This window comes from Vulpes vulpes, chromosome 9 (assembly GCF_048418805.1).
Source record: "Vulpes vulpes isolate BD-2025 chromosome 9, VulVul3, whole genome shotgun sequence".
NCBI classification, from domain to species: Eukaryota; Metazoa; Chordata; class Mammalia; order Carnivora; family Canidae; genus Vulpes; species Vulpes vulpes.
The window spans coordinates 108,990,123-109,094,021 of NC_132788.1; the positions used below are offsets into that span (position 1 = coordinate 108,990,123).

The window sequence follows — 103,899 nt, forward strand, 5'->3', positions numbered from 1 at the left end:
TGAGGCAGGGAGGGCTTGGTCATTCCAGAGCAGGTCTGCGTGACCCAAGGCCAGGGGTAGGGCCAGGGGCTCAGGGCCTGTGGGGTGAGGGCAAGGGCCTGACCCCTGCTGCCTGGAGCTCACGTGGCAAACGTGGGCAGCAACACGGTACCGGGGCGAGCGGGGCAGCCCCGCGGTGTAGACTACCCCAGGCTGTGCCCGGCCCCAAGCTCGGGGTGGGTGCGGTGCCCGTGGCGGCTCAGTCCCAGGCCAACCTCATCCCGAGGGAGGACGGCGACCGTGACGAGGGCCCAGAAGGCGGACCCAGTGCACTCAGTACAGCGAAGGGGGACCCAGGACATGCTGGTCTGACGGCGGGGGCCCCAGATGTGCCCTGAGTGACCGGGCCGCCTGTGCCTCAGCTTCCCCCGTGGGCCGCGGCTCTACCATTGGGGGCCCAGGTGGCTCATGGTGGCAGCGGAGGCAGGAGGAGGGTGGCAGGCTTGGGGTTTCCGTTGGGGTGGACCCAAGACGAGGCTCTGGGAGGCCAAGTAGTGCCTGAGGAGGTGCCCGGTGCCGACCCGGGGGGCCCATCCCCGAGGTCCCTGCCCCCCTCCCCAGCCGCCCTCCCTAGGCAGCCGCAGGGAGCTGTGACCCAGCGATGCAGGCAGGTCACCCTACTACTCTCACCCGTGTGGCTCCCCAGTGCCCTGCACATAAACCTCAAGACCCCCCATGGCCTCCAGAGGGCTAGCCCCGCCTCTCCCACCCCGACACCCCGGAACCCTGTGCGACACCCCCAGCTCCCTGGGGAAGCTCTGTGCAGCATGCTCACCCCCACCCCACGCTCTTCATAGTTATTTTATTTTATTTTATTTTATTTTATTTTATTTTATTTATTTATTCATGAGACCATGAGACCCAGGGACTCAGGCAGGTGCCCCACTGCTCGTACTTTCAGTCGCAGCGGGAGCATCACCTCCTCGGGGAAGCCCACTAACCCAGCGGTGGCCGCCACCCTGCCCACGGGGAAGGGGGGGCGTCCCGAGGACCCCGGGAGTCCCGACCACGCAGCGACAGCAGGTGCGCGGTCGGCCGGGCGGAGGCGACTCGTGGGGGGACAGGGCCCGGCCGAGGGTCCCCGTGAAGGACGCCGCCCGCCCCGCTGTCGTGGGCGCCCCTCGCCCGCTGCGCCACCGCCCACTCCCGCGTCCCGCTCCAGACCCGCCACCTGCGCCCGGTGTCCTCCGGCCTCCTCGCTCCACCTAGTGGCGGCCGGAGCCGGAGCCACCGGGGCCCAGAGGCGACGCCCAGGGCACCGCAGGGGAAAGGCTGCCCAAGGCGGCGGGGACGGGGCCTGAGCAGGGGGGGTCTCATCCCCGCTCCCACTCGCCCTAGAGCCAGGAGCCGCCCACAGTGTCGCCTTACAAGGCGGGGAAACTGAGGCACGGAAGGGGCGGGCGACCCCAGTGACACCGCAGGAACCCAGACCCCGTCATGCCCCTCCTCCCCACCCCGGAAATGAAGACAGGCCTGGAGACAGGTCGTGAGGTTGGGGGAGGACAGGGGTGCGCCGGGTGTTGGCTGAGGGGTCTGCGGCAGAGGGGGGGCGAGTCCACACCCCGGCCTGCCCCGACTCCGGGGGATCCGAGCTGGGGCCCAGCCCCGTAACCCTGGCCGCTACGTCCTCTCTGCGGCGCCTGTTTCTTCACAGGTAAATGTGACGTCGCAGGGAGCCCGGGCAGGTAAAGGCGTCGGTCACCATTGGGTATGTAGTGGGTGCTCCCTAAATGTTGGCCGCTGGGATCCCCGGGTGCCTCGGCGCTTTAGCACCACCTTCGGCCCAGGGCGTGATCCTGGGGTCCCGGGATCGAGTCCCACGTCGGGCTCCCTGCAGGGAGCCTGCTTCTCGCTCTGCCTGTGCCTCTGCCTCTCTCTCTGTCTCTGTGTCTCATGAATAAATAAATAAGATCTTTAAAAAATAAATAAATGTTGGCTGTTGATTGTCGTTGAGTAATATTGTCACCAGGCCCCGGGTCCTCTCTGCTTGCCGCTTCCACGGGGCCTCCTCAACTTCCTCTCGGGCCCCATGCTCCTGGCGGCCTCAGGGCCTTTGCATGTGCGATTCCCGATTCCCCCGCCAGGAAAGCCCTGCGCGGCCGGTGACCCCCATGAGCTCGTTTTCCCACCCCGCTTCCCGCCGTGTGGTTGGCACTCCACAGGGGATGGGGGACACCGGAAATGCAGGAGGTGGGGTGAAAACCTCTCGCCTCCCCCACCCCCCGCTCCTCCATGTTGGGGAAACTGAGGCCCGGGAAGGCTCAGCCACGGCAGAGCCCTGTCATGTGGGAAGTGGGTGGGCTGAGGGAAGCAGCGCGCCCCCCCCAGCCCCTGCCCCCGGGGAGGGTCGAGGCCGAGGCAGCGCCCAGGCCAAACTGAAGTCGATTGTGGGGAACAGCTGGCAGGGTGGAACAGACACGTGGCCGCCGGGGAGCGCGGGCGCCCGAGCGCAGAGAATGGTTTCGTGTTGGGTGGAAGCTTCTGGCGGCCTCCAGGGGGCTGGAGCTGAGGGCTGAGGCGGGAGGGGAGCAGCCGGGAGCCCCCACCCTCCACCCCGGGTCCCCAGCCACAGCCCTGGGGTCGAGGTGCACTGCGGTCCGGCCAGCGCCCCCCACAGGTGCACACCCAGGGCTGGGCTGGGCCCGGTCACCGTGGCTCCTGCACCCCAAGCCGGCAGCGCTCCGGGGGCCTGGGCTGTGCACCCCGCGGCCATCCCACCCCCTGAAGGTTCCACTGAGGCACAGACACTGGTAGGAGCCCGGGTGCTACGGGCCTGCTCCCCACCATCTCCCGCGCTGGGCAGCCGCTGGGCCTTGCCCCGGCCCAAGGGGGTGCGACCCGATTCCCAGGGCGGGGTGGGGGCCTCCGCGGGGTGCTGCCCGGACACGTGGCCAACGGGGCGGCCGCGTTCCCCGGAAGCCTCCGCGGCCCCAACCCGGAAGCCCCCATTGGCGACGGGGGCGGGGGTCACAGCCTGAGCCTGCTCTTGGGCCCCCCCACGCGGGCCTCGGCGCAGGATTAGGGGGCCAGGGTCAGGGGTCAACAGTATTTGCCGCGGTCCTTTCAGGCGCCGAGCGGATCCGTTCTCCCTGCCACCTCGAATTTCTCGCACAAAGGCTGGGTCCAGCGCCTGGCGGCCGGCGGCCGAGCACCCCTGGGAACGTCCTGCCAGGGCCTCTGCCCGCACAGCACCCCCCGTCCTCCGTGGGTGCCCCCGTGCTACAGATGGGGACACTGAGGCCGGGACGGGGACGCAGCAGGGCCCGACAGGCCAGGAACCCGGGCACTCGGGGTCTGCGGGGCTTAGGGCCGGGCAGTGGGGGAGCTGGAGTGGCCTCAGCCCCGATCCAGCACGGAGGCGGTGTCCCCGTGGCGGGGGGGGGGGGGACAAGACAAAGGTGGGGGCTGGGCCAGCGGGGGCGCGTTCTGCTCGTCAGCGTCGGTTCCACTTGAGTCCACCCTGGACAGGCTGGATAATCCCTCCCCGACCGCTGCTGGGCCGTGACGACTTGAAGGGGCCCAGCAGGCCTGACTGACGGCCGGGCGGGGCGGGGGGAGCCCCAACATCCTCCCCCAGCGCTGGGAACAGCTCAGGCCATCCCACGGCGACGATGGGGAAACTGAGTCATGGGGGGCACGCACCCACTCACATGGCGGCGAGGCCCAGAGCCTGGGTGGGCCTTCCCGGGACCCTGCCCCGGCCACTCGGCCTCACGGGCCCAGAGGGAATCGCTCAGCTCCTGCTCACTGCCCAGCACCTGGGCGGCAGGTCCACGCGGGCTCCAGAGCCAAGCCCCAGGGAATGCCTCCGCCAGGCTGCCCACCGGCCTGAGCTGCGCTGGAGGGGGCCCCGCGGGTGCCTGTGTCCCCGCTGCCCACGCCTGGGTCCCGGGAAGGTCTCCGCGGTGCAGGCGGCCTCCCAGGGCGGTCAGCGGTCGGGTGGATGGGCGGGTGGCAGCGGACTGGGGGAGCCCGAGGGAAGTGGGGTCTGTGTTCCCAGCACAGATTGTGGGAGGCGGCCAGGGCCCCCGGGCTAAGCCTGGGCTCCCGGCGGCCTCAGGGCAGACAACCCCGTGCTGCCCCCCACCCCGCACCGCAGCCGCGGCCTCGCATCTCCACGGTCCCTCCAGCCACGAAGCTGGGCCTCTGCCCCGAGCTCCGGATCCCTGCGCCCAGGTGCGGGCACGTCCTCGGTGCCCTTGGCCGGTCCGGGGACCGTGAGATCACAGCCCCGGGGTCCTAGGGCTCCCCGAGGGCTCCTCGCTGGCCAGGCTGGGTGCTCATCAGCTCTTTTGTCCGCTCCCCCGTCCCCGTCCATGGTCCCCGAGGTTTCACACCATCGAGGCCCAGACCACTCGGGACAGGAGTCCACGCTGCAGCGCCCCGAGTGCACACCTGAGCAGGTGTGCTGGAAGGGGCCCCTCCACTCCAGGTCTGGGCCTACCGGGGCCTCAGTTTCCCCAGCTATAAAATGGGCACTGGCTCCTGCGGAGGACGACCTCTCTCCCTCTGCCTCAACTCCCAGGGACCGCTCCCCACAACCCTCAAGAGACCCCGCTCCGTTCCTTAATCCACCAGCCGGCCCTCGCCTCGGTTTCCCCTCCTGGTGGCCTAATCCCTGGATTGTCAGAGGCTGGTTTTACATACATTTAGAGGCTTTTCATAATAGATTTACTGGGCCCCAGAACAGGCCTTGCCGCCTGGCGATTAGCGGCTCCGTAATTGAAAACTCCCTGCCCACCCCTCTGCCCCTGTGGGCCCGGCTCAGGAGGAGGGAGGGGCTGGGGACGACCCCGCAGCCGCGTGGGCCTCGGGGGGCCCTCCCCACGAGCCTCAGTGGGGTCCCCCTGGCGTCCGACGTGGCGGGGGATGCCGGGACCTCACGGGGACGATCTGCCGCTGACCCCGGCCCAGGAGGGCCCCAGGTCAGGACTCAGCCTGGTGTGTGCCATGCCCGCACCCAGCGGGCGCACGGCGTCCCCGGTTGGGATGGCGCCATGTGACTCCCGCGGGGGCCCCCAGCTGATGAGCTGGCCTCGCTCCGACCCGGGACTGGGGGATGCCTGGGCTCCTGCTCCGGGCTCAGGAATGTGGGTGCTGGACCCCCCATCCCACTTCCGGATGCTCTGAGCGCCTCCCCAGGTGCCCGGCGGTGCAGGGGTGTAGGAATGTCCACCAGCAGGATGGGGACGAGTCAGAGAATGGAAACACAGGGGCAGTGACGTGTCCCCGCCCCCGCCCCCCAGCTATCGCTGCCAGGTCCCCAACCGGGCGATTTAATTCCGCTTGTCACCAGGATGTGGGCCGGGTTATTTATCTGGTGTATATATGTATTTTAATTTAAAGATCTGCCAGCCAGCGCAGCGGCTCCCGCGGTGCTCCTGCTGCCCCCTCATCCGAGAGAGGCCGTTCCCCACCAACCCCTCCGCGTCCCAGGCCCCCTCAGGAGTGAACAATGGAGAAGGAGGCCAGCGCCCGCAGCCTCGCCCGGGGGGTGAGAAGGAGCACTTGGTTTGGAGTCCAGGCGCAAAACACACTCAACAAACACCCAGCAAGGGGCCCTGACTGCGTGCCAGAGCGGGCCGTGCGGGGGGCGAACCGCGGCCCTGATCCTGTGGGGACAGGTCTTCGGCTCACCCAGAATCGCAGGCTCTGAGCCCCCCGTGCGCCACCATAGCCCCGGCTTCCGCATGAGCAAACCCGGGCTCGTCCACGGCAGGCGGCAGGGCTGCGCCAGAGCCTGGTGTGTCTGCTCTCGGTAGCTGTGCCCTCAGCCAGGGGCGGCCGCTAAGCTCTCTGTGCCTCAGTCTCCCCTCCTGGCCACAGCGCCATCTGGAACTGCGGCCTGGGGGTGGCCGTGCGGGGTGATGCTAATCCTGCCGCCCGGTGCACTCAGGCCCAGGAGGGGCGCAGGAGTGTGCAGACCCCCGACGGCGGCAGGGGATGGCCAGGCAAAAGCACAGGAGGGGCCTGAAGGGTCCCCTGCCAGGGGCCAGTGGGCGTTCCCAAGCAGGTCCCCCCAGAGCCCTTTGGGGGTGTGCCCTTGGCAGGAAAGTAACAGGCTCTAATTTTGGCTGCTTGGGGAGGCGGGGCCAGGATGGTCCCCCCGGGTCACCCGCCCCGTCCCCCACCAGGCCTGCCCGCCCCTCAGAGCCCACACCCAGTCCACCTTGCAGACAGAAGTCTTCCACCTGCAGGTGCTGCTGACCCGGGGCTGCTGGGCTGGAGGCCCGGCCTCCCCCCGCCCCCGGCTGCAGTGTGGCAGTCGGGCCCTCCCCGGCCGGCCCCATCCGTGCTAAGGGGGGCAGCTCCGCACCGACTGCGGGGTAGGGGTGGGGGGGCCTGGGCTGGGTGCGACCCTCCTCTGGCCTCGATCTTCCCGTCTGTAAAATGGGTCTCCGATGGGTTTTGCCTGCTTGGCACAAAGGCTGAGTTGGGGCTGGGACCCAGACCTTGCCGCACACCCCACAAATGGGGAAACCGAGTCCTCCGGCAGAGTGTGGCTCACACAGAACTGGCCAACATGTGCCGAAGAAGGAAAGCAGGGCTCCCCTCCCTTCCCCTCACCTCCTCAGGGACCAGATCTCACGCCCTCAGTTTGTAAATGGGGAAACTGAGGCCCTGAGCGAAGAGGTGAGACCTGAAAAAGGAGACGATGCTGTTTGACGAGGGAGAGAGCGCAGGGAGCAGAGGGGCCGGTGAGGGACCCACGGGACCCACGGGCCAAGGGCTCCGAGGGGGGAGGGCAGGCCTGCAGGGAGGGGGAGGGGAGGCACGGGGCAGGGGTGGGGAGGGCCTGGTCCAGGGCTGGGGGGGGCCTGGAGGACGGAGGGTGCTGGGGGGGGGGCTCCAGCCCAGGAGGGGGTGGGGCACCGGCCTTCCCTGACTCCTCGGCTGTCCCGCTGTAGGTCTGTAGGTCCAGGGCTGTTTGTGGAGGCGCCCCCCACCCCGCCCGCCCCGCACCCCTACTCCCAGAGGCCACAATAGGCTTTTAAGCACTTAGAGCCCGCAGGCTGGGGCCGGAACCGCCAATCTCGCCTCCCCTTCCTCCTCAGGGACCCCTCTGCCGGCTGGGGCGATGTGCCCGACCCGTGCCTCGGTTTCCCGCTCGTCTGATGGGGCAGCCCCTCGGGGGTGTCAGTACTCCGTCATTCCTAAGGCCCGGAGCCCCGGGGAGGAGTGTTGGAGGGGGCGGGGGCTGGGGCGGCGCCGCCGGTGACCCTGACCCCCTGCGCTCCATCAGTGAGCCCCTCGGGAGCTGGAGCTGGAGAGGGCCGGGCCGAGGGTCCTGGGAAATGACTCGCGGGTCTCTCCTGGAAGCTGCTCCCCCCAGCCCCGGGGACGTAGGCCAGCGCCCGGGGGGGGGGCTGTGGCCTTGAACCCACAGCAGAGGCCGGTCCAGCAGCGCTTCTCGGAGAGGGCAGCCCCAAGGGGCCCCAGCCCTGCCCAGCGGGGCTGAACTTACCGTTCTGGGGCTGCTGGGGGGGACCTGGTCTCATCCCCTGGGCTACCCTAGGCCCTTCAGATGCAAGTCCTGGGGCTCGCCCACCGAAACATGAGGCTCACCTTGGACTCAGTCCCAGGACCAGGGGGCTGGTGGGGCCTCTGCCCCCGTCTGCACAGGAGAGGAGTCTCCCTCCACTCCCCTCCTGACCCCACAGACTGCAGTGTCCATGAGGGCCCCTGCCTCCATCGCCTCTGGGCCTCTTGGCCTCTGTGTCTGGACCGGTGTGGGTCCGGGGGCCACCAGGTGAGCAGCGCCTGCCCCCAGAGAGTCCCTCCGAATCTGGGGGCTCACTCCCAAACATCCCTATCTGCACCCCTGAGCAGGCAACCCCGAGGTTCTGGTGATGGGGGGAGGGTCCTCGGGTGCCACTGGTAGGGCTGGTGCTCCGCCAGGTGACTGCGGGGAGGGGAGGGCATCAAGGTGTTCAGCAGCCCTCTGGGGGGCTCCCTGGAGGCCGTGCAGACCCTAGGGCTCGGCAGCACCCCTGAGCACCCCTGCACTCCCCCCGCCGTGCCACCTGCCCCCACACCCTCCTGTCCCCCCAGCGGTCTGCACCCCTGGCGCCCCCCCCTGCCCCAGCCCAGCCATCCTGCCAGGGTTCTGATAATGACGACTGCCCGCCCTGCCCGGTGGCTGGGACAGAGACCAGGAGGGGACAGAAGCCCTTCCAGTTTGCCCCGCGGGCCACACCAGCCAGGCTGCATCCACTAAATTACCGGCTTGGGTGTCATCTTGATGCAATTTATGGTTCCTCGGGGGCTTCTGGGCTGTGAACTTGCTCTTTATTTGTCCATCAGTGGCCTCCCTGCCACCTGGATCGGGGCCCCAACAGTGTAGCCTCCTCCCATGGCCCCTAAGTCCCCCGAATATCGGGCCCGGAGGCTGGGAGGCCACGCAGGCCGGGGAAGGGCCCAGCGCTGAGCAGGGCGGGGGCGCGGGAGACGCTTGCTGGGCGCCCCTGCGTGGGGAGCAGCCGCCGGTCCTGCTTGCTCAGGACGCAGCTGCACGTTCGGTCGGTCATTCCATCGGTGAGAGTTCCCTGAGCACCCGCTGTGTCCCCAGCATGTTCCGGGCTCTGAGAACGTAGCAGTGACCAGCAGAGACTAGAATCCCGGCCCTCAGGGAGCTGACAGCCTGGCGGAGGGGACGGGCAAGACCTGGGAGGCCCTGGGGTAGGGGTTGAAGACATGTGGGGAAGGGGAGAGCACCGGGAAGGGGACCAGGGAGGGGACCGGGCAGGGGACACAAGCAAAGGGCCAGAGGTGGAGGTGGGTGCACCCGGTGAGGCAGAGGGTGCCTGAGGTCAGGTGCAGGGGAGAGGACCCCGCAGAAGGCACTGAGCGGTACTTGGACTGGAATGCAGGAGCCATGGGGGCTTCCAGCTGTGTGGCCGTGAGGAAGGGACTCCACGGGACCCCTGAAGTCTGGGTGGTCCCCATTAGTCCTGATGGGAGGAGTGCTGGGGTCTTGGGGCTTTTCCTCCAGTGCAGATGGAAAGGGGACGCCGGGGCCCCATCCTGTGACTGAGGCCTGACTCCCCCCCAAACCAGGGCAGCCACGGATCTGATGGGGGCCCATGGTGGGGAGGCCGCTCTCCATCCTGCAGGGCTGGCGGGGTTGGGGGAACTTCGGGGACATCCCTGGGGCGGGACACCGAGGCCGCAGTAAGCAAATCACTCCCCTCTGCTCAGGACCCGCAGACGGACGGCTGGCCAGGGGGCCTGCAGCGTGGTGTCCATCTTCCGGCTGAGGCTGGGGGCGCCCAGGGTGTCTGCGGGGCCCGGTGCAGCCCCAGGAGTGAGTGGCCACTGCGCATGGGGACAGCAGTCCCTGAGGCGGTGACCAGTGGCTGGCGGTGGGCAGGGACGGTTCCCGAGAGACCCGGGCCCTAAGTGCAAGCGTCGGGCAATGCAGGGGTGTGCGTGCCTGCGGCTCCTCCGCACATGCGGGCGGGTGACCGTGCCTGCGGCCGATGACGGTCCAGGGGGGCCTCCCAACCTGCACCCGGAGCCGAGCACCCGGGACTGGCCCTGCCCACTGGGACCTCCCAGCCTGCGGGGAGAGCAGGTGAGAATCAGCTTCCCCTCCAGGGGCCTGGGGGCGAGGCCCCTCCACCAGGGGGGCTGAGACGGGACATGTGACGACACGTGTGACGGAATCCGAGGGGTCCGAGGGGCAGAGCCAACGGGCGCCCTGCGGGAAGCATGCACCAGCCGCGGGAACAGCGTGTGCAGGGCCCCGGACGCGGGAACAAAGCTATTTTTGTACTTACTCACCTGAGCTCACCTTTTGTGTTAAAACTTTGTCTTAAAAAGAAACCCTCAGGGCGCCTGGGGGGCTCGGTGGGCGAGGCATCTGCCTTGGGCTCAGGTCCTGATCCCAGCGTCCTGGGATCGAGTCCCGCGTCGGGCTCCCTGCTCAGCAGGAATCTGCCGTCCCTCTCCCTCTGCCCCCGCCCCCGGCTCGCTCTCGCTGTCCCTCTATCTCTCGGTCTCTCCTCGATGAACAGATAAAAATCTTTTTAAAAAAATCCTTACAATAGCTGGCTGGAAAGACCGAAAATGTCCATAAATAGGTGAAAGGATAAGCAGCGAGATCTATCCACACGCAGGCATGTGCCCTGGGCCGTGGGCAGGAGCGAGGCCCCCACGCCTGGACCAGGTAGCGCAGCAGGTCACTAAGCGTCTAGAAGGACGGACGCTGTGGGACGTGGACTCCCAGTGACTCCTACGTAACAAGACAATTAAAGTCAGCCGCTGGGATCCGCCCCCCACCGCGTGTAGGCCCCCCTCCCTCCGTCCGCGGCCCCCCAAGGCCAGGGGTCTGGGGAGCGCCCCCCAGGGAGGCCCGGTGCCTGCCTGAGCTCCGGGGTCCTGGGCGGGGAAGGCGGGTCGGGCCGGGTCCCTCGTCCACCCCTACGCGGGCGGCGCACACAGGGCCCTTTGTGCAGCTCGCTGGCCTCATTAAGAGGCAGGCCCTGTCTCGGGCCCAGCTCGGCCGAATTCATTAGCTGCGGGCCTCCCCGCCCCGCGGATTGTGCCCGAGAGGCTGTGGGCCTGGCGGCGGCACCGAGGCAACAGGCGGCTAAGGGGTCCCCAGTCCCCAGGCCTGCTGGGCGGCCCCCAGCCTCTCTCTGGGCCCCCATCTGGGGCTAGGCCGGCGTGAAGGCCCCTCGGCGCCCACAGTCCCTGACGCGTCCCTTCTGCAAACCCAGAGAGGGATTCAGAGGCAACCCACGGACCCCTGACGCGGGGCTGGGCAGGTAGGGAAACTGAGTCACAGCCGCAGAGCTTGGCGACAGAGGCCATATAATTTGGTTGGATCCTAAAAGACCCGTCTTGGAACCTGAAGATCCTCTCTCCCCTCCCCGGTGCCCCCAGATACGGCCGAGGGAGCGGGGCACCCGGAGCAGGCCTGGGGGCTCGCAATCTGGGTGCCTCTGTCGCGTTCCCGGTGTCTTCCCTGCTTCCTCCGGCCGCCCCCGGGCTGGGGGGCCTTGTTCCCACCTGTCGGGGACGTGGGGGGCCGCTGAGGCCCATGGAGGGCCACGAAGGACAGCGCCCCACAAAGCGCTCATCTCGGGGCCTGGCCCCCCAACCACCCGAGACTCCGTCACGGTGGAGCCCCGATCTCCCTCCCTCCCCGGCGGGCGGACTCAGGACGCAGCTCCAAACTGTAAGTTCCGAGTGTCCCCCCCGCCCCCCGCAGCTGGCAGAGGGCCCCCCCCCACACGCACACGCTGGAGGTTTACACTCGTTTTATTATAAAAAAATACAGAATTCAAAGTTGATTGTAACGGAGGGGGAGTCCGCGCCGCCAGCTCCAGGCGTGGCCACGCCGCCCGCCCGCTGCCCCTACAAAAGCCCCACCTGGCAGCCCCGCACCATATATACTTATATAGAATATATAGAAAACACAGATCAGGAAAGGCGGGTAGAAATATGAAATCTGTATAAATGCTGTTTGCTTCTTTAAAGGGTCGGGGGGTGTCTTTTTCTGGGGGTGGGCTCCCCCCGGCGTTTTGCTTCGTCCTGTTTTCTCTTACAAACATGGTTAGTTCCGGGAGCAAGGGGAGGGGGCTCCGACAGACAACTGAGCTTATTGCGAAGTGTGGCTTCTACTCTAAAGAGTCCCCCCACCCCCACCCCGCCAAAAAAAGTGCCCCCCCTCCCGGGAAGGGGAAAAAAAAAAGAGAGAGAGACTTTCCAGGCCGTCCTTAGGAACACAGTAAAAATAAATCACAGTATATATACTTGCTGGCTCTATTTACAGAAACGTCATGTCTTCTGGGCCTCGGCGGCCGGCAGGTGAGGCTGGGCGGGGGGGGGGGGGGGGGGGGGCCCAAGGGGTTCTAGACTCGGGGGCCTGGGACTCGGAGGGGGCCGTGGCCCCCGGTGAAACATCCTGGATTTCCAGGTGAGGCAGGGGCAGGGGCTGGGGTGGGCTCAGATTCCGGGGGGCCTGGGGCCACTGCTCACTCCCCCCTTCCCCCCGGGCCCGTGGGAGGTGCAGGGCGGCGCCAGCCAGGACCCCGCAAGACAAACGGAGTGAGCTGACCAGGGGTCTCCTGAGGCCCGTGCTCCCGGGACCAGGAGCCCCCACCCGCCCATCCCTTCTGTTTCCTTCCCAAAGTCACCAGCAACAGCAAGGAATAAATTAAATTAGAAACTCAAGTCTTTCTGAGTCCGCCATAAAACAAAACCACGGCCAAGAGGTTCTCAGGTTCTCCGGCACTCCGGAAGGGCTGGCCTGGCCCCTCGGGCCTCAGGACCCTTAGCCACACAGCCCCCCAGGGCGGGTCCCGGGGCGCTGGACGCCCCCCACCCGGCAGGGGCAGCACCTGTCATGGGAGAAATGGAGTGTCTGTGTGGGCTTCAGGCGAGGCCGTCCGGGCGAGGCCGTCCAGGGGGACAGTCCAGGCGACGCCGTCCAGGGGGACCGTCCAGCAGGTGGGCCGTCCAGGAGGACTGTCCAGGCGATGCCGTCCAGAGGGACCGTCCAGGAGGACCGTCCAGGCAGGCCGTCCAGGGGGACCATCCAGGTGGGCCAGGACTAGGAGCCCAGGAGTGTCCAGAGCACAGGGACAGTGCTGAGGACGAGCTGGCAGCTGCCCAGGCCACTGCACGAGTTATTGCTGGTGAAGATGGGCTCAGGGGCCTCGTACAGGGTCTCGTCTGGGGAGACACAGACACAGGATGGTCACCAGGCGGCCTCAGCCCCCATGGCCCCCTCCCTCGCTGGCTGCGCCCCACACCCTGACTCTGCTCCCTGGAGCTCATGAGGCTCAGCCGCACCCCCTGGCCGAGCGGGGCTGCGCCCTCAGTGCGAGCGCGGCCAACAGCAGGGCACACGCGCGACCTGGCGCCCGGGTGAGGTCACGTGGCTGCGGGGACCCCCGTTCTCTGGTGCGGCTGTGACGTTGGGGCCCTGGCCCTCGGGTCTACCCCGGGAGCTTCCCTGATGCTGACACTTGGGTGCAGGGCGCGGCCGCAGCGCAGGCCAGGCAGGGCCTCCACCCTCACTCCCGAAGGTCTGCGGTGCTGTCCTCACTCAGGTGGGGAAACGAGGCTCCGGGGCAGCGGCCGCTGCTGGGGTCATGGGACTCCCAGGGCTGTGCTCCGGCCGCCCCCGCTCCGCGCACCGCAGTGGGCTCTGCGGGCTCAGGACACAAGGCTGAGGGCCCTGAGCACTTACTGGTCGGCCGGACATAGACCTTCAGCCTCAGGCAGGGCCGGTCCACAGCATTGGGCGGCGTGGCAGCTGGAAGACACGGGCAGGGGTCGGTGGAGCGGGAGCTCTCAGCGCCCAGACCTCCTGGGCTCCATCCCCTTCCCCACACTGGTGGCACAACCTCCCCAAGGCCCGGGGCGGGGCCACCCTCAACACTCCTACTCACACATCAAAGCCCCAGACACAACGCACTCTCTTTCCCAGAAGCCTCCTGCACACCCTCCCTGCCCTTCCCTTTGCTGCTGCATGACCCCAGCGACCGGGGGTGTCTGTGTCTGGCTCCATCTCACCCCAAGGCAGCACAGGGCAAGGTTCAAAGGTGATGGCTAAAAACCTGTTTTTCTTGAACCAATCAGCAAAAAATCAGTGTAACCAAATGATTGATCTGGGATCAATCCTGCTCTCTGCTGCCCGCGGGTAAGTCACCCCTACATGGGCCGCACCTGCCCTGCAGCAAGTGCTTGGGAAACGACCACCTCCATCCATTTAGGGGCCAGCAAAGCCAGTGGCCCCCGGGACAGAGGCTGCACCCCCACCTCACCCGGGGGGCCCACAGCATTCAGGGCTCAGGGACAGGGAAGCGGGGGGGAGGCTCGAGCCCAGGGGGCCCGTGGGGCTCGCACACGTGAGCCGCCCCGTGTGCACGTCCACGCTGGCGGATGTACGCAGGCCGGTACCGCCCGTCCTCTGGGGGCGGCCACCCCCGTCCGCCCCAGAAGCCCCTCACGCTGGGAGATGAAGATTAAAAAGTGCGTAATAAAAATAACATTTGTCACGGAGATAGGACGAATAATTACAATAATTATCTTTATGAAACTCCCGTCCTGGAAAGAAAAATGTAATTTTTCTTATATTACGAGGACTTAATTTCAACACCTTCTTCCCCCTTCCTCCACCCGCTTCGTCCGTGAATTAAAAGGAAAAATTCCAAATAGAGCAGAAAAGAAGAATGGGGCCTGTGGGGTTTAGCGGGACACAGCAGGGAGGACGGCGGGAGGGGCGCCTCCACATGGCCCCCGACGGAGCCCCCCCACCGCACCCGCAAGGCGCAGACCACTCACGCTCCAGGGCCCCTGGAGGGGTGTTGCCCCAGGCCCCACGCTGCGGGGGCAGCGCCCAGACCCCGTGCTCCTGGCCAAGGTCCACGGGGAGCAAAGGGCTGCCAGGCCACAGCGACCTGGACGGGGACCCCCTGAGGAGAGAAGGGGCAGAGCAGGGGCCACCCACCCTGAGGCTGTGTGTGCCTCAGTGTCCCCACATCTTGGAAAGCAGCTTCCACGGTCCTTGAGGAATCCTGGGGGGTGGGGGGATGCTGGAGAGGGCCTGGGGGACGGCTGCCAAGCCAAGGGGGTGACCTGCAGGTGCCAGGCTCCGCCCTCACTCCCCCACCCCCACCCCGCTCCTGCACCAGATTCCCTAGGCATGTCCCCTCCTCCCTGCGATGGAAGGTGAGCACCCCGGTCTCAGGGGACAAGATGATGGGGGGCCGTCCGCTCCCCCAGCCCAGAGGCCCAGGGTCTGCTCCGGACACTGAGGTCAGGGGAGGGCGCCTGTGGGTTTACAGGCTCAACGCTGCTCTGGGCCCCATCTGCACAATGGGGACTCTGGACAGTGAGGCCTCCGGGCCGGCTGGGAGGATGAAACCACCCGGGGCTTGACCCCAGGGACACCAAGGCCAGGGCGGGAGGAGGAGTGGCCCCCGAGGACAATCCAGCCAGACCCACCTCCCCACAGCCCGCCTCCCCCTCCCCTCCTGTCAGAGATGCAGTGGTGCTCGCGCCCACCCCCACGTGTACCCCGTGTCCTCTCCCCCTATACCCCCATCCCCCGTGTCCCCCCGTGTACCCCGTGTCCCCTCCCCCCATACACCCATCCCCCGTGTCCCCCCACGTGTACCCCGTGTCCCCTCCCCCTATACCCCCATCCCCCGTGTCCCCCCGTGTACCCCGTGTCCCCTCCCCCCATACACCCATCCCCCGTGTCCCCCCACGTGTACCCCGTGTCCCCTCCCCCATATACCCCCATCCCCCATGTCCCCCCCACGTGTACCCCGTGTCCCCTCCCCCTATACCCCATCCCCCCGTGTCCCCCCCACGTGTACCCCGTGTCCCCTCCCCCTATACCCCCATTCCCCCGTGTCCCCCCACGCGTACCCCGTGTCCCCTCCCCCCTATACCCCATCCCCCCCGTGTCCCCCCCACGTGTACCCCGTGTCCCCTCCCCCCGTGTCCCCCCACGTGTACCCCGTGTCCCCTCCCCCATATACCCCATTCCCCCGTGTCCCCCCACGTGTACCCCGTGTCCCCTCCCCCCTATACCCCCATCCCCCCCGTGTCCCCCTCCACGTGTACCCCGTGTCCCCTCCCCCTATACCCCATCCCCCGTGCCCCCCCACGTGTACCCCGTGTCCCCTCCCCCCGTGTCCCCCCACGTGTACCCCGTGTCCCCTCCCCCATATACCCCATTCCCCCGTGTCCCCCCACGTGTACCCCGTGTCCCCTCCCCCCATACCCCCATCCCCCCCGTGTCCCCCTCCACGTGTACCCCGTGTCCCCTCCCCCTATACCCCATCCCCCGTGCCCCCCCACGTGTACCCCGTGTCCCCTCCCCCCGTGTCCCCCCACGTGTACCCCGTGTCCCCTCCCCCATATACCCCATTCCCCCGTGTCCCCCCACGTGTACCCCGTGTCCCCTCCCCCCGTGCCCCCCCACGTGTACCCCGTGTCCCCTCCCCCATATACCCCCATCCCCCATGTCCCCCCCACGTGTACCCCGTGTCCCCTCCCCCTATACCCCATCCCCCCGTGTCCCCCCCACGTGTACCCCGTGTCCCCTCCCCCTATACCCCCATTCCCCCGTGTCCCCCCACGCGTACCCCGTGTCCCCTCCCCCCTATACCCCATCCCCCCCGTGTCCCCCCCACGTGTACCCCGTGTCCCCTCCCCCCGTGTCCCCCCACGTGTACCCCGTGTCCCCTCCCCCATATACCCCATTCCCCCGTGTCCCCCCACGTGTACCCCGTGTCCCCTCCCCCCTATACCCCCATCCCCCCCGTGTCCCCCTCCACGTGTACCCCGTGTCCCCTCCCCCTATACCCCATCCCCCGTGCCCCCCCACGTGTACCCCGTGTCCCCTCCCCCCGTGTCCCCCCACGTGTACCCCGTGTCCCCTCCCCCATATACCCCATTCCCCCGTGTCCCCCCACGTGTACCCCGTGTCCCCTCCCCCCTATACCCCCATCCCCCCCGTGTCCCCCTCCACGTGTACCCCGTGTCCCCTCCCCCTATACCCCATCCCCCGTGCCCCCCCACGTGTACCCCGTGTCCCCTCCCCCCGTGTCCCCCCACGTGTACCCCGTGTCCCCTCCCCCATATACCCCATTCCCCCGTGTCCCCCCACGTGTACCCCGTGTCCCCTCCCCCCGTGCCCCCCCACGTGTACCCCGTGTCCCCTCCCCCTATACCCCATCCCCCGTGCCCCCCTACGTGTACCCCGTGTCCCCTCCCCCGTGTCCCTCCCCGTCCCCCCACTCACAGATGTAGTAGTACTCGTGGCCGGGCCGGAACTCGAAGCCGAGGGAGAAGGGCGTGAAGAGCTGGAACTTCTCGGAGAACTTGAGCGGCCCCCCGGGCGCCGCGGGCCGGTTGCACTCCCAGCGCTTGAAGCCGCGCTGCCGGTGGTCGCAGGAGGCGTGGCCCTCGCCGTTGACCATGTACAGCACGTAGTGCTCCATGCGCTCGGCCGGCGGCAGCGGCGCCCCGTAGTGCGGGCAGTAGATGTCCAGGTAGTCGTTGATGCTCACCTCCACGGTGTAGCCCCCGCCGTCGTCCGCCGCGCCCGCGTGGAACCTGGGGGCGGAGCCAGGGGCGGGGCGGGGTCAGCGCAGGGCTGGGGCGGGGCCAGCGGGGCGGGGCGGGGCCAGCGCAGGGCTGGGGCGGGGCCAGCGGGGCGGGGCGGGGTCAGCGCAGGGCTGGGGCGGGGCCAGCGCAGGGCCGGGGCGGGGCCAGCGGGGCCAGCGCAGGGCTGGGGTGGGGCCAGCGGGGTCAGCGCAGGGCTGGGGCGGGGCCAGCGGGGTCAGCGCGGGGCTGGGGGCGGGGTCAACGCGGTCTAGGGCGGGGCCAGGGTCGGTGCAGGGCTGGGGGCGGGATCAGCCCAAGGCTGGGGGCGGGATCAGGGGCGGGGGCGGAGTCAGCCCAAGGCTGGGGGCGGAGTCAGCGCGTGGCGGGGCGGGGCCATCTGGGCCGGGGGCGGGGTCAGCGCAGCCGGGGGCGGGGTCAGAGGGGCCGGGGACTGGGGGCCAAGGGACCCAGAGGGACACTTTCCAGGGTTCCAGGGACACGGTCCAGGGAGCAATTCCGAGGCCCCCCTCGGCGCCCTCTGCCCCCCCGCCCCTCCTCCCCCGAGCCCCCCGCCCCCTCCTGCCCCGAGCCCCCCGTCGGCGCCCTCCGGCCCCCCCTCCCCCACCCCTGCCCCCGTGCACCGCCCTATGCCTCCTGCCCACCAGCAGGATGCCCGGGCCGCCAGGCATTCTGGGTATCCCGAGGGAACGGAGCAGGTGTGGGTGCGACCGAGACCCCCCTTCCGGGTGCCGGACATCTGGGCTCTTCCGGGACTGGCACAAGCTGTTGCCCGGTCGTGAATCCGTCTCCAAAAGCACAATACCGCTCGACTAAGCGCCCCCTCCCCCGGGCAGCCCCCCACGCGGCCCCCCAGAGCTTCCATTCTGCAGCTGCGCCTGCCAAGAAGCAGGGGGGCTGTGGGGACACAGGCTGGGCTCTGGGCCCCTGGGCGCTGGTTCTGACGCCTGCTCTTGCCTCAGTGTCCCCGCAGGGGTGGGGCCTGGCGAGGGCGCCCCAGGGCAGCTCAGTGGCGCTGGGGGCTGCAACCCAGCCTCAACCCCTTCCTCCACTGTGACCCCCCCAAGTCCAGCGGTCTCCCTCCGGAGCCTCTAGAATTTGACAACTGCCCCCCAACCTCTTGGTCACCCCACCAGGCCACCAGGCTCCCAGCCCTGACACCTCTGTCCTTCAGCCCTGCTTCCCAGCCTCCCCCTGGGCAGTCCCACCTGTCATGCAGCCTGCACCCCGTCCTTGGGGAGCCCCCCAACCCCAATCCAGCCTCATCTGGCGAGGCTGGAGGTCAGCGGAGAGCGGGACCGGCAGCTCCCCCGCCACCACTGCCTCAGGCTACAGCGCCAGGATCCCTTAGATCTGCCTGGCGGCGGGGTCCCCTGGGTTCGGGTCACCAAAAGGCAGCCTGGCCCAAGGTGGGACGGGGGGGGGGGGGGGGGGGGGGGGGGCCTCCAGGTGGGACAGCGGCCTCTGCCAGGAGCTTGTTTGCACATGAAAGGCCCAAACGGGGGAGGGGGGGAGGGACCCGGCTCCCCAGGCTGCCCCTCTTCCTCATGGTCCAGGCCTGGGCACTGAGCCCCAGGGCGGGGAGGGGGACTGGGACCCCGCGCCCCCGTGCCACACCTCTGTGCCCACCGTGCCGGCCACCCGGTCCAGGGAGCCATGCTGAGCCCCCCATGTGGGTGCACTCACTGGCACAGTGCACCGAGCGGTGCTGGATCATCAGATGGCATCGGCCGGCCCCCCACTGGCCCCTGCCACTGGACACTCGGCACCAGGTGGGGGGAAGGCTTCTGGGGCTCCAGGGGTGGGAGTGAGGCAAGCAGGAGACCTGCTCATTTGTGCCTCAGTTTCCCACTCTGACACCGGAGATCTTACGGAGACCTCAAGCCTGTGGCTAAGATGGAGACTCCGAGTCTCGGGTCGGCTCTTGGGCTCCTCCGGGAAGGGGGGTGCCGGTGGTGGGATGGCGTCTGCGGAGTCAGGGCGTGTAGCAAGGAGACTGGGGAAGCGGGGTCCCGTGGGGGCTGCAGAGAGTTCTGGGTTCAGGCACCAGTTTGCACCCCGCTGGGTCTCATGGTTCATCCTCCAAGTGTCAGTTTACACTGTGCACAGTGGGGACGGTCCTTGAGGCTAAAGGGGGACCCCAGACACACACGACACAGTAGGCCCTGCACAGAGGCAGGGCAGCCCTGGGGCAGGGGCCAGGGACGTGCTGACGCAGGGCCAGGCTGGCACGGGGTCAGGCAGTGACCCGCCTGTCCCTTGGGCTGCCCCGCGGCTGGCCAACCTCGGGTGCCCCGCGGACTGGCGGTGCTCTCCAGCCCCTTGGGAGAGATCGATGCAGACGCCACTCCAGGCTTTTTCAGAAGTCGTTTCTGCTCCTTCCCAGCCCATTGAAAGCCCCATTGATCAGCCAATCGATGGCAGCCGGGGCCTGGGTGGTCCAGGCCAGGCCGCAGGGGAGGTGGAGATAGGGAACCGCCCACCGGCGGGGCTGGGGGGGTAGGGCTGAGCTGCAGGTGCTGGCAACCGGGCCTCACCCTCCGGGGCTCAGTTTCCCCCGCCCTCCCTGGCATGGTGCAGGGGATACACAGCCCCAAAGAAAGGGCTTCCGCTCAATGGAGCCTGGAGGGTGGAGGTGGGGCTGCCGCAGCACCCCCCACCCCCCATCCCCCTGGTCCCTGCCCTCCCTCCCCGGACGCCTTCCTCCCCTGCGCCAGACCAGTATCCTCCCCCTTCCCGTATCATCTAAAAAAGCATCTAAAACTGAGGCTGCCTTGCCGATTCCGGGGCTGGATACGTGGGCCCCACGGGGCGGGGCCTCCCAAAATCCAGGGCTCGGCTTTTCTGAATGTAAATCAGACCCTGGGATCCCCTGGCTCAAAGCTCCCGTCAGTCAGAATAAAACCCACAGTCCTCCCAGGTCATGAGGCCCGAAGGCCCTGCCGCCCTGCCGCCCTACGCCAGGTCGCGGGGTGATTGCCCACCCCCCTCACTCCCTTCTGGCCACACTAGCTGTCTGGCTGCTCCTGTCCCCACCCCAGGGCCTTTGCACATGCTGTTCCCTCCGCCTGGACTGCTCTGACCTGCCTGCTTCCTCTCCATCACTTTTCTCATTCCACCAGCCTCAAAACTTTACCTCTACGCGGTCCGCCGTCTGCCCTCCTGGACCCTGGGGTCAGCCTCCTCCTCCGCGGCCCCTTCCCTCATTGCCAGCCCAGGCCCTCAACACATGTTTGTGGATCAAACAAGGCGGAAAAAGACACAAGTGTCTGAGGCCCCAGAGTCGCAGGGACCACACGGTGGCCCACCATGGGGCGAGGACCCCAGGCAGGCGGGTCCCAGAAGCCCCCGACCCCCCCCAAGCTCTGGCTGTCGAAGTGGACCATTCCCCCCCCCCAGCTCTAAAATAGCGATGGCCTTGCTGCGTTGACATTCCCGGTTCCAACTTGGCGGGCAAACCCGGGCGGGCGCCTGGGCCCTGCTCAGGGTGGCGCCTGCGCGGGGGAGGGGCCCAACCCCAAAACCGAGCCGGTGCGAGCAAGACAAAGCTTTCATTTTCTCCATTAGCGCGGAAGCGTGATGTGCAAATGCTCCGTGGGAGCAGCAGATAGAGAGCAATTCTCACTAAGGGGTTAATGACTGACTTGGGATGGGCTCCCAGACGGAGGGCTCCTGAGGCTTTCGGGGGCTACGCCCATCCCCCTCCCGCCACACCTCCGCCCCCACCCCTGCGCCTGGCCGGCGTGCACTCCTCCAGGCAGCCCTCCCAGCCCCTGGTGGACCGGGCCCTGCCCGCCACCCCCCACCCTGCCAACCGCAGGGCCTGCAGCTAATTAGTTTCAATCGGGCCATTGTCAAGTCATTAGACGCTAATAGCAAAGCAACTAATTAGGAGTCTCACCCAAAACGGGGCCGGGGGCGGGGAGGGCTGTGCCGCCGCCCCAGACCAGAAACCTGGCAGGGGCGAGGCGGGCAGCACACCAAGGCCCCGCGTGCCCCCGCAGGCCTCGGGACCATCTCCCTCGTCTGAGCCCGACCCCGGCTCCCAGGGAGGGGCCAACAGGTGCCCTTGGGGACCCCGGCCAACAGCCGAGGCCTCAGCGCCCAGGCCTAGCTCTCGGGGGTCAGGGTGACATCTCCCATCCGACAGCCACCTGCCTCCCACAGCGGGGCGGAGGCGGGTCCGCCGTGTGGGTGATCAGGGCCGCAGGCGTGGGGGGGCCTGAAGCAGTGCGGGCGGGGGCACAGGGGCAGCCCCACCGCCGGGCCCGGGTCTCCCGCAGGCCGAGGGCCGACACCCGCTCGCTCGGGCCTGACTTCCCTGTGGCCCCGGGTGACTCACTCCCTGGTGTGGCGAAACGGGTCCCACAGGGCGCAAGGCCACGGCAGTGAGCCACGGCCCGGCTCACGTAGGGGATGGAGCCCCCGAAGCCACGGCCCCAGGCCCAACAGGGAGACCGAGGCGGGGCAAGAGAGCAGGCGTGGGGGAGACCCGGCCGGCAGCCAGAGCCACGGTCAGGCCAAGACCGGCCGCGCGGGCGCACCTGGCCTTCAGGTGTGAGGAGGCCCAGCCGCGCTCAGCTCGTCCCTGGCACGGTGGGCGGTGCGGGGCACACAGCTGAGCCCCCCCAGGGCCACACCCGGGGCGAGGCTGGCTGGGGGCCCCTCCCTGAGGAGGGAGAAGGGGCGTGGGGGTGTCACGGCCGACGGGGCGCAGGGCAGGGCCTCGGGAACGCCGCACCCCATTAGTGCACCTGCTGTCCCAGGAGAAACCTGCACCCGGGACCCTGAGGAACCCACGGACCCCACAGAGGTGTGTCCTGGGGGCCCAGGGGTCTGGGAGTGGGCACCCCCAGGCCACCGGAGGCCAGGAGCCGCTGCTCGTACAGCGCGCCCCGGCATCGGCCCCCGAGCCCCCGACCTGCGTCCACATGGGGACAGTGCGCAGGGCGTCCACCGCGGGGGGGGGCAGGGAAGGACCCCCGCCCGTCAGACCCGGGGGGAAGTGCCGGGCCACTCCACCCCGCACCGCCGCTCCTCACCCCGCTCTTCGGGTGCACAGTCGCCGTCAGCACGACCTTGGGGCCTGGCCGCAGGGCCCCCCGCGCTCCCCGCAGGAGCTGCCCGGCTGTCCCTCGGCGCCCCGGGGTCTTGCCCGCGGCCTGGCGCACCTGCTGCCCGCTTCCCGAAGGCAACGCCGAGGCTCCGAGCAGCCCACCGCCGCCTGAGGTCGCGCCCGGACATCCCTGGCTCCCCACGGCTCCCTGGCCTGTCCCCAGGCACACGGGGCCTCGCTGTCCGAGCCCTGAAAGCCGCCACACCAACCCCCTCGGACGAAACAAAAAACCCTCGTACGACAAAATCTGGCATCACACAGTCACGGCCGTTTGTCCCTAGAGGCCCAGGCGAGGCCACAGGGCCACGGGGCCCAGGGATGCCCGACGTCTCCGCCACGGGGAGGGTGCGTGTCGAGTCACCATGTTCCCAGCGCACCCCCAGAAGCACACGGAGCCCCATTCCGATGCCACCCCGCCTGGCATCAGGGCAGCCGCCGAAGCCCCCTGCCCGGCAGAGCCCCAGCCCACACCTCTGCGGCCCCGGCTGCGGGTCTCCTCCTGGGTGGGGGGCTCCGAGGTGGCCGTGGGCGCCCTACGTGGTGCCAGCTCGGGACCTGCACGCCCCTCTGCACCGTGGGCAGCACGGGGCCCCCGGGACCCACACACGTTATCCCCCGGGACCGGTGCACACCCCCACCCAGCTCCGGGGGGCCAGAGGAGGAGCCGCCGGACACGCGGGGACAGCAAGCCGCGCCGCCATCCGCGAGGCCTGGCTGCGCCCTGAGCGGAGGCTCCGCGCCGACCACAGCCTGGCCGCACGCGCACACACACACACACACGCATGTGCGCTCCACTCCCAGATGCGCCGAAGACACATGTGTGCGCCCCCCCACAGCCCCGTTGTGCCTGTGCACAGATCGGCACACGCAGATCTGCACGTGTGCCCCCAGACACCACGTACGCTGCACACCCAGACGCTCTGTGCAAACACATGCATGCACTCTGGCACAACCACCAGGACACGTGTGCAAACGTGCCAGAGCCAGGGCCCCCCCACGCACGGAGGCATATGCGTCACCCTGCCGCACACACATGCGTGTGCACCTCCCGGGGCCCCAGGATCCCCGTGTATCCGACACAAAAACCCGCAGCTATACACGGCCTGAGACAGGCGCGCCCGAACCTTCCCCGCGCCGCAGCACTCGGCCCCGCGTGAGGGAGCCGGCCCGGGACCCCCAGCGGCCGGCCCGGGGGTGACCAGGTAGGGGCCGGCCGGACAGACGGCCGGACAGCCAGCCCGTGGGGGTGCGGGGGCGCCCGGTGGCCGAAGCGGACCCACGGCCCCTCCCCGCCGCGGCGCTGCGGTGGGTGCGGGGCTCGCTCGGCAGCGTCCACCCGCTGCAGGGGGGCAGGAAGTGCGCTGCACAGCAGGAGCACGGAATTCGGGCGCCGGAGCCACATGCTGATTACCTTGGTGCAGGTACGAGGCCTGGCTGGGCGTGGGTGCTGGCACCTGCAGGGTGTCTGTGCCTGACCGTCCCCCATGTGACCACATGCATCCCACGGGCTCCTCCACTGACCGCCCGTCCCGCGCCCCAGGGTGCCCGGCCCTCACCCTGACCCCCTTCCTTGCTGTGCCTTTTGTGTGCGCCCCCCTCTCTCAGGCACGCCCCCACCCCCGCCGTCCTTGCGGTTCCCATCTCTGCCACCTGCCGCCACCACTGATCCATCACTGACCCGACCAGGCCTGTGTCCTGTCTCTGCCCCTGGGGCTGCCTCCTGCTTCGGGGCCTGCGGGCCGACCCCGCACCCCTGCCCCAGGCAGCCGTCCCCAGGACTGGTGCCTTCGGGAAATCTCCACTGCCCGGTGCCCTTGGATCTGAGGCCCGCACCACCCGTCCTGCCGTGTCCAACACACACCCCGTCATGGGGCACAGGTTCCAGGCCGGCCACCCCTGGACGGCAGACCTCCCGGGGGTCCCGAGGCCACCGAGGCCTTCGGTCAGCTGGTCGGAACGGGCTGTCAGGTTCACCACAGGAGGCGTCCGAGCGGCCGGCCAGAGCCAGGCACCGGCTGGGGGGCTGCGTCCCTCCCTGGCCGGGGTCCTGCCCGCAGTGCCGTGGCAGGTGGGGCAGCAGGCGGCCCCCAGCACCCCTTTCCATCCCCATCGGAGGCTCCTTGTGTGTTTGGTGTTTGCTAGAACAAAGGACAGGCCATGCCTAGGACGGAGATTCCAAAGCTGAAACCAAAAACTTGGGCTGGGGAAGCCCTGCCCGCCGGGCTCCCCCCTGCCCGCCGGGCTCCCCCGCTCGGCCGCAGGGAAGAGCCTTAATCAAACCCACATGTAACCGGCGGGGCAGGCGGCTCAGGGAACCCGCTCCGCGGTGGCCCGGCTGTCCCTCTGTGGCCCGGGGTCTCTGCCCTCGGCCCCGGGGCCCGACCCCACAGCTGGGCAATGAGGGGGTGTCTGGGTGCGCTCCCCGCCCCCCACGGCAGGACACTGGCCACCCTTGTCCCAGAGTCTGCCTCAAAGACGGCCCTTTATGCAACTTTCTGCCCGAGGATCGAGGACGGCTGGGGACAGTATCGGGACGGCAGGGGACAGTGGGCTCCGGAGGGTGTCTCGGCCGGCACTCGAGACAGGGGGAGAATGACCAGTGGCAGCGGCGCCGGAAGCAGGGAGGCTGGCCGGCCAGGGGCACACGGCGCACCCCAGAGCGGGCGACCCGGAGCCAGAGGTGCTCCCAGCCCCGGCGCCCAGGGGACCCCCGGCCGACTCCAGCCTTCAGGCGCCTGAGATGCGCAGGCGGCTCTGCCCACGTCCAGGGCACCGTCCATCCCCGGCGAACTTTTCCCACGCCGATTAGCAGGCACTCGAGCCCCCCACGGCACTCGGCAGCCCAGCCGCGGAGGACGCGCGGGCAGGCGGGCCACCGGGCCACCGGGCCCCCACCCCAGCTCTGCCCCCCTCACGTGACCTTGAGCCGGCCACTCGGCCAGTCCGTGCCTCAGTTTCCCCGTCAGTGCCAGGAGGGCGGGAGCGGGTGCCCCGGGGCCGACTGCCAGGACTGCCGCCCAGCCCCTCCGTGCCTCAGTGTCCCCGTCTGCAGCAGCGGGACCAGGGACCCCTGGGGCGAGGGCGGGTGTGGGCTGGAGGGAGGAACACGAACTTCCCGAGTTCACGCGGCACCGCGGGCAGGACGCCCCGGGCCGAGGTCCCCCCCGGGCTCCCCGGGGACGGCCTGAACTCGGAGGCTGGGGGGGCTCCCGGGGAGGCCGGGGGGGGGGGCTGCGGCCGCGGGGCCGACGGGGCGCGGCGGGGACGGGTCCGGGCCGCTCACCGGGGGTTGCTGCGGTTCCAGTACACGGCGAAGCGGTCCGAGCCGGCGCGGGCGGCGTCCTGGGCGCGCGCGGAGGGCGGCGGCGGCGGCAGCGGGAGCAGCAGCAGCAGCAGCGGCAGCAGCGGGCGCTGCGCGGGCGCCATGGCCCCGGTCCGGCCGCCCCGCGCTCCGGCCGCCGCCTGCCCGCCGTCTCCGCCTCCTCCGCCTCCTCCTCCGCCGCCGCCGCCGAGCGGGCGGGCGCGGGCGGGGCGGGGGGGCGGGCGCGCCGGCGCTTGGAGATCCCCGGCCGCCCCCGCCGGGCGCGCGACCTCGGGCGCCGGGAAGGCAGGCGGCGGCGGGCGGGGCGCCGGGGTCGCCCCGGGCGCCGGCCCGGCCGCGCGGACTCTCGCAGCGCGGGCCGCCGCCGCCGCCGCAGCCGCCGGGGAGGGGCCGGGGCTCCGGCCTTTGTCCCGCCCGAGCGCCGGGAGGGCCGCGGGCGCCCCCTCCTGCCGCGCCCGGGCCGCGCGGGGCGGGGGGCGGGGGCGGGGGCTGCGGCTGCCTCGGGCCGGGGGGCAGCCTGGACGCCCGCATCCCCGCCGCCGCCCCGGGTCCCCCAGCAGAGTGCGAGGCCGCCCCCAGGAGCAGGAGCCCCGGGCCTCGGGCGCCGCTGCCCCGGCTCCCCTCCCTCCTCCTGACCCGGACCCAATCCTAAGCCCCAGGCAACTGCAGGCCTCTGGGCTCCCCAGCACTGCGGCCAACCCCCTCTTCACCTCTGCTTCCTCTTCTGGGAAAGGGAACCCGAGTCCTGACTCAGCTCCTAAGGGCGCGGGGCAAACAGTAGGGGCGGGACACACGGCGGCCCTTTCCCGCTCATCGTGGCACCCAGAGCACGCCCGGGAAGTCAGCCCCCCGGCGACATCTGACAGGGCAGGCCGGCCAGCAAGGGCACTGCGGGGGGGCGGAGGGCGCAGCTGAAGCAGAGGCCCGGAGAGCCTGACCTGTCCCGGGAGCGGACACTGCGCACCCCCAGGGGCTGCCTGCCGCCCGGAACGGGGCCTGTGCTCCCGGCTGTCCGTCTTCGTGCCCCCGCCTCTCAGCGGGCCGCTGGCAGAGGTACTCCGTCACCAAGTGCCGGCTGAAAAGCGGTGCCCAGCCGGGCTCCCCCTCTCTGGGCTTGTTTCTCGCGCCCAGGGCTGGCAAAGCGCGAGGCCCAGGAGGCAAGACCTCTTGAACCGGAGGCTCCCGCGTGAGGAGTGACTGCACATCCCTGCACAAACCCGCGGAGACCCGAGCCTGGCCAGTTGACCCACACCCCAGCCACATGCCTCCAGCGTGCCGTGGGTGTACCCCACCTGTGACCCGAGCTTCTCCTTTGCTCAGGCTGGACCCTGAGAGTCCTTCCCTTTTTCTTGCCATTAAAATTCTGCTCATCCATCAAGGCCTGTCCCTCCCCATGTCCCCCCCCCCCCAACCACAACGAGGTGCTCAGTCCTCTGCCCTCCAGGGAACTCAGCCCGTCTGTTCCAGACGTTCTGGCTCCGGAGTTTTGTCCTCTTACCACACGTCGCCAAGCCCCAGGGTTGCCCCAGGGGGCTCTGCAGAGGATGGTGGCCAGGGGAGGCCAGGAGGCCCACAGAGGCCCAGGACTGGCCCAGCATCACCTGGCAGGGCCTTCAAACTGACTCTCTGGATACCCCTGGAGGGAGGGCCTGGGTTCCAGCCACATGGGCCCTGCTCCACGCAGGCTGACCCAGCTGGCTCTCTGGAGGGCACAAGGGCGGTCGCTCCCAGTGGGGTCCCTTCTGGAGGACAGGACAGGCATGGAAGGAGGGCCAGCAGCCCAGGGGTGCCAGCATGCCCGGCCCAGTCCAGTGTCCTGCCTGACAAAGAGGGGCCTTCTGGGAGCTCCCTCTGTCCTCCTACTGGATGGGCCCTCACAGCTGGAGTTGGGGTCCCTTCCGTCAAACCCGGCAGGACCTGGACCTGCAGGGGGCAGGAGGAGCCCAGGCGGGCAGGGCACACCAGGCACAGGGGACTGCCCGGCAAAGGCCCCGCAATGGGTCTGCTCATTTGCATGCAGGGGCCACCAAGGCAAGAGCCGCCACTGCCGCTGCCTGAGCGGATTTGAGCTGAAGCTCTGTTTTCCTTCTGTTCTTGTCTCTCTCTCAAGGTCAGAGCCAGAGCAGGGACAGGAACAAAGGCGCGCGTCCCCCATTCAACCTCTCTGCGCCCGCCGGCCGCTCCTGGAGGAGGGGCTCTGGGGAGGGGAAGGCAGGGCAGCTCTGAGGCCTGGCCCCGGGCAAGGTGGGGGTGGGGGCACAGCACCAGCTGCCCAGCGCCCCTGGGGACTCCTGCCCTGCTGGGGGCCGCCTGGCACCTAAGAGGCCCTGTGCCCCCCAGGGCTGGCGGCCCTCCCAGCCTCCAGGCGCAGCCAGCAGGGGGTCAGCTGGGGCCAGGGGGCATTCTGGAGTAAGCTTCCCCTGGAGTCAAGAGTCAGCGATCAGGTTCCCTCTGGGGACAGGGGCCAGTCCTGGGTTCGAGGCTGAGGCAAGGTCAGAGGTCACTCGGGGTTGGCCGTCTGCCCCAGGCCCAGATCCAGAACAGATGGGGGGGTCTGTCCCTGTCCACCCTGGTCCTGGGGGTCGGCCCCAGACTTGGGGAGGGTCCTGTTCAGGCCAGGCCCAGACTTGGCTCCCAGCCTGTGTCTAGCACCCCCGGCGCCCTGGCCCAGCACCTGCCGCCTGCTGCCCACTGACCTGCAGACCAGCGCCCACCACCCGCAGCACGTCGCTTGCCACCCTGGCCCGCGGGGTGAGTCCCCCGGCTTGGGATCAGCGTCCGGCGCCCTTTTGCCTTCGAAGGCCACGGCGCCAGGGAGGAAGGTAGAACGATGCAGAAGTTCCTCGGTGAAAGATGAACCAGGCCCACCCCGCCTCCTGCCCCGGCTCTGGCAGAAGCCCCGGCTGGCCAGGGGGCGGGTGCGAAGACCCGGGGAGCCCGCAGAGGAGGCCCCTGCGATCCTGGGAGGACGCCCCGCTGCACCCCGGCCCGAGCCGGCGCCCAGGTCAGCCTGGCTGTAGGACACCCCTTTAAGGAGCCCGAGGCGCCAGCTCCCACCCACCTCGTTTCCCGGACGGACAAGTGAGGCCGGCTCGGGCAGGAGCCAGAAACCCCGACCCGGGCCCTGGCCGCGCCGTGTGTGCCGCCTGCCGCCGTGGGGAAGTGGGGTGCTGGGAGGGGCGAGGGTCCGTGCACCCCCAGCTGGCACGAGCTGGGGCTCCGCAGCAGGGGACAGCGCCGCCTGTCCTCTGTACATCCCATACGTGTGGCCACGTGCGTCGTGCACCGTGCCCACCTGAGTGCGGGAGGTGGAGGAAGGTGCTGGAAGCCCCCCGGGCCGCCTGCTCCCACGCAGGGGCCGGGCCCGCGGGGCCTTTCATCTCCAGCTGACAGGCGGCTCCCGGCTTTCAGCCGCTGAGGACGTCCCGCTAACCGCTCCCGCCGGGCGGAGGCTGCCGATCCGGGCCGCTGGGTGGGGCACCCCACGCAGCCCACGCTGCCCACAGGCTGGCTCAGCGCAGCCGGGCTGGGGCGGGGGCCACTGGTGCGTTCCCAGCTCCAGCTCCGGGTGGCAGAGCGCGGGGTCTCTCCTGACCTCATTAGGGTAATTAATGTGCCTTTTGAAGCTCAAAAAAACGCTCAGAGCTGCGGGAGCGGGACGCGGATCACGGGGCGAGAGCGCTGCGCACGGCGTCTGCTCGCCTGTTGAGAGCGCGTCCCCGTGGTTCGGAAGCAGAGACAGGGGACAGACTGGGGGACAGACGGAAACGCAGACCGAGTGAGAGAGGCCGGGCCAATGGATGGAGAAAAACCGTCGGGAGGCTCCGAGTCAGAAAGACACAAGGACAAAAATGCAGAGACAGAGACCCGCGGTGGGAACAGACGGAGGAAGAGCCCGAGTGGGCGGGTGTGACCTGTCCGGGTCTCCCAGGGGCTCTGGCTTCACTTTGAGCTTCCCCACAGAACCCACTGGACCCTGAGTGCAGACCCTCCCAAACAGCAGGGTGGGAGCAGCAGTCAGGGAGGACTTCCTGGAGGCACCAGCTGGCCAGCAGGAGAAAGGGGAAATGTAAGCAGACTCGGGGTGCAGAGGCCAACAGAGGTGCCGAGGGCAGCGACCCCAGCTGCAGAGGGCGCCCACCAGCTGGACGTGCGGGCGACGGCTTCTCTGCACCCCGGCAGCAGGCAGGGAGTGACACTCCCCGCAGGGCAGCGGGTGGGCCCGCGGGCTGACAGCAGCGCAGCCCCTGCCGGCCGCGGGGTCGAGGTGGCGGTCGGCTGAGCCTCTTGCCCCCGGGCTTGGACCGCCAGGCTCCAGCGGAGGAGGCGGCCACACCGCCCGCAGCCCCGGAGCCCCGCGGCCCGCAGGGAGGAGGCTGCGTGGCACAAGGCTGCCACCTGGTGGCTGCTCCTCACCGCGCCGCGGCTGCGCTGCGTCCGGCCAAGACCCTGGGGAGCCTCCAGGCGGAGCAGCCCCTCCCCCCAGACTCCCCACGACCGATCGCACGGAGGGTGGGGGGTGCCAGCCCAGAACCGCCACCTGTCCGGGAGCAGCAGCTCACGAGGGAACCAGGCCCACGGGGAAACCCATAAACTCGCGGGGGCTGGGAGCTCAGGTTCAGCGCAGCTCCCACAGGAGCGCTGTGGGGGCCTTGGGGGCACAGGAAGCTCCAGCCTCCCTCCACTATTGCCCCAGAGCTCAGTGGGAAACACCCCCAGGTGCCGGGTGGTGAGCAGGGTCAGGCGGGGTCACCGGGGGGGCGCAGCCTGGAGGGGCTCCAGGACGGCAAACGCAGGAGCTCCCCTGGGCTTTGGGGCACAGGCCGGCAACGCCTCTATCTAGGCGGGTGAGGCCAGGGCTTCCTCAGCTCCCCGTCTATCTTGGGGGTTCCTCACTGGACCCCTGGGGCAGCCAGGGACAAGCCCAAGGAAGCCCGGCTTGGTCACAGATGGGAGACTGAGGCACAGATGGAGCCCTGCTCTGTGGCGCACCCACGGCCTGTGTGTGGGTCGGCGCACCGGGTGGGGCCTGTGCAGAGTCGAGGTCCAGCTACCGAGCCACTGCTGCCTTTATTGTCACCAGCACAGCGGGACAGCTCCCAGACAGCTCCCAGACAGGTCCCTCGGCCCGCCCCGTCCCCTGCAGAAGTAGAGTGACCCAGGCCACAGTCCCCCAGTCTCTGAGGCCGTGTGAGGCTTCCGGCGCCTCTGATTTGCACGCAGCATCCTGCACGGCGGCGTCCGGGTGAAGGGCCGGCGCTCTGGGAGTCTGCAGCGAAGCCAGCAGGAGGATCAGCGGGTGCCGCACGCCCCCGAGCCCGTTCCGCCGCTTGTCCTCTCCCTGGGGCTTCTGGAAAGGCCGCCTCCTGGACCGGAGCATCTGGGGGTGAAGGTGGGGTGAGACCCCGCGGTGCCTGGGGCTCCCCTGCCAGTGACCAGCAGAGACCTGCGCTGTCCAGCGTCCCCTGGAGTCCGCCAGGTCCCCCTCCCCAGCCCGCGGGGCCCCACCAGACCGCGCCAGGCAGGGGGTTCCCGGATGGCACCAGCGCCGCCCCCGCGGGCCCGGCAGGTCAGAGCAGCGCCCCGCCCGGTGTCCCCGCCTCCCGGCCTCCCGGCCTCCCGGCCTCCGAGCCTGCGCCCTGTCCCGGAGGGCGGCTCGCGACTGCTCGGGCCGCTGCTGCCTCCGAGCCTCCTCCCCGCCGGGCACAGGGCCCGAGCCCGGGCCAGCCCCTCGGCGGCCCCACGACACTGTCCCCGACACTCATCCTGGCCTCCGGGTGGGCCGGGGCAGGCCTCGGGGGCTGGCGGCCCCGCCCCCGACACGCCCGGTTCCCGGGGGCCTGCAGCGAGGGCCGCGCTACCATCTCAGATTCCGGGTCTCGAAGACGATCTCCTCGTCGCTGTCCAGCGACGCCATGTCCGTGGGGTCGTCGGTGTTGGCCAGGAGGCCGTACCTCCTCCGCTGCGGCTTCTTCAACCTGCAGGCGGCCGCGGCGAGCTCAGGGCCGGCGTCGGGTGCGGCCACCCCGCCGGCTCCCCGGCTCCCCGCCGGCCGTCCCAGCCCCCCGCGCCCCCCGCGCCCCCCGCGCCCTCCGCGCCAGCGACCCCGGCGCCGCTCGGCCCCTCCCCGGGCCCCGCAGAACCGAGGCGGCGCGCGGCCTGCGCGGGGTGACGCGGGGCCGCCGACCCGGAGGGAGGGGCCGCGCCCGGGGTCCCCCCCACGCCCCGGCCGCGGCGCCCCGGGGGCGGGGCCCGGCGCCGCCACGTGAGGCGGGAGGCGCGCGAGGACTGGCCGGCCGCCGCCGCACCTGAGCGCCCGGATGAGGAAGTAGAGCGCGGCCAGGCCGCTGAGGCCCGTGAGCACGTAGAAGAGGCGCAGCAGCGAGGAGCCCGGCGAGCCCGGCGGCCGCGCGTGCGTGCTGTTGTGCGGCGAGCCCGGCTGGCTCCCGTTCGTCACGGCGGGCGACGGCGACAGCGTGGCCTGCACCGGGCGCGGCGACGGGGGCGCGGCCTCCGGGGCTCCGCACAGCAGCGCCGACAGCAGCAGCAGCAGCAGCGGCAGCAGCAGCGGCGGCGGCGGCGACGGCAGCACCAGCACCAGCACGCGCGGCCCCATGGCCCGGCGGAAGCGGAGCCTGCGCCCCGCCCCCCGCGCCCGTCACTCAGCGGCGCGGGGGCGGCCCCGGCCAATGGCCCGCGGGGGCGGGGCCTAGCGCTCGCGGAGCCCCGCCCCCCGCCGAGCGGATCCTCGGGCGCTTCCGGGCGGGGCCCACAGGCGCTGTGGCCGCCGGCTGCGCGCGCACCCCGGGCTTCCCCCGCCCGCGGACCGGGGCCGCCGGGCGCCCTCCGCTCCTCCCTGTGGCTAGCACGGTGGGGTCCGAGGCCGCCCCCACCCGTGGGAGGACTCGGGGCTCCCTGCTGCCGCCGCCACCCTCCCCGCCCTACTGAGAGTGGAGGGGAGTGGCCCAGGACTAAGGCATCCCAACCAAGGGTCAGCCCCAATGCTCTGCACCCCAGAACCCGGCAGGAGGCAACCAAACCCAGAACGCAAGCTCAGGCAACACAAGATGGGAGACTGGGGGGCACTCTGCCAAGACCCTGGAAGAGAGGTGCCCACCTGACATGAAGCGGCCTGGGGTCCACCACCATCTCTCAGCCTCACTGCCCATCAAAACCTACAACCACTGCCCAAGGAGACAACAAAGTGACCAGGTGGTCCTGGCTTGGGTCCAGCTTGTGCCCTGAACAGAGGCCAGAGAAAGGCTTTCTCTAGCAGACAACTCCCCACCCCAAACACCCCACAGTCGCACCCCAAGCCAAACTCAGACTTCTGTGTGGACACACCAGCACTTTATTCAAATCCAACTTCCAGGTCCTGCTACCAACGAGGGGGAGAATCAGGGGGAGAACCAGATACGTGTGGTGCCAACTGCCACACACCTGTCCTCCCGGAGCATCGTGAATCCGTGCACCTCAGCCTCCCCAGTGAAGTACCTGCTGGAAGACAAGAAGCAGGGGTGGCGTAAAGGAGAGCTGGTACCAGCAGAGGGCCCCAGAACGCAGCCTCCAGCTGGTGTCACAGTAGAGCAGGAGACCAGGAAAGGAGAACCCACTGGGTGGGCCAGGCACTGTCAGGGCCAAAGGGCCTCAAAGCACCCACCCCATGATAGCACTTACAGGTAGCATGGTGAGGACAGATAGCCGTGCCTCTGGCTCTGGCTTCCAGGTGAAGTTCCTCCTGGGACAGGGACCCCAGGTCATCGCTGCTCTCTGGCCACCCTTCCAAGTCACACTGGCTTCCCTTCAACCTGCCAAAGCAAAGAAGCGTTACGCCCAGTGTCCCAGCCACAGCTCGTGTCTGCCCCTCCCCACCTCCCCTGAAACCATCCACAGCTCCTAGGAGGGTCTCAAGCTAGTCATCGGGGCCATCCTGGCAGAGGCCCCGTCCCAGGCTGGCGTGCCCAGGGTGGGCCTGCGCCTTTCAGATGGGCCAGGCCACGTTCCACCCTTAAGCAGAGCCAGCTACCCAATTGGGATGGAGCTGCTTAGAGAAGAGCGTGGGCTCTGGGAAAAACTCATGGCGGCAACAGACATCAGAGAAAGCTAGTGAGGAGCCTGAGGTAAGGAGGTCTGGAAAAGACGGTCAATTGATGAACAAAAATTCCAAAAGGCAGGGCGTTCGGTGGTCTCCAATCCTGCTTACGGATCGAAACTACTCTTGAGGCGTGACTGCCCAGGCCGCTCGCCTGGCTGCAGGCGGGGAAAGGCCAACGGCCGAGGTCTGACTTTAGTGCTAGCTTGATTTAAAATACAAAAAACAAAAAAAAAAAAAAAAAAAAAAAAACAAAAAGAAAAGAAAAATGGAGAAGGAAAAACAGTCAAAGGAACATTCCCCAGGTACATAACTTTACTTTCAAATGAGCTCTTGACAAGAGGAGGGATGCGGACACGAGCAAAAGGAGTTACCTCGAATTACAGGGCTATTTCCACATATGAGCTAGCCAAGGGAGCAGCTTGCGTCTCAGAGGTTTCTGTTGGGCGCACAACACTTCTGTCCTCCGAGGGGCTGCAGCTTCCATAGGCTAGCGGTGAAAGCTCAGAACTTGTAAAGCAACAGCAGAGCTAGCTAACGAGCCGGTCATCCTGTGGTCGCCCAGGGACACTGCCTGCTGTCCACTCTCTGGCCGACTTCTGAACTAAGGCGGTCCGGGTCAGCGTCACGTGCCCGAGTGTCCACCGCCCCTGCTAAGCTGCCCACCCCGTCACCCACCTTCTCACCTGACCGGGACCAATGGCAGTCGGCTGTCACAAGGGGCCCGGCAAGCGTCCGTCTATCCTGCCTTCCCTGTCTAGCTCTGCAAGGGCCTCAGGCAGGACCCGCAGACCGCCTTCTCTAACTGCTCTCTGCTCAGTTCCGACTGCCTCGAACCCGTAGCAGGGAGTGTGTTGTGCAATGAAAGGGAATTGTCAGAGCAAGGTTCATTTCAGACGGTCTTTTAATCGGCTTCGTAAAGCCAAAGAAAACTGCGTACAAGAATTCCTTAACCACTTCAAATACAACATCAATGGGATATGCATACGTCTTCCAGTAAAAAAGGACAATATAAATAAACATTTTCAAGAACCTCTTGAGGGGACGTCTGCAAGTCTACTGTGGGTCATACACAGCACAGAAGGGCCGCACAGGCCAGGCCCAGGGCAGCCAGGGCACCTCTGCTACTACTGCCCCAGGATGGGTCCTACCACGCTACACTCAGAAACGTTACACAGAGTTGGAAAAAAGCCACAGCTTGCTCAGCTTCCGACAAAAAGCGGATTCAGAGTCCGTTCAATCTTAAGAGAAGTGAATTGGGGCACCCAACTTCACGGGCCTGACCCCACTAAAAAGAGAAACAAAAAAGGCAACACAACCAAAACCAAAACCCACGCAACCCCCAATGATTTCCTAAAAAACTTATGGCTCATGGTAAAAACAAAAAAGGAAAATCTGAAGTGCTCTTCAAAACGTTTTTAAAACCCTTAAAAACAGCGCTTCTTTAAAAAGGAAAAGTCTAGTAATGAGGCCATCTGGGGGTCAGAAGCAGTCAGGCTGTGTTTGACAAGATCAGAACCGATAAGACTACAAAAGTGGGGTACAAGGAGGTGTGTTCACTACACATTAACGATTCAGCGAAGCTCCCAAAATCTTTAAATATACAGCCATTGGAAGGACGATCTTGAGCAGGAAGGATTTTTACTCGTTGTGTGTAGCTGAGAACAAGAAGCAGGTACAGTGTAAAGGCACTGAAGCACGCGACAAGATGCAGCATACCACGCCCGGGTCCAGACCTAGAGGGCTTGGCCCCGCAGCCTGGGGAGTAACCAACCCCCCCCAACAGCAGAGGGCAGGGCGGCGGGCCGGCGGCCGCACATGCACTGATGCTGGCTGCTCAGGGGGGCCCTCACTCTCCCTTTCCTTCTTTGTCAGTCTGCTTTTGCCTTTACATTTGGTGGTAGAAACCGCTGCTGGCACAGACACCGAGAGGGCAGTCTCGTCCCTCACGGGCCAGCACAATGACAAAGTCTGAGCGTCGCTCGCGGAGGGCGCCAAGGCTTACTGAGCTCCCACCGCAAGCCCCGGCAGCACGGTGCCCTTGGAGCGTGACTTACCGTAACTGTCGTAGCTGTCTCTGTAGGACCCGCCCGAGCTCCGGTCACCATAGCCACCACCTTGACTCCGGCTGCAAGAAAGACACTTCAAGCTACTCACACCAGCTGCTACAACAGAGCCGCCTTGCCCTGCGCCGGCATCCAGCGAGAAGCCTCCCGCACACCCCGGGCAGGACCTTGGCTGTCACCTGCTGTAGTAGTCTCTGGAGCCTCCATAGCCCCCACTCCTGGACTCAAACCGGCTCCCCCCATAGCCTCGGTCCCCTCCTCCTGCAGAGAGGGACAAAGAGTGATCACTGTGGCTACCAGCCATGTCCCCACCATGTCCCTAAGGGCCAAAGGCCCTGAGCATAGCACTCACCTCTGGAGAATCCACGGCCCCGGCCCCGGCCCCCTCGGAAGAAGCCACGGCCCCCAGCAGAGCCGCCTCGATACCCGCGGGATCGGTTGTCAGACGACTTCCCAGCCTGGTCTACCCGGATCTGTCGCCCGTCCACAGACTGGAAACCAGAGATTTGCACGGGTTGGGATTTGCACGCCCTCCCTCAGGGATGTGGGGTTCCCGCACTGCAAACCCGGATCTCCTGCACCTGACAGCAGCAGCCCCTCACCTTCCCGTTCATGGCCATCATGGCATCCTTGGCATCGTCGATGTTCTCAAAGGTGACGAACCCGAAGCCCCGTGATCGCTGGGTCTCCCTGTCTTTCACGACCACCACTGCACAGGAGAGATCTGCAGTCTGCACTCAGTCCTCCCCACGGGCAGCCTGCGCCGCCCCCCGCCCAGCACCAGCCTCACCTTCAGAGATCTGTCCGTATTTTGAGAAAACCTGCTCCAGCGACTGCTCATTGGTATCAAAACTGAGCCCTCCAACGAAGAGCTTGCCTTCATCTGATGCCATGGTGGCCTGCAGCAAACACTGTTGAAATCCTCACTGAGATCCTCTGGGGGCTTCACCGCCCAGTCCCCGTCCCTGTCCCCATCCCCGTCCCCGCAGCCCCTCACAGAAAGGACGCTGGCTTGCTGGGGGAAGGCTGGCAGGCCCTCACTGCCCTCTCTGCCCCCCCTCCACCTCTTGCCCCTACTCTGCATGGCCCAGCTCCGCCCCCACACTGGGGGCTCCCCGAGGGCGGGAGCCCGGCTCTGCAGCACCCCTCAGTGCCGCCCTGGCCGTGGGGCCCCGCAGCTTCAGCCAGGCCGAGGGCCGCAGGGACGTGTACGGCCGGCGTCGGCCTCCGTCACCGGCGGGGCACACATCGGGTGTCCCCCTTCGTGAGCAGGGGCCTAGAGCCCACCCTGACCACCGGGGCGTGGAGGGGCAAGTGCTTGGTCCACAGTGTAGGGCGCCTGTGAGGGCTGGGGGGCTGGGCACTGGGCGCGGGGCAGCCCGGGGCCTCGACCTGGAGCCCGGCACGTGGGGCGGGTGCCAACTCGGGCCGACTCTGTACGGGCTGGGGGAGGCCCCGCCGCAGAGCTCCGGAAACGGGCCAGAGCGCACTGCGGACTGCGCCACTCGGATCCTAGCTCGGGGGACTCGGAGGGCGCCGGAACTGCGCTGCCCTCGCGCGACTGCAGCGGGGAACCGGGAGCGGCGGCCCAGGCCACGCAACGTGGCCCCGCCCACCGCCGCGCGCATGCGCCCCGCGCACGCCCTGCGCCACTCCATCCGGGCACCCGGCACTCCCGCCATTTCGCTGGGCGCAGCCTCGCGCTCGCAGCCGCCATTTTGCGGTGGCGTCCCGCTCGCGGAGGGCCAGACCCGAGGGAAAGACGCCCTCCGGACACAGCTTGGCCCGGTGTCCCGCTGCCCATCCGCCGCCGGCGGGGCGGACTCCACCCCGGGCCCGCCCCGGCACCGCCCCCTCCCAGGGGCGTGCCGCCGCCGTCCCGCCTCCTCCGGCCGGCCGCAGGCCGCTCGCCGCCCCGGGCCCGCGGAACCGGCGCCGCCAGGGCCCTCACCACTGAGTCGGGAAGGTCCCTGGCGCAGGCGGGAACAAGGCGCAGCACAACGAGCCAAGCCTCCTAACGCGCGAGTGAGGGGGGGCCGCCGAGCGCCCGGCCTTATGTACGCCGCCGCGGGTCCCCGCCCCCTGCCCCGCGCCAGCCAATCCGTGGGCTCGGCAGCCGCAGCCGCACTTCATATTCATGAGTCGGGGGCTGGGCCTGCCCTGGCTCCGCCTCCCTCGCGCGCTCGCGGCCGCCGGGAGCGCTAATTGGCGGGCACGCGCCCTGCCCGCGACCAGGGGGCGGGGCCGGCGCGCGGCGGGGCGGGGCTGACCCACTTCCGCACGCCCGCCCCCAGCTCCCCTCCAGGCCCGCGGCGGGGAACAAAGGGGCCTCTGGCTGCTGCGGGCCCAAACCTGACGGAGATTCCCCTGGTGCTGCTCCAACTCCGACCTGTGCTGTGCCCCGGCAGTCGCCGCCAACCCCCGCCGGAGCCCCCGCACCCCAACAGCTTTCTGATAGACTTGCGCACATCACCGACCTTCAGGCTCCTGAACACACCACTTCGTGTCGTCGGCCTCGAGGCCCACGCAAACCCCATGAGTGAGACAACCCCACGTGCATGGACCCCAGTATTCGCCAACTCTGGGGCACCCCAATTTGGTGCAGCCTGCTTTGCCTACAAGCCTCCACCAGCACCTACACCTCATTTCCACCCCGACCCTGACTTCTCCGGGCTTGGTGTGGTGCTCACACCCCACACTCACCTAGACACACACTTCTGTACTTTCCAGCTCTAGACAGCAGGCGGACCCCACTCTGGGCACCCAACCTCACCCCTGGGGCCAGCACTGCGCCCCAACATTTGTCTCACCCTTGGCCTCCCCTTCAGCAGGTGCTCCTGCCTGCTGCCCGCACACAGCTGTGCTGGCTAACGGCTCAGTACCCACCGTGGGGCGAGCCATGCTCTCTCCTTCCCCCGTGGCTTTTTCCTGTTTGGGGTTTCCAAGATCTCTAGTATCAGGAGAACCAGCTTTGTGGGGACCCCGACTCCCACGATTGCTCCCGGGGAGTCCCAAGGCCACCATCTGCCCCCGCTGTGCAGGCTTTGCTTTACGTCGCCTCCCGTGGCCCTGGAACCCCTCTGTGGGGTGGAAAAAACGAATGCAGAAGGGTTCTGCACGCCGGAGCCCTGCTCTAGAAAGTCTGCAGAGGGCAGACCCTATGCAGAAGACTTGGGGGTGTTTGGGAGTAGAGACCTCCAGGCCCACCAGAGACTTCAGACTTACTCCCACCCCAGGGGCGTCTGGCTGACAAAGCAAGGGCCACAGGCACAGACACGGTCTCCAGTGACCGGATCAGTGGGATGGCCTGAGCTCAGGAGCCCCCTCCCCCAGAGCAGCTCATGACTCACGGCCACCCCCTCTGCACCTCACCACCCCGTGCCACCCCTCCCTTACGACTCCCGTCACAGGCGGCCTGCTGCTGCGTCAGCCTCTCACGCAGGGTGGTTATTAAAAGGAGCCGAAAGAGACCTCAGCTCCCAGCTCCCTGTGCCTCCCGAAGCCGCGGGGGCGTGGGGGGGTGGGCGGTGCTGCCGGAGGTGAGCTGGGGCCAGGTAAGCGCCCCGGAGCGCCTCCCCGCCACCCTCCCGTGTGCTCCGAGCTCCAGCCCGGCCCGCCGTCCCTGCAGCCGGTGGCCCAGCAGCATCCCGGCCCCGCCGCCGCGGCTCGCACTTCCCAGGCGGCTTCCCCTGGTTTTGTGAAGCGCTCGCCCCGCTCCTTCATTCATTCCCTCATCCCGCCAGCACACGCTGATTAAACGTTTACTACGATCCCGGGGCTGGTGCTGGGTACCGGCCTCCGAGCGTACCCACGGCTGTCCCGGGGTCCGGAAAGGACCCCGACCTGGGGGCACCTGTCGCGAGGTGCGTCTGCTCTGGGCATTGTGTGCAAACCTGTGCTTGCGTGTCTGGCGCCTTGCCTGTCTCCCTACCTGCGGTCCCCGTGGTCCCCTGCACCTGTGGGTGCGCGTGGGGCGCTCTCGGGGGTCTGGGACCACCTCCCCTCCACCGCGGCCGCGACCGCCGCGCCCCGCTCTCCCCGCGGACACGAGGGGGCGCTGCGGCCTCGCTGTCACCAGCCGGGGGCTCCGGTCCCGCCGCGCGCTCCAGCGTGGGACGGGGTCCTGTCCCGCCCCCAGGCCCGACCCTGCGCCGCAGCCCAGCCGCCGGCACGGGTGGGAGGCGGGGGTGCTTGGGGAGGAAGGGGAGGAAGGGGAGGATGGGGCTCAAAATAGCCGCGGGCCCGGGACAGGCTGCTATTCGCGGCCTGGACGCGCCGCGCTCGCCGCCTGCCCGGCGGGACGGGGATTAGGCCGGGACGTCCCGGCCGGCGCGCTCCGGGTCGAGCCACGTCTCGCAGGGCGGCCCCGGCCCGCCCGCCCCTCCCCCCGGCGCCCCCCGCGCCCTCCCGCCGGCCGGGCCCCTGGACGCCGGGTCCTCCCCCGACCCTGGCTAATGACCGGGCGGGAGGCGGTAATGAGCGTCTGGGCCCCGGACGGGCGTTGGCCGGGATGAAAGGCGCGTGTGTGGGGGGGAACCCTCAGGCCGCGTAATTATCGCCCCCTCCCGGTGGCGGGGCGGGGGCCGGGCCGTGCACCTGGCGGCCTCCCGGCGGGGGCGCGCACTGGGGCCGTCCTGGCAGCGACGCCGGCCCGCCCGGTCCAAAGCCGGAGGGCCCAGAGCCAGGGTGGGGGAAGCGGAGCCCGGATGAGTGTGCGCGTTGCCAGGTGTGGTGCACATGTGTGCGGGCGAGCTGGGGAGTCGTGGGTAAACAGACACAAGGACTGCTGGGGACTGTGCTGTGTGGACGCCAAAGTGGGGCCGTGTGCACGGCAGGCACACGTCCGCGTGCATGTGTGCGCCCTCGAAAACATGTCTGCGTGGCGCTCCAAGTGCAAGGGCGCAAGGGGCTTGTACACAGACCCCAAAGCGTGTGCACGAGGGATGTGGATGTGGGATCAGTCACAGACAGGCTGGGTGTGTGTGACCTGCAACAGAGCCTCTGTGCCTGTGGTTGGTGGCATGACTCATGCCTCCTGGGGTGGGCACAAGTGCTACGTGTCGGCAGTGGCCAGGGTCTCCCAGGGCACAGGACAGCTGCAGGAGGCCAGAACCCGGCAGGAGAGTTACACCGCCCCCCACCCTATTCCTACCTGCAGGAGGAGGTGGGGGGCCTCCGAGGTCTCCAGGAGGCCCCAGGTGGCCACCAACAGTGGACCCAGGAAACTCAGCTGTTCGCCACCCCGTGAGCTAACGGGAGTGCACCTGGTGCCAGCGGCCCTCCTGTTCCTAGGACAGGGGCTCCACAGCCCAGGACAGTGTGCAGGACTGGGGTTGAGGCTCCCCGTGGGTGGAGGCCCTGGGAATGTGGAGGCCGCCGCTCCTCTGCCCCTGCCCAGGCTCCTATCCCGGGACTGCCAAGGCCAGGCAGCGCCCGGTTGGTGCTGGTGACCGCATGTGGCAGACTGGGAGTGGGGCCCGGGACACACACAGACACGCGCTGTGCGCTTGCGGCCCACCTGGGTTAGGCCAGAAGCCTGTGGGAATCCGGGCCTGCGTGGGGTTGCACGTTTGCTTTGCGGTACTCGGGGTGCTCCAGGACCCCCCACGGTGACCCCTTCGCTTCTACTGAGGGACACGGAGGCACGTGTGGTGCTAAGTGCGCAGAGGGGCAAGCAGACACCCGGCGCATCGTACAACATAGAGCAGATGCCCGTGGAGTGCCAGAGCGGGCACAAAGCCCGTGTGCTGACAACCCCGCGGCTCGCCTTGGCCGGGGCTGGGGCCACAACCCCCAGGGTTTTGAGACTGGGCAAGGGCTGAGGCTCACTGCCCCCCACCCCCGGGGGAGGAGGAGCTGTCCTCCACAAGTGTCCTATCCACTCACTTGACCTTGGCCCCACTCTTGAGATGTCACCGGTACAAAGGCTCCCTGCAGGCAGCAGGAGGGACAGAGGGACCCCCTCCTGGGGTCGTGGTATCTCCACGGCAACACTGGAGTGGCCCCAATGGAGACCGCCCCCCTCCCCTCTGGCAGTTGCGGGGGCTGGGAGAGGACAGCCTGCTGGATGGAGGCGGGTTCCGGCGGCCCGCACGGGCACCCACAGTACAAGCGTGGGTGCCCCGGCTGCCGGGCTCGGAACATCTCTCCCCTGGGTCAGTGCCGGCCAGGCGCCCTGCTGCGCTGCCGGGCCCCTCTCTGGGGTCAGGTGCTTATCTGAGAAGTGGGCGCAGCAGCAGCACTTCCTGGGGTCAGGACACCCTGACGCAGGGGTGTCACCCAGGGACAGGGGCACCCCGAAGAGGCACCTGGGGTTCTTTGGTCTTTTTTATGAAAATGGTCTGAGGGATCCCTGGGTGGCGCAGCGGTTTGGCGCCTGCCTTTGGCTCAGGGTGCGATCCTGGAGACTCGGGATCAAATCCCACATCGGGCTCCCAGTGCATGGAGCCTGCTTCTCCCTCTGCCTGGGTCTCTGCCTCTCTCTTTCTCTCTCTGTGACTATCATAAATAAATAAAAATTAAAAAAAAAAAAAAAAGAAAATGGTCTGATGCTCCCGTCCCTTTCTTCAGGGTCTCAATGGGGATGGAGCAGTGGAGGCACAGCCCACCTGTCCACGCCCCAGACCAGCAGGTCTCTGCCCCTCGGGTGGGCCTGGGGCCCCGAGGGCACGTGGGCAGCCTGTGGCCGGAGCAGTGGGCTGTGTTTGGGGGAGGGTGCTGCCTTGGGTGAGAAGTCTCTGAGGATCTGAGCGCCTGCCCCTGCCGGGTGCGACTTTCAATTTTGCGGTTTTCTTGAGGGAGGTCTCGGTCCAGGGTGAGAATGGGGGTGCCATTGTTTTGAGAGTCACACTGTTGACTGAGGTTGTGGTGGCATCCAGGTGTGAGCTGGGGCCAGTGTGGGTGTCCGCGGGTGTTTGCGTATGGGGGGCCGTGTGTGGCAGAGCCAGGAACCTGGCTTTCCCGGGGGATCCACATCTACCCCTTCACTGTTGAGGGGTGCACTTCTCCTGAGCGTGGGCGGGAGGGCGGGCTGGTGGCTGCAAGGGGCCCCGTGTGGGAGTCGGGCTTGCGCTCGTTCTCTCACAGGCCTGTGGGCAGTGTCTGGGGGGGTGGGGCGTGTGCGGCTCGGCTGTAGCCAGCTGCCCAGAGCCGAGGCTCCCCAGGCCTGCGGGCGGCCCCGCCCACATTCCAGAGCAGTTAGGGGGTGCCCCCTACAGCCCCTGCCCGCGCCCCGACCTCTGACCCAGCCTGAGCCCACTCCCTGCATCCTGGGCACCCGCCGCTGCAGCAGCTGGCTCCAGGGAGGGGCGGCCAGGCGGGGGTGGAGGCTGGAATGTGTGCCGGGGGTGAGGGAGGGGGCCCCCAGAGAGGGGGCGGAGTCGGGGGGATAGAGACCCAGATAGAGAGAGCCCGAGAAAATGAGTAAGCCCAGAGGAAAAGAGAACAGGCCAGAGGCAGGAGGCGCAGACACAGGGGAGAGAAGTCGAGGCAGCAAGCCAGGGTCAGGGGACCCAGGAGGGCAGTCACTGGCGCAGGGCCCCAGGTGACAGCAGCCCCACCCCCACGCCGGGCCGGGCTGCTCACCTGTCCCAGGTCACACCAGAGGCTGCCAGTCCCCTGCCCTCCCAGGGCTGGGCAGCCGTGGGTGGGGCTGGAGTCAAGACTCCCGGGCTGGGCCCCAGCACCCTGGGCTGTGGCTTGGTAACTCCCATTCCCAAGGTGCCCGGAGAGGGAGAGGTAGGCGGGTCCCACTTGGCGCGGTGGGGGCGGCTGTGCCTCAGGCACCCGCCGGGTGCTGGGGGTGCGGGAGCTGGCCCCGATGGCACCGCGCACGGCCGTGTCCCCAGCGCCCCTCGCCGGAGGCCCTGATCCTGGCCTTTGGCATCCCAAAACCGTGGGGTCAGCCCCAGTTACCCATTTGGCCACCCCCGGGGACTCTGGCCTCAAGCAGAAAACAGTGACCCCAGTGACCTTGTCCTGCTGGCCAGCTGTGTCGTCCTCCAGGAGCACTGCCCACCTGGCCTCAGGCCTCCAGACCAGCCTCCCCCCTTTGGCAGCCGGCCCGACCCTGCACTGGGGGGGCGCCCTTCGGGCCTGCGCGCTCCCCACCCCGCGGAGCCTGCTCCTGTTCCCCGTGACGGCTGCCTGCCCTCAGTGGACTCCTGGTCACAGCAAAACTCGCCCCCCCTCCGAACCCCCAGCTTCCTGCAGCCCCCTCGGCACCCCCCTCCCCGCTAGGAACCCGAGGCCCCCCTCGGACAACGCCCCGGCTTCCCGTCCTCGGGCCTCGCGTCCACGCCCAGGCTGAAGGCCCAGCCGCCGCCCCCCTGGCTGTCGGGGCCTCCGCTGGCCCCTCCTGCCCCTCCTCCCCGGGGGCCGTTGTCCATCGCAGCCGCACACTTGGGGCATCGCCCCTTTCGGGGCCTCGCCTCCGCCCTGCCCTCCCCCAGCTGAGCTCGCAGCCCCCATGCACCTGCTCGGCGTCTCCAGGCCGGGGTGCGCGCGCTCCCCCCTAGGGGCACCCCTTCCCTCCTGCAACGCTCTGCAGACTCCTATTCCTGGGGCCACGGCTCGGCCGAGCGCTGTCCCCCGCCCGGGGTGCAGGGCTCCCCCAGCCCGGAGGTCGCGTCACCGAGCCCAGGAGGCGGGGGCAGCAGACAATGCCTGGACGGGGAAGGAGGGGTGCGAACGGAGGCGCCGGGCGGGGGTCCACGTGCGGCGCCCCCCGCTACGCCCCCTCTTCCGTCCGGGCGCTGCCGAGCCGTCAGACCCTCGGCGCGCCTCCCGCCCCCAAATTTGCAGACGCGCGGCCGCAGGGAGGGGGCCGCCCGCCTCCGCGCCGCGCCTGCGCACTCGGCCGGCCCGGCGCAGCCCCGCCCCCGGCGCCCAGGCCGCGCTGTGATTGGCGCGCGCGCGGGAGCGACGGGCGCGACCACCAGTGAGGCGCCCCCCGCTGGGCGGGGCCTGGGCCCCCCGACGCGCGGCCGGGGGCGAGCGGGGCGCCCTCCCCACGGTGACGTCAGGCTCGTTTCGCGGCGCGTTGCCGTGGAAACCGCGATTCCATTCCTGCGGGTTTCCGGGGGCCACCCCCTCCCATTCAGCTTTTTCCTCAATGGGAGGAGGGGGCGGCGCAGGGCAGACACCGCCCCCTGCGATCTCCGCAGCCTCTGCCCTCGCCGGGCCTCAGTTTACCTTTATTTCTCGTGGCCTGGCTGCGGGCCCTCCTGGCCGTGGCTCGCTCGGGCCGGGCGCCCTGCCCTGGCTACGTGTGTGCGCTGCAGGCCCCGTGGGGGAGGAGGCCGCGGACCGCAGCCCCCACCGGGTGTCGCCCCCTCCTGGGACCCCAGGGCAGGGCCGCGACCCTTGGACTCCGGGCCAGGCGCCAGTCAGCGCCCAGCGGGTGGGTTCCCGGCAGCAGGGCACTTGCCCCCTGCCCTGCAGCGCGCACAGCCCCGATTGAGCCTGTGATTCAGCGGCTGCCTCAGTTGACACCTGCTGCCACATCCCCCACCCAGCCCTGTGGAATCACCTGGGCGCAGCCCTCCGCCCTGACCGACCCCAGGGGCAGCTGCGTGGGCGGAAGTTTCCACCTGAGCTGTCCCGCCCACACCTCCAACCTGTGGCCGTTGACTTTGAGGTCTGGAGGGATCGGCCTGATGGGGTGTGGGGGTGGGGGGGACATCCTACCTTCCCGTGGGCGCCTGCGATGATTCCGGGGTGACTGGGCCTCCGGGAGACGCTCCCCGGACATGGGCAGGCAAGGGCTTGGGCCATCAGTGGTCCGCCGGGAGGGGGTGTCCACCGATTTAACAAACACCCCGATCCTCTAGGGCAAGTGATGTTTCTCCCTGGGCTTGGGGTTTCCTCATCCATTAGGTGAGACCTTAACTAGTTCTCTCAGGTGGCAGGACATGGGAAATGATGCTGTTATTGTCCTGTCCCTGCCCAGCCCTGACGTGGATGAGGGTGGGACCCCAGAGGATGTGCCCCCGGCCCGACCCTTGGGAAGATGCCAATTGAGGAAGTACCCAGGCAGAGCAAGGGCAGCCAGGACACGGGTGTTCCTGCACAGGGCATGGCCCGGACAAAGGCCTGGAGGCTTGATGCATGACCGTCAGGGCTGGGCAGTGCTGGAATGCAAGGCCAGGGTGAGGCCAGAGAGGGGTGAGAGTTCACCCGAGGCTGGGACGGCGAGGCCAGAGAGGCCTTGAGCGCAAGCCCCAGGCCCTGGGGGATCGCTGGTTTCTGCTAGAGCTTCTGGAGGCCCGGCAGCCAGGAGGGGGCTCAGGTCAACAGGTCAGGGGCCCACCCAGGCCGTACCATCTGCCTGGCCCAGCCTTTGGAGCAGCCTCCCTGTCAGTGGCTGGGGAAACTGAGTCCCGGAGTGTGCGGCCAGGTATCCCTGGTGACGGTTCCAGGGGCAGGTACCCAGCCCACTTCCCAGAGCCAGGAACGGAGGCCCCACCCAGGGCACATGTAAGCAGGCAGCCCTGTGCCCACACCCTGCAGGACTTCCGGCCTTGGGTACCGGGAAGTGGCTGGCCCCTCCCTCCCCTGCCGGGGCGACTTCCTGCCCACCCTCACCTCCAGCCGGGGAGGGGAGGGAACGTGGGAACAGTTCTGGGATGCAACCCTCGTCCACCTTCCAGCTCCCACCGCCTTAGACAGCGGGAGGACCCAGCATCTCGGTTGGCCACTTGATCACCCCAGGCCCCCTTCTCAGGGAAGACTCCCCCACCGTGCCACTCCCAGTTATGTAAGGCCACCCATCGCGCTCTGGAGGACCCCTCTGGGGTGGCCCAACCCCCCCACCCCCACAAGTGGGCAGCACATCACTTGTTTCATTTTCTGTTTATTACTTGAAATCACGGTGTTGGTATAGGTTTATCTTTCCCAATTTTGTTTTCATACAGGAAACTCACGCAAGGTGCCGGGACACCCCACAGCCCGAACCCCGAGGGTGGGTAATGCTTTCTTGGGGGAGCCCTGGTGAGGGCAGAGGGGGGCGGGCTGGTTCCTGCCTGGGGCCTCCACCCTCAGACCCGCGGAGGCACAGGTGTTATTTAAAAATCGTTAAAAAAAAAACAAAACAGAACACATTTAAATAGGTATCCAAGACAGTTCTTCAAAAACAAACCCACTCCTTTTTTCTCCTTTTTCTTTTTTTTTTTGGAAAATGAAAACAAACAAAAAACAAATCCTTGACCCCTACCCTGATCCCTCCCTCCCCCCCCCCCCCCCCCCCGACAAAAAAGTTTACAGAGCTACAGTTAACACATGATGTTCACATCTGAAACCATTAACTTTAAACACATAATGGGGGGATTCACCTACAATAGGATGAAGGAACAGGTGGGGGGTGGGGGTGTCTGGAGGACAGAAAGTTGGGGCAAGGACAAGACTGGGGGTGGGGGCAGGGCCCGATCATCTCCATTATCAGTAAAAAATACGTGAATGAAAAAAAACTCCACCCCCATTGAAATGGCCCCAGTAGGGGGCTTGTCCCTCTGCCCCAGGGGAATCTGGGGTTAAGGGCATGAGTGGGGAGGGTCCAATTTAGACCAGCAGCGACCCCCCCCAAGGGGGTTAATGCTACACAGCGTCACCCCTACCGGGGGCTTCACAGCTCAGCACCCCCTCCCCTCCTGGCTGCCAGAGGGCCTGCAGACACAGCCACAGGCCCAGATCCCTCAGGTTGGGCCAGGAAGGAGGGCTGGGGGTCATTTCCCCTGTGCCCCCAACCATTTCTCTCCCGAGTTTTCAAGAGACTCCCAACCACTATTGGCTCAGAAAATTAATAGTCTATAAATACCCCAAGCTCAGAACAAAAAGGGGGTGGGGCAGGAGGAAATGGCACAGTGCGTGGACGCGAAGGCTGGCGGCTGGTCTGTCCCCCTCCCTCTCTTCCCTACTAGGAGAGGGCCCCACGCCCCCACCTGAACCCCAAGGCAGGCTGGGGCCAGCCTACTGAAGCGCCTTTTTTTTTTTTTTTTCCCTGGAAAAAGAGACCAAGAGAAAAAAAGCACAGATGTGGAGGAGAAGCGGCCGAGCAGCGTGCAGGCCGGCTCCGTCGCCGGGCCGCGGGCCGCCAGCTGCAGCGGGACTTCCCTCCCAGGCCCTGCCCGTCTGTAAAGTGCATCATGAGGCATCTACGTTTTTGACTTCAACCTGAAGGGGTGGGGGCGGCTTCCTCGTCTCGTCCCACTCTCAACCATCTGGAGTGACTGCTACATATTGGAGCTTGGGAAGTGGGCGGGGAAGGACCCAGCTCAGGCCGAGGACGGGAGCCGCGCGACGGGAGGAAGAGGCGGGGAACAGGGCGGCAGGAGCCAAGTCCACGGAGAGTTTGGAAAACCATGGTAAGAATGGAAATTTAAAAAAATACAAACAAAAAACAAAACAAAAAAACCAACAAAACGAGAAAACAAAAAAACCAGAAGGAAGCTGGCGGGGAGGGAGGGGCCTCCCGCTGCCCGGCCGCCTGCCCTCCGCGCGCAGGCCTCGCCGGGACCGTCGGCCCAGGCTGCTGGGGCGAGGGACGCGGTTCCTAGGCCACCACAAACTCGGACTTCATGTCGGGGTTCACTTCCGGCTTCCAGACGGACTCCTCGAAGTCGAGGCCCAGGCCGGAGGCCTCGCTGGAGCCGCCGCCTCCCCCGCCGCCGCTGGTGTCGCTGCGGCCGGCCTTGCGGCTGGGCGGCCAGTGGTAGGGACCCCGGGCATCGCGCCGGGCCTTCCTGCGGAGCCGCTTCTGCTGGAGCAGCAGCTGCAGGCGCTCCACCTTGCAGCGCGTGGCGCGGTTCTCCGTCTGCCGCAGCCGGTCCCCTGAAAGGAGGCAGGGACCGTGACCCCTGAGCCCCTCGGGGTGCGGAGACCACGCCCCGCCCCCCCAAACAGGAGGCCCAAGCCCGCCAAGGCCGCCTGCCGGAGCCATGGTGGGGGGGGCGCCTGCAGGGCCTCCACGCCAGCGCCCAGCGCCCGGAGGGGGTGGAGCGCGAGCCCTCGGGCTACTTGTCACCGAAGGGAGGCACCCGGCCTGCTGCCTTGGTTTCCCCTCCGTGACTTGGGCCCGGGGCCCGCCAGGCGGACACTGTTCCGCAGGACTCGGGATTTATTGGGGATAAGCGGGTCTCTGGGGGACACAGGCTACCCCCGGAACGGCTCTGATCCCCTCCTTCATCAGACTCGACCATTCACAGAGGCTCCACCTGCCATCTGGACAAGGTGGGGGGGGAGGAAGTACCCCCTCCGGGCAGGACAAGGACACTTTGTGCCCCCAACACACATGCTCCCTTCTCTCCAGTCTCGTGCAGCGCATGGTGAGCAGCAGCTGCTGCCCCCGACCCCCCCCCCCCGGTGGGTCAGCTGCTCTGAGCGGCGCACAGAGAGGCCTTGAGCAGCCCAAGGACGGGTGGGGTGCGCTGGACACTTACCCAGGGGCTTGCACATGCGGGCCTGGCTCAGGGAGGCCGGGGCTGTGGCCGCCAGCTTGTCACAGGAGGTAGTTTTGGGGGTGAGGTCCGGGGCAGGCGAGGCGGGTGTGCACTGAGCATGGCAGCGCAGCTGGGTCAGGGACGGGGGCATGCCCTGGTAGTGCCGTGTGGCACTCAGAAGGTCATTGAGGATCTGTAGGATGGTGCCGATGTCACGCCGTGGCCGCCCGCTGCTGTCCTGGCAGTTGGGGTGCAGTGTGCCTGCAGGAGACATTGGGGGGGGTTGAGTGCTTGAGAGATTGACACATGGCCCCCAAAGTACAGGGGGCCCACATTCATATACAGGTGGGACCCCAGGGTGGAACGTGAGGCACATGGTGAGGAATGGTGGGGACGCTGCCCACCCCCAGCACGTGATCTCTGGTGGGGTCACACGTGGGCACCGAGACACCTACCAGAGAAGGTCCCTGAGAAGACCCCCGGGGCGTGGTTCACGAAGCTCTCAATGACAGCGCCGGGTTTGCGGGAGCGGGAGGTAGGGCTCCCCCCGGGGGTGGAAGTGGGGCTGGCACCAGAACTGGCAGGCGGGGAGCAGTCCATCTGCTGGTCAGGGGGAGGGAGGCCCGTAAGCTGCAGGGTGCAAGGACAGCCCCTGGAATCCAGAGTCTGGGGGGCGGGGGCAGCTTTCGTGTACAAAGCATGTATCTGGGACTCGAAGCCCCCCGCCCGCCCCCCGAAGTCCGGGGACAGCCCTGCCTTCCCTGCGGCAAGAAGAAGCCCTCCCCGGACTCACCTCGGGGCAGGTAGTAGAAGCTGAGTGGGATCGGAAAGAGCCAGCTGTGACAGGTGAGGGGGACGCAGGGGCAGGGCTGCTGGACATCGGGGGGACTCGGGCAGCACTGGACACGGGCCGGCAGGGAGAGGACACGGGGGCGGTCATGCTGGGGTCCCCCCGGGCCGCGGCGGCTGCGGCGGCGGCTGCGGCCAACACGTGGCGGTGTTGCAGTGGGGCATGCTGGGCGGCAAGCTGCAGCTGGACGAACATCATGTGGTCACCCACGCGCAGCGCCAAGGTCAGCGGCGAGCGGCCGGACAAGAAGTCACTGACCTGTAGAGAGGGGCCCGTCAGCGCCAGGGCCCCAGCCTGCTGCGCCCCCAGCCCGGCCCAGCCCCGGCCCCCCGCGCTGCGTGACCTGGGGCCTCTCGCCGCCCCTCTCTGGGCTCTGGGGTCCCTGTCGGTGCCACGGATGCTTAAATAAAATGAATCGGTATTTCCGGAAGACGCCTCCGCCAGCCCGGCCCGGCCCGGGCGCCACTGGGGGCTGTGGGGGACAGAGGCGGGTCAGATGGGGGGGCCTGGCCCTCCCTGGCCAGCTTGGTTCTTTCAAGGGGAAACTGAGGCCAGAGGGGGCAAGGCCCAGTCAGCAGTCGCTGCCCTCAAATAACCCCACCCTCCCGGCCCCCAATCCTCTGCCTGTGAATATGGGAGGGGAGCCAATCTCAGACCCCCTCCCAGTTAAGCCACCCAGGCAGCAAGTGGGCGGGAATTCCTGGACAAATTCTTCTTCCTAACCTTTGCTTTCTCAAGATAAATATTTATCTGTCCTGGGTGGGGCTGAGGCTGAGGGGGAGGCTTAGCTAGTGCAGGAGGGGCCCTGATGGTTCTGAGGCCTGCGTCCCCCGAGACCTCAACACAGCCAGCCCCAACACAAACCCTCAAATGTGGCGGGGGTGGGGGTGCATCCGAGCCCAGTCTGCATCGGGCTCCTCCTCTGGAGCCTGGCCAGAGCTGAGCTTTCCCCAGGGGCCAGGATGGTGGTGGTGGTGGGGGGGGTGGAGGTTTCTGAGAAGTGACATAGGCCGGGATGACTCAGAACCACCGCCTCCCAGCCCTCCGCTGGCAGCGGCTGGCGTAACCTTCTCTGCTTGGGGGCCGTGGGGAGGAGGCGAGGGAGGCGGGCAGTGCGCAGCCCCCACCCTGAAGCCTGGTCTGCATGGCACCCCCCACAGCCCCAGAGACTCCCCTTGCAGGAAGGGCCTGGGGTGGCTTCCCAAGAGCCGCTGGGGAGTCCCCCCCCACCCCTCCGCCCTGCAACTTCCTCCCTGGGGAGGGCGAACAGGAGGGCATGACTCGGTGCCAGGCGGGGAAACAGCCCTGGGAGCCCAGTCACTCCGCCCAGTGCCCCCCCCACTCCTGACGCAGGCACCCTGGGGCGGATGTGAACCAAAGACACCCCTGGCCCCCCTGCCAACCGCAGGCCCCCTGTGAGCAGAGAGCTCCGTTCACATCTTCACCAGGAAGTCAAGCGCAGCCCCCACCCGGGACCCCGGCTCTGCCTCCATCCCAGCAGCCCTTCTGATGGCAGACCACCCAGCTCTAGTGCCCCTCTTCCTCCTCGCTAGCGAGCTGGTGAGGACAGGATGCTACATGTCGGGGAGGGGGCGAGGGCCTCAGGGCAGGAGGAAGGGAAGCCGCTGAGCAGGTTTCCTGCGGCCAGCCCAGCCCAGCCCACCCCCTAGCCGGGGCGGGCAGCAGCCTGCTTCCCCCACCCTGGCAGCAGGCGGATAGCTGAGGCCTGTGTCACCCTCCAGGGAGGAGGGCCCCGCCGCCAGAAAAATGAGGAAAGGAGGAGGTAAAAAAAAAAAAAAAAAAAAAAAAAAAAAAAAAAAAAAAGCCTGCAACAAAACCGGGAACCCGGCTGTGGGCCAGTCCCTGCCTTCCTCCTTAGCTCCTGGCCAGTTGCTAAATATTTTCCTAACATCCTGTCTAGGCTATGGCCCTGGGGCTGGGTGCCCCCCTCCCCCTTTTGGGGCAGAGAACAAAGGCCAAAGGGAGAAGGGGGAGGGGTGACTCCCCACCCCTTACAATGGGGTCAAACTAGGCGGAAGGAGTGTCACCCAGGCTGGCCCCTCCAGCCCCCTCCGCCCGCAGAAACTAAAAAACAAACAAACAAAAAACAAAAACAAAAAAAAACCAACAAAAGGTCGCCGTGGAGAAACCGCAGCGGCTGCGGAGGGGGTGCTCCTCAGTATGGGGCTGGGGGCCTGGCCCCAGTGTGGGTGTGGGAGCGCGGGGGCCAAGGTCACCCCCACAGGCCGGCTTGTGAAAGCCCAGCCCCCTCCCCCATGGCAGCCACCGTGGGAGAGAAGGCCCTCAAGGTCAGGTGGTGAGTGCGAGGGGGGAGGAGGAAGAGGAAGCTGGGTGACCAGGCCAAACTGGCAGGAAGGCTGGGCGGCGCGTCTCCTCCCTCCCCGCGGTCTCCCGGGAGCACGAACACCCCCGGGCCCTCCCCCTGGGCTGGGAGGGACCGGCGCGGGGCTTACCTGCGTCTCGGTCAGGCTCTCCAGGGCCTGCATCACCGACTGCTCCGGCCTCGAGGCTTGCGACTGAAACAGAGAAGCTGCTCTGAGTGTGCGCTCCGGTCGGAGGGCCCGGGCCCGGGGCAGGGGGCCTGCGTGCTGGAGGGGCTGCCCTGGCAGGGAGGGTGCTAGGGACCGAGCTCTCGGGTGGGGGCTGCCCGCCTGCGCCAGAGCCTCCAGGGCACTCTGCCCCAGCCGTTTACCATGAGGCCCGCCTCCACGGTGGGCACCAGCGTCAGCTTGCTGCCATCCCCCACGCCGAACTCCTGCAGCTTCCCCGAACTGAGCCGGCTGGGGGGGAGGAAGGAAGAGGGTGAGGCCAAGGAGACAAGGCAGCGACGCGGAAGCCCAGGCACAGGGGGAGATACGGGCGACCCACCCCATCCCTTCCTGGCCTCCAGACCAGAGGGCTGGGTGGGGGGTGTGTGTAGGGGGGGGGGGCGGGAAGTGTCAAACATCTGGCCCTGAGAGCCCCCCCATGCCAGCAGCTCAAACCTCCTTCTCGTGGGCCCCAACTCTGGACTGGGGCACCACCTCTGCACCCCGACAAAGCACTTTCTCATCCCCCCCAGCGCTAGTACACCCGCGCCGCCCTCTGCCACCCTCCCCTCACCCCAGGGCCGCCCCGGCCTCTAATTCAGCAACTCCGGCCCGGGGCTCCTCTTTGTGGGCGCCACAGGGCTTAGCCTTTAGGGTCTTTTGCGGGGCCGGGCTCCCCCTCCTCCCTCCCTCCCCGGCGCAGGCCGCCGCGGCTCAGACAAAGGAGACCCTCCCCCACCCGCCCCTCCCCCACTGGGGCCCCTCCGCTGGGGATGGACACTGCATGTCCCTGGAGGCCCGCGGGGGGAGTGCTCCCCGGCCCGGAGGCGATTTAAATACCAGGGGGGAGGGGAAGGCTGCGGGAGTGCCCGGTGGTTAGAACAAAGGGGGGTAGAAGGACGCAAGTAGGGGAAGAAAACAGGCAGACGTAGAGGGGGGCACCGAGCAGATGCGGAAGCCAGCGGGAACGCAGGCAGAGAAGGCGGCGGCCGCGCCCCCCCCGCGGCCGGGACCCCCACGCTGCCCCGGCACTCCTGCCTTCCCGGGAGGGGAGGGGGCCGCCCTCGCAGCCGCCTTTGTGCAGCGACCCTGGGCGGGGGAGGGGGCCGAGGCAGGCAAGGCCGAGCAGAGGGCGCCCGAGAGCGCGCGGCGCGCCCCCGCCCCCCGTCTGGCCGCCCCCTTCCTTCCCCGAGCGGCGCGCTCTTTGTTCCCGCCCGGGGGCCGAGGCCCGAGGGGGCGGCGGGGCTGGGGGCGGCGCGCGGTACCTACGTGTCTTTGTGGAGCAGCGCCAGGCGCTCCTTGGGCACTTTGAGCCGCTGGGACAGCCGCTTGCGCAGCCCCTCCACCGTCTCGTCCGGGGGCACGGACAGCTCGTAGCGGGTGCCCGTCGTGCTGTGGATGGCCAGGCTCATGGGCGCCGCCTCGGCCGCCGGGCCCACCTCGCAGGCGCCGCCGGGGGCCCCGCGCCGGCAGCTCCGAGCGCCGCCGGGCTGCGGCTCCATCCCCGGCCCGCGCAGGAGGGCTGGGGTCCGCGGGGCGCCGCCAATCCTCGCCGCGCCTCCGGGCCGTGCGGGGAGGGGGGCTCCCCTGGGGGGCGGTCCGCGCGCGTCCCCTCCGGCAAAGTCCTCGGCGCGGAGCGGAAGGAGGCCAGCAGTCACGGATCCGAGCAGCGCTCCGGGGTCGCGTGGGCTCGTCGGGGCGCCTTCCGGGGGCGGGGGCGGCACTCGCCGCTGCTCTCACGGGCGCCGGGCGTGGGGGAGGGTCCGCAGGAGGGGGCGCCGCTCAGGAGGCCGCGCTCGGTGCCGTCCGCCGCTCGGGCCGCGCTGCCCCGCGCGTCCCCTCCTTAGCAACAGCCGCGCCGCCGCCGCCGCCGCTTGGAAGATCTGGGGGTGAAAGTAACAAGAAAAAAAAGTTATAATGTATCAACGTTCCAAGGGGCGGGGCCGCCGCCCCCTCCCATTCACTACTTACTCCGCCGGCCCCGCGTCGGCCAATCGGCGCGCGCCGAACGCCCAGTCGGCCGCGCGGGCCGGCCAATGGGAGCCGCCGCCGAGCTGCCCCACGTGGCCGCGCGGGCCCGCCCCTCGCCCCGCCCCCTGCCCGCCGGCCAAGGGGAGCTCGGCGGGGGCGGGGCTGGCGCCGCTCCGGCCCGCCCCCGCGCTCCACCCGCCCGCGCCGGGGGCCATTCATACGGCCCGCAACAAAGGGCAGGCGGCCCGCGGCGGGCGGGGGGCGGGGGCGCGGGGTCCCGGCCGGGGCGGCGCGGCGTGGGGGCGGGCACGGTCTCCGCGCCGGGAGGGGCAGGAAGCCGGGGACCTGCCCCCCCGCGTCTGTCCGGGAAGCCGCCGCGAGCGGAAGCGGGAGGCGATCCCCGCGCTTCGCGGCCGGGCCGCGCTCAGGAGCCTCGGCCGGCGGGCGTCCCCCACCCGTGGGGCGTGAGGGCCCGGCGAGGAGCGGCGCGGCGGGCGGTCCTGCGCCCCGGTGACGTGGGCCGGGGCCCGAGGGCCTCTCCCGCGCCTGCACCTCCCGCGTCCCACCCCTGTCCCGCGGGCCGGGCCCGCTTCCCGAGTCGCGCCCGCCCGAGCCGTGACGTGACGCGGCGTCCCCGGCTGCGCCCGCGCGCGCCGCTTGGGGCTGCGGTGAGTCAGCAGCGCCGGCGCGCCCCCTGCCGGCCCCGCCCGGGAGCGCTGCCGGAGCCGTGGGGAGGGGGCGAGGAGGCTGCCCCGGGGCGCGGGGCGGGGGGCGGGCTGCGGCACGGCTGGCGCGGGGGGACCCCCGCCAGGGGCCTGAGCCTCCGACGCAGGAGGCGGGGCCGCACAACCGGGCACCCCGAGCCCCGACAGCAAGTTGCTCAAGGTCACTCGCGGGGTAGCAAGAGTGCCTGGGAGGCGGGGCGGGGGCTGAGGTCTCGCCGGGGCGGTGCTGGCCGCGCCGAGCCCCTCCCATCCCGCGACCCGAGGGGCTTGCCAGGCCCGGAGGCACCCCGAGCCCCGCCTGCCGCCCCGAACAAAGAAAAGTGGGGCGCCCCTCCGAGCCCAGAGGGGGACACCGTGCTCGTCCCGCCGCGTCCCGCCCGCACTCACCGGACGCGGCTAGTCCGAGGTCTCAGCAGTCGCGAGTGGACCCACGTCCGGGCACGGCGCGCGGTGGCGGGGCAGGTCTGGGGCCGAGCGGGCGGCCCCCAAGCCTTTATCCGCACCGCCTTCCCTCGGGGTGGAGTTTGGGCGGGCAGGGGGCGGAGGGCCGGGCGGCCGGTGACGCAGGCGGGCCCCCGCCCCTGCCTGCAGGCCGGGGCCCTGGGGCGCCCGGGGATCGGGCCACCCGCCCCTCGAGCCCCGCCGGGACACTGGGGGCCGCTCCATCGATGCCACGGAGGCCTGGGCCACGAACGGCCGCGCCGATGGGCCGGGTCCCCAGGACGGGCGCGGGGTGCACAGGTTGGCTCCCACCCCGCCCCCTTTCCTGCCGCCCTAGGCCGGGTGCTTCCGCCTGGGGGCGCCCGCGCGGGGGAGCGCAGGGAGGGGGTGCCTGAGTCAGCGGCCGCGGTCCAGGAAAACAGGCCGGAGTCACCTGCCTGCCGTGGGGGTGCCCCAGCCAGCTGCCCCGGCGGCCTGGCCGCCTGCATCCCTTAACGGTGACCTCAGAAGGCGTTTATGGAGCGATTAACCTGCGCCAGGCCTGCCTAGTGCAGCCGGGCACCAGCCGCCCAGCCGTGACCTCTCCAGGCCTGTTCCTGCGGCTCTGGGCGCTCCCCGTGGCTGCAGAGACCCAGCCTCCTGCGTGCTCACCCTGGAGCCCCGAGGGGGGCTGGGGGTGGGCAGGATCGCCCTACCCATTCCACAGGCCACCCACTGAGGCCTCGCAGCAGCAGGTGAAGACGGCCCGCGCGGTGTCTCCCACCGCGTTGCTGTCTGGGTAGAGAACGTTTTGAGGATGACCCTGATGGGCACGGGGCCTCTCAGTTCTCCTGCTCCCTCTGCCCAAAGGAAGGGGACCCCAGGACCTACTCCCCTACCCCTGGTCCGATTATCTGGTTTCTCACTTTATCTGGCCTGGCCACCTCCCCGGGGCGGTGTTGCTTTCCAGGTCTCCCTCCGGCTCCCACCCAGTGCTCCTGCAGCATCTGACAGGCCCCCCACCCAGGCACACCCACACCCTCCCAGCCCCACAGGGTCAGGGCTGGGCTGCAAGGAGAGGCTGAGACAACCGTCATCCCTCGCCGGGGACTGTGGTTGAGGCATGGAGGTGGCGGGACAGAGGACAGGGATCCAGAAAGTAAGACAGCGGGCGCAAAGCCAGGCTTGAGAGAGTGCTGGACACTGGAGAGGAGGCCGGGGCGCCGTGAGGGCCTCCCTTGGACGCCGGGCGGGGGGACTGTGGGCTCGGAAGCCGGAGCATCTCCGGGCTGGGGGAGCTCCACATGTGGCAGGGGGTGTTGGCAAGGGCACGCAGGGCTGTGTGGCCTCGGGAGGGTCTGAGACCTTGCCCTTCATGCCACCAGGGGAGTGGTGGTCCTCCTGGAATCGGGGCTCTGAGGGTTCCTACACACTTAGGGGCGGGACACTGCTCTCAGGAAGGGACCCAGCCAGGGCCAACTCCTCAGACGCACTAAATCCATCCACTTCCTGCTCCTTCCGTGTTCAGAGCATCCCTGTGCTCCAGCTGGTCCTGGGTGGGAGCACACACGCGGTCCGAGGGGACCCCCTTCCTCAACGAGGAGCAAACCCTTCTCAGAGCCTGCCCTCGAGGAAAAGGTTGTGGTCGCCGGTTCCTGGTCATAGGACCTGCTCCAGCCTTGGGGCCTCCACCCCAGGACCAGGCTGAGGAATCCTGGCTGTATCCGGAGCTGTACCCCCACTTGGAGGCTGAGATCTCCCAGGAAACAGGCGTCTGGGAGAAGGACCCAGGGCGTGGGTGGTGCTGGCCCAGCCAGCTGGATGGAAGTGCTGCTGTCCTGGCCACACTGCTGTGCCCCTCGACCACCCCTTGGGCCCCACACTGCGTCCCTGGTCTTACTGGTCCCAAGGCCTGAACAGGAGCTCTAGGACGCAGCCTCCCAAAACGAGGGAACAGGGACAAGCGGGCCTGCACCTGGGATCCCGTGGCTCTTGTGGCATCCTCTGGTCTGGGGGCCCCTGGGGGAGTGGGCGCCAGCCAACTGGGCCTGCCAGCCTGAGTGGGCGGGCCCAGATAGAAAAGCCCCCTAGCTGTGAGCTGGCCCGCAGACCCCCACAAACACAGCTCCCCCCACCTTTACCCTCTGATGAAGCCACAGGACAGTCACTCACACGGGACCGTGACACACAAGTACACAGCCCATCTCTGCTGACAACATGCCCAGGGGTGGCCTCCCTATCACCTCCAGGCTGCCGATGACACATGGGAAGACCCGGACTCCCCTGCACACTCACCCCCCTGGAATCTCCTGCCAGCCTGGCTCAAGCTCAGGGCGAAGGAAAGGGGGTGAGGGGACCCCTCCCCCGAAATCTGCTGCTGGCCACTCAGAGTCAGCTTCTGGGCCACCCCTGCGGTTGCAAAAGGGAAGAAATGGAGCAGCACAGAAGCTGCCCAGTGCCAGGGCTGCCCCCGCCCAGCTGCTCCACCCCATCTGGGGCCAGCCCAGGGGCCTGGACGGCACAGAGGTGCCAACACCACCGGTGAGGAGGCGTGCGGCCAGCCAGGGCCACCCACAGGCCGGGGGAGCAGAGGGCCGGGCCTCTGTGGGGCAGGCAGGATCCGCCTCTTCCCAGCGTGGCCGGGGCGGGCCCGGGAGCCACAGGGCAGACGGCACAGCCTGAAACCTGGCAGAGGCCCAGGTGGCTGTCCAGCAGCCCAGGCCTGGCCCGGGCCCAGCGCCCCGCCCCCGCCTGCTGTCTCCCCATGCCGCCCAGCAACCTCTGCCAATCCCCACCCTCTTGGGATGATGGCAAACGCCCTGCCCACCACCGCCCCTGGCTTCGCTGGCTATGCTCCCCGCACATCCCCACTCCCCGGTTTATTACAGACGCCCCAGGACCTCTTGGGCCGAGGCCTCCACACTCTGGAGACCTGGAGACTGAAGCTGGTATCTAATGCCTCATCCCACCGCGGGGACGCACACGGCTGGAGAAAAGGTCAGGTGAGGTCGTGAAGACACCATCCCAGGCAGGAGACGAAAGCAGCGTACACGAGTCAGGTCCCCGGTTTTTAATGGAAAGCTCGAGTTGGGGACAGGCTGTCCCATGGAAGTGGCTGGGAGTGGGTCTCCATGCCAGGGTCTACGGGGCCAGAGGGATGGCGGGGGCGCATCAGGTGGGGAGCGAGGGGCTGGAAGGTGGACAGTGAGCTCACGGTGGGGGTAACCCCCCCCCCAAAAAGAAGCAGAGCAAGGTCTCTGAGCTCAGCCCCAGTCAGCAGCCCCAACCCCTGCAAGGAGCCTCAGCTTCCCCTGTTTGACGAGGCTGCCCCAGGCAGGAAGCTCAACGGGGCTGCCCCCTGGAGGCCGGCTTCGGCAAGACCGCGCCCTGCACCGGCGCATCCCTCTAGAGGCTTGCTCACCTTCCGCCTATCCCGCCTCCCGCCATCACTCTGGACCCATGGGAGCTGGCCCAGCCTGCCAGGGACATGGGCCTCGGTTTCCCTGCTGGCAAGGGCCACGCACCGCCTACTCAAGAGCTTTCACCAGGGCCTCGTTGGCCTCGATGCGGATTTGGATCTCAGCCCTGGAAGCCTCGTCTGCTGCCCCTGACAGCTCCGAATGCGCCTTCTCCAGATTCATCCTGGCTGCCTGCAGAAAGTGGGGAGTGGGTGAGGACCAAGCATGGACCCCCCAGCCTACTGCCTGCCGCCCCCCCCCCCAAACTCGGGATCCCTTCCCCGAAGCCAGTGACCTCCAGCACAACGCTGGCCTCCGCGGTACCTGATTCCCGTGAGACACTCACCCCCACGTCCAGCATGTCTAGTGTTACAGCCTCTTCAGCCAGCAACTGCACCGAGGAATCAGCGTTCACCGTGACTGAGCCACTGCTCACTATAGAAAGAAGATGATGTCAGGCCTCCACACCCACCTGCACGGACACGTTCAGCCCCCAAACTATAGAAGTGACTCCATGGACTACCCCTAGGCTCTAGTGTGGAAAACGGACAGCCGCAGGGCAGGGGAAGTGCCCACGGGGCCCAGGCGCACCTCCTGGGGCTAGACACAGATAACAGAGCCTGCAATTCACCCACCAGCCCAGCAGCTCAGCTAGGCTCAGGGATGGCCGGGAGCTGGATGGGAATCCTGGCTGCACGTGGGAGTTGTGCTGGCGGAAGCACGTCTTGAGATCCAGTGTCCCACCCCTCCTAACCGGCTCCTGCTAGACAGATTTGGTTTCTGTCTCCGACACCTGTCTCCTCTCCACTCCCACCCTGATCTGCCACCAGCTTTTTTTTTTTTTTAAATTTTGCTTATATATTCATTAAAAATTCACAAAGAGAATCAAAGACACAGGCAGAGAAGCAGACTCCCTACGGAGTAGGGACTCCCAGACTCCCCCAATGCCGGGCTCGATCCCTGGACTCTGGGATCACGCCCTGAGCCAAAGGCAGGCGCTCAATCGTTGAGCCCCCCCCAGGCGACCCTCCCTGGCAGCTTCTTAGCCGCAAGTTTGCTCTGTGAACCCAGCCGGACCCACCGGACCCACCGAAGTATTTGGAGATGGTGCCGTCCTCGGCGTGGACAACCACCAGCCCGGGCCGCAGGACCTGCAAGGTGGGCACGTGCGCCGCAAGGATGCCAAAGGCTCCCGTCTGCGTGGGGACATCCACCTGCCGGACGTTCGCACCGTTGAAAAACACCTGGAAGACACACCGAGAGCAGGCGTGACTGCAGGCCGGGCTCCCGGCGCGCGGGCCAGGACCCGGAGCTGTAGTCCCGACAGGGGACAGGGCGCTCGCGCCGCCCCCCGGCTGCCCCCCGCGCCGGCACCGAGCCCCCGCGGCCCGTCCGCAGACACCTGCGGCGAGAACACCGGACCGCGCGGGACCGGGCGGGGGGCGGGGCGCCAGGCCCGGCGGGGGGGGCGTGGGCCCGGGGTCCGCACCGCGCAGGGGAGGGGCACGGCGAGGGGCACGCGCAGGGCACCACCGGGTCTCCGCCGCGCCCGGGGCTGCGTCCGGGCCAGACCCGCCTCCGAACCTGCGTGGGTGACGCGAAGGTGAAGGACATCTGTCCCGGGGCCGCGGCCGGGGCCGGAGCCGCGGCGGCCTCGGCGTAGGCGCGGGCCTGGCGGACGAGGCAGCGCAGGCCGGGACGGCGGAGGACCGCGGCGGGCAGCATGGCGACGGCGGCGAGCGGACTCCGGCCGAACGCGGGCAGCCTGGAGGACGCGGAGGACGGCGCGCGGGGGCCTCTGGGAAGAGAAGTCCGGGCAACGGCGCACGCGCGGACTACGACTCCCGGCGAGCCGCGCGCGACACTGGCAACGACGCAGTGCGCCCCGCGCGCGGCATGCTGGGGATCGTAGTTTTCTTCCAGCCCCAGCGGCCCTCCGGGTGGCAAGGTGGGACGGATGTCAAAGGGAAGGAGCAGAAACCTCCGCGGAGCAGCGGTCACTTGAATTCATGATTTTGGGGGCGCTCGCTGGACAACGGGCGCTCGAGCCATCAAGGTGAATACTAAGATTGCGGCTCCGGTGTGCGGACGTTTACCAAACATTTAGTGCACCGAGTACCCCAATAGTATGGCACGTTAGAAGCCCCCCAAAATACTTGAGATAAAAGGAAAGCAGCGTCGGGGTCCGGGATGGGGTCGGCTGCGACTGCCGGAGACGCAGCCGTGTCGGGAGGGCAGCCCAGGCGGAGCGAGCAGCGACGATGCGACTCCCGACGGCGCCGGCAGAGGGCGCTCCGCGACCGGAGATGCCCTCGCCGCGGCCCCGCCCGGCCCCCGCCCGGCCTCCGCCCCCGCGCGCCGCTGACGCACGGACGCGTGCGCGGGCGGCCCAGGGCTCCGCTGACGTCACCTCGGCTCGCGCAGCCTCGCTCGCAGCGTTGACGTCACCGCCTCGCCCCCGCGTCCTCGCAGGTGGCGCCCGGGGCCAAGCCCCCGGGGCCCACATGTAGGGTCTCCGGCAAAACGCGGAGACGAGGGGAGTCGTGGGTCGGACGGGCTTGGGCCCACACGAGGGGAGGGGTGCAGGCCGCCGCGGAGGCCGGGTCGCGCCCGGGGTCAGGGGCAGGTGTCGGCCCCTTCCCTCCCAGCAGGAAGGGCCTGCCCGACCCCGCCGCTCCTGGGCCGCGTGTGCAGCGGGAGCCCCGTGCGCATTTCTGGGGGAGCGTCCTGGGCGCAGCCCCCTCTTCCCAGGCCCGGGCCCCCATGGCGGGAAGCCCACGCCACCTCCCCGGTCCGCCTCTCGGTCCCAGCCGCTGGGCAGGCTCTCCCCGCTTCCTACTGCAGGCGGGCCAGGGGGTAAACTGAGGCCGCCAGCCTCGGGCCGGCCTGGAAATCTCCAGGTGTGCTCAGTGGGGCCCCTACAGCCACTGCCGCCTTGGGATGCGCAGCCCCCGCCCCTGTGCTTGCTGCAGACGGTTCGCACACGGCCAGGGCACCGCGTTCCTCTGCTGCGGGGACCCAGCCGACGGCTCTCCGCTCACCGCCACGCAGCCCGCCCATCTACAGACTTACTCTCACCCCAGGTCCTTTGCACATTCAGTTCCGCTCACTCAAGCCCGCTTCTCCCGGGTCTTTACTCACTTAAGCACAATTTTGTCTCCAACCATGTTTTTGTCTCCAACCAATTTTGTCGCCAGCCTTGTGCGACGCCCTGGGGCAACTCACCTGACTGCGGGGGAGGAAGGGGTGAGGAGGGACAGAGCCCACCGGAGCAGTAACAGGCCACAGGGCCGTGGGAAGGGGCAGGGGATTGGAGCGTGGGATGGGAATTGTCGTTGCCCAAGACGGCCGAGGGGACGCGCTCTGGGACTTGGCCACTTAGGAAAGGGTCAAAGGAGGCCGGGTGTGTGTGTGTGTGTGTGTGTGTGTGTGAATGCTGGAGAGAGCGGGGAACGGGCCAGCCGGGCCCGGCGAGTGCAAAGGCCCTGGGGTTGCAGCGGCAGCGTGAGTTTTCACTGGAGGAGCAGGGGTGACCCGTAGGGCGGTGGGCGGGGGCCAGGCTGGAGCAGGGGGTCCAAAGCGTCCAGGAGGACGAGGAGGAGCGGGCTGGGCGCGGGTCGTAGCCCCTGAGCCTCGCGGCCGCTGGTCCCCACCAGGCCCACAGCACCCTGCCCCCGGCTGCGCGTCCCGGGGGGGGGGGGGCCGGCAGGGGGGAGGGCAGCGGGCGCCCCCGGCTCCTCGCCGCCTCCCGCGTCCCCCGGGACCCCGCGCAGGGTCGGCGGCGGCGCGGGGGGCGGGGACTCGGGCCCGGCGTGGGGAGGGGGCGTCCGGCGGCGCAGGCTCCGCCCCCCGCTCCCGCCGGAAGGGAAGGGGCGGCGGCGAGCAGACGCGGCGGCGAGCGCGGCGGGGGCGGCGGGCCGGGCTCGGTGGCACCGGCGGTCGGGGCGGGCGGGCCGCCAGCGCGGTCACGTGCGCCGCGCCTCCTCCCGCGCCGCCGCCCCCGCGCGCCGCGCTCCCCATTCATAAATTCTCCGCCTGCTCCGCGGCCACCGGGCACCGGAGCCGCCGGGAGCGCCGCGCAGCCGCCCGCCCGCCCGCCCGCCCCGCGTGGGCCGCGCGCCCCGGCGCTCAGGTAGGCGCGGCGGGCCCGGAGACGGCGGGGCGGGCGGGCGGGGGCGGCGCGGGCCCTGCATCCCCCGGGAGCGGCCTGGGCGCGGGCCCGGCCTCAGTTTACCCCGTGCGGCCCGGCGCGGGGCCGGCGGCGGCTCAGGGGCGGGCCCGCGAGGAGCGTCCGCCTGGGGGCCGGTCCCCGCCTACCTCGGAGTCCGCCTGTCGCCGCGCTGGCCGCGCTGGCCCCGGCCCCGTCCCCGTCCCGGTCCCCGTCTCCATCCCCGTCCCCGTCCCCGTCTCCATCCCCGTCTCCATCCCCGTCTCCATCCCCGTCCCTGTCCCCATGCCCGTTCTCGTCTCCATCCCCGTCCCCGTCTCTATCCTCGTCCCCATCCCCGTCCCCGTCCCCGTCCCCGTTTCCGTTCCCGTTTCCGTCCCCGTCCCCGCGCCCCTGCCCCTCCGCGGCCCGCGCTCGCCGACCTACATACGCGCCCCCTCCCCGAGGATGCGGAGGACGCGCGGCTCCGCCCGGGGCCTGCTCCCCCCGCCGCGTCCTCTCCCGGCCTCAGTGTCCCGGAGGGGCCGCGGCCGCCGCAGCCATCTTGCCGCCCTCCCCCGCGCCCCCTCCCCCCGCGCGGCCGCCCGCCGTCGCCATGGGAACCGGGTGCTTGGGGCTGCGAGCAGATGCGCCTTCTTTGGCCTCTCGGCCCCCGGCCCTGGGGGAGGACGAGGACGCCCCGCAGTGGTGACTCGCGGCCGCCGAGCTCCCCACTGGCCCTCGCGCGGGGCTCCCGGGTCGGCGGCGCGGGGCGGCGCGGGGCGGGGCGGGGCGGGGCGGGAGGCCGCCGCTGAGCAGCCCTGCCCCCCCAGGCCCGTCCCGCGCCCAGATGCAGCCCACGCCCTCCATGGCCACCGCCGCCAGCGCCGCGGCCACGGCCGCGCTGACCTCGAGGTGGGACAACGCCACCGGCAGCCCCACCGTGAGTGCGGGGTGCGGCGGGGGGGGGGGGCGGCCGGGCCGCCGCGGTCCTGACCCCCGCTGGCCCACAGGCGGAGCCCGACCCGGTGGGGGACAACTACGTGCTGCTGGTGGTGGTCGTGTCGCTGTTCGTGGGCGGCTCGCTGGTGGTGCTGTCGGGGGTGCTGCTGCTGTGCCGGCGCTGCTGGGAGGTGCACCGGCGCCTCGACAGGTGGGCAGCCCGGCCTTCCTGGGCGTGAGCGGCGGGGGGACCCTGCACACGGGCGTGGGCTCGCAGCGTGGCGGGGTGTGTGTGTGCACGGCCCTGCGGCCTGGCCCCGTCCCACCTCGCTGCCTGCGGTCCCTCCCCAGGGCCACCGAGGAAGCCGAGAAGACCACCACCACCTACCTGGACGACGGCGCCCACCCAGCCCAAGGTGCGGCGCCCGCCAGGCCCGCCCCCGCCCACCTGCCCGCCCCTACGCCCCCTCGGGCCGCCTGACCGGCTGTGTCTGTCTGTCTCCCCCACCAGACTGGGCGCAGCTCGATTCCGACTCATCTCTGTTTCCTTAGAGCCCACGCGTAGGTGCTCGCAGGCGCGTGCTGAGCGAGTGAGTGTGTGAGCGGAGTGTGAGTGCCCACCCGGCCCCCGCCCCGCCCCGGCCCGCCCAGCAGCAGGCGCGGCCCGCCCGGGGCCCACCCTCTGGCTCTCCTCGCAGACCCCGACTTCAGGGGGGAGGACCCGGAGGGCCAGGACGCGGAGACCGAGCGCTTCCTGTCCACGAGCTCCACGGGCCGCCGGGTGTCCTTCAACGAGGCGGCCCTGTTCGAGCAGAGCCGGAAGTCGCAGGACAAGGGCCGCCGGTAAGGGGCGGTGCAGCAGGGGGGTGTGCAGCAGGGGGCCGTCCTGGCAGCAGGGAGTGGGTGCCCGGGCGGGGGCGGGGGCCGGGGCCCTGGGGGTCAGGCCGAGCGTGGGGGCCGGCTGGCGTGGTGACAGGCAGCCGTGCGGGCGCAGGTACACCCTGACAGAGGGGGACTTCCACCACCTGAAGAACGCCCGCCTCACCCACCTGCACCTGCCGCCCCTCAAGATCATCACGATCCACGAGTGCGACTTGGGTGAAGCCAGCGCAACGCCCCCCCCCCACGCCGTCACGGCCCCCAAGGCCAACCTCGCCATATTCCAGGTGACTACGAGGGCGGCCCCCTCTTCCCCATTCTCTGGGCTGGGCCCCTCTCGGGACAGGGGCAGGGGGCCTGGCCGGGGTGCGCCGTGGGCTACGGGTGCAGTGCCCCCTCACCTGCCCGTGCTCTTTGACCTGTTGCTGCTTCCTCCCCAGCCCCCGGGGAAGGCCCTCACCGGCCGCTCCGTGGGCCCCAGCTCCGCCCTGCCAGGTGACCCCTACAGCTCAGCCGTGGGCCCTGCCGACTTCGAGATCAGCCCCTTGGCATCCAGCGACTGCGGGGAAGGCACCCGGGTGAGGGCCCCCGAGCGGCCCCCGCCCTCCCTGCCCCCTTCCAGGACAGAGGTCAGCCCGTGGCCTCCCCCACCGAGCTCCCCTTGCTCCTCCTGGTTCCCCTGCATGGGCAGAGGGGGGTTAGGCAGCCCGCGGGGTACAGTCACGACCCCCCGCCCCCACAGTCAGAACATCGCGGCAGCGGGACAGCGTGCGGTGAGGACCCGGCCCAAACCAGGGCACGAGTGCCCTTGGACGCTCACCCTGGGAGCTGCTCGGCCTGGGGCTGGGGGAACAGCGCGGCCGCGGCTCATGTAGCTCCCCCCCAGAGCTGTCTGCCCCCTGCACCCTGGGTGGGGCGCGTTGGGACTGTGCAGGGCTACAGCCGCCAGGGGCGTGCAGAGCCGGGGCCCAGGCTGCGGCCAGCTGGGGGGGCAGCGAGGGGAGGGGCTGCACGCCTGAGAGCGCTCCGCTTTCTTCTAGCCGGACGCAGGTACGAGGAGCGCCATGGCCGTGGGGCCGGGGGCCACGAGCGGGCCCGGGGAGGCCGGCCCAGGCTCCGGGGCAGGACCTGTTCTGCAGTTCTTCACCCGCCTGCGGCGCCACGCCAGCCTGGACGGGGCGAGCCCCTACTTCAAGGTCAAGAAATGGAAGCTGGACCCTAGCCAGCGGGCATCCAGCCTGGACACCAGAGGTGAGCGGTGATCCTTGGGAGAAACCAGAGCCCCGGCCGTCAGCCAGGTGCCGCCCCAGGCAGCCTCAGAGAAGGAGGTTCTGCACCCACGCAGGGGTCCGTGCCGCTGAGGGGCACCTTGCCCACGGGCTCACCGCCGGCTGGGCCGCATACCGTGGCCCCAGGAAAGCCGGGGGGCTGTCACACCGTAGCTGAGGTTGGTGAACTTCTGTAGGGCACGAGACGGGGGTGCCTTTGGAGGGGCCGTCAGCCTGGCTGGCCCGGTGCTGTGAATCGGCCGGGGTCTGCGTGTGAGCGTAGGCGTGAGCCCATAAAACTAGCTACCCGAGGTTGCAGGCCCATTTGGCGCGTGGGCCACAGCGTCCCCACCAGTCCTGCAGACCCCTGGTCACGTGGGTCACGTGGGCCCTGTGCTCGAGGCTTCCTTATTCTCAGCCCAGAGCTGCAGTGAGTGTCGGGGCGAGGTCCCCCAGGCGTCTAGCTCTCCCTGCCCAGGGATCTGCACCAGGACGGGACAGGCCGTGGGGCACCTGCTGCCCGGGGAGGTGGGGGGCCCAGCGCCAGGGGAGGGGAGGGGGCATTGGCGGCTGCGAGCCTTCCTGCTGGGGCCTGGCTCCAGGCCGGGAGGGGAGGGCCCGTGCCTTTGGGAGCCGAGATGGGACTCGTGATTCTTGTGGGTAATTAGGGTCGAGTGCAGGTGCGCAGGTGCCCAGAACCTGTTTGCTGGGTGACTATCCTGCCTACCCCTGAGGCTTTCTCACCAGAGCTTCTCCCAGGCCCTTCAGGGGCCCATGGGGGAGGCGGAGCTGGCACAGGAAGCCCCCCCACGGGCCCCCCCGCCAGCCTGTCCCTGGTTCTCCCACGCAGTCCGGCTCCTGCACTGAGCTCAGCAGGGCCCGCCATCAGGTGTCCGGTACGAGTCTTTGCCGCGGCCAGGGCCGCTCCGGGGTACTGCTACCACCTTGACAGCCCAGCTCACATCTGCTCTGGCTTTTCCCTGCGCCTGCATGCCGGGTGTACGCTCACCTGGCCCAGGCTGGTGCCTGCTGGTCTAGGGTGGGAGTGGGGCCCCGGGCAGCTGGAGACTTAAGCCGGCTGACGGCTGACGTGTGTTCCCTGTACAGGCTCCCCCAAGCGGCACCACTTCCAGCGGCAGCGGGCAGCCAGTGAGAGCACGGAGCAGGAGGAGGGCGACGCCCCCCACATGGACTTCATCCAGTACATCGCCAGCGCAGGCGACACTGTGGCCTTCCCGCCCCCCCACCCCTTTCTGGCCAGCCCCACCAGCCCATCCCCCACTCTCGGCAGGTATTTTTTAGTAGATAGAAGTGCTAGGGGTGGACCTGTGGGCCCCGGCCGCACCCAGTGCCCCCCACATTGCCCTGGGGGGGGCTCTCCCCACCCTGCAGACACGTCCCGTTCCCCCCTTCCGCTGTGCCCCCTGGAAGCTGCCTTGCTGGGGCCACCTCTCCAGCATGCGTCAGAAGAGGGGAACAGGGGGGGACAGGGTAAGGATAGAGGGGCAGGTGGGGCCCAGGATGATGGCCACAGGGTCCCCAGGACGGGATGCCCGCCCAGTTAGGGCTGCCGGGGGCATGCACCTGCTTGGATGTTACTGCTTCTTGGTGGAATCCACGGCCCAACGCGCTCTGCAGTGCCCCTGCGCTCCTTCCCGCCTGCCCGTGCTCCCGAGGCATTGAAACGCCCCTTCTCAGAACCTGTGACCCCTTCTGCCAGCAGCACCCTCCTACTCCTAGTGGCTGGGGGGTAGCAGGGTGCTGGAGCCCAGGAGCAGAGGCTGAGCAGGACTACACCTGGTCCGGTCCGCCCACGGCCAATCCCTTCTACGCCGAGACGTTAGGGAGAGAGCTTCACGGGAGAGTGTTCAGTGTGTCTAGGGCAGGAGCTGCCATTTGCAAGGCCAGCAGGTGCTCGGGTCAGACGCTGTAAAAATGACCTGGTCAAAAAGCAGGTGCCGGGAAGGCTCAGGTTTACCAGGACGCATACCCCGCAGCAGGGACTGGCCGCGCTTATTTTAAAAGAACTCCTTTTCCGCAGAGCCTGGCCAAACTAGGGGGTCCCCACCCGTGCCCCCCTTCCAGACCCAGAGTCAGGGCGGCTGGGGAGAAAACGCAGGGGCGCGCCCAGCCTTGACTGCTGCGGCCTGGCTTGCAGGCTAGAGGCAGCCGAGGAGGCGGGCGCCGCGGGAGGAGCGAGCCCCGAGTCCCCCCAAGAGCGCAGCGGCGCGGGCGAGCAGCAGGAATCTGACGGTGAGCGGGACTCGGGCCCCGAGCAGGCCCAGACCAGCTACCGGGACATCTGGAGCCTGCGCGCCTCCCTCGAGCTGCACGCGGCTGCCGCCTCGGACCACAGCAGCAGCGGCAACGACCGCGACTCGGTGCGCAGCGGCGACAGCTCGGGCTCGGGCTCCGGGACCGCCGCGCCCACGTTCCCGCCGCCGTCGCCGTCGCCGCCACCCCCGCCACGGCCCGCGGACAGCGAGGCGGGAGGGCCGCGGAAGCTGCTGCAGATGGACAGCGGCTACGCCAGCATCGAGGGCCGCGGCGCGGGCGAGGACGGGCTCCCCAGCGCGTCCGAGAGGCGCTCGTCCTTCACCAGCGCCGGCCACACGACCACCGTGGGCAGCAGCTTCGAGGCGGCGCCGGCGTCCACCGAGGCGCCCGCCCGGCCCCGCAGCCCGCGCGCCTGGCCCCGCCGCGCCCCGCGCCGCGACTACAGCATCGACGAGAAGACGGACGCGCTCTTCCACGAGTTCCTGCGCCACGACCCGCACTTCGACGACGCGCTGCCCTGCGCCGCCCGCCACCGCGCCCGTGCGCACCCGCACCCGCACCCGCACCCGCACGCGCGCAAGCAGTGGCAGCGCGGCCGGCAGCACAGCGACCCCGGGGCGCGCGCCGTCCCCACCGCGCCCGCGGCCCCCTTCGGCCCCGACCCGCGCCCCCCACGCGCGCCCCTGCGCCGCGGCGACAGCGTCGACTGCCCGCCCGAGGGCCGCGCGGGCGAGGACCCCGCCGTGCCCGCCATCCCCGCCATCCCGGTCATCGAGGAGGAGCCCGGCGGCGGCGGGCCCCCGGGGACGCTGCTGGACAAGCTGGCGGCCGGTCTCGAGGACAGACTGTTCCCGCCGCGCGGCGCCCAGCCCCTCACCGCGGCCCCTGCCCCTGCGCTGGCCGTGGCCGCCGCGCCCACGTCTCCCGACCACGGCCCGGCCTAAGCCCCGGCGTGAGCCCTCGGGCCCGCCACTCGCGCTCGCCTCGGGGCCCCAGGCGCTCGGCCCCGCGGCCTCTCCTGGGGGGCGGATCGGAGGGGGCGGGCAGGCTGGCGTGGGGCGCACCCGGACAGCCCCGGCGGCCCACAGGGCCCACGGAGCCCGCGGGCAGGGGCGCCGCCCCCCAAAGCTGTTTACCTCACCGCGGCATGTGCTCGCGGCAGTCCGCGCCCCCCGCGCCCCCTCCGAGCAATAAGCCGCCCCCGCCCGCCCGCCCGCCCCGAGCATGAGTGGGCCGCCCACCCGCCGCGGTCGCACCGTCCAAAGAGCTGCCGGGACTCGTTAGCGTCTGGAGACACACAACACCCCAACGGCCAAGGTTTCAAGTTTCCCAAGCTTTATTTATTGCCAAAAGATGGGGCAGCCCGCGCCCACGGCCGAGCCGCCCCGCCCCGCCCCGCCCGCCGCCCCCGGAGCTTCGTGCCGTCTGTGTACCATCCAGTGATGGAGTTTCTCGTGTTTTCTGGTGGATTATAAATATTGACTGCACACTCCTTAGTCCGGGTTTTCTCTGGGGACTCAGGCGCATAGAGACCTTAGCAAGAGGGTCAGGGCCCGCAGTCAGGTTCTAGCGGCTGCACTGCGGCCTGGGGGGGCCCTGGGGCTGCGAGAGGGACGCTGGCCGCCACCGAGGGGACTGATGTCCAGCACGGCCCGGGTCCTGCCACCCACCAGACCTGCATGCAGGCCCCAGTCTGCTCCTGAGCTGGGAGGGCCACGCAAGGGGCCCAGGCTTGAACTCAGATCCCCAGCCCGCAGGACATCTTGCCACCCAACAACTCCCAAACACCCTTCACAACCACAGCTCAAATCCACCTGCTTTATTTTTTTCTTAAAAAAAGAAAAAACCAACCAAACAACAAAAACAAGGCAGCCGCCTGGCTCCCCTGGGCTCTGGGCATGCATCTTGGCTGGCAGGCCTGTTCTCCATACCGGCTCCTGCTGTGGCTGTGGTCTGAACACATCACTAGGTGTGGGAGGCGCTAACGTGGAGCGGAGTAAAAAGAAGTCGGGGTGGGGCGAGAACCAGTAGTCTGAACATAAAGTGCATGGCAAGGGCTTCCCACAGGGCCCACTCGCCGGCTCTCTCCCTCCTCCCCGGGCCCGGGGAAGGGGCTCGGCCCAGGGCTGCAAAGTCAACAGGAGGTCGTGTCCACTGGCCATGAAGAGGCGGCCAGACCTCAGTCCCTGCTGTCCCCAGCCACGGCCCTCCAGGGCCCCCGGCTTCCCGAGGGGCGGTCGGCAAGGAGGGTGCGGTGGTGGCCTTCCTGGGCAGCAGGCCTGGGCCAGCGGTCGGCGGGAAGGCTGAGAACCTGGGCCGTGGCACCTGGCTGGGGGTCCATGAGACGGGCTGCGGAGGAACAGACCGGTCACTCCCAGGCCAGCACGCATGCTCTGCATCCCAGGAGGCACCCCCCACCCTGGGCCCGCTGTAGGCTAGGGAAACTGAGGCCTGCTCATATGGGGCTGTGAGATGTCCAGAGAGGCCAGGCGCCCGCCACCCCATAGTTCACTCCCTGCCCGGTCGAGTCAAGCACCACCCTCCACAGAGGAAGCCCGGCCTGGGAGCCTCCCAAACCACCTGGCTGGTTGTGATGCTGGCAGGTAAGCACTGCAGGGCCGGGGGGGGGGGGGGGGGGGGGGGGGCAGCTCCCTGGGAGAAGGTACCCCGCCTGCACCCTGAGCAGATGATGGGTCTCCAACACCCATGGGCCTGATGCCCCACCACACACACCTTCTTGGACTGGGGCGGGCAGGGGCGGGCAGGGGCAACCCAGAGGGGGAGTCACCGGGGTGACAGCCTGGGCCAAACCGAAGACCCACACACCCATGCGGTGCCTCCTATGCCTCTGGGCTGAGTCCAGCATCGCCCACGGCTGGCTGGACAGGCCGAGTGGGGGGCCCCCCGCCTGCATGTGGCAGCTGCTGCCCAACCCCCACCCGAATGGCCAGTGTCCTCTTCTACCTCCGACCCAGATCCCAGGTGCCCCCCTCAACGGGTGCCCACAGCAGCCTACCTGTGGGCAGCCACCCTCACTGCTGCTTGCAGGCCGACAGCCGGCGGATCTTGCTGCTGGCTGAGCAGGCCTTGCGGGCGGGGTTGGAGGCAGCGCTGGCCCGGCGCTCCACCTTCGATTTGGTGCTCAGCTGGGCCGACTCTGTGCCGTTCATGCACACCACCTTGGGGGGGCCCCGGCTCTGCCCGTTCTGACCAGCCTCCTCCTCTGGGACCTGTCCTAGGAGGGAGAGGGCGAGTGTGGGCTGGTAGGGGCCCAACACCAACACCCTGCCCCCACCCCCACCCCACCCTGCACGGCCCCTCCACCGCCTGCCCCACCCGCCCCGCCCAGGGCCTGCCTGCAGGGCCCCTCATCCAGCTGGAGGGAGCAAGGGCCTCAGAGCTGGCCAGCCAAGGCCGGGGCCCAGCCCACGCTCACCTGCCTGCTCACGTGTGAGCCGTGTTTCTGCACTCAGGTGGGCGTGGGCTGCCCCACTCACCCTCCACCCCAGCACATGGTGAGGGACCAGGGTCCTGGGGCACAGGGCTCTGGGCTGGGCCCGCTCACCTGTGTGGAGGCCAGGCCTCAGTGGGCCCCCGTGGGGCTTGGGAGGGGCTGGGCTCCGGCCAGGTGCGCAATACTCAGCTTTCCCCTTTAGGCCAGCCTCACCTCCCCGTACTGGGCACGGAATGCAGAGATCAGAGCCCGGGGCCTGTCGTGCCCCTACCTGCTACCAGGCAGCAGCAGCCCCTGCTGGCATCCGGGGGCCACGGGCCTGGCTGCGTTCCTATGCTCTGAGGTACGGGGGCAGGAAGGCGTGCAGGGGTCAGCCAACCCCCCAGGCCCATGGGGCTCATTCAGTTGACAAAGAAAATCGGCCTGCTGCCCAGAGCCCGCGCTCCCGGGACACGAGGGGGAAGCTGCCCCCAGCCGCCTGCAGTCCACCTCTTCCCCAGCAGAGCCCCCTCTAGGCCATCGGTCCCCGGTATCTGACTCAGCAGTCTCTAGGCTCTTGCCCTGAGCCACCCCAATGCACACAGGCAGCATCCTAGGTCAGAGCGCCTCACTGATGACGGGTTCCTGGCAGGGAGAGCTCTTGGGGGGGGGGGGGGTTAGGTGGGCTGCTCTGATGGAGGAGGGGCCCAGTGGGCATTGGGTACTGCAGCTCTGCATGGACCACCCGGAGCCCAGCCACTGGCACAGCAACTATGGCTGGTGGGGGGCTGGGCTGGGGATCTGGCCTCTTTATCCTCAAAGGGCCGGGGCATCGTCCACAACCACCCACCAAGGTCCAATGCCCAGCACCCAGCTTTCAGGTGGGCGGCAGCTCTGCACAGTGGGGATAGTCCCAGGAGTCCAAGGCTAAGCAGTGAGAGCCTCTGAGGGTGACCACACCACCGGGACTGGAGCAAAGAGGGGACGTGGGCCCAGCACAGCTCACTGAGGACCCACGAGAGGTCAGAGTAGGTAGCCCCGGTCCCGGAGCACAACTGCGTCGGGCCAGGCATCTGCCTCCAGCCTGGAGAGCCGTCCGCAGCCACGGAAGGCCGCCCTGGCCTCTCACACAGGCTGAGCCAGTATCGGCAGTCAGCGGTCTGGCGAGGCTCTGGGGATCTGTCCGGGTCCTCACTCCACCTTGCTGGGACAGCGGATGGCCTGCCGGCAGGGGTCACTCCTGAGGACCTGACGCCAACACCTCATTCCTGTTCTAGATGGGGGACAGGCCTCTAAAAGGCCAGGGCTTCCAGGGCCAGGACTCGGGGCCCCAGGACCCTGTAGGGAAACGGCTGAGCCAAAGCTGCAGCACCCTGGGGTCCAGCAGGTGCCAGCTTCGCCATGGCCCTGCAGCTGGCTGGGACGGGCACCACGGACCCCCCAGCATATCCCCTGCAGGCATGGATGCATGAACCCTGCCTGGCTCTGCCAGGAAAAGGGCCCTGGGCGCCCAGCACTACTGCCGAGTGGGGTGTTCCCAGGGGCCCCACCCACCACAGGCCACCCTCACACACCCATTTTTCTACAATAAAAACCTAACGCTTGGCAAACAAGCCAGGGAAAGGGAAGCAAGTATCACCCACACACACGCAGTGGGGCAAACCTTTATGATGGGAACCTGCCAAACGGGCCCCAGAACAGAACAGCGAACACTGGGAGTGGGGGGTATGCTCGGGCAGCAGGGGCAGCGGCCCTGGCCTCCCTCAGATACCTGGCAGGGTCAGTGAGGGTCGGGGGGGGTGCTGAGGCCTGGCCTCTGAGGCACCGGGCAGCACTGGGGGGGCAAGGGGCAGGGCAGCACTACACTAAGGCCTTGAGCTCCTCTGCGCCCCCGGCCTCAGCTTCCTCTCCAGAAAGTTCTGAGCACTGGCTCTTCTGCGTGCCTCTCTCCTCTCTAAGCCCTGCCTCAGACGCCTCCTCGCCACCTGGGGAAGCAAGGCGACATGCGTCAGGGTGGGCAGCCAGGCACCAGGAGGGCCACTGGACCCTCTCGGGGCCATCAGAGGGCTTCCCCCATCTCTCGCCACCTGGCAGGATGTGGTGTGCACCCCCAGGGCATAGGAGGGCGCCCTGGTGGCCTCTGCCCTCCAGGATCCCCAGATCCCCACCTGCCTCTGAGGTGGAGGGGAGAGCCGGCCACAACCCCCAGAGCTATGCATGCCGGCGGCAGGCCCTCCGGGGCTGAGGTCAGGTCGGGGCCAGCGGGGACGTGACCTCTGCCATGGGGCAGGCGGAAGCCGAGGCCAAGCTACAAGGCACCTGCGGCTGCCAGACTCACCGGGCACCGTGAAGTCCTGAGTGTAGATGATGTCGTCCTCGATATCGAACAGGTCCTCCTCCCCGTTGTCGTCGGCACAGCCGTGCAGGTCCTCCAGGTAGGGCACCACCGTCATGCCGCGCCAGCGGTCCTTGCAGTCCGTGCTCGGCGGGATGGGCACCAGCTCCTCGGCCGGCGGGTGCTTCTTCCGGAACCAGCTGTGGAAGTCAGCCAGTCAGGTGGTCTGCGGGCCCACCCAGCCCCCTGCACAGCTCTTGTCCTCAGGACGCAGGAGACCGAGGGCCAGAAAGGGCCCCCATCCCCGTCCCCCCCACGAGGACCCCACGGGGACGCTCACCTGTGTTGTCTGATCTGCTGGATGGAGAACCTCCTGGCTGGCTCGTACTCCAGCATCCCTGACGGAAGAGCAGCGGGCCGCGGGGAGTGAGCGCTGGGCACGCAGCCCCCGACCTGCCCCAGCCCGTGTGCAGAGGGCACCCCCAGGAGGCGGCGCCGCTGCCAAGTGTGAGTGGAGTCCCTCCAGCCCCACCCCTCCACGACCCTGCCCAGGCCTGGCCTCCACCAACAGGCTGACCCGGCGTGGGGCACAGCGCGGAGTCCAGCCCCAGGCCCTGCCACACCAAGAGGGGCTGTCTGGGCCCTGCGCCCCACGGGGCCGCCCAGCAGAAAGCAGCAAAGCCGCAGGCCGTGGGGATGGCGGGAAGATGGCCAAAGGACGGGGAATGCTGTTCACACAGCACAGTCCCATCCCAGGATGCACAACCTGCCCACGGGCCGGAGGCCGACGAAGCACGCGGGCAGGCCTGCTGTCTGTCGGCACGGGCCAGCAGGCCGGTGATGCTGGTGACCAGCATTCCTAGCCAGGACCCCACGGGCCCTGAGACAGCAGGAGAGAACGGGAGGCCATGAGGCAACACGCGGCGGATGTTCATGCAAGCGCGGCGCCAGGGGCAGGTCCTACCCTGGAGCCCGCAGCTTCTGCTTCCCCCTTCCACGGGGGAGGGTGGAGCTTCCCAAGCATGATGGGGGGGTGAGGGGTACAGCTCCGAGAGCTCTGCACCTCACCCACGTGGAGGGCAGCTTTGATCTCAGGACATGCGTGGCGATTTGGAGAGCCGGGGGCTCAAAAACCTGAAGGTCTGAGTGGGGCAGAAGAGGAGGTAAGATCGTGGGTCGTGGCCTCAGTGCTCAGCGCGCAGGCAGGAGGACCGACATCAGGCCTGAGGGCCAGGGGGTGCTCTAGGAGCCACAGGGAGCCAGCCCGCCCAGCCCGGGCTCTGGGAAGAGCCTCGGGAGCGAGCACCCCAACACTAAGGCCCTGGTGCAGGCTTGGCTGCAGCGCAGGCGCAGATGCACACCGCGGGCCGGCGCCCTCAGCCTCAGGGCAAAGGCCCTCGTGCAGGAAAGGATGGAGCCGCGCTGCCTGCCCTGGGGACCGGGACGCGGACTGGGGGTGTGTCATCAGCCCGACGGGGGTTTCCAGCCCCGACAAGACTTAGTGCAGTAACGAACCGAGCAAACGAAGCTTCGTTTAGAGAAAACCCCAGCCAGCCGGCGCCCGCTGAGAAAGAGCCCGACTCCCCGGGCCGGTCTCCACGGTGCCCCCCGCCCCCCGCAGAGCGGCCCTCAGGGCCCAGGGCTGTGCTGGGGGTGCACTCGAGGACGGACGCGACAACAGCTGGGAGACGGAAGGGACGCCAGGGCCCAGCCGCAGGCAGGCTGGGGCAGGGCCCGGGGGACGGGGCCAGCTCCCAGGGCCACAGCCCGCGCCCGGGGGCCCAGCCGACCAGCTCCTGCTCTGCTTCACTCTCACCAAAACGTAACCAGCACCCTGACTCCGTTATCAGAAAACTCTCAAGGACTTCTGGGGTCACAGGATCTACGGTTTCTACTACACATGGTCTGGGGGAGGACTGAGGGCTCCCCGTGAGCTCCTCCCTGCACGCCGGAGCGGAACCCGAGGCAGCCTGTCAGGTACCAGGGACACTTGGGAGTTAGGGGCGTGCACGTGTGCCATCACCACCACCAGGTCAGCGGAACAGGCCCGAGCCCCAGGAGCCCCACGTCAGGAGGCCAGCTGTGCCCCGCCATCTGGTGGGCCCAATTGGACGGCCTCGCTGCTGTGGACGGACGGCGCCCCCTGCCGCACAGCGAGGGATATGCAGCAGGAAGAGGCCCAGGGCCTCCGGAGGGGAGGGGGCTGGGGTACTGCCACTACTTCCCTCCTGGGGGTGGGAGTGTCAGCAGAGGGTGGAACAAAGGCCTAAAGCTGCCAGCAAGCCCCTCCCAGCCTCAGAGGCAAGGGTCAGCCTGCCCCGGCCGCTCTCCACTAACTGGGGCCCCGTAGCCAGGGCGGGGCCAGGCTGCAAGAGGAGGTACAGCTCTCCAGAAGCCAGCGGTCTGCAGGACACCCCCAAGGCCCCCATCAGCCCCTTCCCGACACCTCCGGCCCCACAGGGGCCGTCTCAAGGGCCTCACCTCTCAGCAAGTCCGAGAGCGGGGGCCCGCAGTCACCCGGGATCGTGTAGTCTCCCTTCCCGATGTTCTCAAACAACTTGTAGATGTTGTCCCCCTCGAACGGGTACAGGCCTGTCGTGATGTTATAGCTTCGCCCCCGAGGGCAAGGAGAGAGGCCCGGTCAGTTGGGGCTTCTCCCGCGGCCCTGGCCTGGAACCAGCCTGGCACAGGAGCCTTAAACCCCCCGCACCTGTGGGGCCTCATACTGGGTGACTGGAATGTTCTGGAATAGATGGTGGAAGTAGCTGCACCACTCTGAAAATACCAAAACCCACTGCATTGTAGCTCTTTAAAAGGTGGCTCTTGTAGTATGTGAATTATCCCTCAATAAAATAATACGGGGTTGCCTGGGTAGCTCAGTCGAGTAAGTGTCCGACTTGTTCTTACTCTCAGCTCTCAATCTCAGGGTTGTGAGTTCAAGCCCTGCACTGGGCTACTCAATGCCCCGTGTGGAAGCTACAACCAATCAATCAAATAACAATAACATAACATAAAATGCCTTTCAAAAAAGTAAAAAAGTAGAATGGATCACCACACCGGCCAGCAGCTGCCCTGCAGCAGGGGCAGAGGAGAGGGGAGGGGAGGGCCCACTGGGGCCTGCCCGACACGGCGTTTGTCGGCGCTTGGGCGAGGCCCATGCATCTCTGCAGTGGAGAGGGTCCCACAGAACCCTGGTGCCCACTCAGCGCTGCTCAGGAGGGGCCCCTGAGAGGGGGCAGGGCGGGGGGACTGAGGCCCATTAGCACTTACAGAGTGACCCCAGCCGACCAGATGTCCACCTTAAAGCCAGAGAAGGTGTCCAGGCCATTGGCAATCTCAGGGGGCTGGAATGCTGGGGAGCCCTGGCTCGTCCGGCACGTGTCGTCCTCGGCAAAGGGGTGCAGGGCCTGCAGCGATGCCAGACAGCCCTTGAGGAGCGGCCCTCAGAGAGCAGCCCTTGGGGAGCAGCCCCCGGGGCCCCCCCAACCCCAGGTCTTAAAGGACGGGCACCCACCTCAGCCACACCCAGGTCGGAGATCTTGAGCGTGCCGCTAGTGGTGAGCAGCAGGTTGCCCGGCTTAATGTCCTTGTGCACGATGCCCTGGCTGTGCAGGTACTCCAGGCCATCTACCAGCTGGCAGAAGTACCTGCAGGGACACGACCTCCATAACCTGCCCCCACCGATGCTGTGGCCTCGTTCATCGGGTCTCCCTCAGTGCAACAGCCACCCGGGATAACCCAGCAGGAGCAAAGACAGGAGACCACGGCGTGGGGGTCCTTGGGGCCGGGCAAACAGGAATGACAGGATGGGTGGCCCAACAGGGAACCAGAGGGATGCTGGCCAAGCCAAGCAATTCCTGCCCCACAAGGGCAATGGACAACCACTCCAACCCGAGCCTCCTGGGGAAGGCAGAGAGGGGCTCCCTGGACCCCAGCTGCTTCCCCCACCAGGTGGCCCTTCCTTATGCCCCCCGTCAGCCCAAGGCCTGGCCTGTGTTCTCCGATCAGTCAGGCACATGCAGCCTCCCCGGGAGCACACCCTGGGGCCAGGGACCCAGGCTCACCCTACCAGCTCCCCATTCCCTCGTACCACAGGCCAGCAACAGGGGGCAGGGTGGCAGGACTCCCCATGAGGCCCAGCTGCCCGGTGGCAGTTCAGGGCACTGTCAGGGAGCTCTCAAGGACCAAGAGGTCTCTACACCTGAGCAGTGAGCACAGCAGGGCAGGGAGGTATGCAGAGGGGTTGCTCTCCACAGCAGCCAGGCTCTGTGCTACAGGCTGAACTCCCAAAGCTGAGTCTTAAAAAACACATCTGAGCTTCCATTTCTCTCAAATGGGCAGAACAGCCCATTTGAAGGGTGCCTAGGTGGTGCAGTCGGTTTACCACCTGACTCTTGGTTTCGGCTCAGGTTGTGATCTCAGGGTCCTGAGACTGAGCCCCATGTAAGGCTCCGAACTCAGTAGGGAATCTGCTGGAGACTGTCTCTCCCTCTGCCCCCCACCCACCTCTCTCATTAAAAAAAAAAAAAAAAAAAAAAAAGACTTGTTTGAGCATAGGACTTGGCTCTTGAAGCCCTTGGGCCCGTGAGGGACCCCCACAGGAGGGAGGGGCAACCACGGGGCCCCGGCAGCAAGCACTTACCCGTGGGCCTGGCACACAGGGAACCGCTTCTCCGGCACACTGTCCAGCATCTCCTGCATGCCACACACGCAGTACTCCATCACCATATACGTGCGGTGCTAAGGAAACCATGGATTGGCAGAGACCCCCACCCCAGGCAGGGTACGTTCCCAGGAAACAGAGGACTATGCTCGTGGGGAGGGCCTGGGGAGAAGACCTCCACTGCATCTGACGGCTGCATTAACAAAGATAAGCAGGAGCACCCAAAGACAACAGGAAAGACGGAGGGATTACAGCCTCCACTGACCCTCCTAGAGTCAACGGAGGGATTACAGCGCCTCCACTGACCCTCCTAGAGTCAACCTGTAGAGGTCTGTGGCCGCCTGGTCTGGGCTCAATGCCCCAGACCCACAAGCAGCCCTCCCCAGGTGATGAACACCCCAAGGAGCTCCAGCTCCACCCCCAGCCCCAGAGGAGGCAAGGGGACCAAGCCTGTGGGACAGGAGGCGGGGGCAGGTAGGGCAAGGGCATGCTAACTGATGGGAAACACAGAAGGACGAGGGGCTCTGAGTGGGAGGAGGACGGGGCCTTGGAGCGAGGGGGATGGAGGCCGAGGGGTGGCTGAGCCACCCTGGAAGCAGCTTAGTGTCTCAGGCCAGCAGGAGAGGACAAAGCCCTCACCCCGTCTCTGGCAGAGGTGGCCCTGAAAGCAAGGGCAGAGGAGACACGTGCTGGAAAGGCCGTCACCGAGCCCAGCACTCTGTGGGAAGACAGCAGCTCGCTGAGACCTCGGGGCCCCACAGGCCTGCGTGCTAGACCTGGAGCGGGCCAGAGCCACACCGCCCTGAAGAGATGGAGCCCATCCCCAGAGACTAAAGGGCAAAAGGAAAGGACAAAGGACACTCCCAGGGAACATTCCTGCACAATGACACACTCCCCAGCCTGCGTTGTACCCCAAACAGAGCAGCCCTGAAGGGCAAAACGAGGAGAGCACTCACCATGAGGCCCCATGAACCCAGGGCCACCTAGACCTAGCACTCCCACTCTGGGGCAGGGGGTGGAGGGAGGGCCTCAGCACCCACACAAGTAGAGGAGGCCTGAAGACACTCTAAGGACCCAGCAGCTGACCCGAGTGTCCTCAGGTCCGTGCCCTGGGGCACCAGCCAGACAAGGCCGACTGCTGGCCCATCCATGCCGAGAGGAGGTGGCCCAAAGAGCCCTCCGACCCGGGAGGTGCTGCCTCAGGAGCTCCTGGGTTTGCCAGCCTCCCACGGGGTCACGGGGGGGGGGGGGGGCAGGTCCCAGCCCCACCCAGCCCCCCGCAGCGGGCCCTGACCTGGCGCTCCAGCGGATCAGCTGCCAGAAGGATATATTTTCTGCTTCTCCTCGTTGTATAACACGTCCACCAGCTGGATGACGTTTTTGTGCCGTAATCTCCTCAGAAGTTGGATTTCCCTAAATACAAAACACAGAGGCGTCAGCCGACCCTCTGGTGAGAACGACCCTCTGGTGAGAACGGCACAGCCGGCTCCCCGGCTCGCGAGGAAGGGGAAGCTCGCCCTCTGGGTGCCGCGCAGGGGACACTGCAGGCTCAGAGACCGGCTTTTCTGCTGCCCCTCCCGAGCCAGCACTGCTCAGTGACAGCACCAGGGTCTCTCCCTGAGCCTGGGGGGCTTCGATGGGACAACGCAATCAGGATGCTTTCTAAACATTTTAACGGAACAGTTTTTCTTTGTAAAAGGCCAGAGCGATGGGGTATATAGGGCAGCAGGTCAAGTGTGGGGTGAGCACCTACCGTGCGCAGGAGCCGGGGCTCCGTTACCCAGCAAGGCCAGGCTATCCCGGTCTGCCCAGCAAACCTTCCGTGCCTCTCCGGAGGAACAAAGCCCCAGGCACCGTGCCACAGCCGCACGGGCTCCATGAGGACTCCCTTCCTCTCCCTGGACCCCCACAGCTCTGCAGGAGGGACAGAGAGCCCTTTCCAGAAGAGCCCCGAAGACCTCAGCTGCTCCAGCCCAGTGTGGGGAGAGAGCAGCCCCACCAGAATGGCCCCACGGCCTGCACCTAGGGCTGCCCACTCTGCAGATGGCCCTCTGACGCTCCACCTGTCCAGGGTCTGAGCAGGCCACACCGCTAGCAGGGGTTGGGGGGCGGGTACGGTCGGCACCTCCTCACACAGTTGAGTCACCAGCTGAACCCGCAGCTCCGCTGCAGACACCCCCCCGGGACAACAGCAAGGACTCCACATGGAAACCGCGTGTGCGTGTCCACAGCAGCACTAGCACAGAAGCCCCACGGGGGGAACAACCCAAGAGTCCATCCAAAGACGAACGGACAAACGTGATGTATCCCCTGAGCACGGGCACACGATCAGGAGCGAGGCCCCCCCCACGCCACCCCAGGGACTGACCCCAGCCCAAAGCACTCAGGGAGGGAACCACACACAGGAGGCCCCACGGGGTGGGAGTCCACGCGTGTTACACGTCTAGGACGGGCTCGTCCACGCACGGGGAGGCGGCTCGGGGGCTGGGAGGGCAAGAGGTGATGGCTGATGGGGACGGGGTTGCTTTTGGGTAGACGAAATGTTCTGGCGTAAGATAACGGTGAACCCTAGGAACGCACTAAATGCCATCAAATCGTAGGGCTATGAATAATATCTTAACCAAGATTTTTTTTAAAGCCCTCCCCAGGAAGCCCAAATATGGGACATAGGAACAGCAGGGCCGGGGAGGCCCCATCCCCCTCAGAGGCTCAGGTCGTACGTGTCCTGCTGTCCAGGCTGTGAGAAGGCGGCCTCTTCCAGGAGGCCCTTCCTGACAGCCACCCCTTCCAAGTGCATGAATCCTCCTGGGTGCAGGCCCTTTAGGGCTGCGATGCCTGGAACCATCAGTGGCTACTGCGACACAGATTCCAGGGCCCCAGAAATGGCATCTGCGCACGGCCCCACACCGCAGTCTGGAGACTCCAGACCCAGAGCCCAGGAGGCCATCAACTCACCGGACAAAGCATGGCCTTATGGTTGCTTCCCCACAAACTCATCGACCAAACCTGTTCCCATCCCCCACCAGACGGTTCGGGACACAAGAATCTACCCTGGTCTTCCGCACCGTTCAGATGGTATCCCTACCCGTCTGACCCCTGAGGTCCTGGGATGCTGCACACACCCAACTACACACCCTGAGTGGCGGGGACTCACAGACGCTGCGGTCACCTGGGTGGCACCCTCTGACCCCTGAGGGTTTACTCTGGTGTCCAGTGTCAGGGTGAGCAGGGATCAGACTCCATTCTTCTCCAAATAATTAGCCCAGGATTTCACCCATACAGCACTGCTAACATCGGGGCAGGTCACTCTCTGGGGGGGGTCAGCAGCATCCTTGCCCCCCATGCACTTGGTGCCAAGAGCACCCCCAGTCCTGACAGCCACAGACATAGCCCACCGTCCTCTAAAGGTGGGACAATGTCAGTGGGAGCCCTGCTGTAAGGGATCAGAAGGTCCCTGATGGGTTGGAGCAGACCGTCGAGCCCCTCTGGACCAGGGTAGGTCCTCCTGGAACCCAGGCCCATCATCCTCCCTCGCTCCTTCCTCCACCCCCTCCCACCCAAACCATCCCATTGCCTTGCCTCTCCCACCCCACCCTCTGTCCCCAGGGCTCACTATGACCCAGAGACTCTCCACCCACTGGCTCGCCACACTCTATTTCCACCCGACAGATGCATGGTGTGGCCCGCCGGCAGCCCCCAGCCAGCAGCCTTTGGTGGCACTGCCATGTGCTGCCTGGTGTGAGTGCAGAGCAGCTCCTCTCAGAGACCACTGTCTGGCACCTGCTGTCCATCCATCAGACAAACACCCACTGAGCCACCCGGTCAGCAGCCAGAGCTAGGAGGCAGCTGCGTGGGCACCTGTCAAGGAGCCGCAGCCGGGGTGGATCCAGCAGAGGCACAGGAGTGAGACAGCATCCATGCAGGATGAGAGCTGGGTTAGCAAGCCCTGCGTAGCCATCAGGGACAGAGGGGTCAGCCACAGGGACGGGCCACTCGCCCTCCAAGCTCTAGCTTCCTGGGACCGCACACAGGACTAGAAATCGTCAGCACTGACCCCAGTGTTGGATTGAGGTTCCCGACACACCTCGGGTCAGCTGGCCGCTCCTCCGAGCTGTCCATGCCAACCTCCCCGCCCCAGAAACTTCCTCAGGGCACGCTTCCTCTTCATCCAAAGAGATCACTTCAGGTACTTGCAGCACAACTAAAACACATGTGTCAACGGAGTGCCTGGCGTGCTCAGTCGATAGAGCACCCGACTCTTGATCTCAGGGTTGTGAGTTCAGGCCTCACACTGAGCATGGAGCCTACTTAAAAGAGATAAAATAAAATAAAAATTAAGAAAACAGAAATAAAACACGTGAGTTGAGACAAGGAGGCCTTTCCTTCATCCAACCGAATGGCAACCACCTGTGGGGGCAGGTGCCAAGGAAGCAGGGCTGGGGAGTTTGGAGCTGAGCTCCACGCAGCCCCTGGTGGGCGGCGCCTGTGACCAGGCTTCTAAACTCCCCATGCAGGGGCGCCCGGGCGGCTCAGCGGTTGGGCACCTGCCCTGGGCTCAGGCCACGACCCGGGAGTCCCGGATCGAGTCCCACGTCAGGCTCCCTGCATGGAGCCTGCTTCTCCCTCTGCCTGTGTCTCTGCTTCTCGCTCTATGTGAGTCTCTCATAAATAAATAAAATCTTTAAAAATACACACACACATACATACATAAAGTCCCCACACAGACGGCCAATACAACTGCACTCACTCTGGGAGCAGGGGCCCCCACTGCGAGTCCAGGGGCCCCCAGAAAGCTCACTCCAAGTCCCTATGGGTAAGAGGGGGAGCCCACGGCTCTGCACGCCCTTCTCCCCTTCTCGTGTCTTCAGACAACCTGGGCCGAGGCTCCCCGTCCGCCGGCTGCCGTCAGGATGAAACCACCTCCCGGGTCCATCCTCGAGAAGCTCGCTGCAGAGCAGAGGGCAGCACCCTTTCCTCCGCAACAGAACAGCCCAACGCTCCTATTCCCATGCCCGTAAAGTAAGTTCTGAGAACAAAAGGCGCCCCGCTCATGTACTGGGCTGACCCACGCCGTGTGCGGGACGGCTCGCTCGCGTTCGCTTGGTTAACTGCGACCGACGCATCGTGTGCAAACACGTCACCTCATGTGCACTCGGAAGAAGGGACACAGCCCAGAGCCTGACGGAGGGCCAGTGGGGGCCCCGCGCCGAGGCTGGAACCGGGGGCGCACGGCCAGAGCTTCACCAGCGAGAAGGCAGGAGGGCGGCCCGCCACGCCACCTGCCCAGCGGCCTCTGGGGTGGGCGGAGGGGTTTCATCACCTCTGTATTTCCAACGTGTCCTACAGTCACTCTCGGATCCAAAAACAAGGAAAAACAACGTTTAAAGAAAAAGGAAAAGCAAGCTCAGCCAGGATGCAGGAAGTGAAGGCAGAGGAAGCCGAGCTTCCGGCCCGCCTCCCCGCCAGGGCTCAGGGCTGTGGTCACCAGCCTCCCCCCAGCGCCGCCCGGGACCCGCCGGCGTTGCTGCCTCACCAAAGTGGCCTGCTTCGTTCACTTGTTGATTAACCAGAAGAAAAACTGACTGAGGATCATAAAGCCACTCAAGCTTACAGTGAAACACAAAGTAGCTGCCTCCACAGTCAGGTCAGCCCCGAACAAAACACTCGGGCACAGGGACAGGCCCCGGCACAGGGACAGGCCCAGGCCCAGGGCCACTGCTGAGAAGCACGGGCTCCACACACCCCAGAGGGACACTGAGCCAGCCCAGGGAACCCCCCATATGTCACTCCCCTCCAGACAAGGACGAGTCCCCTGGGCACCCAAGGGGCAGGCGAGGGGCAACGGCGGCTCAGGTGGAAGGACATCAGGCCAGATCCCCCGACCTCTCAGCAGTAGTAGCCGTACGACCCCCCGCGCGGGGAGGGAGACTAAAACCAGGGAAGTTGCTAGAAGTGCAACTCACAGATATTTACACCCGTCCCCCACAGCATGAGTCAGGAAAGGCATCAAGTGGAGGCAGCCCGAGACCCCTCGGGGGAATGGACACACGGAATGCAGGAGTGTCCCCCGGCCGCGAGCAGGAGCGAGGCGCCCACGCCGCCCCCGGGACGGACCCTGGCCCACGCCGCTCAGGGAGGGAAGCCGAGGCAGGAGGCCCCACAGGGTGGAGTCCGCGTGTGTGACACGTGCAGGACAGGGAGGGGACTTGTGGGGGGGGCTGGGAGCTGACGGGGGCGGGGCTTCCTTTTGGGGAGATGGAATGTTCTGCAGTCAGGTGGTGCTGAGTTCCACGACCTGGTTAAGCACTAAAAGCCACCGAATCACACCGTAACGCTCTGAATTCTGCGCGGTACGTACCAATAGAGCCGGTAAAGAATACAGTCCAGCCACACGGCGGATGCAGGACAAAGGCGGCTTCGGCAGCCTTCCATACACCCAGGCCTGGCACACGTCCCGCCGGTCCCCAGAGCCCAGGGTGGCCCTGAGCTCCCACAGTTCAGAATCAACGCCCCCCCCTCCCCCCACAGGGACCGACCAGACATTCAGGGAGGCCCCGGGCCCTTGGCCGTGGGTGTGTGCACGGACAAACCTCGCCCTCCTGCTGCCGCCTCTGGCAGCCGGCCAGCCTGGGCTCCCAGTGGAACCCTTCCCAGGACGGGGCGGGGGTGGGGAGGGACAGATGCTGGGACCTTGTAGAGGCCACTTGGGACAAGAACAAGAGCCGAGAGAGTCCGGGCTCTGACTGCGGACTGAAATCCCAACCATTCACTGTCCAGATCCAACTATGTGCCCATCACCACAAGGCGGTCCCCGGCCTCACTGACGCCCCAGCCTGGAAACCCACACCTGCTTACAGGCCACCGCCGCCTGCCGAGGACCCGTGCTCCTGGCCACTCAGGACCGAGAATCTGGTTGGACCAGACTGGCTGGGGACGCTAGGGGGACCGGCACTCTGGACATAGCTTATCAAATGCACACGTGCTCCCTTTGACCCAAAATCTCCACTTGAGCTGACATGCCCTTCAAACACCCTTGCACTTGCAATGGGACGGGAAACCAAGTAATTCCCCACCGCAGCACAGGAGCCACCAGCAGGAGGCAGGTGAGATCTGCCGGTGGAGCGCTGCACCCCAACAAGACCGCCATGGGGACGACCTAGAAACCTGACATTAGAAAAGCAAACTGGCTGGGCCGGAAGGGCAGGGGTCCAAGAAGCACGCCTGAGAGGCAACAGTGACTGCCCCGCGACTAGACGGCGAGCAGCAAGCGATTTCCACATTTCTCAACAGCCGACAGAAGAAAACCCCACAAAGGACAATGTTTTGTAATACACGAGACTGAAAAGTGAGTCGTGGCGTCTGCACACTGTCGTGGGTGCAGCCACTGGGTCACGCACCTGCTGCCTGTGGCTGCCTTCCCGCTGCTCCAGCACGGACGTGCAGCAGTCCGAGGCCTGCAGGGCCCAGCCGGTTTACTACCCGCCCTGCGAAGTGCGCCAGCCCGGGGAAGCAACTGTGCAAAAGGGGAAGAACGTGCAGTTTTGCCTATACCCGCACAAAACCCCACGGGCAGGACACGCGGCAGCAGATCCCCCTAGTGCCCCCAGAGAGGAGGGAGTGAGGGAGACTCCACAAACATTTGCCTTCTTCCCAACTCCTATGGGTTCAATCCATGTGATTCTGCTGCCTGTCAGAAAAACAAATGAACGTGACTTATCTCCTAGAAATGATGTGGGATAAAAATACAACAATAAAAACGATGAGGGGTGACTGGGTGGCTTGACCAATGAAGCATCCCTCAGGTCACGATTCTGGGGTCCTGGGATGGAGCCCCACATCGGGCTCCCAGCTCAGCGGGGAGTCGGCCTCTCCCTCTGCCCCGCGCCCTGCTCATGTACGCGCTCAAATAAGTAAATAAATAAATACAATTCTTAAAAATAAAATTGGTGAGTCTATAAAAAGTCTTATCTATAAAAAGATAAAAAAAAAGACTTGAACGCATGTGACGAGAACGCGTTCTGAGTTCATGACTGATATATATATTTTTTTACTTGAAGCTTTCTGAAACTCTCTTGCTGTATAAGAACATACTAGCTTCAAGGAGCATGAAGGAAAGGGGGGCGAGCACAGGCCCACAGCAGTTCTTGGGAGAAAACCACATGAAGTGGGGACGTCCTGAGCCTCCCCCCAACCTTGATCACAGACGTCATTTTTTTAAAAAAAGCTTCTAGTCCAAGCTGGGACTCCTGAGGCTTGTCTGGAAGGTTCCGGACACTTCACTTGGGAAAAAGCAATTGGAGTTTATTAAGCCTCTCGAAGACAAAGGAGCCTTTTTTTCCCTGCAGCCGGCTGGCAGCAAGGCTGACCCGGGAGCCCAGACCTCCCCTTGCAAGGACACCCCTTTCCTTCTCATGAAAGCCGGGTCCTGAGCTGATGAAACGGGCCAAGTGCCCTACCACTGTGACACCTTATGCCAACTGCCAAGCCAGCTGGGGACTCCCAACACTGTACCTGCCAGGCCTCAGTTTCCCCTCAGGTTCTTCTGATGGACACTGCAGGACCGAGGGCCTCGCAGCCCCAACACTGCACACCCAGATGTCCCCACCAGCTCTGGGGGCCTTGCTGACCATTCAGGAAAGCAGAGACTGGGACGCCAGCGCCCGTCAACCCCCCAGTCAGGTTCTGGTCATGTGTCTCCATGGAGCATCGGGGAACTCTTGTAGGTGGCAGTCTGACCCTGGGTGTGTGCCGTTCGTCAAGTCTCACGCCGCGCGTCATGACCGAGTGCCCGCACAACAGGTACGTTGTGCCTCAGCATAGACAGGCATGTGTCCACCGCAACAGGGGTCCGCAGAGTCTTGGGGCCTGCTCCACTCTGCTGCCACCAGCCGCCCCAGAACCACCAGCAGGGTGGGCTTGGGTGCCCCAGCCACAGGTCAACTGGTGCTAGAACCCAGCCCTAGCCCTTGAACGGGACTCACGGACTCTGGGAACCTCTAGGCGCTGCTCCCAGAAGGCTGGGGTCTGGGGAAGCCCCAGCAGCACGGAGCAAAGGAGCCAGCACCCGAACACCTGCACGGACCCTGCTGCCCACACATATCAGGGGATGAGACTGAAGAGGAGCCAGGAGGACCAAGATGGACCTGGGACACTGGGGGAGGACTCTGTTTCCAGGGCAGGAGCTCACTGTCCCCCAACCCACAAGGGTGGCAAACGGGCAGCCCGAGGCCACATAACTCCCAGGTGCTTCTGGCTTAATGAGCCAACAGGACTTAGAAGCTAGGGTTGAGTGGGGATTTCTGACTGGAGGCGAGGGTCACCTGGACCTCAGGGGGCGCTGGCTTGCCACCTGCCTCAGTCTCCCCCACCCCACCTCACAGGTAAGAGGCTGGCCCCAGGGCACCCGGCCATCCCTTCTCGGCGCCCACAGGCTGGGGCATTAAGACTGTAAAAAGGCCTCGGCACAACACCGCCAGGCTTGCCTTCGGACCGCACGGGAAGACGCACGGGAAGATGCACGGGAAGACGACCGCCCCGGTCGGCTGCGCATCAACAGCAGAGCCAGTCCGGTTTGGGTTCTCCGTTCCATCCACGGCTTCACCACGCCCAGACCCAAGCCAGCCCGGAGTGAGGGAACACAGCTCAGCTTCTGCGTGAGAGCCAACCCGGCCAGGAAGGGGGAGGTGCACGCGGATAGGGGAGCAGCACTTTCCAGGATGGGCCTGGAGGGACGTCCAAGGTCGTCAGTCCTGCTGCCTGGCCCGAGAGATAAACCCCTTCTGGGAAACTGGAGGCTGGGAGGAGCAGGAGCCCAGGCGGGGCGGGGACCCAGTGGGTGGCAGCCATGAGGAGGGACGCCCCCTCCTGAGATCAGCGAGAGGGATGGAGACGCACCCCCCCCCCCCCATGCTTGGGGGTTGGGGAGACTCCTGCACAGACTTCAACACCTCTGCGACGCCTAGGGGCTGACGCGCCTGACGAAGTTTGGGTAAAAAAGTTTGCCAGGACACAATCTGGTTCCTCTCCCAGGGAGTCACCTGGGCCTGCAGTCACGGATGTGCCTGGTGTCACATCCCAAATGAGTAAGAAAGGGCTGAGTTACCCCCTGCTGACCGATAAGCCAGGGCAAACAATTATTTTTGGCAACCGCAGGGCTCCCCTCCAACAGGGTAAACAAATCGCATTTCGCCTGGCCCTAGTAACAGCTGCACGCTGCGCAGAAAACCTGCTGGTGGTGGCCAGGGCCGTTTAGGAACACAAATTCTCAGAGCCAAATAAACATTGGCTGGTTACACTGGGCACCTAAATTCTTTCGACAGCTGGGAGGGTGAAGGGGGGGATGGGACGCACCCTCATCTGGGAAAAGGCTTGGACGCCAGCATCTGAAGGAAGGGGACACCCAGCTGCCGCAAGCTGGCCTGACTCGCCGCACGGTACCTGAGCAGGTTCCCAACAACACCTGCCCTGGGGAGGAGGACACGGGAGCTGCCCGGGCACCTCGACAGTTTAAGGAACGGGAACAAGCAGGAAGGAAAGGGGGGGAGGATGACCGACCTTGCTGGCTGCCCGCGCAACGACCCAGGAAGCCCACACTTACTTCTTGACGTTCGCCTCGCCGTTGGGGATCCTCCGCAACTTCTTCTTCTTGAGAATTTTGACAGCTCTCCTGCACAGCGTCTCCGAGTCCAGCACCTCCTTCACCTTGCCGTAGGAGCCCTCCCCTAGCAGGTCTCCCATCAAGTACTTGCCGATGAGCTTGGCCCGCTTGCGGCGGGGCTGGTAGATGACTTCTGTGGAGTCGATGCGGTGGATGAACGTGTCCATCCCCACGGACATCAGCTCCCCCTCCGTAAACATGCCCAGCTGCTGCGGGTCGGCCACATCCATTCTGGACCCAGCGCCTCCGACTGTGGCCGGCGGTCCCTTATCTCCCTTATCTGCTACCCCTGGTGCGCGGTTCTTCCTTTTGCCCCCCTAAAATTCCCTTCTCCAAAATAAAAGGCCCGAAAACAAACCCTACCCCCCCCCCAAAAAAAGTCAACAAAAATGCAAAAAAGGGAAAAATCGAAGAGAAAAAAAAAAAAAAAACAGGAAAACCCTTGTCCGGAAAGAAACGATTGTACTAGTCGTGAGTTCAAGAGGCGCGCGTGGCCCGGAGCCCCGGCGGCCGCGGGCGCGGGGCGTCGCAAGTCTGGGGGCCTGCCCGCCTGGCGGCTGCGGGCCGGGCCGGCGCGTCCACGGGGGCCCTCCGGAGGCCGGTGGGGCTGCCGCGCGCTAGGTCATCCTCCAGGGACTTCAGACCCTCGGACGAGCGCCGCTGCGGCCGGGCCGAGTCCCCTCCGGGCCGGGCATTACCGGCGGGCCGGGGCGCGCGCCCAGACAGGGCCCCGCGGCGACCCGCCGGCCCCCGGGCCCCGGGCTGCGCCCCGAGCGGCGCCGGCGGCCGGGCGCGCTGCTGGGGGCGGCTCCCGGCGGGGCCCGCCGTCCCGGGGGCCCGAGGCCGCGGCGGGCGCCTCTCCGGACGGCGCGGGGGGCAGCGGCGTCCGCCCCCGCCAGCCCCGGGCGCGCGTCGGGGGGCCGGGGGGCTGCCCGGGGCCCTCCCGCCGCGGGGAGCAACTTCCGTCGGAGCCGGCGCCCCCGCAGCGGCCGCCCCCCGCCCCAAACGGCAGCCCGCGCTCGCTCTCGGCCGCGAACGCCGCCGGCCGCGGGCCGCGGGGCGCGGGCACCCGGAGGGCTCCGAGCGGCCGCGGCGGCGCAGGCCGAAGGCCCGGGCCGGGGCTTCCCGAGGCCGCCGGGGCCCGGACGGCGAGCGCCCCCGCCGCAGCCGCCGCGCGCGTGGAGCAGGCGGGGCGGCGCGGGGGCCCAGCCCATGCAAGGCGCCGCGGAGCCGGCCGGCGCCCGCCGCCGCCGCCGCCGCCTCCCGCGCCCCGCCTCAGTCGCGGACACCCCGGGCCGCCTCCCCCTTCCGCGCCCGACACGCCGCCGCCATCTTGTTTACCTCCCGCCCCCGCCCTGCGCCGCCGCGCCGCCGCACGCCCGCCCCTGCCGCCGCCGGCGTGCCCGCCCATTGGCTGAGGCGGCAGGCCCCGCCCCCGAGGCCCGCCCCGCCGCCGCCGCCGATTGGGCCGTTTGGACCCAGGCGGGCGCCCAAGTGGGGATTGGCTCACCCTCGGCCCCGCCCCGGGGGCGGCTACCGCTCGGCTCATTGGGCCGCCGAGGCGCCCGTCACGGGGGGCGGGGCTGGCGGGAAGCGGGCGCGCGGGGAGTCGCTGCGGCGGCTCGGCCTCGGAGGGGCGCGGGGCGGCGGGCGGGGGTCGTGGGCGACAACGGCCGCCGGGGAACGGCTGTGCGGCGGGCAGCGCGCCCGCGGGCCGGGAGACTGGGCTCGGGGGCCCCAGGGCCACGCGGCCGGCCAGCGGGCGGAGCCTGCGGGGCTGGGCGGGGGGGGCGTGAGGTCGACCCCGCGCGGGGCGTGGAGATGACTCCGAGAGGAGTAGACGGAAGAGCGCCCGGAGCGGTCCGTTCGCGGCCGAGGGCCCGTGCCGAGCGTCCCCGGGAGCTGGGGCCGGGGAGGGGGGGCGCTCGGCAGGGTGGGCTACGCGGGCTGGAGGAAGCCCCCGGCGCCTCCCCTGCGGCGGGCCGCCCTTCCCCGCCTTTGTGCCTTCAGGTCCTCCGAGATTGTGTTCCCGGAACCGTCGGCCCGTCCCGCGTGAAGCTCGGACTCGCCCCAGCCCGGGCCTGGGGACTGGGGGCGCTGGCACTGTCCGGGGTGGGCTGCAGGCCGCGGTTCTGAGCCCAAGACCTGCCGGGTACCCACGGCCGTGTGCGTGAGGCACCAGGGGACAGCGTGCGGGGGACAGCGTGCACCGGGGGACAGCGTGCGGGGGACAGCGTGCACCGGGGGACAGCGTGCGAGGGACAGCGTGCAAGGGACAGCGTGCAACGAGAGAGCGTGCACCGAGGGACAGCGTGCAACGAGAGACAGCGTGCACCGGGGACAGCGTTCGAGGGACAGTGTGCACTGGGGGACAGCGTGCACCGAGGGACAGCGTGCAACGAGAGACAGCGTGCACCGGGAGACAGCGTGCAAGGGACAGCGTGCACCGGGGGACAGCGTGCAAGGGACAGCATGCACTGGGGGACAGCGTGCACCGGGAGACAGCGTGTGAGGGACAGCGTGCAACGAGAGACAGCGTGCACCGGGGGACAGCATGCACCGGGGGACAGTGTGCACTGAGGGACAGCGTGCACCGGGGGACAGCGTGCAAGGGACAGCGTGCACCAGGAGACAGCATGCGAGGGACAGCGTGCACCGGACGACAGCGTGCGAGGGACAGCGTGCACCAGGAGACAGCATGCGAGGGACAGCGTGCAATGAGAGACAGCATGCACCGGGGGACAGTGTGCAACGAGAGACAGCATGCACCGGGGGACAGCGTGCACTGAGGGACAGCGTGCAACAAGAGACAGCGTGCAAGGGACAGCGTGCACTGGGGGACAGCGTGCAACGAGAGACAACGTGCGAGGGACAACATGCACCAGGGGACAGCATGCGAGGGACAGCGTGCACCGGGGGACAGCGTGCGAGGGACAGCGTGCACCAAGAGACAGCGTGCGAGGGACAGCGTGCACCAGGAGACAGCGTGCAACGAGAGACAGCGTGCAAGGGACAGCGTGCACCAGGAGACAGCGTGCACTGGGGGACAGCGTGCACCAAGAGACAGTGTGCACCAAGAGACAGCATGCACCAGGGGACAGCGTGCACCGAGGGACAGCGTGCACCGGGGGACAGCGTGCACCGGGGGACAGCGTGCACTGAGGGACAGCTTGCAACGAGAGACAGCATGCGAGGGACAGCATGCACCAGGGGACAGCATGCAACAAGAGACAGCGTGCAACAAGAGACAGCGTGCGAGGGACAGTGTGCACCGGGAGAGAGCGTGCAACGAGAGACAGCATGTGAGGGACAGCATGCACCGGGGGACAGCGTGCACTGAGGGACAGCGTGCACCGGGGGATAGCGTGCACCGGGGGACAGCGTGCACTGAGGGACAGCATGCACCGGGGGACAGCATGCACCAGGGGACAGCGTGCACTGAGGGACAGTGTGCACCGGGGGACAGCGTGCAAGGGACAGCATGCATCAGGGGACAGCGTGCGAGGGACAGCATGCACCGGGGGACAGCGTGCACTGAGGGACAGCATGCACCGAGGGACAGCGTGCACTGAGGGACAGCATGCACCGGGTGACAGCGTGCGAGGGACAGCGTGCACCGGGGGATAGCGTGTGAGGGACAGTGTGCACTGAGGAACAGCGTACACCGGGGGACAGTGTGTGGGGGACAGCATGCATGGGTTTCACCCCATTCCCGGACCAAGGACGTCTCAGAGATCAGGGCGGAAAACCGTCGGGGAAAACCCATGAGACCAAGAAATTGTTCTCTGAAAGGATTTTGAAGAAAATGACGCACCTCAGATCAGATTGGCCAAGAGAGAAAGAGGAGCGACGTCAAGAATGACCGAAAGGATGTCCCTACAGACGCCGCCGATATGATAAAGGATCGTGTACTGGAAACAACTCTGTGCCGGTAAATCCAACATCCTCGTTGCGATGGGACAGCACCGTGGAGGACCCCAAGACGAGGGCTGCCTCAGGAGGAAGCAGGTAATCAGCCTAATCTCAGAACGAGCGGAAACCTGCAGTGAAAACCAAAGACAAGGAAGGCCTAGACCTTTCGTTGGTGAATTTGCACCAAACGCCTCAAGGAGAGGGGACGCCACTTTTAGACGGTGTCTTCCGTAGAACACACTAGGACGGGGTGCAGCCCAGCTCGATCCCTTTGGTCTCGCCCAGTGCTGTGGCCGCCGGCTTACACCCCGCGTTCCGAAATCCTGGCGTCGGTAGGCTTCCCGCGCCTTCCCGGAGCCCACCCCCTCTCCTGATGGACAGGAGTCCCCACAGGAGGGACCCAGGACATGTTCGGTGACCACTGTAGAAAGTCCACAAAGGCACCAGGTCAGCTCAGATGCACCCCCCCCCCAGGAACCCGCCCCCCCGGGGCACTCCCTGCAGCACAGCCCCGTATGGTTTCCTGTTCAAGACTTGTCACCAGGAGTTGTCCCAAACCTTCCTTTACCTACTTTTGTTCCGTCTCTGGCACTAGACTGGAGCTGTCTGGGACCAGGACTGGGTCCTCTGTGTCCTCTGTGTCCTCAGCTATGAGAGCTGTGCCATCCCTGACAGTAACCACTGACCACGCGTGTCTATTAAGCCCTATAGCGTGGGTGTCCAAACGTGTTCTGCGTGACGACACACAACTTCCAAGGCCTTGCAGGGAAAGGTAAGAACTTCTACGACGTCTCGTTAATAATTTACACCGATGCACAATCACATGAGGATTTCAGAGGTTGGGTTAAAAGAGACATGTTGGGACGCCTGGGGGCTCAGCGGCTGAGCGTCTGCCTTGGGCTCAGGGCGGGACCCCGGGTCCCGGGATCGAGTCCCGCCTCGGGCTCCCCGCAGGGAGCCTGCTTCTCCCTCTGCCTGGGTCTCTGCCTCTCTCTCTCTCTCAGGAATAAATAAATAAAACCTTTAAAATAAAGTAAAACATGTTACTAAAATTAACCACTTCACACCCACGGGCATGGCTGTGACAAAAGCAACGGACAATCGTAAGCGTTGACAAGGACATAGAGAACCTGGAAATCTGGTAGGAGTGGTGCAGCCACTCTGGAAAAATGCCAAAAGGTTAAATACAGTGTGTCCGTGCTTCCGTGCGGCCCGGCTGCTCTTCTCGTGGGCGCGGGCCCGCGTGTCCACACAAACTGGTACACTGCGTGTCCACAGCAGCACGATTCACGACGGCCAGGAGTGAGGAAAATACCCAATGTCCACCCGCAGATGAACGGGTACACACCGTGTCCCCCACCCACGGGCACGTCCCTGGGCCACCAGCAGGAGTGAGGTGCCCACGCGCCACGCCGGGGGACCCCGAGCCCACGACACTCAGGAAGGGAACCAGACACAGGAGGCCCCACAGGTGTGAGTCCGCGTGTGTGACACATGCAGGACGGGCTCGTCCACACGCAGGGAGGGGGGTGGGGTGCTGGGAGGGGGTCTGTTGGTGGGATGGGAAGGGAACGGGGGTGACTAATGATGGGGAAAGTGTTGCTTTCGGGGGTGATGGAATGTTCCATCACAGGTGCCCTGAGCGAGGCAGCCAGCCACCTGCCCGGGGCCACAGTGGAGCTGGGACTCCAGGTTCCAGGGGGTGGGGAGGCAGGTCATAGTGGGACACCCCAGGTTATAGTGGACGCTCTAGGTTATGGGGGGGCCCCTGGCTACAGGCCCAGGCCCCAGGTTACAGGTGGGAGAGCCCTGAGACTAAACAGTGAGGCCCCGGGCTCTGGCCTTGCCTCCGCCCTCCTCTCCCACGCTCCCCCTCCCCCTCTCTTCTCCCCTGCCCGCCCGGGACCCCCATGCAGACACCTGCGCCCAGCGGGGCCCTTGCCGCCGCTGCTGCCCCTCCCACTGCACCAGCTCCGAGGCCCAGACTCCCTGTACCCCCTTCCCCGAAACGAGGACAGGAAGCCAGCGTGCCTGCTGCCGGCCGCCCTGGGGGCTGCTGCACCTGGGGCCCCTTCTGCTCCCGGTGTCCTCAGGGCCAGGCTCTTGAGCCCAGGCCCAGCCGTCTCACGGACCGGCTCAGCCACAGAGTGGGGGCCCCAGGAGCCCCACGGGTGCTCCCAAGGGGACGTGAGCCTCCCCCGGGAATCCCGCGGGGTTCCAGGTCAGGGCGCGGCCGGGAGGGGCAGGGTGTGGGGGGCCCTGCGGCCGCCAGGGGGCGGGCGGGAACTGCAGCCGGCTGCGGGCTGGGGCGCGTGCGGCTCCCTGTGCACGTCCACGTGTGTCTGCGTGTGTGTCTTCACGTGAGGATGAAACACTGCACACCACGGGCTCGACACCCCCTCCTCACCCCTCAGGGCGGGGACTCTCTGGATTATCACCGTTGTCACCACTTTTGGGTCTTGTCGCACACACGGTCACAGGGCAGCTATGCCCAGAGTCACACACTTGTCGCCACGCCAGGTGCTCCAGCTTCCCCAGGCCTGAGGACCCTGTGGAGGGCGGGGTCATCCTCTCTGGGGTCCCAGGGCCTCCGGGGGCTGAGCCGGGTCCCCAGGCCCCCCTCCCCGTGCGATGCCAGGAGTGCCCCCGGTGCTGACGCCCGCGGCATCCCAGACACGCCCGGGTGTCCCCGGGGCACACCTGTCCCCAGGTGGGACTCTGCTTTAGAGACACACCGAAGCATCACCTATAGGAGAAAGGGTGTGACATCTAGGAGTTCGCTTCGGGCCGCCCTAGGCGGAAGGTGCCAGCTGAGGCGCTGGGCAGCCCTGGCACGGCCGCGGCGGTTATAGTCCCCGCAAGGTTCGTGGGGCTGCAGGTGATCCCTGACAGGTGTCCCCGTCCAAGTCCCCGGAGCCCGTGAGGGTGACCTCACGCGGAGATAAGGTTTTTGCTGTTGAATTCAAGTCACGGGTCTCAAGACGAGATCATCCTCGGTGACTGAGGGGGAGCCTGAATCTAACGACAATCGTCCTTATAAGACACACGCTCGGGAAATTTAACGGTGATGACCAAGTATCGCCGGAGGCAGAGACGGAGGGAGTCACAGCCACAAGCCCAGGGGTGCCTGGAGCCCCCAGAGGCAGGAAGGGTCCCCCCACCCCAGAGCCTGCTTCTCCCTCTCCCTGCTCCTCCCCCATAAAATAAACGTAAAAAAAAAAACAAAAAACCTTTAAAATACAAGAAGATCTTTCCTTCACTCCCGAAGCCCCCGCACACCCCTTCCCTCTGCCCCCAGCGTTTCCCAGAAAAGGATCCAGTTTTGCCCCTCGCACCTCCAGGTATTCACTTCTTGCCACAAAATCCTTTCAAGCCTTCTTTGCATTTGGGAATGTGCATGCTGTGGCCGGAGCTGCCTTGGGAGCCCGGTGGGGGGCTCTTCCAGGGGTGGTGGGCGGAGGGGGTCCCCGAGGAGCTGTCCCCACACTGGCTGCCTACGGTTCTCCACTCCCCGAGACTCAGCCCCATGTGGACGCCTCTCAACTTGAATTGCAGGGTGGAGGCTTGAGGACACTTCCCAGAAGCTGATGCCTGGAAGGGGGCCCCTCCCTGGGACCAGAGGCCCATCACTCACAAGGGGTTGGGACTCACAGACACATGCTGCCCGGCAAGACACACAGCCAGGCCAGCACAGAACCTGCTCCAGAACCTTATTGGGTGTGAGTCCCCATTCTCTAGTTGGGGAACCCAGGCAAGGCCAGATTGCGGGGCGAGAGGCACGCGGAGGGATGGTCAGGGATGAGGGACCCACCATCTCGGTGTGGCCAGGCCACTCTGGTCTAGGCTGGGGGTCGTTATGCTGCAGCGTCGTTATCCTTTCATCTTCCGTAGCCAGACATAGGTCCTTTCTGCCCCAGGGCCTTGGCACTTGCTGTTCTGCTGTTTGCGACGTGCTTCCCCCGAGGGTCAAGGTGAGCAGCTCAACTGTCACCTCCTCAGAATCACCCCTACCCCTGGCCCTCCTGGCTAAGTGCTCCCCGCCCCAACACACACATCACCCCCCACTCGAGGTGCAGGTCGCTGTCGATGCACCCCATCGGGGGTGACTGTCTGAGGTTGCACCGTGCTCTGACACACAAGGACGTGCAGGTGTGTGGTATGCGGGTGCGGCTTTCTCCTCCTACCTGGCTCCCGGGGAGGCTGCAGGAGGCCCTCTGTCCAGGCCACCTGAGGGGGACAGTGACAGTCGTGGTTGACACACGCTGACCCAAAGCTCCCTGCTGGCCTGTAGGCCGAGGTCCTTCCTCCCGTCACCATCCTCCAAGCAACAGAGGAGGCTCCTGGGCTTGGAGGGATGCCTGTGTCACTGCCCAGGGACGACACACGGCCACGTGGAGCTGGGGTCAGCTCACCTACTCTCTGAAGGGCCAGAGACCAAACACTCTCAGCCTTAGGGGCCGAACGGACTCTGTCACAACCGCTCGGCTCTGCTGCCTGTGCCGTGAACGTGGCCGCAGACGACAGCTAGACGGAAGCGCGTGGCTGCGCCAATCAACCTTCATTAACGGGCACTGAAATCTCACATCATTGCTCGTGTCGCAAAACGATTCTTCCTCTGACCTTTTCTTTCTCCACCACTTAAAGACAAAAAAGTCGTGGGGCATGTGGCTGGCTCGGTCAGTGGAGCCTGTGATTCTTGATCTCGGGGTGGTGAGAATGGAGCTTCTTACTTACTTACTTACTTACTTAATTTATTTATTTAGACTTACTTATTCATGGGGCACCTGGGTCGGCGGTTGAGCGTTTGCCTTGGGCTCAGGGCGTGATCCCGGGGTCCTGGAATGGAGCTGCAATCTCCAATTGGGGTCCCTGCTCAGCGGGGAGTCGGCTTCTCCCTCTGCCCCGCTCATGCTCGCTTGTACTCTCTCTGTGTCAAATAAGTAAAATCTCTAAAAAGAAAACAACAACAACAACATAAAGGTCTGTTTCGGCGCCGTGCAGTCTATGTCGTGAAGGGTGACAGGCTGGACCCGCCCGCAGACCTCTCGGGGCAGCTATAGTCTCCTTCAAGCTTCGGGCTTGGTCTGCAGAGGCTGCGTGAGGGAGCCAAGAGGTGCAGAGATAGATGAGTGTCCTGGATCGAGCCAAGCCTGAAAGCAGTCTGATCAGTGGTCTCATCCTTGGGGAGGGGAGCGGGGGGGACACTGGGCGGTGTCTGAGGATGTCTGTGGTTGTCACACTTGGGGGGGCTCCTGGGATGGAGGACATGGGGGCCAGGGAGGCTGCTCACCACCACCCCAGCACCCCCAGCATCTGCTCGATGCAAAGAACCATTTGGCCCCAAATGTCAGCAGTGCTTCCGGGGAGAACTGTGACTTAGATCTATCCCTGGACCTTTCGGTTCCAGGAGCAGAAAAATTCCCATTTACAAAAAAAAAAAAAAAAAAAAAAAAAAGAAAGAAAAAGAAAAAAAAAAAAAAAGCTAGTTTCAGTTGCGATTTCTGTCACTTGTAACCAAAAGATTCTAACCAACCCGGGAGAGAAGACTCATGCAGGGGGTTTTGGACGTGGAAGTGCGGCCGGTGGCCCGGGGGGCCTTCACCGCCTTGGGCAGGGAGCCCCGTGCAGCAGCAGCAGCCCAACGGGGTCAGGTTTTAATATTATTTACTTAGGTATTTGTATGTTTATTTATTTGTTGATTATTACTATTTTATCGGCTTAGGTCTGTAGGAAAGCCGCAAAGGCCGCGTGGAGGGCTGGCGAGCCTGGCGCCCTTCCGTGCGCTGTGAACCTCTGACATTAGCCTGGGACGCTTGTCGCCGGCACACGACTAACGAATGTCCTCCGTCCATCTGCGATTCCTGTGGTTTCCCCCAGGGCCCCTGTTCTGCCCCAGGACCCCGCCGGGATCCCGCACGACACTTGTCACGTTGTCTTAGGTGCCCCCCAACGTGGCAGCGTACCCGACTTCCCCTGACTTGGGAGCCTGGACGGCGGTGAGGTCGGGTCTACAAGGCACCCTCGCTTGGGGTTGGTCCAGTGTTACTCTCTGGGTGAGACCGGGGTGACGGGTTTTGGAGGAAGAGCACAGAGGCGAGGTGCCCGTCCCCGCCGGCCCCTCGGGGCCCCTGCTGTCCGCTCCGTGGTCGCTCGATGGCCCCGGGGCCCCCTGAACCGGCCCGTCCATCAGAGGCACGGCCCCGACTGACCCCGGCGGCGTATCTGTGACTCGGGGCACAGGTGTCAACCCTGCTGTGACATCTATCACCCCTCTGGTTGCCTGTGGCGATTGGTTTTTAAGCCTTTTTAAAATTTATTTTATTTTATTCATTTATGAGAGAGAGAGAGGCAGAGACATAGGCAGAGGGAGAAGCAGGCTCCATGCACCGGGAGCCTGACGTGGGATTCAATCCCGGGTCTCCAGGATCGCGCCCTGGGCCAAAGGCAGGCGCCAAACCGCTGCGCCACCCAGGGATCCCCTAAGCCTTTTTTTTAAAATTTTATTTATTTATGATAGTCACAGAGAGAGAGAGAGAGGCAGAGGGAGAAGCAGGCTCCATGCACCGGGAGCCCGACGTGGGACTTGATCCCGGGTCTCCAGGATCGCGCCCTGGGCCAAAGGCAGGTGCCAAACCGCTGCGCCACCCAGGGATCCCCTAAGCCTTTTTTTTAAAAGGTAAACTCTACACCCAGAGTGGGGCTCGAACTCCCGACCCCGAGATCAAGAGTCGCAAGATCCGTGGGCTGAGGCCGCTGGGCAACCGTCTTTTTGCTTTTCTTTCGGTGACGTTCACGGAACATAAAATGAAGCCTTTTCAACCATACGATTCACCTGCGTAGAGCGCACTCAGCAGCTTCAAACCGTTTTCATCATCCCTACAAACATCAGGTCCCCGTCCCCCTCACCCCTGCCCAGCCCCCAGCCCCCGAGGCCCCTCCCCGTCCTGCACGTGCCACACGCGTGGACTCGCACCCCGCGGGGCCTCCTGTGTCTGGTCCCCTCCCTAAGCATCGGGGGTTCGGGGTCCGTCCCGGCGCGGGTGGGGGCACCTCGCTCCTGTTCGAGGCCGGGGACAGGCCCATGCGCGGGGGACACGCTGTGTGTATCCGTTCATCTGTTTGCACTTCTTGGCTATTATGAATCATGCTGCCATGAATTGTTTTTCTTTTTTTTTTTTTAAGATTTTATTTATCTGACAGAGAGCAGGAGAGAGAGCTTGAAAGAACACAAGCAAGGGTGAGGGGTAGAGGGAGAAGCAGACGCCCCACTGAGCGGGGAGCCCCGATGCGGGACTCGACCCCAGGACCCTGGGATCATGACCTGAGCTGAAGGCAGACGCGTCACCGACGGAGCCCCCCGAGCACCCTGTTTTCTTTAAACATTTTTGGATATCTTTTTTTTGTGTGTGTTTATTTATTTTTTTTTAATTTTTATTTATTTATGATAGTCACACAGGGAGAAAGAGAGAAAGGCAGAGACACAGGCAGAGGGAGAAGCAGGCTCCATGCACCGGAAGCCCGATGTGGGATTCGATCCCGGGTCTCCGGGATCGCGCCCTGGGCCAAAGGCAGGCGCCAAACCGCTGCGCCACCCTGGGATCCCTCTTTAAACATTTTTACCACAAAGTCCTCCCCATGCCCCAAGCCCTGCTCAAGTGGTTCTCGCCAGATTCTCATAAAAACCCTCCAAGGAGGGATCCCTGGGTGGCGCAGCGGTTTAGCGCCTGCCTTTAGCCCAGGGCGCGATCCTGGAGACCCGGGATTGAATCCCACGTCGGGCTCCCAGTGCATGGAGCCTGCTTCTCCCTCTGCCTGTGTCACTGCCTCTCTCTCTCTCTCTCTCTCTCTCTCTGTGACTATCATAAATAAATAAAAATTAAAAAAAAAAAAAAACCCTCCAAGGAGGTACTAGGATTGTCCCCGATTTGTGGATGGGGACATTGAGGCACCAAGGGGTTAAATCCCTTGCCTGGGGTCACGCAGCCACTGGGCCGGCAGAGCCAAGATTTGAACCCAGGAAGCGTCCAGTCAGGTGCTGTCCGGCGAAGGCTCCCCTCCGCCCGTGGGACGTGAGGTGACCGAGGTGACCGGCTGGGCAGGAGGTCTGGGCCAGCTCCAACATCCGCCCCCAAGTGCTGGCCTGTGGGCCCTGCAGACTCTGATGGGGACTGTGACTTGGGAGGGGAGCCTGGTTCCTTCCTCAGCCCAGGGGCGGAGGGCCGTGGGGTCGTGGGGTCCTTGTCGCTGCAGAGCCTAGCTCCTGGGGTGCACCTGGGACCTGCATGTGAGTCAGCAGGCCCCAGCTGGCCCGGAGTTTCCCTCCAGGGCAGGGCAGGTCCCGGGGACGGTGACATCAGTGCTCAGGGCTGGCATAGGCCGGAGGACGCTGGCCGGGTGGGGCTCTCACCTGGCAGGGCGCGCAGGCTCCGTCCTGCTCCTCCACGGCCTGGGAGCATCCCGGGCGCGCCCTGCTCCCTGTCCCCTGAGATGCTTCCCGTGACGGCAAGGCCCCAGACCTCAAGTCACCCTCCCCCTGTCCGCCTCGTGGCCCCCCCAGGTCTCCCCTGTGCTCACCTGCATCCCTATGCCCGCCTGCCCCAGCTGCACCCCTGCTGCCGCTCTATGTCCTCCATGGCTCCCCAGTGCTCCGGGGACAAAGCCCAGCTCCCCTGTGACCCGGGGTTGCGGGTGAGTACGGGTCAGGAGGCCTCCTGAGGGCCCTCATCCCCCAGCCCGCCCCCAACTCTCCTCCCCCTCACTACAGGCCCCTGACAGAAAAAGAAATTCGAAGTCTGCTCCTTTGGCTTTGGGGCCGCAGATCAGCCTCCGCAGACCCGCGTCTCGTCCCTAGAGGAGCCGGGATGTGGCCCCAGTGTCCCAGGCCATCGGCACATGCAGCGACCTACAGCGACCTCCAGCCCCCGCCGACCGACCCTGCCACCGCTCTGCCCCCCAGCCCCCTACTGCCCCCAGGATAAAGGCAGCCCCCCACCCGGGGAGGCCGCCTGGGCAGGGCTCACGTGTACCCCGCAGCCGGTGTCCCAGCCCAGCGCAGAGCCCCGATCCTGTCGGGGGCGGATCTCCAACCCATCAGACAGGTTTGCTGTTCCCTGCACCGGTCCTGGCTCAGAGGCAGCCCCGGTCAGATGGGTGCGAGACCCTCTTGGGGGCCCAGGTGGGGCCACGAGGGGACCAGGGGCCGCGGGGCCCTGAGCCAGCAGCAGAGTCGCCGCCCGACGACCTGCGTCTAGGGAGGTGGCTGGACGGGCAGCCAGGCTGGCGGGGGACAGAGGCGGGGGCTGGACGGGGTGACAGACAGGGATGCAGACCCAGAAAGCTCTGGGGCAGGAGGGCGATAGATGCGGCTGCTGGGACCTGGGCGGGCCGCTGGCTCCTGCCTCAGTTTCCCCTTCTACACCACGGGGGGGGGGGGGGCGGGAGGTGGGGGAGGGGTTTGAGAGGGAGAGAAGGCGGGCACAGGAGCAGGGATGGGCCGAGCAGGCGTGGGCAGAGAGGGCAGAGAGGAGGCAGGAGCCGAGCCGCAGGGGCCGGGGCCGGCGGGGGAAGTGGGTGCAGAAAGGAGAAGTGGGGACGGACCCACGGCCGGGAGGGCGGCAGGGAGGCGCTCCCACTGCTGGGGAACGCCGGGGCTTTCCAGAATGTGGAGAAACAGGAAGCGGCTCTGTCCCTGCCCCCACCCGCGGGACAGCGCCCACCTGCCCCCCCACCTGCCCAGGTCTGAGGGCCTCCGCTGGAGCCACCTGGCAGCCCCGCTCCTCCTCCCGGGTGAGCCCTCCGCCTGCCTCAGTCTCCCAGGCCGCAGGATGGGCCCAGCCCTGGAGTCCTCCCCGGGGGTCTCCTTCACGGCACCTCCCAGGCGGGGAAACAGAGGGGTGGCCCGGGAATCTCCCCCTCGACCCGCAGGGAAGCCCCCAGGGGCCCCGACTTTCGGGTCTCTCTGAAGGTTTCTGCGCTTCCAAACAATTATAGCCACAAGGGCTAACGCGCACGGCGAGGGCACCCGCGCCTTGGCCGCGCCGGGTCCGGTGGCCGCGCCCGTGTGGCAGGTGGCAGCGCTGAGGTTCGGACGGGACCTGGCCCGGCTCTGGGACCCCATGTCTGCCCGTGGTGTCCCCATACTGGGTCGTCCAATGTCATCAAGAAAATCACGGGACTTCCAGTTAGACGTGACCTTGGGGCACGCAGCTGTTGCTTGTTTAGCATAAGTATGTCCCGAGTGTTCCGGGGCCG

The 103,899-nt window shown here is 67.1% G+C and overlaps 7 protein-coding genes and 1 long non-coding RNA gene across 42 annotated transcripts; 2 read left to right on the forward strand and 6 right to left on the reverse strand.

The window, feature by feature from the left end:
• Positions 1–10,575: 10,575 nt before the first annotated feature.
• On the forward strand, positions 10,576–12,219 carry LOC140593994 (uncharacterized). The gene is made up of 3 exons (XR_011994550.1): positions 10,576–11,221; positions 11,819–11,853; positions 12,059–12,219. It is a non-coding gene; the product is annotated as an uncharacterized lncRNA (long non-coding RNA).
• Positions 11,287–25,805, reverse strand: EFNA2 (ephrin A2). Its single transcript, XM_026019273.2, has 4 exons — positions 25,533–25,805; positions 16,811–17,124; positions 13,241–13,306; positions 11,287–12,720 (listed from the first exon to the last, which is right to left on the reverse strand). Exons 1-4 carry the CDS (start codon positions 25,673–25,675, stop codon positions 12,599–12,601), a joined length of 645 nt encoding a protein of 214 aa, XP_025875058.2. The 5' UTR covers positions 25,676–25,805; the 3' UTR covers positions 11,287–12,598.
• Positions 25,806–30,622: 4,817 nt separating this feature from the next.
• Positions 30,623–32,335, reverse strand: FAM174C (family with sequence similarity 174 member C). Of its 2 annotated transcripts, none has more exons than XM_072722007.1 (3): positions 31,880–32,335; positions 31,433–31,549; positions 30,623–30,951 (listed from the first exon to the last, which is right to left on the reverse strand). In XM_072722007.1, coding segments are annotated over exons 1-3 (426 nt in total). In that variant the 5' UTR covers positions 32,188–32,335; the 3' UTR covers positions 30,623–30,950. The 2 variants fall into 2 exon arrangements, with proteins under 2 accessions (XP_072578108.1, XP_025875057.2); XM_026019272.2 differs by having other exon boundaries at positions 30,623–30,996.
• Positions 32,336–32,904: 569 nt separating this feature from the next.
• Positions 32,905–45,621, reverse strand: CIRBP (cold inducible RNA binding protein). 13 transcript variants are annotated; one of them, XM_072721999.1, is made up of 9 exons: positions 37,681–37,792; positions 36,520–36,628; positions 36,332–36,438; positions 36,082–36,220; positions 35,909–35,990; positions 35,721–35,791; positions 34,038–35,321; positions 33,249–33,379; positions 32,905–33,068 (listed from the first exon to the last, which is right to left on the reverse strand). In XM_072721999.1, exons 2-7 carry the CDS (start codon positions 36,620–36,622, stop codon positions 35,305–35,307), a joined length of 519 nt encoding a protein of 172 aa, XP_072578100.1. In that variant the 5' UTR covers positions 36,623–36,628; positions 37,681–37,792; the 3' UTR covers positions 32,905–33,068; positions 33,249–33,379; positions 34,038–35,304. The 13 variants fall into 13 exon arrangements, with proteins under 13 accessions (XP_072578100.1, XP_072578096.1, XP_072578104.1 ...); XM_072721995.1 differs by lacking the exons at positions 34,038–35,321; positions 37,681–37,792 and adding an exon at positions 45,417–45,621 and having other exon boundaries at positions 36,520–36,640; XM_072722003.1 differs by lacking the exon at positions 34,038–35,321 and having other exon boundaries at positions 36,520–36,640; positions 37,681–37,797.
• Positions 45,622–46,828: 1,207 nt separating this feature from the next.
• Positions 46,829–54,314, reverse strand: MIDN (midnolin). Of its 8 annotated transcripts, none has more exons than XM_072722025.1 (8): positions 53,831–54,314; positions 52,726–52,813; positions 52,487–52,549; positions 50,356–50,484; positions 49,956–50,270; positions 49,618–49,762; positions 49,163–49,423; positions 46,829–48,554 (listed from the first exon to the last, which is right to left on the reverse strand). In XM_072722025.1, exons 1-8 carry the CDS (start codon positions 54,061–54,063, stop codon positions 48,277–48,279), a joined length of 1,512 nt encoding a protein of 503 aa, XP_072578126.1. In that variant the 5' UTR covers positions 54,064–54,314; the 3' UTR covers positions 46,829–48,276. The 8 variants fall into 8 exon arrangements, with proteins under 8 accessions (XP_072578126.1, XP_072578125.1, XP_025875113.2 ...); XM_072722024.1 differs by having other exon boundaries at positions 49,618–49,765; XM_026019328.2 differs by having other exon boundaries at positions 49,618–49,792.
• Positions 54,315–58,732: 4,418 nt separating this feature from the next.
• On the reverse strand, positions 58,733–60,963 carry ATP5F1D (ATP synthase F1 subunit delta). The gene is made up of 4 exons (XM_072722031.1): positions 60,720–60,963; positions 60,226–60,379; positions 59,482–59,570; positions 58,733–59,327 (listed from the first exon to the last, which is right to left on the reverse strand). Exons 1-4 carry the CDS (start codon positions 60,858–60,860, stop codon positions 59,205–59,207), a joined length of 507 nt encoding a protein of 168 aa, XP_072578132.1. The 5' UTR covers positions 60,861–60,963; the 3' UTR covers positions 58,733–59,204.
• Positions 60,964–61,069: 106 nt separating this feature from the next.
• CBARP (CACN subunit beta associated regulatory protein) lies at positions 61,070–70,135 on the forward strand. 11 transcript variants are annotated; one of them, XM_072722018.1, is made up of 11 exons: positions 63,124–63,267; positions 64,116–64,197; positions 64,296–64,435; positions 64,576–64,640; positions 64,736–64,785; positions 64,923–65,067; positions 65,295–65,390; positions 65,544–65,732; positions 66,144–66,354; positions 67,479–67,662; positions 68,530–70,135. In XM_072722018.1, exons 2-11 carry the CDS (start codon positions 64,133–64,135, stop codon positions 69,590–69,592), a joined length of 2,208 nt encoding a protein of 735 aa, XP_072578119.1. In that variant the 5' UTR covers positions 63,124–63,267; positions 64,116–64,132; the 3' UTR covers positions 69,593–70,135. The 11 variants fall into 11 exon arrangements, with proteins under 11 accessions (XP_072578117.1, XP_072578119.1, XP_072578116.1 ...); XM_072722016.1 differs by lacking the exons at positions 63,124–63,267; positions 64,736–64,785 and adding an exon at positions 61,070–61,191 and having other exon boundaries at positions 64,116–64,225; positions 65,219–65,390; XM_072722015.1 differs by lacking the exon at positions 64,736–64,785 and having other exon boundaries at positions 64,116–64,225; positions 65,219–65,390.
• STK11 (serine/threonine kinase 11) lies at positions 69,962–90,297 on the reverse strand. Of its 5 annotated transcripts, XR_011994551.1 has the most exons (11): positions 89,677–90,108; positions 80,409–80,492; positions 79,059–79,148; positions 77,931–78,063; positions 77,687–77,823; positions 76,898–77,025; positions 74,757–74,814; positions 74,420–74,616; positions 72,214–74,066; positions 71,665–71,883; positions 70,453–70,997 (listed from the first exon to the last, which is right to left on the reverse strand). XR_011994551.1 is itself a non-coding variant. In XM_026019196.2 (10 exons), exons 1-9 carry the CDS (start codon positions 89,964–89,966, stop codon positions 71,681–71,683), a joined length of 1,320 nt encoding a protein of 439 aa, XP_025874981.1. In that variant the 5' UTR covers positions 89,967–90,297; the 3' UTR covers positions 69,962–70,997; positions 71,665–71,680. The 5 variants fall into 5 exon arrangements, 4 of the variants coding, with proteins under 4 accessions (XP_025874981.1, XP_072578122.1, XP_072578123.1 ...); XM_026019196.2 differs by lacking the exon at positions 72,214–74,066 and having other exon boundaries at positions 69,962–70,997; positions 89,677–90,297; XM_072722021.1 differs by lacking the exon at positions 72,214–74,066 and having other exon boundaries at positions 69,962–70,997; positions 71,665–71,878; positions 89,677–90,109.
• Positions 90,298–103,899: the final 13,602 nt, after the last annotated feature.

Excerpts from the sequence above, each read along its gene's own strand:
- EFNA2 (XM_026019273.2), bottom strand. The coding sequence starts at position 25,675 with ATGGCGCCCGCGCAGCGCCCGCTGCTGCCGCTGCTGCTGCTGCTGCTC. Across the intron at positions 17,125-25,532 it reads TGGAACCGCAGCAACCCCCG|GTTCCACGCGGGCGCGGCGG; the intron begins GTGAGCGGCCCG and ends CTCCGCCCCCAG. Across the intron at positions 13,307-16,810 it reads CCACGAGTACTACTACATCT|CTGCCACGCCGCCCAATGCT; the intron begins GTGAGTGGGGGG and ends CGTGTCTTCCAG.
- FAM174C (XM_026019272.2), bottom strand. The coding sequence starts at position 32,187 with ATGGGGCCGCGCGTGCTGGTGCTGGTGCTGCCGTCGCCGCCGCCGCCG. Across the intron at positions 31,550-31,879 it reads TTCCTCATCCGGGCGCTCAG|GTTGAAGAAGCCGCAGCGGA; the intron begins GTGCGGCGGCGG and ends GGCCGCCTGCAG. Across the intron at positions 30,997-31,432 it reads GAGACCCGGAATCTGAGATG|GGGAGCCCCAGGCACCGCGG; the intron begins GTAGCGCGGCCC and ends GGTCACTGGCAG.
- CIRBP (XM_072721993.1), bottom strand. The coding sequence starts at position 45,602 with ATGGATGAGGAAACCCCAAGCCCAGGGAGAAACATCACTTGCCCTAGA. Across the intron at positions 36,439-36,519 it reads ATACGGACAGATCTCTGAAG|TGGTGGTCGTGAAAGACAGG; the intron begins GTGAGGCTGGTG and ends TCTCCTGTGCAG. Across the intron at positions 35,792-35,908 it reads TCCAGAGACTACTACAGCAG|CCGGAGTCAAGGTGGTGGCT; the intron begins GTGACAGCCAAG and ends TCTTTCTTGCAG.
- MIDN (XM_072722023.1), bottom strand. The coding sequence starts at position 54,063 with ATGGAGCCGCAGCCCGGCGGCGCTCGGAGCTGCCGGCGCGGGGCCCCC. Across the intron at positions 52,550-52,725 it reads CCGTGGAGGCGGGCCTCATG|TCGCAAGCCTCGAGGCCGGA; the intron begins GTAAACGGCTGG and ends TCTCTGTTTCAG. Across the intron at positions 50,485-52,486 it reads AGAGCCTGACCGAGACGCAG|CCCCCAGTGGCGCCCGGGCC; the intron begins GTAAGCCCCGCG and ends TGTCCCCCACAG.
- ATP5F1D (XM_072722031.1), bottom strand. The coding sequence starts at position 60,860 with ATGCTGCCCGCCGCGGTCCTCCGCCGTCCCGGCCTGCGCTGCCTCGTC. Across the intron at positions 60,380-60,719 it reads CCTTCGCGTCACCCACGCAG|GTGTTTTTCAACGGTGCGAA; the intron begins GTTCGGAGGCGG and ends TGTGTCTTCCAG. Across the intron at positions 59,328-59,481 it reads TAGACATGCTGGACGTGGGG|GCAGCCAGGATGAATCTGGA; the intron begins GTGAGTGTCTCA and ends CACTTTCTGCAG.
- CBARP (XM_072722011.1), top strand. The coding sequence starts at position 63,589 with ATGCCCGTTCTCGTCTCCATCCCCGTCCCCGTCTCTATCCTCGTCCCC. Across the intron at positions 64,641-64,735 it reads CGGCGCCCACCCAGCCCAAG|ACTGGGCGCAGCTCGATTCC; the intron begins GTGCGGCGCCCG and ends CTCCCCCACCAG. Across the intron at positions 65,068-65,294 it reads TCGCAGGACAAGGGCCGCCG|ATCATCACGATCCACGAGTG; the intron begins GTAAGGGGCGGT and ends CCGCCCCTCAAG.
- STK11 (XM_072722021.1), bottom strand. The coding sequence starts at position 89,966 with ATGGATGTGGCCGACCCGCAGCAGCTGGGCATGTTTACGGAGGGGGAG. Across the intron at positions 74,815-76,897 it reads GCTCTCGGACTTGCTGAGAG|GGATGCTGGAGTACGAGCCA; the intron begins GTGAGGCCCTTG and ends CTCTTCCGTCAG. Across the intron at positions 70,998-71,664 it reads GTGAGGGTGGCTGCCCACAG|CCCGTCTCATGGACCCCCAG; the intron begins GTAGGCTGCTGT and ends GTTCCTCCGCAG.